Source organism: Pholcus phalangioides, unplaced genomic scaffold (assembly GCF_987345545.1).
Source record: "Pholcus phalangioides strain wild (caught in Gottingen) unplaced genomic scaffold, Ppha-v1.0 ptg000010l_1, whole genome shotgun sequence".
NCBI classification, from domain to species: Eukaryota; Metazoa; Arthropoda; class Arachnida; order Araneae; family Pholcidae; genus Pholcus; species Pholcus phalangioides.
Window position 1 is genome coordinate 32,084,716 of NW_028301603.1, and position 144,179 is coordinate 32,228,894.

The following is a 144,179-nucleotide window of genomic DNA, read 5'->3' on the forward strand; positions in this document are numbered from 1 at the left end:
AATGAAAGTTGTTAGCCGCAAAATTCACTTATTTCGTGCCTCAAATATATAATACTGATTACAGGATGACACACAATGAGCCCAAATTCTAATCAAAGTATTTGATACAAATTTACCTAAATTTGTGATTTGTTAGTCCATGTTACAGATGCAGAATTTCATATATCAATTGATTTTTTTGATGCACATCATGTGAATTTTATGATTTATATATAACTCAACCTCCCCTCCCCCACAGCATATAAAAATCCGACAACCTGTTACTGCAAAAATTTAAAAAAAGCAAAGTAACAAAAAACTCATTTATTTTACCAGCTTCTGTTCCATCAAAAAATAGTCTTACAAAGAATGAGTTACAAATATGCCTTCAGATGACAAACAATGGTATACATAAGACTTGCATTTCATGACTGATAGCAGTTTTAAAAATTTCAATGAAATGAACATATATCGTATGGGCAAACTGAGAATATCTAGGGCTGTGTAATAGCGTCCTTCACATAATTCCAACCTTAAGATATTCATCAAATAATAAAAATCACAAAAAATAACAATGATGAAATACATTTAAAAAAACCTTGCTATCACCACACATTGGCTATGACATTAAATTCAGTAATTCAATTTTTATTAGTTACTGATGATTCATCAGACTGTGATTACACATACAAAATTTAGTTTTGTCATAGTTGAATATTGCACTAACTTGTTAACATGCCTGTTTCAAGAGAATTTCAGTGGCTAATAGGTGTAGTGGAAATGGATGTTAACGCAAAACACAGGAGGTCTCGTATTTCACACCACTACCAATTTCTAATATTACAATGTAAAAAAAATCTATATTTATAAATGGGCTGTTTTAGAGCATTTCACAACTAGATAATAAAAATTATATTGGTTACAAAATCCAAAATAAAATAAATATCCTCCCCGACTCCTTAACTCTTGCCAATAATTTCAATTCCCATTTCATCAATGTTGTCGCAAATACTCGACGCTCTAAACAAGAATACAAACAATATTTGCCAAATAACCGTAATTCTATATATTTTTCCCCAACCGATGTTACAGAGATAAAAAAATCAATAACTTTAATAATTCTGTCAAGATTCAATGAATGCAGTTTTTTAAATATGCTCCAGATGGTGTTCTTCAGACTTTTTCTGAACTTGCTAATAATTGATTAGAAAATGGGATTTTCCAGGCTCACTGAAAAATGCAGTAATAATCCCTATCTATATAACAGGTGATAATAATGATTTAATAATTAGACCTGTGGTGGTCCTTAGCACTGCTGCTAAAATCCTAGAGACCATCATCAGGAGCAGACTATTCTCATTTTTAAACTCTAATCTATTTTTTTCAAATAAATCAACACTACTTCCTCCCTAATAAAAAAAAACAAACTGCTCTTTTCGAATTTAATAAAATACATCGTTGATAGCATGGACAAATTTAAAACAACAATATCAATTTTTCTCGACATTCGCAAATGTTTCAACAATATTAGTCATAGCATTTTGCTTGACAAACTATGCATACAGCATTAGAGAGGAGAAATGCATATAATCTTTTTAACTCTTACCTTACTAATAGGACTCAAACTGTCAAATGTTAGAAAAGTGTCCAATGATGGAAACTATGATTTAAAGTAAAGTTTTCTTAGTTGAGAGGTTTTGAAGTTTTAAATAACATTTTTCTACTAATGCAAAGATAACTTAATATCAAGAAAATTAAAACAAATTATCAGCAGTAGAATACAGTGACTACTACTATTATTAAACCAGACATGCACGTCGTCCGTATTCTTCTGCGGAACCTCTAACGAATTGGTTAATTCATCTTGCATTTCTCAAGTCACTGAGGAATGCAAGAAAATAAGATATTTCTCCCACTGAAAATACATGAGAGATTATACAGCACAGTTTTGCCTTCACGAAAAATTGCCTTGGCAGTAGAACACATAGGAATGCCTTGCTAGTGATACAAGTACAGGGTAGTTATAAATAAACTGATGCTACTCAGATGTATGTAGCACCCATTCTGATAGAGGTATTTTGACAAAACTTTGTATATATATGGACCATGGGGGAAGAGAAAGATTCACCAAAAAAAAAGTAGTTAAATTTTTGACCACCAGCTGAAAAAGTGCCGCTTTTTTTTATCACAATTACCTTATTCCCATAGTTGAAATAACATGTATACCAAGAGTTTCGATGAAATACCTATAGCACAACAGCCACTACATAAGTCAGAGGAGTGTCTGTTTATTTATAACCACCCTGTACAATAGTACCTCGACCTACAGATGTCTCGATTCACAAGCATATGTAGTGCTCCATCTTATGAGCAAATGTTTGACTGATGAGCATGAAACATACAAGCCTTAGCCCCCCCCCCCCCGAAAGATTCCATCTCTCCAACTAAATAAATAAATATATATATAGAGGCATTTATTATATTCCATGCACAGATTGTCCCCAAGGCTACATCGTCAAACCAAATGCTCTCTGAAATGTAGATTAAGTGAACATAGGAGGTATGTTAAAAATCAAGAGGTCCATAAGTCCACAATAACTTTACACTGCTGGAGTGAAGACCACAAATTCAATTCAAACACAATTTCTAAATCGCTGGATGAGAATAGCACTGTACAGTGTGAAGAACAGCAGTGCAAACAAGAACAAGTGAAAAAGAAGGGCAAAATGATAGAAGTTACAAAAAGTAAAGTGAAGTTCTCTTCAAGCGCTTTGCTAAAAATTATCGAAGGCACTGAAAATGCCTAAAAAAAGGCATAATTTTTGGAAGGAAGAAAAAATCACTAAACACAAAGGTATTAAGGGTCCAAAAACAAGCTGAAAAATCGGTTGCACTTAATCCGTCTATTGTTTTTTTTATTATATTTTAATATAATAACTGCATTATAGTCCAAATTAAATTGATTTCAAGTCCAAAATAGAATCTTACTAGACTCTCAGGAGAATAGGCCAATTCCAGCGCCTCCATTACCAAACGTGGAGTCGGTAGAAAAAATTATCTGTGGGGGCTCTCCCGATTTTCGAATAATTCTCGCTTATTTGTTGTATTATTTGGAATTATCATTATTTCTATAGTTGAAACATGGCCATGTTGTTCTATTTTTGTAAAAAAATTTAACTTCTTTTATATTACCACATATTCAGGGCCGCAACTAGATGCTTGATCACCCGGGGCAAGCGCGTTAAGACGCCCCCTTGTAATGCTGAAGGAGAGGTTTCAGGATGAAATTTGCGCCCCCTCGGGTCCAGCGTCCGGGACACGAGACTCTCCTGCTGCCCCCCCCCTAGTTGCGGCCCTGCCCATATTAGAGACTCTTTCAAGCGCGAGGGCCCTGTGTGGCCAGATCTCTGAGGGCGACTCTGGTAAATTTAATCGAATACTAAATATGCATGTTTAATAAATAGCCACGATTGTTTTCAGAGCATTTATGGTGCAGAAAATAAAATCGAAACAACATGGGCCTCTCTGCTCCTATCCCACCTTGTGTGAGTTATGACATCAATTCAAGACCTCTTGGGACAATCATTGGTCCGCTATGCACGTACAACGCAATCCAGTGCCTGAGCGAGGCATATTATGTGCAGCCTATGCGTAAACAAATTTCTGATTTTCCTCTGTTTTTCTAACACAAGTTGCGTTCATCTGAAACAAAATCACTCTCGTCTAATACCATCCGGTCAAAGCAAAGTTAATTCATGCCAACACCAATCTCTCAGATAACTTGGTTGCGTGAAAATGGGGCTGGAAAGGCGGATTGGTAATTAATACTGACTGTTGGAAAAGTTTAAAAAAGCAATTCTTTTTTGGAGTTCTCAATGCCCAAAATATCCAAGTTTTACAGATTATGGCTTCTTAAATTCACTATTAAACTTTAAACTATGTTAAAAAATGCATTTCTGCACGAATATTTAAGAAAAAAACATTTTTACCAAAAAAAAAAAGTTTGAAAATGGGGCATTTATAACATTTTACCTGAATTTTCGGGCTCTAGAGATGACTAATACAGACCCAGAGAAGAATCAGATTAGAAATAAAGTGTAAATTTCCACGGTTCTAATACTTCTTATACACTGTTTTTGCTACCATCTACTGTCAAAAAGGAAGATGACTCAAATCGTGATAATGAATTTCGGATCAAGAAACAGCAATTTTTATTCAGTGTAGTTCCCTACGATCCAAGCCCACAAACTGAACTGGATGGCAAGTTCAGTTTTTTCATTGGAGCATAAGGAGCCATCAAAATCAAAGAACCTAGACTGAAGCAGACGACACAGCAGAACTTTCCGTCCACAACAGCTCCCTACGATCCAAGACCACAAACTGAACTGGATGGCAAGTTCAGTTCTTTCAGCTCTTAGCATAAGGACCCGTCAAAAACAAATCACCTAGAATGAAGCAGACGACAGCAGAAGTTTTCGTTCACAACAGCTCCCTACGATCCAAGACCACAAACTGAACTGGATGGCAAGTTCAGTTCTTTCTTTAAGAAACGAGGCGTCCAGAAGCAGACGAGAGATAAAAGAATTTTTTCCCTGTTTTATCTGTAATATTGATGCTGCCATCTTCAACTTCAGTATTTCGCAGGGCTGTAGCTGCCAGGGCCATCCACTGATGATGAATTCACATGTTCATCAGGTGATACAAATACAACGAGAAGGGGAGAAGAATCAAAGTCAGCAGATCATTATGCATTACAAAATTCATTTGAATTAAACAAATTATTGTAAAATTGAAAATAATAATAAATAGACATTGCTTGTATTACACAGCCAAACTACAAAGCACGAAAAAAAAGTGTGTACACATAAAAAAATTTCTAGATGCGTTGCTATTACATGACAAAAGTAAAAAGGAGCAATCAAGTGAGGACACACATTATACAAACATTAAATAAACAAAATCTTACAAAAAGCACAAAACAAGCCAAAAAGGCTAAAAACGGATGCTACTAGTAACATATTTTCCAAAACCAGATACAAAATCCTGGGGAGGAAGTGACATTTAAATTCTTCCAATCTGAAACATGAGGCCAGTTAAGTTTAAATGCAATTTCTGCTATTGGTGAAGTGTGAACATTGAAAGAGGTAGCGATTTGCTGTTTCTGGAACGTTACAGTAAAGGCAGAAAGAACTATCATGACTTCTAATTCGATGTAGATATTCATGCCAAGGGGTCCTATTAACAACTAATTTATAAAAAAGTTGCTCAAATTTACTACTAGTAAAGTAGACCGATAAACGAGAAGAGTAATCTAAGAAACAATCAAATCCAGGAGGATCACGTTTGAGGGCTCTGATATAGTGATAACGAAATGCTTTGCGTAATAATGCTCTCAAATTCTCTATATATAGGCTAGTGGGAGAAAGATTAACTGCCATGGACTCCCTTTGTCTTAAATATGAGTCAATAATCTCATTAAACAAAATACCGGAATGGCCTGGGACCCATACAAATGTTAGTAAATCAGCTAATACGAGCCACCTGAGCATGTAAAAGATGGATGATAGTTGGCAAGTGTACTGAAAAATTAGAAAGAGAAGAGAGCATCGGAGAAGATAACAACTGGGCAGCCTTGGGTGGGAATAAAGAATCTCAAACCTTGGATAATAGCCATTGCTTTCCCAGTGAAAATTGAGGAATCTTTGTTAATCCACCAAAGCTTTTTCCTATGACTGGAAGGACAATATGCTCCACACACAACTGTCTGTTTTTTGAGGCATCTGTGGAAATGTTGACCTAGTTGGAATTAAGGGAAAGGAGATATTGTTGATAAAAAAAATAATCTAATTAAGGGGAGGATGATTTTTAGAAAATCAAGTTCATCTGTGATAATGAAGATATTATTGCACATCCAAGGAAAAAATTCATAAACATTGTGAAATGTATTAGTAAGAGAAAAATTAAGGGAGCTTAGAAAGGTGTTTTTAATTTCTTAGCAAGATTTGGAGAGGATTTGTTGAAGCCGGAATCAAACAGATTCGAAGATCCTTGAGTTGGAGAAGAAGTTGATGATATACAGAAGGAACTGCATCTAAAAAGTAATACATACATAAGTCAAGGGACGGCAAGAATAACCCTCATTTTAGTAGGAATGGGGAGACCAAGAATATTCCTGAGTGTGGAATGGAAAGGGATATTAATTTTAGCGAACGTTGATTTGGCCACATTAAGCCAAACTATAGCGCCGCCATAGCCAATCAGTGCCAGAATAATATTAAGGAAAATAGGTCTTATGAATGAGCAAGGGATATTTCTAGCGAAATGTGAAATAGAACGGCAAATATTAAGGGCAACCGAACAACGTAAAGAATGTGTTTTTTGCAGGTGAGACAGTGCCGTCTTAAGGCATGGGCCCCCCCGGGCTTCAAGAGAAGAGGGGCCTCACAAAAATGAGATCTTTTTGAAATGTTCGAGAATTTGCCTAGTAGGGCCTCAGAAAAATCACTTGGCCCGGGGGCCCATGATGCTTAAGACGGCCCTGAGGTGAGAGAAATATCAAGATAAACACCCAAGATCTTGTGAGGTATGGATCACACATATGGGTTATTTTCTCCAATAATATCAAATGATGGAAAAAATGGAGCCCGCTTATGGGTAAGGATTGTGAAACGAGATTTAGAAAGAGAAATGGTAAGGCCCACTATCATTTGCCCATTCTAGAGTTTTACAGATGGTTTGGTTAAGTTGAGAAGCTGCCTGGGGATCATTGGATGATCTGACTACAAGGAAAATGTCATCAGCATATGTAAAGACAGTAACGGAGGATGGAATGTAAGTGATGTAGTCTAACATGTAAAGTGTGAAAAGGTGCTGTCATCTGATGTTCAACATAAAAATGCATTTTTAAGTTGAACCATGGTTCATAAGGGTATTATAAATTTTGAGTAAGAGAGCACCATTCAGTTCGGTTCCTTACGACCACAGCCCAGAAACTGAACTGAATGCAAAGTTCAGTTCTATATTTATGGAAAATCAAGAGTCGTTCAAAACGACTATCATAGAAAGAAGCAGGTGACAATTAAGGGAGTTTTAAGGGAATTAAAAGGGAGTTTTTCCCTGCCAATATCAACTGTTGGTACTGCCATCTAACCTGGATTTGTAATATGACTCTGATGATAAATTTAAGCAAGGGAGCAGAAATTTCCATTTATACCAGCTCCCCACGCGTGCAGCCCACAAACTGACTTGGATAACAAGTTCAGTTTTTTTTTCTCGGAAAAATAAGGAGGCATTCGAAACACTGATCCCCCCTCGAGAGCATAGGCGGAGATAGACTTGGAAGTCTGGAGGGAGCACGGTCATTATTACTGGGGGGGGGGAGGGCACGATGATGCTGATGTCAATTCATATATACATTTATACATTAGATCCATCGAGTTTATATTATATAGAGGGAGCATGACGTCAGCGGTCTCCGCCTTGGTAATGCTGAGAAAGGTGTCCCCCCAACATCTTCGTCGGAAGACCACGTGATCCGGTGAAAACAAACACGATCTCCCATAGAGATCAATGTTAAAATTGCCGATTTTAACATAGAATTGAAGAAATTTAGTAAGGTTTTCCGCCGCATCAATAATTTTAAAAATTGAATTGAATCCTCGATCTTCGAAATATTGAGTTCGCTTAGAGATACGAAGCCCAGAAAATTAAATATAAAATAATGAGCCAGACCCACTTTTGAGGTTGATTTCCATGCAATGACATTAATTTCAGCTTTTTATTTATATCTCAAGCACGAAAATGAAAATTAATGTCTCCGTATTGTCTTATATTACCCAATTGCATCAATACATATAGTTTAGGATGTTTTGAAATTAATTATGGGCCCATATAAATTAAATTCCACAGCTTTAATTAAGCATTTTTTGAAGCAAAAGCAGGCAGATTAATAACTTTAACCAAACATAATTTTAGCATTAATGAAAGATAATTCCAAGATTAATGAAAGATGCTTTCAGCATCGATGAAATTGATAATTCCAGAATTAATGAGAGATAATTTTAGTTCCAAAATAAATAGAAGTGATAATTTCAGTTCCAAATTAATGAAAGAGGTAATTTCAGCTCCAAATGAATGAAAGTGATAATTCCAGCATTAATGAAAGATGATTCCAGAATAAATGAAAGAAAAATTCGTTTTAATGATACAGATAATTTCAGTTCCAAAATAAATGAAAGCGATAATTTCAGTATTAATAATGAAAGAAATAATTTCAGTATTAATAATGAAAGAAATAATTTCAGAATTAAGAAAAAGGGATAATTCCAAAATTAATGAAAGAAAAATTATAGAATTAATGGAAGAGATAATTCCAAAATCGATGAAAGAAGTAATTTCAGCATTAATGAAGTGATAATTCCAATATTAATAAAAGCGGTAATTCCAGAACTAAAGTGAAAGATAGTTCTAAAATTAATGAAGGAAAAATTTTAGAATTAATGAAAGAAATAATTCTAGCATTAATGAAAAAGTGATACTTCCAAAATTAATGAAAGAGATAATGCCAGAATTAATGAGATATAATTTCAGAATCAGTGAAAGAAATAATTCCAACATTAGTAAAAGAAATAATATCAGCGTTGATGAAAAATAATTTCAGCAATAATGAAAGAAACAAATCCAGAATTGATTAAAGGGGCGCGGTAGCCCGGTCGCTAAGATACTCGCTTAAAGTACCAAAGGATGTTTAGAGGTGTCACGAGTTCGATACCCGGTTCGTCCTTGTCAGAAAACTTTCCTGATACAGGGTTACGACAAAAAAACGGCGACATGACCGCAGCAAAAAATTGCTACCACAGGGAGTCCCCCATCGAGGGGTTAGCGCACCAACCTCTCGATGAGTATAAAAAACAAGCCTGCCGTTCGGAATCGGCAATAAATTGTAGGTCCCAGTCTAATTAGCCCTCGGGTGCAGAAAATGACCGTGAAGCGTCAAAAATGATCAAATGACCAGAATTGATTAAAGCAATTACTCCAGAAGTAATGAAAGAAATAATAATTAATAAAGAAATAATTCCATAATTAATATCAAAACATCCTAAACTATACGGATTGATGCAATTGGATAATATAAGACAATACGGAGACATTAATTTTCATTTTCGTGCTTGAGATATAAATAAAAATCTGAAATTAATGTCATTGCATGGAAATCAACCTCAAAAGTGGGTCTGGCTCATTATTTTATATTTAATTTTCTGGGCTTCGCATCTCTAAGCGAACTCAATATTTCGAAAATCGAGGATTCAATTTAATTTTTAAAATTATTGATGTGGCGGGAAACCATACTAAATTTACGCAATTCTATGTTAAAATCGGCAATTTTAGCATTGATCTCTATGGGAGATCGTGTTTGTTTTCACCGGGTCACGTGGTATCCTTGCATTAGATGCAGACGACGTCGCGGCGGCTGGATGCTCCCTCCCGTAATATAAGCTCGATGATTAGATCAGTCGACTCCACTTTTGACGCGGGGGGGGGGGGAGGAGTCCCCCCCCCCCGTATCTCCGCCCATGCTCGAGAGAAGCAGACGACGGATAGGAATCATCCCTTGTTTGATGGTGCTTTCTCATCTAATTTTAAAATCTATAATGATTCGTGTGGTGATTATGAATTTCTTTTAAGAACTGTAACAACAAGGCCAATACCTGTTTAAATGGAAAAAAAAAACGATGAATATTTATCAAAATGAGGTCAAATATTTGTCAAATAGAAAATCGCCTGCAAAGTTTCGATGTGCATTGAATACGTGACGTCATGATTTTACAAAGTTGGAAATCAATTGTTTTTAAAATGATTTTCTGTTTATATCCCATATTTTAATTTCCCATTTTGATTTCATTTCAATTTTTAATAGAGATAGAATGACTCCATTAAGTTTAAAATAACCGTCGCGGAAACTAGCTAGCGTTTGTTTACTACCTCCTAACTCCACGAACTTGATTTTACCGCATGTTGTTGCAATACTTACCTCGAATTATTTCATTGACTTTGCATTTCCTTTCCGTGTGATAATAATGTCACTGTTTTGCCGGAATTCGTTGCTCACTGCTAAGAGGTTAAAAATGATTTCGTTTCTAAGTATTTCTATTAAAATCTTAAAATGGTATATTTATGTGTTATTTTTTTTAACACCCGGCATTTTGTTCTTTTAGTTTGTTTTCCGGTCATTGTAATTTTTATTCAATTGTCACCTCAGGTTCACTTCAACTCAAGCGAAGCAATGCATTAGATCATCTTCTCCGATAGATCAAGTATTGAAGTACCAAGTTGGTGATCAGATATCTGGGTACAGAGTTGCACAGGTAGCTAGCTTTTCAATTACAGTAAAACCTCTGTTAACGGTGACCCCTCTTTTACGGCCAAATAATAATTTGTCCCTTGTATAACAAAAAGTATGCATTTCGAACACCTAATTAACAGTCACTCCTCCTCTTTTACGCAAGATTTTTTTTTGTCCCACCAGTGTCCACTAAAGAGAGGTTTTATTGTATATATATTTTAGACATTGACATTGAATACTGATCATGGATCAGGATAACATGTGTTTATGTTTAGACAATATTACTTGAAAAAAATTTCCCTTTAAGAGTACAAGGTAGAGCGGAACAGATGCAGTATGGTCCGCCACGACTTTGGCGACTTTTTTCTCGCGATAAGTCGCCAAGATCGTCATAATGCTTCTCTGGGTTGTCGTATTTTTTTAACATTTTCCCGGTTTCATTGGGTGATACTAGATGGCGCTAGCTTCACCAAACAGGATTTTTTTTTTTTTCTTTTGTTCACCGCATTTTTTCAAAAATTCTAAGCAGCCGTTGTTCCATTTCCAGCTCGTCTCTCTCTCTCTCATTATTATTCCTCCCTTCTGTAGCTTACGTCATTACGGATTATTATCTACTGCTCAGGTTGTATCATACCGTTTTATTATTTCGTTGTATTTATTAGTTATTCATCCATTGCCATGCCTTCCGTTTTATCGGTTTATTAGTTAAAGTGAACCTACAGAATTTTTCATGCCCGGATCCGTTTATTAAAAAAGGGGTCCGGGTTTTAGTTTTAATACATAGAATATTTATGCCCGGAATTCCTTATGCCCCGATCTTTTAATTATTAAAAAAATGGGCCAGGTGTAATTTTTTTTAACTGATATTTTTTCGATTTTTATGCTTGGTGGTGTCTATTATGTTTTGCACGCTGATGGTTTTTTTTTCGGCTTCCGTAGTGTCTGACGGCCTTGGCGACTCTTCGTCGGGCCATCAGACATGTGTGGTGCCAAATAATCGCCAAGTGGCGGACCATACGACAGCTGTTCCGGTAGAGCTTTGTGTCATGTAAAATTAAATGCGTGTTGTTTCAAAATTCATCATTGCACAAATGTTGAAGGAGATAGAACAAATCTACACAAGCGCAAAGTAACTCGTGCCAGAATAGTTATAGTATAATCCCTTTTTGGCGGGTAACTAAATTTAAAATGTCAGAAAGCATGATGAGAAGTCGCCAAGAGTGAAATGGAGTCATGCGTTCAGACATATTTCTTGCCAAGCAAGAAAAAAAATTGGGTAACACATTACGAAAAAGGGATAATACTATGGCAGTTAAAAAAAAGAAGATAAAAAAACGAACGTCAAAAACAGTAACAAAACAACATTCATAATCTAAACAAGGGATCGAAATTGAAAATATAACATCGCAGACCAAATACAAGATTTAAAATAATAAAAACCTGGACTGTATTTTAGATAATACAACAGTCAGAGCAAAAAAAAAAGTCTGTGGGTTCAATAAAAACACGATTGTTGGATTAAAATTATAATGGCTAGTATGCAAAAAAATTAATTAAAGTGGAAATATGAAATGTACAACTTCAAAAAATCCTAATGCAATCCTGAGAACAAATTATAAATGAAATATTCCCACAAAAAAACCTGAATGCCACTTTTTCCCAACTTCTTATCGGTCATACTTCCTCGGCTGTACCTATACTACGATTTCAGGATGAAATAACTGGGTTCTAGACTCCGAAAAGAAGAAAACGACACTTTATTTCATTTATTATCCAACACTTCAATTGAAACTGTCCTGTCTCTTCAGTACAAACTTTCACACTCCTCTCTATTTTTCGAATGTCTCAGTTCGTTCTCTTTTCTTTCTCTCGCGACTCCTGTTTTCTTTTAGGCCTTCTTTCCATTCTTTTCTCCTGAATCTCACAATATGGTAGTTTTACAAAAAAAAAAAATTCACATTCCTCTGTGGGGCCATGAACCTCTCACTGTCTGGATGAGTGCTCTACTATTGAGCTACAGATATTTTCTTCCCTTAGAGCAGCAGCTTGTGACTGGTGCTCTGCAGAGCTCATGGGGCTTTGTGTGCATTCCCTAGAGGTCCCGCAGCCACTCAAGGAAAATTAAAAAAAACCAGTAAATTATAGAGAAGAAATATATTTATTTATTTATTTAAAATTATAAAAATAAATCAGTAACTTTAATGAATAAAAAAAAAGAAGCTTACAGGGCTCCACTATAGAAATTTTGAACCTGAAAGGGCTCTGCAAGTGAAAAAAAGTTGAGAACAGCTGCCTTAGATCATATGTATGAGCACCGAACTGGGCTATACCTGGACAGGAGAAGTTGATAGTTTGATTCCCCACAGAGGAATGTGAATTTTCTTCCCAAACTTCATCTTCACTTGGTTATAAAGGCTTTCGTACTTCAAATCATTCACTACTTTGTTTCTTACATTGGGACTGATTTTGAAGTACTTTCCAACTTACTATTTAGTTAACTGCTTAATCCTTATCTATACAAACTTGGTTCTCAAACTTTTGTCATCCATGTCTCCCCAGAATAGTCTAATAAAGAGTCGATAGATCCATGACCCCCCCCCCCCCTACAAGGGTGAGCATGCCAGAGCTGTAGCCCTGGGGTACGGAACTATTATTACTTTGTTTTTTCATTCTATAAATTCACTATAGAAGAGCCTGCAAAAAATCTGGCGTGGGAGGCCCACCAAAGATCCAGCCTATGTTGTCCTGCTACAGGATGTGGGCTCATACACACATTAATATCTCCAGCTCACCATGTCGTCCCTGACAGAGGTTGGCGATGCCCTTCCCCAGGAACCATGATGCACATCTTGAAAACCACTGACTCGACCATTTAACTCGCGTAAAAGAGCCTTTATCTATGATGATTGTATTGATTCCAATTTCATATCTTGTTTGCCAGGATTCATGGATTGCTGGAACCATACCAGACATGCCTAGTATTTTTGTGCCAATGCACAGTGGTAACTACTACAAATTATTTGAAACTTGTGTCACTGTTCACAGACGCTTGTTTGAGCAGTTGCTGGTTTTAAAACAGAAAATAATGTTGGTCCACTGAGATTCCTTTCTATACAGGTTTCTCTGTATTATGTCAGTTAATTCTAAGTAATGGTGATACTGATTTATCAGTCAACTACTCCTATCCCCCCTCCCCAATTTTGCAAGAAAAAAAATTCACGTAGTTCATGTGAGAAGATATGTCTATATTTAATTTTATATTTATAGATTGGAGAAGTTCCTGAACTCCAGCTTGCTGCCATGAGACTGCAACATGAAAAAACTGGTGCAGATCATCTTCATATTGCTAGGAATGACAAAAATAATCTTTTCAGGTAACCCTTGATTTTTGTGGATTCAGTTCTATGATTATAGTACAATTAGACAATTAGACCCACTTATGAAGAAATAACATGAAGTGGGGGGGGGGGTGACCATATGAGGTGCTTGCAAAACTGGGGCAAATCCTGGAAATCGTTGGAAACCGGGACATTCATTAATAATAGCTGGGACATTTTAAAAATTCTTATTTTGTGGGCATTACAGTGTAAAATTAGCAAACTAACAATGTATTATGAAAATATTATCGCATCACTTCTACACAGAGATGCAAAAACGAATAAAGCATCATGATATGGGAGCTATGGATACCAGATGTCCTGTCTCGTATATACATGATCGAAGGGACATACGCCATGAAGTTTGAGATGAGATGAGAACCAGCAATGATTTTGAATGCTGCTTATAAGTATATACAGTATATATGAGTCATTTCCTCCCAAAAAAATGTTCATTCCACATTTTTGAAATGAAAGATTCAAAATTGAATTTTTAAAATAAAATTGATCTCAAATTATAGCCAATGACTTAATATTTCTTAAATATTTTTCACTTTTATTTTGTATGAATATTTTATTTTGTGGGTTTTATGACTAAAAATTATGGATTTTGTCCACTCTGTTACGAAAAAAAAAAATATTGCTCTGAAAAAAATTATTTTTTCTGCTGTTTTTATCTCTTAAAATAAGGAAATCGGCTTATTTCTTACAGTATGCTAAAAAAAAGCCAGTTTAAAATTTTTGACTTTTTTTTCTGTTTGATGGTTTTTCATGATTTTTTCGAAATAGCACCTACCAAAAGTTTATTTTTTACTTTAGGTACTTAAAATCAAAACTTTTTATTTCTGACAGACAATGTGTTGGTTATTTATAATTTAACATCTTAGTTTGAAGTGTTCTTACATTTTTAAAGAAATTCTTATGTTTTTTTCTCAACAAATAATCTGTGAATTACATGGAGGGAAATATATAGTTGATGCTGGATTTTATGATCCTCCAATTTTACAAACACATTCTTTTTTACAAACTAGTATTCTGTCCCGAACAGCATGCCATAGAGAACTAATGTTAAAATCTGCTCAATTTTATGTACTCTTTCTATTAACTCTATATTTTATGAACTCGTTTTTCTTCCATGATTTTTTTGTTATTTTATTCTTCCAGCCGCCTCGAGATCATTGTAACCAAAAGTAAACTTTAATTCAGATGATCTGTATGTCAAGAGAAAACATAGGAAGAGGGGGATAGGTAGAGAGTTCACCAATTTGTTCATCACCAACATGAAAATCCACATTCAATTCTTGACAGGGTTGATCATGATCATAAAGTGAAGATGCATCAACAACATAATTCACACTTTGTGCATTATGATTGGATAAACTGGTGGTTTCAGAAATACTACAATACATTAGCTTATTGATTTCGACTGCTTTTGCAAGGGGGCACCAGTATTGATTGGTAAAAGACAATTCTGGGTTATGGTGTCGCAGGGAATGTTTTTGTAATAGGGTTGTTAATAAGTGGAATAGATTACCCCCGGGAGTAGTAAATTCGAACACAATTGACATGTTTAAAAAAAAATAATGCAATAAACATGTTGGGGTAAATCAAGAAGCTATCCATACTTAGAATAAGGCAACCATAAGTATTCTTTATGGGCATTGTATAATATTTTATCATGTGCATATCTTGTTTGTAATTGTATTTTTAATTGGGTTGCTGCATTTTTGAGATGTATGATATCCATATTTGTTATGGGCATCTTTTTCTCAGCCACCTCGTGGCATTGTATTTGTATAAGCCTGTGAACTGCAAAAATGCTTCCTGTAACAAAGTGGACACCATTATAACAGAGTGGACATCATTGTAACAAAATGCACAGAAATGTTGTAACTGAGATAAAGATATCTCAAATATTCTTAATAGTCCATGTAAATAAACTTTTATTTCCCCCAAAATTATATACAAAATGAGATAGGTGACCCAGAAACTCCTCTTATAACCTTTGAAAAACAAATGCCATATGACAGAGAATTAAGTGAAGTACTAGAAAAAAAATTAAAATTACTACCAGAGTGCTCTGAAATTTTGTAAAAAAAAAATTACATAGTCTCGGAAATGGTTTGTAAATTTTTTTTGGGAATGACCCATATACTTATAAGCAGTGATCGAAATCATTGCTGGTCCATTGGTCCAAGACCAGAGATTAAACAATTAGACCACGAAAAAGAAAATTGCGGTTGTTCGCGGGACTAGTAGCGAAAAACACTGTCAGTCAGTTTGACACCTGAAAATGTCTTATTTTTTGCTGAATATGCTAAAAATAACCATGTGTATTTATATGCAAAGATATATTTTTTTAATTATTTCGTAATCAGTATTACTGTTTGAATCTTGCCAAAAAACTATCCAGTATATTGCACTTTCTTAGTAGCAAATATCTTCTTATGCAAAATTTTTTCTGAAACTAATTTAAAAAGGAACGCCTTTTTAAACCTCTACACTTGTTTACTGATAAAGCCACATAGTCAACAGTGGTGGCTTCATAAGGTTTGACTACAGTTCTAATTGTTTCTTATGGCTTTTTGCACCCCTTGGTGTCACATTACTTTTCTAAATGGCAATATACTTAGAAACATGAATTATTATTATTCAAAAGAGATTTTTTTTTGTTTAACGGACCACTCACAATTTTTGCAGACCAGTAGGTTCTCGTATTCACTGGTCCATGGGACAGGTGACTTTTATTTTTTAATTCAATTCCTTCAAAAGTCAATTTATTTTTCATTTCATGCATTTATAAATAGAGCTACGATGGGGGGGGGGGGGGAATACGATCAGGTTTATATTCACCAAACCATCCCCATTCAAACCACTATATTGTACATGTTAACGGGGCAACAATGGTTCAAAATGTGTTTGCTGTCCTTTTCTTACATAAAATATTAACATGGCAAAAATATGATAGTGAAATATGAATTCCTAGCATAATATCTAATCAAGGAAACAGTTATTTTCCGGATATTATGCTGAGGTGAGCTCGGAAAGAAAAGTCATCACATCTCCGCCGGGACTCGAACCCAGGCCCTCTTGCGTACCGGGCAAGCATGCTACCATCTACACCGGATGGAGATGTGATGACTTTTCTTTCCGAGCTCACCTCAGCATAATATCCGGAAAATAACTGTTTCCTTGATATCTCTGGCTGAGAAAAAAGCCATCTATATCTCTCTAAACCGTCCCACCCGGGGGCCATTTCCTGAAGTTAAGAGAGGCTACTAATGCCTCTACTTCAACGCCTCACGACACAGTGCGTGAAATTAGGAAGGCAGATTCATGTGTCTCCAGTGGTGTAGATGGTAGCATGCTTGCCCGGTATGCAAGAGGGCCTGGGTTCGAGTCCCGGCGGAGATGTGATGACTTTTCTTTCCGAGCTCACCTCAGCATAATATCCGGAAAATAACTGTTTCCTTGATATCTCTGGCTGAGAAAAAAGCCATCTATATCTCTATAATATCTAATGTTAATTAAAAGTTAAAATGGGAAAAATATTGAAAATAATTCTATTTCATTGTCCAAGCAAAAACCGGGACAAATAGGCATCCCGAAAGCCAAATAAGGACAGGGCATAAAATAGCGAAAAACCGGGACATCTGACCACCCTAACATGGAGGAATAAGGCTCAACCTTTAGGAGAGTACGGGCCACTTCATTGGTTTGAAAACGTGCCATCTAAGTGATCTGCCGCAAGTCACTTGATAGATCTGGAAATGTGCTGCGGGCCACTCAAGTTCTCTGGAACTGTGCTGCTAGTCACTCAGCTACCATGTATTTTGGGTTGCTCAAGCGATCTTGAAATGTGTTGAGGGCCACTCAAATGCTCTACGACTGTGCCGCAGGTCACTTGAGTGATATCTAAATATGCCGTGGGCCACTTGAGTGATCTGGAACTGTGTCATTGGTTGCTTGAGTGATGTGCACCTTCACTGCAGGTCACTTAAATGATTTGTAAATGTGCTGTTGGTGGGCCGTTTAAGTTCTTTAGAACTGTGTCGTGGAGCCCTTTGGTGATCTGTAAATGTGCCGTTTATTTCATTTTTACAAAATGAGGTCTGAGGTTAGGGGCCACATCAGATGAAGTGCGTCATGGGATGAGCATATAGCCCTAGGACTTGAAAAATCCAAGGCAGAGTTGCCATATTAACTGGAAAATCTATATTGGCACCTAAACTTTTAAAAATATGATTATTGAATTGGAATTTGATGGTTTTATGCTGTACATACAGAATACAACCTATTATTTAATGTATTTAGTAATGTATGTCCCTATTATAAATGTTCTGATTTCTTCATTTTTCCAGCGTTGCATTAAGAACCCCGCCTAGGAATGATACTGGAGTTTTTCATATACTTGAACATTTAGCTTTGTGTGGATCTCAACAATTTCCGTGTCGAGATCCATTTTTCAAAATGATGAATAGATCACTGGCGACATTCATGAATGCATATACAGGTTTGTTTAATTGATTGATTATCATTATTATCTGTTCATATCAGTGTTAACACACCAGCTCAGTTACAGTGGAGTGTTGGTTTCTTTCATTGCCAATTGGCAATCACCTCAATAACTAACTAACCCGTTCGAAAAATAGTTAAAATTTTCTGACGACACTGGGAGTTTCCTTAAAAATACAGGATGTCTAATGATCGTAAATGAAAGTAATGATAGAAATGAGTGATGCGTAAAAGTGTGTAGCCTATGTTTAAGAGAGTTGCACATGAGGTGCATAAAATTTATGGTCTTACAGTGGCACAGCCTACTTTTACCACTTAACTATACAGACACCTTGCACACATTCTTCTGAGGAATTTCTAACATATAGTATAGGCAAGAACATTTGTTCTGAGTGTATATGTGTGTGGCCCTAATGTGTCTATGTTGTCAGCATTATGAGTGTTTTGTATTCTTTAGTGGTGCTGTCATCTGCTTTCCATATTTTAAAGTTGAGATGGCAGATGCGTGAATTCTCGTGTTAAACAAAAATTCTCTGAAACTAGCGGCATAGACTAGAAACGTTATCCACCACTGACCTAGACAGTGAGCGAAGCGTTCCTTAATTAATTTTTTTATGGTGAAGGTTATTTTTTTTTAATTATTGTTTTAAATATTTATTCTTATACAACCCCTTCAGGAAAAAAAAGCTACAGATAATATGCAGTGGTATATAATAATCCACTCAAAGAAATTCTGATGTTTTTCTCAACAAATAATCTGTGAATTATATGGAGGGAAATATACAGTTGCCGCTGGATTTTATGAGCCTCCAATTTTACAAACACACTTTTTTACAAACTAGTACTCTGTCCCAAACAGCATACCATAGAGCTAATGTTAAAATCTTCTCAATTTTATTAACTCTCATTTCTATTTACTCTATATTTTATGAACTCGTTTTTCTTCCATGATTTTTTTCTGTTATTTTATTCTTCCAGCCGCCTCGAGTTCATTGTAACCAAAAGTAAACTTTGATTCAGATGTTCTGTATGTCAAGAGAAAACAGAAAGAGGGTATAGGTAGAGAGTCCACCAATTTGTTCATCACCAACATGAAAATCCACATTCAATTATTGGCGGGGTTGATCATGAAGTGAAGATGCATTAAAAACATAATTCACACTTTGTGCATTGTAATTGGCTAAACTGGTGGTTTCAGAAATAGTGCAACACATTAGCTTATTGATAAGAAATTTTTTAGTCAGGAGTCGATTGAGCTCTACTTCAACTAACTGCTGTTCATCTACAGGGTATTTCAAAAAGAATCACCCGATTTCAAGTGTGTATATTACGAAACATAGACACTTAAGATTAATTTTGAATTACATGGCTGATCATAAAGATTTTTCACAAAGCAAATTAAAGGTGCTCAATATGTCTGTATGGTAGTCAAATTTGTCTCAAACTTTTGCGAGCATGTTTGCTTCCACAGCTGCTGTTATACGTATTTTCAGTTCGGCTAATGTAGCTGGAAAGGAAGGTAAATAAACAGAGTCTTTTATAAACCCCCCACAAGAAGATATCGCACTGTGAGGTCCAGCGATCTTGGAGGCCAGTGATGTTTAACTAAATCATCAGGTCCTGTACAGCCGATCCATTGTTTAGGAATGTGATTGTTCAAAAGTTTTCGATCATCCAAGCTCCAGTGTGGTGGTGCCCGATCCTGCTGGAAAATGAAGTCATCCGATCGATTTCTAACTGTGGGAAAAGCCAATCTTGACAAACACTGAAGTGGTGGCCAAAGGAGGAGTGTTAGTGCTACCTATTGGCACCTGAAACGAGATTTCCTTCTTTCTACCTATACATTATTCTATCAAAACGGATCAAAAGCTAAATAGTTATGATTTTTTAAATCAGATAATTCTTTTTGAAACACCCTGTACTTTCCACTTCGCAATTTTAACAAAATGAAGATGAACTAAAAAAATTTTAAAATAAATCAATGCGAAAACTCTCTTACTAGGATAGTAATTGTCAAAACATACAGGATTCCAAAAAAAGTAGATTGAGTACTCTTATCAAAGATCAGCAAAAGATCGTTTCTACAGTAAGTGGATCCAGCTGCATTCCATCATTCCAAGAATATTTCAGAAAATTGAAATTTCGGGAGCTTGGAAAGGCACTTGCTTGGCTGAGGAAAAGAGGTAAAAATTCTGATTGGCAGAAACTTTTTGAAACAACAAGTGAAACTATTTGCCTCAAAGCTAAACTTGGAAGATTTCAAAAGATCACACAGCTATATGTAGTAAGTGCAGCTGTGGATACAACTGTCACCAGTTAACTCCACAAAATGTTATGATGAAACAAACAAAAATAAATAATTTTTTTGGAAATCAAATAACCGTGAGTGACCAACTCATTTTTTTATTACCCACATTTTTTTCATTGTCCCTCCTATTTATGAACTTTCAATTTTAAAAACTAATTATTAAGTCGGTACAGGTTCATAGAAATGAGTGTTGACTCGAATAATTTAAGATATTCATTTATGGAAAATTTTTGTTTCTGAAATCAGAGAGGGATAAATCAGAGAAGCATAACTTTTATTTTTCACCTTTCAGGCAGTGATTTTACAATGTATCCATTCTCATCCCAGAATGCAAAGGATTTTGGCAATCTTCTACAAGTGTATCTGGATGCTGTGTTTTTTCCTCATTTACGAGATAAGGATTTTTGGTATGTATGTTGAAATATATTCATAACAGTTCCTTTTTTTCCCCAGGAATTTGGCTTTCTCCCCCCCCCCCCCAAGTAAATGGGAATATTTACAGAATGCTTTGCCATAATATATATAGCAAAATGTGGAGAGGTGTTAAAATTGCACATTTAGCACATAGGTTTATGTTTTTAAACAAACTAATCTTCTGTCTCTCGGTGATGTCTGAGATGGGAAGCAGGGTGTGTTCCATCCTTCAATGTCCAATATCTCCCGGTGAGTGCAGCAATCACCAATTTGAGAAATTTAAATGCCTGGGTTAAAATCCTTGCTGAAAGGGGTAAGCTCGAATAACAATTTCAGTTTCAAAATTCCAAGCCACAGTCTATTGTGTAATGAAAACAATTAACGCCAATAAATCAAGTTATTTTTCTGAGTTGAACCATTTACACATTCTGGGGAAATTTAAAAAAATAATAATTTTTTTTTAATTTTATTTTTATATAATTTCTAATTACAGTAAAAGTCTGTTATGATGAGTATAGCTTATAACAAAAATCATGATATAACGCATCATTTGCAAATAACTAATGTCACAAAAAACATCCACTTATAATAAGAAGTCTGTGATAATGGCAATTTTTCCTGTGATTGTGAACTGCTGTATTATCATTTCTCTGTGAAATATTTATCATGGTCTGTAATTTTGTTTTAAACATTCCTATTGCTCTTTTTATTTTTAACTTTTGAATTTTAATGCTTTAGCCAAGAAGCATGGCGCCTGGAGCACAAAGATGTTAGCAATGATTCAACGCCTATAATTCTTAAGGGTGTCGTTTTCAATGAAATGAAAGGTGTTTTTGTAAGTTTTTTTTTTTAATTCTTTTAACTCAAAAACAAATGTGTCTGATCCTTTGAGTTTTCTTGGCTTCATTAGAGTAAAAAGAATAATTGATCTGGGTTCTATTTATAATACAAACGTGGCTGATGAAAATATTTTAAAACAAACCATTTCAAGCCAAATAAATCAGTCCTAACTCTCTTTAGTATTCCTTGGAGGGCCCCAAAGCAGAATATGCCAAAATCTGCAACGTACGCTGCAGAACAAACATTGCTACTGCAGAACACAGATTGATTATCAACACATCATCATCTGGGGTTGGGGGTCGCACTTCGGGGAAATATTTGGGAACCAGTGCCTTAAAGCATCCAACCTTCCCCCCCCCCAGTACTCCTTTTTCAACTCCCTTCATAACTCCAGACCGGTTTTTTTTTTCTAAAGACAGCCTTTCAAATCTACTGAAAAAATTAAAACCACACTCCACTGGCCCTGATAGGATCCCAAACCGTATTCTCAAATTCTGTGAGTATGAAATTTCCAACTATCTTTTAATTATCTTCAACGTCTCATTGAATACCTCCTGCTTGCCCTCTGACTGAAAAATCAATAAAATAATACCTAGTCTCAAATCAGGTCCTCCCTCTAATCCCTTAAATTTTAGACCAATCGCCATCACCTCTACCTGCTGCAAGCTTTTCGAGCACAAGGAAATCTGTTCACACCATGACTCAATTAACTTCTTTTTTCTTAACCAACACGGCTTTAAATCATCATTATATATTTCCCCCCAATTAACCCTTTTTATTCATGACTAATCTAATAGTATTGACAACAACCTACAAACTGATATTGTATACTTGGATTTCTTCAAAGCATTTGACAGGACAGGGTGCCCCATAGTAAACTTCAAAACCTTGGCTTATGTGTTCAATTACTGAAATGGGTGGAGGCCTTCCTTGTTGATCGCAGTCAGTTTGTCTGTTTCAAGGGCCAAAACTCCTCATACCTCCGGGTCAAGTCTGGCATGCCTCAGGGATCGGTCCTCTCCCTTATATCATTTCTAATTTATATTAATGACCTACAATTATCAGCCAATTGTTCCATCAGACTTTTCCCCGATGATTACGTTAGTTATCAAAGAATTTACAGCAGATCCGACCAAGATTCTCTCCAGCACAACCTTAACACTATATCCGAATGGTGCTCGTCTTGGCAACTACCCCTAAACATCTCCAAAACAGTCTTCATGAAATTTACCTGTAAGAGATCCCCCCCCCCCCTCAAATTCCCTTACTCAATTAATAATTCTTTAATCACAGAGGTTTCCCATTACAAATACCTGGGTATGATAATTATTGCCAACCTTTGGTGGAACCTCCACATGGATTATATATTTCAAAAATGCGTACAAAAACTTTTTTTCTGCATCGTAACTTTAAATATTCCATCCACACCACCTCCAACATCTATGTTTTCAAACTTATATCCTTCCTGTCCCCTTCTATGTCTGCGAAATTTAGGATCCTTGTACACAAAACAATATAGATAAGCTGGAATCTATCCAAAATAAATCTACCCACTTTATTTTAACCTGCTGGTCTTCCTCTGTTTGCATCACACAGCTCAAACGCCAACTTAATGTTCTCCCATTTTCCTCCCATAGATATATTGCTCGCCTATCCTTATTTTTCAAAATTATCTATGGCTATTTCAACATTGACACTACCCACATTTTAACCAAATCTTCATATTTTTCCAATAGATTCAATCACTCCCAAAAATTTAAACCCTTTCTTGCATCCACAGTTTGCTTCAAATTTAGTTTTTCCCTATAAAATCATTGGTTGGAACAACCTTGCATCAGATTCTGTAGACTGTACTCCAATCTCTGATATTGTATGTAGCATCAATCGCTTATATCAAATCCCATCACCGCACCCTCTTGTATAGGTCTTGGCCAAACAATATTGTATAAATAAATAAAGTGTCACATACAGTAAAACCTGTCTACAACACTGTAGGGACCTAGAAAAAATATTGTTATAGACAGGTTATCATTGTAGACAGTATCATTATACAGATTTTTCACTGTATTTATTTTAGTCCCTTTTGTGAAAATCATCCTCTAAAATGGTTCAGCCTGGTCTGCAACATTTTGCTTTTTTTCATGCAAGCTCAATATTAGTTATGTGTTTATATTTGGGTGCTAGCAGGCATTATCATATGTCTCAGTAACACAACTTACATGTTAGGCAAATTTAATGTTCTAAACCTCATACTCAAAATTTTACCTACTAAATTGTTTTGAGATTAATTTGTGTATTTCTTTCCAACAAGTTATTGATCTAAATCATAGTTTCCCAACCTTGTTTGTCCCATCGCCCTCTTCTTCAGAATTTTTTTTTCTCCCATTGCCCCCCAATGCAATCTAACCCATAGAATCCTATGTTATACCCATAGCTTCTACTGCCCCCCCCCCCCCGGAACATTCCATCATCCTCCAGGGGGCATTAATACCCACGTTGGGAATCACTGATCTAAATCAATGTGAATGAACTTTGAAATTTCATTCAAGATAAATTTGAAAAGAACTTAATGTTTATATTCTTTCTATCTTTATGTCTAGTCAGATTCAAGCCAACTTTATGTTCGTTATTTATTACACAATTTATATCCTGGTGCCTACCCCAATGAAAGTGGTGGTGATCCTTTGAATATACCTAGTTTGACATGGGAAGAATTGAAACGAGCCCATGCTGAATATTATCATCCCAGTAACAGTAGGCAAGTAGCAAATTTATTTTTCTTTTATTTCCTCACAGGTAAAAATTGGTTTTGAAATAAGACTGAATCAGGGTGGAACTAAATTGAGCCAAAATATTATCATTAAGTAGCACTCAAACAGATATAGAAATATTTGAAATGAAACCATGTTTTCTTAAAAGAATTAGATTGCCTCATGAGAGAGGGGCAGTACTGTAGACTCTCTGCAATCCGGCCATGCACTAGTCTGGCATTTTCAAGCTTACTGCTACACCAACTCTGGCCATATTGCTATATTGCAATTTACTGCCAAAACCAATCTACATTAATGAGGTGGATTGGAAATGAAGGTGTTGTCTATCGGTGACCATCTCAAGCTCGTTAGGGAAAATATCTTATCTATATCCTGCCTAGGGTTTGTACCAGGACTGTAACAGCAACCTTCATGGTGGTAGATGGGCATCTTACCATCAAGCCATTCTGGCACATTTTCAGGCTGGCTCTGTTTGTATGTGGAAGAGAGAAATATGCCACTGCGTGTCCAGAACCTGACTTTGATATGAGGGAGGGGGGCTGTCAAAGATGTTTCCTTAGTCTATGAATATGCTGTTTAAATTTTGGAGCCCCCCCCCCCCCACCTCCATGCAAATCCTTCACTTGCCTATGTTGAAATTTCGCCCTTCGTGTATTCAAGTACAGAAATTGACATTATTTAAATAGGTTTTTTTTTTCAACTACCTTCCAGTAATCTAACATAGCTCTTGTCTGATATGTGTCGGATTAGCGTGAATCCGCTGTAGTAAGGGATATTGAGATGCAAGAACATAAAAATGAATGAATCGCATGACTTGGCTCATAATCAAAGAGTGGGTTTTGCTTGCCATGCTGAAAAACCAAATGAAATTTTCAAAACAGGTTATTGTAATGTCAAATTTCTCATGATCATTCTATCATATAAAGTAGTGTTTTTCAACCTTTTTGATATCATAGTTCAAGAAGGTCAATTTTGGTATCATCCTCCCATAAAATATGAAATGTATTGTTTTTTATAATTTGCATATCATAAAAAGTGAATGAATTACAATATTCACAGTTCAAAATGTGTCATTCATTGCAATGAAAATGATCCTGTGGACCCCTTACGAAGTTCTTGTGACCCCTCTGGGGTCAGCTGACAACATGTTGGGAAACACTGATATAAACTCTGCTGACTATTGAATAATAACCTATTTTTTTTTCTATAAACATTAATTTGTTCCGTGAATTTTTAATATTTAGGTTTTTCACATATGGAGATCTTCCTCTTGAATCACATCTGGAAATCATAGAGAACAACATCTTGAAGAATTTCTCAAAAATCAATGTTCACACTGAAGTCATGGATGAAGTTCACTGGATGAATCCAGTATAAAAACATTTTTTCTTAACATTATAAATTGTTTTCTAGTTTTTTATATTTTTCAATCTAATATTATAATTACATAAATGGAAGATGAATAGTCGAGCTCAGCATATAAAAAATCTTCAGATGCAATGAATAGAGTTTTTCGGTCTCTTCCCGTGACTCATCAGACTGGATAGAGTCACTAGTGGCATATAATTTCTATGTGCAAATTTCATTTGCTAATTACAAAATCTTGACAAATTGAAGCAATTATCTACAGTCAACTCAGTTCCCTGTATCCGGTCTGGTAAGAGTCATGAGAAGAGACCAATTCCTATGACTCATATCAGACTGGATACAGGAAACTAAGCTGACCGTCGATAACTGCTTCAATTTGTCAAGATTTTGTAATTAGTGAATGAAATTTGCACATAGAAATTATCTGCCACTATAATTATAAGATATTTATTTTGAAACTTGCAAAGTTTGCATGCATATATTATTCATAGAAAATTATGGAAGTAATTTTCTGCGTATAATCTGCAGAATCAAATTTCTCTACTTTGAGGATAAAATATCATTCTGAAGCAGTGGGTATGCTAATTAAGTTCATCAGTAATGAAGTCATCAAGAATTCATAGTGTTTTTTGTCACGTCTTTGATCCTTAGATCCATTTTGTAACCGGATAGGAAGTGAGAGAACTTCAGAGAATCTCTACCCCCCCCCCCCTTATTTTTTTCTAGTAACTCCCCTATTTCTATCCTTTGAATTTTGTGAGTTAAAAGTTAATTTTTGTGCAGCTATATTCCTTCATGGTTCACCTCTGTAAAAGGTAGCTGGCTGTAAATCATCATAGGATCATCCGTTGAGGCTGCGATTGGTCGTTGATTGGTTGATTATCACGTTTCTGTGGAAAAATTGGTGATTTTTCTACTCACACATATGCTACTGAGCTGAGAACTGCACTTCATAATTTTAGATTTTTAATATAGAGTTAAATTACTTCTTGATATAAATTTTTTTAATGCTTGCATTTCAGAAAGAAGAACACATCCATTGTGCTTTTGATCCTATGGCAGCTATACCTGAAAAACAAACTACAGTCAGCATGAGCTATCTCCTAAATAAGTAAGGAAAAATTTGCACTGTCTTAGAGAGAATAAATCAGATATATGAAGTATAATTTTGCTTTCATTAGACAGTTGTTTTTTTCCAACACTTGTTCATATAATATCAGTAGAAAGTTGCCAACCTAAAGGATTTGTGCATTCAAATTTGTCTCACGGCAAATTCCCTCGTGGCAAAAATTTAAAAAATATTGAAATGCAGTAAAACCCTAACTACTGGACATAATTGGGACAAATCTATGTCTGTGAATCAAAATTTTTGGGTATTCAAATGTGCGTAAATTTAAATGACTAGTATTATCTATATATGTGTGCCTCTCCTCTGGAGCAAAAAGTATAAATATGTGTACCTCATTTTTAACAGTTTTATATGGTTTTTAATAATTTTTTTTTTCAAGTTAAGACCTGAGGTACACGTATTTTACTTAGTTCGAATGGTCCCAGTAAAGATATTGACCCTAATTAATTAATCAAAAAAAATTTGTTTTTTCTTTTTAAAGGGCATTTTGATATACAATAAAAACTAATCAATCAAAAAATATTCTTTTACAGTCAGTTTTGATTCAGACATGTGAAGAAGATACTAATTATAATTGAATATTCATATTTGTCCTCAAATCCAACACAATCTTCCATTTTAACTTTGTCATATCTGGTTTGCAACCTCATTTTCAGGATTAAAAGCCAACTTTGGGCCAAATTTCAAAGGTTGCTATTTTTCAAATTGGCTTCTCAAAACTGTGTTGTAGCAAAATTGTCTTAAGCAGGAGTCTCAACCAGGGTGTATGCTGGATAAAAAATTCCTGTCACAAAAAGGCGAAAATGAAGGGAAAAGCTTTAGCAAAATGCTACAATGCTAATGTAATGATTGATGGATGGAATTCTACTCGTTTCATACATCCTGTGGGCATTTTTGCGAAAATGGCTACTACTTCTTTCGCATTTTGCGAAAAATGTGACCTTAGCTTAAATCCTGGTCTCAACCCAGAGCTGCAACTGGGGGGGGGGGGAGGAGTAAGTGGGTCTAGTACCCTAGGTGCCGGACTAGGCAGGGTGCGAATTTCACCCTTTAACCTCTTCAACATTACAAGGGGAAGGGGGGGGGTCCAAAATGCATGCTTGCCCCAGCTGACCAAGCATCTAGTTGCAACCCTGCTTCAAAACATGGCCTGCAGGCCACATTTGGCCCTCAGAGCTGTTTGTCGAAACATTGAAAGACAATTAATTCTAGAATTAGTGAAGGAAGTAATTTTGGAATTAATGAAAGAAGTAATTTTGGAATTAATGAAAGAAGTAATTTTGGAATTAATGAAAGAAATAATTCTAGAACTAATGAAACAAATAATTTCATAATTAGTGAAAGAAAATTACTTTCAATCAATGAGAAAAACAGTTTTGTAATTTGTGATAAAAATTATTTCACAATTAGAAAATTAATAATTGTATAGTTATTGAAAAGACATGATTTCAAGATATATTGTGAAGGAAATAATTTCATTTCCATTGAATTAAATAACTAAAGGAAAATAACTTTAAATCTCATTTAAATTCACTTTAAATCATTTAAAGTGATTTTAGATTAGAATTGATTAGTATAATTAATCCGAAAGTTTTCCAAAATTGATGAAAGAAGTGATTTCAAAACCAATTAAGATTGACAATTAATTAAAAATAATTTCAGATTAAATTAGTGACGTTGATAAAGACGTCGCTGTAAATTACACCATGTTAAAAACCCATGTAACAATCTGTGTGTGTAGATTCTTAAAATTATTAATACCTCAGTATGAGTTGGTGGCTCGCAGGCTTCTTGGACAATTCCAATCTGGCTCCTGCTGTCTGAAAGGTGAAAGATCCCTAGTCTAAAATGAGAGAAACCTATACAAAAATTCTGAAGCCACAAAACAGGCAAATTGCCCAACAAGTTGGCTGGGGGTGGAAAAACAAGATAAGAATGCAAATACTGTAATACCTCTGCTAATAAAGATAATTCTTTCATATTTGTTAACTACAATGCTATTTCTCCTAGGTTTCTATAGAAAAGCTTTTAATTTGTTATAGGTATGACCCAAAATTTGAAGATAAGTTTCACTCAATGAATGCTAAAGAAGCATTGTAAAAAAAAAACTGACCAAAGACTGAAATGAACAGCCTCACAATTGGACAAATCACACTTAACAGGAAGTTGAGAAACTGGAGATCTTTTTATTTTTCACCATGTTCAGAGTCCAGTCGGGTTCATAATTGTCCTCTTATGTAGTGTGATCAGCTCATTTCTGTGTGTCATACATGCAGATAGAACAGATATTTCCCTAGAATGTTTAGACCCATTCAGTTTGATGCTAAGAGTCTCGCACTGTAAGAACATGCAGAATTGGAACATTCAAGCCTAGGCTCTTTTTTTTTGTTAAACACATTTTTCTCTTTCTTAATCATTAATTTTAAATGAAATGGTTCAAGAGCTTTCTGGAAGGGAAATAGAGGTGTATCTGGAAAGTGATTCTGAGATATAGGCGGAGATAGACTTGAAAGTCTGGGGGGGGGGGGCATGATGATGTCAATATATATATGCATAAATAGATTAGATCAGTCTGCTTTACCTTTGATGCTGGGCCCCTCCCCGTATCTCCGCCCATGTTCTGAGTCAGACCTGAATCAATGAACCTCTGAAGACAGTAATTGTTATAAAGGGTGATGAGAAAACTCATAGCTCACACCGCTGCTTTGCTATGTGAGCATGCATCCATGTCAACTAAAACCTTTGTTAGCCAAGGTAGAAATATTGCAAAAAAAAAAATCTTTGTTAGCTAAAAAATTTGTAAGCGTAAGTATCACTGTGTGTGTGTGTGAGAGAGAGAGAGAGAGAAGAAATAACATTGAAAAAAAATATGGTTCTACATTCTCAAGAAAAATAAAAACTATTGCCCTGACTATCATAACTTCAAGTATTGTTAACCTGGATCAGCCAATTAGGACTTGATTGTTTTTAAATGACTTTTATTTCCATTTACCATATATACTTGTGTATGAGCCAAGTTTTTTTGGAAAAATCTTGTTCCTTAATTTGGGGGGGGGGGAGAGATCGACTTATACATTGGCAAGTTTTCAAGGAGATCGACCACCGCTTCACCAAATCATATAGTTACATGTTCTCTGCACGGCTAGTTTGAAGATCTGTGTCATCATTGGACTACTTCAGATGATGCTAATAATTAGCAGAGTGATTTTTGTAGCAAAGAAAAAAAATCAAATATATCATTTTCTTTGATACACAATGGACTAATTTCGATTTTACAGCCTTTAGATGTGAGCATCAACAAGTCTTTTAAACCAGCAGTCTTTTAAACTTTATCAACAAGTCTTTAGGGAATTTATGGACCCAGAATGAATGAGTTCCAAAGAAAAAGAAACAACAAAAAGCTGCACTTTAAAGAAACCCAACATAGGCCTAGTGTGCCAGTGAGTTCATGAGGTGCGGAATTTTTTTTCCACCAAGATGATCATCAAATCCTTTAAAAAGTGTTGTATCAGTATCACAATGGACAGAACTGAAGATGACATCCTTTTTTAAAGTGACGCTGGCGATGACAGCACTATTGAAGATGAAAACGAAAATGCCATACCGTATTTGTTTTCAATGTAGAGCTTGGAGAATCAAAAAAAAATTCATTAGAAAGTTTGAATCATTTCTTTCATTGTAAATTTAATTGCATGAAAATATACAAATTTTTCCCCCTTCTAAAACGTGCCGATTTTCAGGGGTCGGCTTATACATGTATATACTGTAATTGTTTTTCAAGAAAAGTACATGAAATCTTTTCTGGGTGTAATTTTATCCTCATTGCCTATTTTGTATCTACGAAACAGGTATTATTATGTCGACATCTTCACATATGCTATTTCAGTATGTATAATTATCAGCTAACACAATAAATATGAACCTTTATGAGTTTTTAAAGGACGTTTGTTCTATTCCAACAGTCATATTATTTTCCATTGTGAACATTAATTATGTGTTGTATGTTCACAAGATATATATTTTGTTATGTTATTCATACAAATTGGATTTCTGTTCCATTGTTGCAGAGTGACAGAAACTTATGAATCATTTGCTTTAAACATACTTGGAAATCTACTTGTTGATGGACCAAATGCTCCATTTTACAAGACCCTCATTGAACCTAGAATAGGAGCAGACTACAGTCCGTCGACAGGGTAAATGTTTTCTTTTTAGGTATTAATTATTTAATTTGATGAAAATTTACATTATTTTCATTTTGGTTTTAGAAATAGTATTTAGCTAGTAATTAGTATTTAAGGCATATCCTGTATATGTCCGATTGAAATTGCATCTTTTCTCGTTTTAATATTCATAAAACAAGTTAATGTTGAGTATTTTTTCAACATTTTATGCAACTATCCTTCAGTTTTTTTGCTTTTTTCAATGATTATAATGGTATTAGCTAAATAATTTTGTTTCTTGAAGGTATGAGGGGCAGTTGAAGCAAGGTTTTTTTTCCATTGGGCTCAGAGAAATCGCAGAATCAGATGTTGATTTAGTGAAAAACATCATACATTCTACATTCAGTGATGTTGCTAAGTAAGCCATGTAACAGTTTTAAACAGTACTTTTTTTACGTTCAATTATTAATTTCATTTTTAAATTTAATGAAATCAAATGGTGAAAAAAATTTTTTAATCACTTTGACAAAACCTAAGGAAACATTGTGTAATTCCCCTTTGTGCGCAATGCTCCCTTGTAAGATCTTGTTTACTTCACCTTGCTTTTTCTACAGAATGCATGGTAAATGATTATGCAAACATTGTTTACTGAAGCTAGATTAGGGCATCTATAGTCACTGATGGTGTTGGTTGATGAACAAAACTACTACTGTTACTAAACCACATATGCATCTTGTCCATATTCCTCTGCGGAACATCTAACGAATTGGTACATGTTGGAACGTGCATGTACATGTGAACCTAACGTGAAGTTTGTTTCTGTGTAATGCTTGTTATGTAGTGATGCCATCTGCCATCAATTTTTTGAACTGCGAGATAAGTGAAATAATTGAAGGTTTGAAATTGTAGTAGTTGTAGGCCTGTTGCTTTCTGTGACTAGACTTTTCAGTGGGGAGATCTGCTCGTACTTGTGCCTTGAAGTTTTAAACCACAGAAAACTAACTTCAGTTGACCACTGCTGTGGTACAAGTGGGGTTCGAACCCAGGTCTTCATGACATGAGTCTGTCGCTATGCCCACTCAATCACCACAGTGGCTAATGAATAAAGCTCCATTTCAATACTAAGGAAAAGGGGGAAAGTAAAAAAATGTGAAGCATTGATGAGCGAGTGACAGTGCCGTTTTACCAAAATAGCCTACCAGGGCACGGTCCAGGGGCCTCATGATAATGAAATCTTGTTAAGATTTTCTGTATTGAGTATGTAAATTGGTAAGCAATTATTTATAGTCAGATAGAGGGCCTCAGAAAAAATTATTTGCCTGGGGCCTACGATGCTCTTAAGACAGCCCTGGTGAGTAATCAGAACATAGGGCTGTTTTGAATTATGGTTAAATCTTCTGTGTGAAAATTTTTATTTGGAATTACATAAAATTCAAAAAACACAGAAGTTCATGAGTTCTTAGAATAAAGAAATATGTATAGAGAGACATACATTCGCCATCTCTCTCTATAAATAACTAGAAGTGAATGGACTACTAGTCCATGAAGAATCGTCATGTTTTAAAATGAATATTCCTATACCAGACTCTCGCTAATCTGACACATGCCAGACCAGGGTTTGCTAGAACACTGAAAATTAATTGAAAAACCCATTTAAAAAATATGAACTTTTGCAAAAATATGAACATGCAGTGGCATGTTTTCCACTCAAATGCTCAAAGAAACCCTACTAAAAGCGCCTAATTATAGGATGGGCCAAACTTGTGTGGCCAGATTATCGAGAGTCTACCATAATTAGAATGAAACTATAAACCTCTCTGCTAATTATATGCAGTAAAGAATATTGCATACCAAGCATAGGTAATTTGAAAGAAAAGTCACATTCCTCTGTGGGGAGAGGATCGAACCACCAGCCTCACATTTTTCAGGCACATGCTCCATCATTAAACTACAGAGGATAGAAGACATTTTCTTTCCTAAGAACACTGTGTTCCTTTGAGCTGAACTGGACTGCACAATAGGCAGTGTCTCCTAACTCAGCGACAGCTCATAACAAAATTAGCCCCGTGTTAGATTTTTGTTTCTCTTCTTATTCTTGAGCACATACTCTGAAACACCTATCTTGAATTTTACTCACATTCATTGATTTTTTTTTGTGGTCACCAGGGAGCTTGTATATCAGCATAGTTATATTATGACCACCCTGTATAAAAAGAATAAAATCTTTAAATTAAAATTTAAAAAAATGTTTAATATTTGAGTTATAACTTTCACAACTCTTTCACATTTATAAATAAATATATATTTTTTTAATTAGATATAATTGATCAGCGACTTGAATAATTTTATCTTTTTAATAAGGAATGGATTTCCAAAAGAGCGAATTGAAGGTGTCCTTCACAATATAGAGTTAGGGTTGAAGCACCAAACAACAAGTTTTGGCCTTCACACTTCTCTGGTAGATACTTTTTTATTTTAGTGTGAACCATTTTGACAGAATGAACTATTTGTGAATTCAATTTTTTTTATTGTTATTGATGTTTTTTATTGTTGTATTTTTGTAGGGACTTAACACCATATGGAATCATGGTGGAGATCCAATATCTGCAATGAAAGTAAATGATCACATTGGTTGGTTCAATAAGTGTATGCAAGAAAATCCTCATTTTCTACAGCAAAAAATTGATGAATATTTCCTGGTATGACCAAATTGAAAACTTTCTGGTTTTTGTTGACTTTATGCTGTAAAAGAAATTAGATTATGATGAATACAAGAACATATATGAATTTCATATGATTTGAAAATTCTGTTTGTATCAGTAAAAATTAATTAGGCTTATGTATTTATGTATTACAAAAACATTTCAGGAAAAACTAATTGAATTATTTATTGATTAAAAGTTTAATGCATAGGCAATGTTGTTGGTATTAAATTTGATTTGGATCAGTATTTCCCAACCTTAATGTTGGAGTCCCCCTCTGTAGTAAAAGTCAATTCTTTGCACACTCCTTGTGTTAGGGATCAATGCTCCCCTTGCGGAACCCCCTGTAGTGTCAGGAGGTAAATTTTGACACTACCCTTCTATAAAATGCAAAATGCATATCATGAAAATTAAATTAATTACAATTTCACAGTGCAAAATGTGTCATTCATTTCAATGGTAGTAAATGAAAATGATCCCGCACAACCTCCACAAAAAAAACTTGCGGCCCTCCAGGGATCCACAAGTTGGGAAACACTGATTTAAGTTAATTTTAAGATCAATTTGTTATTTTCTTATTCTAGAAAAATCAGCATAATCTCACTCTAACCATGTCACCCGAAGAAGATTTCGAAAAGAAAATGCAGCAGAAAGAAGATGAGATGTTACAATCTAAATTATCAAGCTTGACTCCTGAGCAAAAAAATAAAGTTTTTAGTGATGGTGAGTGATACATATACAGCCGAACTCCGGCGGACAGTTGAAAAAATGTTAATGATAGTAAAAAGTGCTTATTTTTATCTGAGAGGTTTTACTTTTCCGAGCAAGCAATTAAACATCCATCGTTGTGTTGTTTTGTGTGAACATGGATATGCTGCATGGCTCATACCTCTCCCCAGCCAGAAAAATCAAGATTAATGCAGTGTATATGTACATATATTTTTCAATTCAACCTATGTTGAACTCTGTTTTTTATTTTCTTTATAGTTTTTAAAGCTATATAACTACTGTACTTTCATTGATATACACCTTGTTGTAGTACACCCCTATAAGGAATATTTTTTCTATAAACCAGGCCTTCGTTAAAGCATGCAACCTTTATAATGAAGTTCTACTGTATACATACATAAAATTATATCAATTTCCTTTGACATCATTAAGTTTTTTATGTTTATTTTGGCTTCTAAAATGCACTTGTTTATTTTCGTTGATCCTGTGGCTGTGAGATAAAGACGAATCAGATTATAGTGATAGATGATAGAGCACAATATGAATATAAAAGTGCAAATAATTTCAGAATTTCTTCAAGGAACAATGTTCTACGAAATGTGTGATGTAGTTTTATAGTACAATGCATTATTTTGTTGTCTATATCTAGCTATCCATTAATCCTTTTGTTTTTTCTGTTGATTAAGTCTAATGATTGTTTCTTTTGCTATCCTAAAGGCATAGACTTGAAGAAACATATGGAAACACCAGACGATGTTTCGTGTTTACCTACTCTCAAAGTTAGTGATGTACAAGACTGCATTGAATATACAGATCTGCTTTTTGAAACTGTTGGTGGGTGCCTGACATGTGTTTCGAAATCAGAATTTTAGTAACATTAATGATGGTGTTATGATGGAAGTCTTGTTTTGTTTAAGCAAAAAAATAATTATTTGGTTTGAAAAATTTCCGGACAACACATTTCATAATTATTAATGTCAAACCTTGAAAAATATACAGTTGAACCCACTTATAATGAAGAGCTTATTTTCAACAAAAATGTTAATTACTTGCTAATCACTTGCCAAACCCCTTTTCTAGCCAAAAAATTTAAACCTGAAAAATTAAGTGTCTATAGTGAGTATATATAAAATTATATTGATATTTAACATATGAAATATTATTTTCTCCTTTCCCAGTATCTCGATGGTTTATATTTAACTTCGATGGTTAAAAACTTTGCTTTGCGGCAAATTTTCCCAAAAACTTAAGGAACACTACCTACAGGAAAAGAGTAATTCGGCTTATTATCCTCACACTCAAATGCATGGAGTCTGTACTGAAAGCTGAGCAAGAGAACTGAATTAGCCATTTCTTTATAAATTTTGATTGGTCAGTTTATTATCTTCATTTTCGTGCTTGTTTGTCAGTTTGTCACTTCTAGACAAATTGATCCTGCATATTGGCAACAAACCTAAAGAAACAATAAAACTTTTGTCAAGCCATTTGATTCATAGTAATTCCTTATTAAGTATACTATCTACATATTATTAGATTGGTGAGAGAAACTGAACAGTTTTGTGGTCCTTCTCTTGCATTTGATTTTCATTTTCTCTCATTTTTGTAGGTATTTTTTTAAGTCCTCTTTGAATCATTCACCCCCCCCCCCCACTCCTGAAATATGAGAAAATGATAGAAAAAATGGGAAAAGATGGCCAAATCCATTGTTCTATCACTTTATTTCATTGTTATATCACTTCTCACCCCCCCCCCCGAAATGCAAGTGGTCCCCCCGTCCAAATGAAATTTTTGCCTGTGTGCCTGCATTAAATTGCTCATTAAATCCTGACTCGTGCTAGAAGCAGGCATGTTATAAAAAAATCTGACTGTAATCAGATGTTCAGAGCAGCTGGATGAGCCAGTACTGTACCTGAAGAGCTGTTACTTCTCTAAATTCTTAAAGACTAATTTATACGTCTATGTTTATGATTTTCCCTGTGTAACTACTACTGTTAACAAGGCACGAATTCCTTGTCTGGTCTAAATGTTGAAATTTCTCAGTCCAGTGCTATTGTACAGGGCACAGAATTGCATCTCGAGATACAAGTAATTGGTTTATTGTGTGCTATCATTCATTCTTTCAGATCATCAGTAATTTTTTCAATATTTGAACAAATTTTTGGAATTTTGTTAAAGGTAAAAAAACTAGTATTTGTGTCCCCCTAAAAAAATCTCTACTTCAAAAAACATGATGACCCCCCAAAACCAATTCTAATTTAGGACACTTTAAAACCCTCATCACATATGACAGATAGCAGTTGAAACCAGCCTATGCCACTACACATTTTTAAGTGAGCTTCCCCCTCCCTTTCTTGTCAATCATAGTATCAGCCTAGTCTTTTAGTTCTCAAAGACATCTCAATAATCACATAACAGAACAGCAACTAGTTGTAGAAATAATTTTTAAACATTGAGAAAACTTTTTTTTTAAAATTCAGAGAGGTTTGAAATTAGTTTGCGTTGCTCAATTTTTTAATTATTTATTATTATTTTTTGCCTGCAGATAATGTGCCTGTGCTCATGTCAGAGCAACCAACAAATGAGATCACATACGTGAATATGTTTGCACACATACCCTTCAAACTGCCAGAGAATCTCTTGATGCTACTTCCGTTATTCAGTAATGTTGTTACAAAGTAAGTAGAACCCTTTATCAAAGTTATTATGTTAAATAACAGACAGTATATATAATGTTGCATTTGTATGTACAGTCAAACCTTTCTGTCTCGAAACTGACAGGAATATAGAAAATTTCGAAATAGAGAGTTTTGTGTAAGAAAGGAAAAACATGTTAGAAATTGCAAAAATTTCAATTGACATAAACTAAAATACTAAATTTTAGTAAAAATGAATTAAATTGTTTAAGTTATACAATTAACATTCAATTACACTAAAAAATATGCTGAATTTTTTTTTCCAATTCAATTTTTATTTACATATCTTATTTAAAATAATCTGTAATCTTTAGATTGATGTATATTTTTGCTCTTTGAGCCTTCACAGTGTCATCTAGCAAGAATTGCAAATAATTCCAACCCCCTATCTTCTCAGTTTGCTCCAGAAAATGGCACAGTGTTTTTTACGCTTAGCGTGTGGCAGGGTTTAAGCTACAGTTTCATTTTTCACAAAATGCAAAAGAAGTGGTAGTCACTTTCACAAAAATGCATACAGGATGTACGGAACGAGTAGACATCCAACCATTGATCATTACATTAGCATTGTAGCATTTTGCTAAAGCTTTTCTCCCCATTTTTGTCTTTTTGCGAAAGGAATTTTCTATCTTGCTTAAACCTTGGCATGTGGTATTTTTCACTTTCATTTTTTGTGATTCCTCTGAATCATTTTCTGTAGTATTTTTGTCAACTGAGTTGGCCATTCATTTAGCAATAATTTCAGTATCAATTATCAGTCAAGGTGCCACAAGTTTTGTAATGAATTGTTCATTTTCATAAAATCAAAAAATGAAATTTTGTGATTCTAGTATTTTTCAGCCCCAATGTTCTGAAATGTTCTCCCCATTGTTCATCTTCAGCATTGTTCTCCGAATTGTTGGAATTCGGGTGAACTGCCAGATTCTTGAATTCAAGGTGAACCACTTTGGCCATGAACCAACCCATTCATTTTCTACCATGTTATCCCCAATGCTTACCAGTTTTTTGCACCTTTGCTATGAGCACTAGCAGATATGCAATAATTCATTTCCAACTTCTTGCCTATGCCACTACCCTTTTTTAATAACTACATCCCTCCATCAATCATAGTATCTGCCTGTGATTGACAAGATCCATTATCATAATGGGTTTTAATACTGTCACGGATATCCTTTCTTGTCAGTTTCTTCTTTTACCTCTGGAAGAAAAAAAAACCAAATTTATGCGAAAGAAAATGAATTTCCGTATTTTCTTCTTACTATCATTGTGGCATGACCTTTGAGATAGAGTTTTTTGAAAAATACTTCGAGACAGACATGAAAATGCATTGATTTAGTATAATTGAATGCAAGGGTTTTTTTTTTGAGAAATAGAGTTTTGACTGCACTTATAAGTGAAGCTTCATTTTTGTCCACCAAAAGGTGTTTTCTAATTTTTTATTATACCATTTTTGAGTGAAGTTATTGGTGTAATTCAATTTTGGGTTTGATAGCCTTATTTTAAGTTTCTACATTCAGTTTGATGACATTTCAAATCCGGCCCATTCCTTAATTTTAGAATATATTATCAAACTATTTTTTTCTGATTTGTAGAATGGGAGCAGGTGATAAAGATTACAAGCAGCTCGACCAAGAAGCAGATTTAGTGACAGGTGGATTGTCTGCCAGAGCTCAGCTGTCTGTGAGTCCAACACTGTATGGTGCATTTGAATTGGTAAGCATGGTTCTTTGTTTAAGTTATATCTTTACTATACTGTTTTATATGGAAATATAAATGTGCTACACTTTTGCATGTTGCTGTGTGACTTTAAAATTGGCATTAGTGCACTTTCGTATATATCTGTGTAATAATACATAAATTCACATTTTTAAAAGTCTTTTATTTGTTTATTTTATTTTTCCAATGCCTTCTAGGGTGTTCTATTTTCTTCACACTGCCTTTCAAAGAATGTTGAGAAGATGATGAGTTTGTGGGAAGACATATTTAACCGGTAAAAATATTCCCCCTTTTGTTTCTCTGGTTTTTAAATATTAAAGTTTATGTGTGTGTGTGTTTTTCTGGAATTATTCCTTTTGAAAAACAACAACAATCACCAAATGAAAGCCAGTGTACATATGTACATAAAACAAAAGTTCCCAATATTGGGACACCACATTTCGTACTCCATGCTTTGACTCTTGAAACTTAGATTAAAGCAACAAGAACTGGTGGAGAAAAACGTACGGAAAAATATGAGGTGGTGGAAAACCTCTGTATTCCTGCAAGCTCTTTGTCAAAAATTCGGGAAAAAAACTCTCAGTCGTTAATGTATGCTGCTTTTAGAATTATAAATAAATTGTTTCGCCTCTAAAGTGTTGCATTGCACTGAGTGGAAATCACTGTCCTATTATCACCTTTGTTTCAAAATATCTTGGGGCACCCAAAGTGTCTCATCACTGGTTCTCATCGATGACAGTTTTATCATCATGTAACATGCTGACTCAGAAATTCATGTTTATGATAGGAAAAAATGTGCACCACAATTTCTGACGTGCATGAATTTATTAGAATTTCCTCAGTAAACTATTTTTAAGGGTACGTCTAGGCACTCACGCTATGTGTTGTCCTTTTATGATTCTCTGAGCTCTAATATATGAATGATGGGATGACAAGTTACAATGATAAATGAATAATAGAAGTTGTACTTACAATAATCTGTCGACAGAGACTTATCTCTTTGATTTTGTATAGCGAAGGCTGTGTATACATTTTTTCTGTTCAATGTTTTGTTTATTAAAGTTAAATTGTTAATTGTTATTAAGTACTGATTTTTTTTCTCAAGAAATATAGAGTTGTAATATTTGAATTTTTTTTTCTCCAATTTAGTTTGACACTCCATGATGAAGATCGTCTTTTGCAATTGATTAAAATGACAGCTGCAGAATTATCACAAAGCATACCTCACAGCGGACATCGGTATTGCATGACCAGGGCATCGAGTCCTCTTTGTTTGCCATTTAGTGTGAAAGAAAGACTGTCTGGACTTACACAGGTGAAAAATTAAGAAATGTTTTATTACATCAATTGCTGGTTGACATAATTCATTTGTTTATTATATCTGTGATTTTCACACCAGTCACACGATGCGGAAACATTTTTGTTAAAAGCTATTGCGAATATGAAATAGATGCTTATTCTTTTTAAAAACACTGATATCTAAAGCCGGTCTGATCTATCTAAACTTGTGATTCCCAAAGTGGGGGGCCCAAGCCCCACAAGGAAAGAATTTTATTTTCTAGAGGGCAATATGAGAATTAGTTTTTTTGTTAAGACTTGGAACTTTGCAGAACTTAACCATTTTTTATATTAGTTCCAGTTTATACTTTTTAAACAATTTCTTTTGATTACTTCTTTCCTTAAATTTTTCTCTCAGTGTTTTCTTTGGAAATAACTTAGTTTTACCAGGGGTTCTCAACTTTTTGTGTTCCTCGAAGAACTTGTGCCAGTACAATAAAGTCCGCTGAACCCCTATACCAATAAAAAGAAGAAATATGGAAGCCACGTACCCCTCTTTACAAAATAATATTCTCTATGTAGCAATATAAAAACAATTGTTATCTCATCCAAGCTCATGCCCTCTCTGAAGTCTCTCCAAGGACCTGTGGTTCAAAACCACTTCTTTTGACTAAATAACTTTTTGGCTATCTCATTGTGAATGGGACTACTTTTTGAATGACAAGAAGGAGGGGGAAGAGACAAAACTGCGGGAGGGGAAAGGCAAAGCAACTTTATTGCAAAATTTAAGGATGTAAAACAAAAAAGTTTTTACATAGAAAAAAAAACTGTCATATGGAACTATGAATTTTAGTGGGGATAGTGGGGGGACCTCCTGACTAAAGTTCTAGTTAAAGTCAGTTACGGTCCTGACAGAGGAACATCAGAATTTCAGAGAATCTTTGGTGGGACATGGCAAAAAAAAATGAGGAAACACTGATCTATCTAAGGCCGGTATTACACTATAAAGTTTGATAAAAGTTCTTTTATAAAACTTGAAAAATGTAAACAATAAGCACATCTTACATTCAAGCAAATGTAATAATTAGCTTATTGGTTTTTTCAAGTTTTGTGAAAGATCTTTCATCAAACTTTTATAGTGTGATCCATAAAATTTTTCTAAAAGTTCTTTTATAAAATTTGAAAATTCATCCAATAAGATTATTGGTTGTATTTGCTCGAACGTAAACCTATGAGCTTTATTGGTTGAATTTTTCAAGTTCTATAAAAGGAATTTTATCAAACTTTTATAGTGTAATCCCGGCCTAAGAGACATTTCGTTTCTTTTAGAAAAATGTCATAACTAACGTGACCAATAGCTTCCTATCTGCTTTATGTATGATTCATGCAAGTGATGGTGGGTGTGGTAACCGTAGTCTATAAACCATACCCCATCGTCCGCTCCCCATATACCAAGGACCTTCTGCGATTCTCTTTCTATACTATGTGTTCTGTTTCCTCCCTATAGCTTATTTTTTTCAAATTTTCATATTTTCACACCCACAGTAGTACCTTGATAAACTGAATTTCGGTTACCTAAGGTACTTTTAATAAATTAATTTGAAAAATTAAGGGCAGTAAAATGATGTGCAAAATGCATTATGTCGTGCATACTGGTTCACAGAATGCTGCAACGTGTAACAAGATCAAAGCACATTATGGATGTAGAGACCAAACCAGGGTCATCTGTCAGTAAGATTAGTGCTATGGTTTCTAAAAGTGCAGTATGCAAATAAATAGGCCGGTATTTCCAGTCAATAGAAGAATTACAGAGCATTACTTTCCCAATGGTCCATAATGCTGTTCACACTTCTGAACTAAACTAAATGGGTGATGAATACTTTACAGTATTTTATGTACCTGCACATTATATTTGTTTCATATTTTTATTGCATTTTTGTGCAAGAATTAAAAGTCCCTGGTTTTGTAAGTGTAATAACCACCGTTTACTGCTTTACTTATGTAATTGTTTCTCAAAGTGGAACGTATCGCTCCCAGTACAGGGGGGGGGGGGGGGGTAGAAGCTTTGGAATTTGTATGAGATCCTATGAGTTGGTATGGGGTGGATGAGAAGAACAAAAATTTTTGATGAAGGGAGCGATGGAACAAAAATTTTAGGAAACTATGATATAATTTAATCTCAAGAACCTGCAAGATCCATATTATTCTAGGTTTTGGTTATTCAAGGTAGATCTAACCACATCAACTCAGATAACTATGATCTCACTGAACTTAAATTTTTTGTTACTGTTATTTGTTATTTTGCTATTTAGCCTTTCTCTTTTTTGTAATTATTTTTTTGTTTCATGTAGGTTTCTTTTATGAAGAAATTGGCGGAATCTGAAAACTGCAATGAAGTTATATCCAGTTTACAGCTTTTGGCAGATATTGTCTTGAATCAGGGTGATTTGAGGTGCTTCATCTACTTTTTTTCACTACTTACACTATTCTTTTTAGAAAGTTATGATCTCTATACAGTATAAAAATAGACAGTTTGCACCAGGCAAGTGCCCAGCTACATGACCTCAAAATTTGCGTGTGTATTCAAGCTGATATTCTGTATATTCCAGGTGCTCAGTGAATGCCTGTCCAGAGCACATGAAACATTCTTTCTCAAGCCTATCACAATTCATCCAAAATATCACGGATAAGTTTCCTCCAGCATTAGATACACAGGTATTGTATTTTTCTAAAACTTATTTTTCTCAGCTTGTTATAGCATAGTTGAAACTTAATTCTTCGAACCATCCTGTTTTATTTATAAAATTTGTTTGATTTCTGATTTGCACACCCAGAAAAGTGTGATAGTCTTATAACTTATAGGAACATAGCTATAATCTGCCGATTATAAGTAGAAAATTTCAATACTGTGAAAAAAAATGTTTGTTTTTTTGTTTTTATTTTTATTAAAATTTTATATCAACGATCCCTATTATCACTTTTCATTCATATCTATTCTAAGTGATGAAAAATTTCCCTTCATTCATGGTTTTAATTCATTTTAACATGATTTGTTTTAAAAGTCAAATTGATTTTCTATAATTGACATATCCGACATGCATAATTATTTTAACTGGCCCTTTGGCTATGTAAATTTAGGCACAGGTCTAGAGCAATGCTTCAATGGAGGGAGGACTTGATAGGAGTAAAGTTTGCATGTAACTATATTTTCCATTTTTTAGGGGATGCACAGAACCATTATTTCTCATTTTATTTTTGGCTTGTGGTAAAAGTGGCCAACCTTAAAGCCGATATTACACAATAAAAATTTGATAAAAGATCTTTTACAAAACTTGAAAAAACAATCAATAAGCCTATTTTCCATATTTGCTCAAATGTAACCAATACGCTTATTGGTTGCATTTTCCAAGTTTTATAAAACAACTTATATTAAACTTTTATAGCGTAATCCCAGCCTTAGGTGGGTTGTCTTCTTCACCACGCACCAACTCTGGCCATATTGGTCTACCGCAATTTTCTGCCATTAATGAGGCCCCATATGTCGGTGGTCAACTCAAGCTTGTTAGGGAAAATATTGTGTTATCTACATTGTTCCCTTGGTTCAAACCTGGGACCTGACAGTAACCTTCACAGTGGTAGATGAGCATCTTACCACCATACCACTTGGGCAAGGTAGGCTGTCTGGTTTTTTTTTTTTTTGGTTTCCTCTAAAAACAGTCCACCTTTACTTTTAAAATGATCCACATACGAACAGTATTTGTTTTCTCTTTTCCCCCCTCTTGTAGGAATCGTCCTTTGAAGCAAAAGAAGAAAAAATTCATTTTGTGCTACCTTTTGCTGTGAATTACTCATCAAAGTGCCTCCCTACAGTTCCATACAACCACAAAGATTATGGAAGGTACGTGGAATTTTATAATTGTGATGTTTTGTTGCCATGAGTCTTTTCCTGGCCACATGAAGATTCATTTTTGTCACTAATTAAAGACATTAGCATAATTAAAACCTCTGAGTAGTTAGTTTCCAACAAGTCTGGGTTGGTAATTTGATAAAGATGGATAAAGTTCAATCTATAACTTAATTTCTGTGTTCTTATATTCATGAAAATTTTTTAATATTTGTTAAAAAATGTTTGCTAAATATTTAGAAGCTATTCTGGTTAGCTGAAAATGCTTAATCACTCCTACTCTTTCAGTACAGATTTCTAAGAGTATGATGGCAGCACTTCTCAAAAATTATCTTTATGTTAGGTATATAGTTGTCCCTTGCTTTACATGTCTTTGCTATAACACAATTGTGAAAATTGGTTTAAAGCATAGTTTCCAAAGCCTTTTGCCCCATCCCCTCTTCTTCAGATTTTTCCCTCATGTTCCCCAACTTAAGCAATTTTATGTTATAACTGTAGTTTTCATTTCCCCCCCCTCCCCCGAACCATTTCATCACCCCAGGGGAAGGGTAGAAATTACCCATTTTAAAGAACCACTTTGTGAACTTTAAAGTGTCACAAACCTCTGAAATTTTGTCCGAAGTTTATTCGATGTGAAATCTAAAAATGAGCGTGCAAATTAAAGAATGTCATAGTTATAATGACAATATCCATTGAATTTGAGGACGTACATGAGATAGGTGTGCATAAAACACTCTAAACCCACTCATCAGAGCATTTATCAACATCATTTATGACTCACTGATAAACATGGAAATGTAAAATGACATGAATAATGAAAGTTAGAAATCTTTTGTTAGAAGTCGTTAAAAGCCCATTACCAATTTTTATTGAGCCTACCAAATTTTCAAGAAAACAAATGACTGATTTTTTAAATTTATTTTTTTAACACGTTGACTATTCCGTCAGAATTGTAATTGAAAAAAAAAATCATACGAATGAAAATAGCATTTTCACATTTTGCAAGAGATAAAGCAAGGAATGCCTGTACATACACAGTTACATTCTGGCATACACCAGTTCGTTAGAAATTCCCCACCAGAATGTTCACGAGGTGCATGTACGGTTTAGTAGTAGTAACTTTTTATATTTGAACATTAAAATTTATTTTCATAGTAAATTTCTCTAAGATTGTGTTTTTTAAAAGAAAATTAACATATTTGTAACTATATGTTTTAATGTAATGGCACTATATCACCTCAAGCCTCAAAAATCATATTTTTGATAATGTTCACCTTCATGAACATTCAATGCTTCATCAGATTGGCCAAGAAATATGCATGTGGTTAAATGCAAAAAAATATTTTTGTGATTATTTGATGAGTTTGATGATATAAAATTATTTTATTGATAATTTTTTTGCTGAATTTCAGCTTGCAAGTTGCTGCACAATTACTATCATTCAAGTTTCTCCACCAGGAAATAAGGTAATCCTGTTGCTATTTATGTTACAATAAGTATCCAAAGTCTAGCCACTTTGTAAAGTGGTTAAAGGCTGAAATCTGGTCAATGTGCCAGAATGTATTACTCAAACCTTATGCTATTTTTTTTTATTTTAGATCAAATCTGAAATCCGGTTGATCTTATTCGAAACTTTTCTCTGTATTTGCAGAGGGTAAATCAGCTTAAATATTGGTTGATTTTTGAGGAGAAAAAAATTCAACCAAACTTTATCCAACATCCACCTCCCCTGCACACTAAAGCAGGGTTGCACAAATTCTGGCAGGCAAAGAAGTGAAAAAAAAGGTCCCATGAAAAAAAGGTTCTCTTATAATATTAGGGGGGGGGGGCCTCATAGTCAGGGTTGGACTTCGGTCATTGAAATTAATTCCAAAAAGGGTTGTTCTGCAAATTGAAAGTGTTGGGAACTGCTGTTTTTTGAGCTATAAATTGTCTTAAAGCATTCTGTACTAAATTATACGTATACAAAGAGCATTAAAAAAGAAAAGGGATAGGTCAAACTTTAATCCTTAAATGTGTGACAGCTTTGGACTGGCAGAAAGTTAAGATATAGTTTGCAGACCAGAAAAAATAAATAAATAAATGGCAGAAATTATTTGCAGACTGGCAAAAAAGTGAATTAGAGAAATATATAGTTTGAGTACTGTCGAAAATAAATAAAAGGAAGGAATAATATACTGGTAAAAAATATACAAATGTAATTCATGCAGATCTGTTGATGGCTAAGATAGAAATATAAACCAAAACAAAAACTATACTTGATAAATCCAAAAATTATGTAGTAGCTATATGAATCAATTGAAATGTGTTTCACACCGGTGCTGGTCCCCGAACCAGCAGTCAAAGAAAACTGCTCTAGAGTACCTGTACATTTCATTCCTGACACTGCATTCCTGTGACAAACAAAGACATCATATACTGCCTCTTAAAGTATGGCCTGTCTTTTTTCTTCTTTTTCATGAAATAACTTCTACATAGTGTATTTACATATGATTTCAGAGAGAAAGGTGGGGCCTATGGCGGTGGAGCTTCGTTAAATTCTGGTGGAATGTTCAACATGATGTCATACAGGTTAGTTTATTTATTTAAATGGATGAGGTTATGCTTTGCTGTGTTAAAGCTTTGCTATCTCTCTGAGATGGGAAGCGGGTGTGTCCGGTCCTTCAATGTTCAATGTGTTAAATCAAAGGTGCATAGTGCAAGACACATGCGACTCAAGACTGCCATAAATGTGGCTGAATTGATCATTTTAAACCAACATATATAGAAAAAATTTACTAACTTTTTGAGTATTTATTCAGGTAGATTTCCCTTTCATGTTTTTCCCAAAGAAGTGAGACTCACAGTTGTTAGAATTTTACAAAACATCTCTATTTCTTCCAATATGGCCCAAAAAAGTTGGACAGTCCCATGTTGGTCAAATATGTAAATGTGGCGAAGCTATAAAAGACAAGAGTGATGAATGAGAGCATAGTCCAAAGATGTGGCTCCTCTTGTAAAACTTGTACCATTCAGTCACCTTGTGGGCGCGGTAGCCCAGGTCGATAAGATACTCGCCTAAAGTATCAAAGGATGTTTAGAGGTGTTGCAAGTTTGATACCTGGTTCGTCCTTGTCAGAAAAATTTCCTGACATAGGGGTACAACAAAAAAACAGTGACTTTACCGCAGAAAAAATTCCTACCGCAGGGAGTCCCCCCATCGAGAGGTTAGCGCACCAACCTTTCGATGAGCATGAAAAATAAGCCTGCCTTTCGGAATCAGCAATAAATTGTAGGTTTCGGTCTAATTAGCCCTCATGTGCAAAAATGGCTGCGGTGCGAAAAAATTATCACCTTGTTCTGTATCAGATTTAAATGAACTCACAATAAGGTGTGACAATCTCTTAGTAAGACTTTGTAGAGGGGTGTATTTACGAGAAACATGCAAAATTCTCTGACTTTGCTACTGAAGTTCTTATAAGGAGACAAGAAATATGTTGCTTATCAGACGAATCTTGACTGTTTCATTAAAAAGAGTTATCAGCCTATCATACCAGACTTTTCAGGAAAAAAGCATCCACACTCACTAGAATCAATCAGAAGTAGTGAAGATAGAAAATGCTTTAATATTATTTTTATATATAAACTGAAGAGCCAAAAAAACTGGTACTGGCATGCGTATGCAAATAAAGAGATATAGAACCAATCAGAGTACGGCGCTGCGGTCGGCAACGCCTATATAAACAAGTGTCTGGCATAGTTGTTAGATCGGTTACTGCTGCTACAATGGCAGGTTATCAAGATTTAAGTGAGTTTGAACGAAGTGTTATAGTCGGTGCACGAGAGATGGGACATAGCATCTCCGAGGTAGCGATGAAATTTGGATTTTCACGTACGACCATTTCACGAATGTACCGTGAATATCGGGAATCCGGTAAAAAGTTAAATCTATGACATCGCTGCGGCCGTAAAAAGATCATGCAAGAACGGGACCAACGCCGACTGACGAGAATCATTAAACGTGACAGATGTGCAACCCTTCCGCAAATTGCTGCAGATTTAAATGCTGGGCCATCAACAAGTGTCAGCGTGCGAACCATTCAATGATATGGGCTTTCGGAGCCGAAGGCCCACTCGTGTACCCTTGATGACTGCATGACACAAAGCTTTACGCCTCGCCTGGGCCCGACAACACCGACATTGGACTGTTGAGGACTGGAAACACGTTGCCTGGTCTGACGAGTCTCGGTTCCAATTGCTTCAAGCTGATGGACGTGTACGGGTATGGAGACAACCTCATGAATCCATGGACCCTACATGTCAACAGGGGACTGTTCAAGCTGGTGGAGGCTCTGTGATGGTATGGGGCGTGTGCAGTTGGCGTGATATGGGACCCCTGATACGTCTAGATACGACTCTGACAGGTGACAGGTACGTACACATCCTGTCTGATCACCTGCACCCATTCATGTCCATTGTGCGTTGTGCATTCCAACGGACTTGGACAATTTTAGCAGGACAATGCGACACCCCACACGTCCAGAATTGCTACAAAGTGGCTCCAGGAACACTCTTCTGACTTTAGACACTTCCGCTGGCCACCAAAATCCCCAGACATGAACATTATGGAACATATCTGGGATGCCTTGCAACGTGCTGTTCAGAAGAGATCTCCATCCCCTCTTACTCCTACGGATTTATGGACAGCCCTGCAGGATTCATGGTATCAATTACCTCCAGCACTACTTCAGACATTAGTCGAGTCCATGCCACGTCGTGTTGCGGCACTTCTGCGGGCTCGCGGGGGCCCTACACGATATCAGGCAGGTGAACCAGTTTTTTTGGCTCTTCAATGTATATTTAGTTCATTCATATTGCCTAAATTCACAGGATTTATTTATAAGTTTTTGAATATTTGATTCATTAAAAAAAATTCCTTTACTGTTGGGTTCAATTTATGTGTGCATGGCCTGATACTATTATTATCCTCATTTAGAGCCAGGGATGGCTCTTGCATTTCCAGTTCTAATAAAATATATACGGGTCATTCTCACGAAATTAAATAAAAAATAAAATGAAGTTAGGTAATAGAAGAGACAGTGTTTTCCCCCCTTATTTTTGGAGTTGTATAGAAATAAGCACACAGAATAAATGATAGAGAGGAGATAAAGTATTTATCTTGGTTTTTTTTTGGTCATTCTCAGGAAAATTGGACAAAAAAAAAAAAAAGTTATTAAAAAAACTCTTGAGGACACTTCTTTACATGCTAAATAAATGAAATATAGTCAGCAGTGAAGTTTGTTAAAAATTCATGTTGAAAAAAGTTAATTTAAATTTTACCATGTTAAAAGATGAACAAATCTAACAAAGTATTTTGCCTGCTTCAGCACTTAATTTGATGTTTACGCTTCACAATCGCAACGTGTTCCATCTACTTTGGTAGATGATTTTAAACTTGGACAAGCAATGATTCTCTGAACAGTTTTTTGGCAATTGCATTTTTATTTCTTGTTTTATTTGTGTTTCTCACTCCTTTTTTTCATCAGTTTTTTTCTAGAGCATGAGTTGCATTCTTAAAGCAAAGTCTTGAGATAAAACATTACTGCAGCTTGATGTTGCAAACAACAAATTTGTATTTTTTTTCACTCTTCCCCCTCCATTTTCTTCTGGCTACCTAATGCCAGGAGAAAGACTTTTCACATGTTTTGCAATACTGATCAAAAACTGAGCATATTCAAAACTTGTACTTTTCAGACATAATAGATGTCTCTAAACTGAAAGATGTGGCCAAATGAAAATAATTTTCAGTTATATAGTTCTCACAAAAAGAAAGAAAATAGCCAGGAGAAAAACATTTAATAAAAACACTCACCTCTTTTTTCCTAAATAAATCTGATTTGTGAAGTAATTTACGATTATAATTGCTTTAAAGGGAAGTTCAAATGATGGCTACATTCTTCTCAACCTTTTCAACACAAATTTCAATGCATGGGTGACAACTGGTGGTGTAGGATTCGAACCAATGTTTCCAAATGTCACAGATGGAAAAAAAAGCTGAAGAAAACTTTCATTTGGCTATAAACTATTGACAAAAAACATTTAAAATTATGAAAGTATATTCTGTTCCTAAAAATATATATTGGAAAAATAATATATTTTTGTTTTAGGATAGAAAGTTATCATTTTAAAATTTAAAAAATAGGCTGGGGACAGCCAGGAGGACACTTTCAAGAAGTGAAAAGTTGTTTTCGCAAATTTTAAAAATCTGTAGATGAAAAAATTAAAAACAAAGACTTGTCACAGGAAACTGGAATATAAATAGAAAGTGACGAAAAAAGGTCTATATCAAATATGTTTAATGTAAACTGCTGCGGACACAATTCAGGACAATTTTGTGAGAATGAGAATGACCCATACGACGGTATCAAAATTTCACTAATTGCCATATGCAGTGACATCAAAGAAATGATGCCTATTGGAAGTAACGAACATAGCTGCACGCATGCATGTTCTGAAAAATGATTTACTGTCTAGAGATGCTTCTTTGTGATGGATTTGCATTGGAGCTACTCGAATTTGAATCCCGCTGGCAGCACAATGGTGGTAGCGGACTGAAGCTAGTTTTCCAACTTCAAGGGACAAATGCAAGGCACTTTCTTGTTCAAAAAAATTTATCCATAGAGAGCAGATAGACCTCCTACACGAAAATTTAGGCATTTGTCACTCTAACTCCCAATGTGGAATTCAAACTCTTGAGCACAAAACACTCACAATTATGATGTTGTAAATATGTCAAGACCATGCACCAATTTATAAGAAATTCCCCAGAGGAATGTTCATGGTTTGCATATATCTTTTATTTAAACATGTGTGGATATCATTAGTACAGTTGACGCACGTTCTAACAAACCCTACCATTCTATCGAAAACCAACATTACATTGGGTGGTCATTATAAGAAAAAGTAACATGTAGGATGTTTATTATACAGGATGGTTCAAAAAGATGGCGAAACTTTAAGAGGCGATAGTACACACCAACACAAACAAACAATTGTAATTGACGAATGCATGGCCTAACATGAAATACAACTGCGCTAGCACATTTTGAAACTGCCAATCCGCAAACGTTAAAACAACATTCTTGTTGAAATTTATCAGGAGAAAAAGAACACCACGCATACAAATGTAACGCGGGGAAAGAAGAAGAAACCGAATGCAAATCTGCATCACAGTGAATAAAAGGTGCTGATGCTATCCCGTAAGTTGCAACTGTTAGAATGGTTGCACACTGGTATTAACTTCACAAGGCTGGCGTCTGCACCTTTTATTCACTGTGATGCAGATTTGCATACGGTTTCTTCTTCCCCTAGGTTACATTTGCATGCATGGTGTTTTTTCTCCCAATAAATTTGAACAGGAATGCTGTTTTAACGTTTGCGGAGCAGCCGTTTCGAAACACGCTAGCGCGTTTGCATTTCATGTTAGACCATGCATTCTTTGATGACAATTGTTTGTATTGGTGTGTACTATCACCTCTTACAATTTTTTCTACCTTTTCTGAATCACCCTGTATAAAAGTATTTTGAGATTTATCCTTCCAGCCATTGTAATGGAATAATGGTCACTATAATGTGAGGCCATTGTAATGAGTGCCATCTGACCATCCATCTCAAATTTGTAGACTGTAGGCCGAGAAAGCTGCTGTACCTGAATTATAATGAACATATATATACTTTTTCTTTTTTTGAAGGGATCCAAATGTAGAAGAGACGCTGAACGTTTTTGATAATGGTGTCCAATGGCTTTTGGAGGGCAATTATTCCACTGTAGATATAGATGAAGCCAAATTGGGAGTGTTCAGTAAGGTGAGATGATCTTTATAGTCAACTCTCTTGTTGCTTGCAATAAATAAAATAATTGTAATTGGAAAATGTTCTGTGTTAATGGGAAAGGCACTTTTCGTTTGCCAAACCTTAATGACAGGGAGTTTAGGGAAGGCGTTTTTCTCATTTTTCAAGCATGGTGATGTCTGGGGCATGGGTGAACCCAGGGGTAGATTTGTGGTTTTACCTGCTGTGGGCGTTACACAAATTTTGCCACCCTACTCCCATTCTAGTCTGACTTTCTTGTGATAACTCTTTCTCAAATTTTCTACCCTGGGCTATATGTTGCTTAATCCCCCCTCCCCCGCCCTGTAAATACACCTGTTTTTAAGTTACTCACTGTCTACATCCCTAGCTGTTTTGCGTCACTCTTTTGTTCACAAGTTTGCACACTGTTTCGGTCACTCATGTTTACTCCAAAGTCTCTCTCTCTTGGACACTTACATGCTCTAGGTCACTTTTTTTGATTGCTCACTGACCTCGTTTCTTGTTCTTGAAGTCACTCCCATGCTTACACATTCTCTGGATCACTCTTGTGCTCACACACTCTCTAAGTCACTTCCCCTATGCTTATACACTCCTCATGTCACTTCCATACATATATGATTCACTCTTGAAGTCACTCCTATGCTCACACATTCTCTAGGTCACTCCCATGCTTATACACTCCTTGGGTCACTTCTATACAAATATACTTCGCTCTTGAAGTCACTCCCATTTTTTCACACTCTTTGGATCACTCCCCCTGCTTATACATTCTCTACATCCCTCTTTTGGTCACTCCCATGCTTGCACATGCTCAAGGTCATTCTTTTGGTTACTCCAATGTTTACACACTTTCTAGTTCATTGCCATGCTTACACACTCTGGGTGACTCCCATGCATATATGCTTTGCTCTTAAAGTCACTCCCATGGTTACACTCTCTGGGTCACTCCTGTGCTTATACATTCTCTAGGTTCCTCTTTTGGTCATTCCCATACTTACACTCTCTAGGTCATTCTTTTGGTCACTCTCTGTGCTAAAGATTAAATGTTAAACTAATCAATTATAATTTTTTTATGGCAAATAAATACTTATACACATATTTTCTGTGTAGAAACAAACACCAATTTAAAACAGATATCGGCAACAGCGCAAAGTTGGTGGCGCATGATGATAATGCTACCCCCCCCCCCCCGATGTATCGATAAACAGGTAATGTCAGGATTTAACTCAGTGAAATTTACTGTATATTTCAAAAAGAAGCATCATTGACTCCTGAACTCCAGAAAGATAATAAATAAAGGTGAATCTGCAATTATTCCATGCAGATAGCTGTTACCATTTCATGGAAACTAGTAAAGTCTATTGCTTTCATTTAATTGTGAAGGCGACAAAAATCTCTTGGGGGGGGGGGAAGAATACATAATAAATTTCAATGCTGTGATTCCTTGAAATTCAACACTAACCATTACCGTTCATCTGGCAATTTGATGCAAGTGCTTCCATATATGCTCAATCCATGACCTGTGGGCCAAATATGGCCCTTGGAGTCATCTGGTGTGATGCAAGCCATATACCAGTGGATCTCAACCTTTGGAAGCTCACAGCCTCGTTGATTTCCTCTTGGGAGTAGAAATCAACCAGTCATACACATGACTGATATGGATATAAATGGACAAAAATAAAATGATGAACCACCCTGTTTGACTGATGTCAGGGCCCGGTACCAGTGGTTGAGGAGCATTACTTCACCAAACACCAACTCTGGACATATCGCTATATCGCAATTTACTGCCATTAATGAGATGAGTTGGAAATAAAAGGTGCTGTCTATCGGTGGTCACCTCAAGCTCATTAGGGAAAATGTCTTATCTATCTCCTCCCTCAGGTTTGAACCTTCACAGTAACCGTCACGTTGGTAGACTAGGGTTGAGAAACACTGGCATATACCATATATGCTCAACCTGTGGCCCTCTGACTCATTTGATGTGGCCAGCGACCTCAAACCTAATTTTCTAAAAATGAACCAAGCAGCACATTTTTAAATCACTTAAATGACTCACCACATATTTTCAGAGCACTTAAATGCCCCATGGGACATTTTACAGATCCTTAAATGAACCATTATACATTTACAGAGCACTTAAGCAGCCCATGGCGAGGTTCTACATTGCTCAAGTGATTTGTTAATATGTCACAGGTCACTTTAGTGACTCAGCTCAACTCCAGGGGAACTTAAGTGGCCCACAACACATTTCCAGACTGCTTAAGTGATCTGAAGTACATTTACAGATCACTTACGTAGCCTGTCACGTTCCGCATTGCTCAAGTAGCTTGTGGCGTATTTGCAAATCACTCAAGTGACCTGGAACATATTTACAGATCACTTAAGTGACATGTGGCACAGTTTCAGAGCACTTAAGCAGCCTGCTGTGCAGTTCCACATCACTCAAGTTACCAGTGGCATAGATCACTGAAGTGGCCAACAGCATTTCCTATTCATTCAAGTGACCCATGCACATTCCAGATCACTTAAATGGCCTGCAGCATATCTAAGGATCACTTCAGTGACCTGCAGCACATTTAAAATCACTCAAGTGGTCCACTTTTAAATCGACTGGAATGAATCACGGTACATTTCCCAATAACTTGGGGGGGGGGGGATTTGAGCAACAAATTGCCAGACTGTGGAACGTCAAGTTCCAAAGCATCACGTTAATATTTTTTCCTACAAGATATTGTATTGACTTATTTCTCCAACAGGTTGACCATCCCGTAGCACCTGGTTTCAAAGGTTACGATCGTTTTGTTTATGGGATCACGGACGAGATGAAACAGAAACTACGAGAGAAACTCTTTCTGGTTACGAAAGAAGACATCGTTTCTTCCACGAAAAAGTTAGTTGATGTACAAATTGAGTACTTGCGAACTCAAGAAACTATTATGTATCAGTGATGTCATTTTCACATGTTAGCCATACTGTAGCTGTCCCCTTCCAGAAGAAATTTCTAGCCACAGCCCCGACCTTTCCACTGCTCACCAACTGTGGTAATATTTTTACAGAAATCTTTCTTTCCAGAGAATATCATGTTATACTTCCATCTCCTCATCTTGGGACGGGGGAATTTTCAGCAATAATATATTGAGACATCGTCTATCCATCATCATCTTACTGCTATGCTGCTTGCACACAATGACCGTGGGATCCTCTTAACAGAGATGAAGTAATGCAGATCAAAAATTAGATATCTCGATAAAATTTATAAAGCCCATCCCTTATTTAATGGGATTTAATGTCCCTTTGTATACTGTTTTGATCAGTCGTTTTCATTTTTTTTTCCAAAAAGTAAACTTCATGTTTCCCGGGAACAGAGTCCCTGTGTCTTCCCAAATGTAGGTCCATGGGCATAACATATAATGTACTGTATTTTTTTGTTTTGCATGAACTATTAAATATTTTCCTTTATTTCGCAGATATCTCAGTAATGCGAAACTGAGCGGGACTGCTCTGATAGGACCAGAGAATGAAGTGACCAAAGAAAGAAAGGATTGGAATCTTCATAGGGAAGAATCTCTATAGGAATTTTCATATGAAAGTAAATTATGCTTTTGTGACAATTTCACATCATCATGTATTATATTATCATGATTATTGTATCAAATCATTATTGTATTAATTCATCTAGGACTAACATCTGAAAATAGTCTATCACAATAAATTTATTAAAAACTACACTTCAATATGGTTTTATTTTGGAAATTTTCTGTCAGAAATACTGTTTTGGCCTTAGTTCTTTGCTGATTGTATCTTGGGACGGGGGATTTTCAGCAATAATATATTGAGACATCGTCTATCCATCATCACCTTAGATCCGATCGTGTCTACCACCATGATGACCACCATGAAGGCATCATGGTGGTAGACAAGCATTTTACTGCTATGCTGGATCCTCTGTCTATGTAATGATGTCTAGATGGCAGGGGACAAACATGATTTTGCTGCTTCCCCCATTCAGTTTCAGCCCCACCTGTCATTATTGAAATCGAAAATCATGCAAACAAAAATGCTATTTTTCAGAAAAACAGGACACTATCTTATCAAACTTCAGAGACCAACTTATGCTGGTTTGGTAAACTTTTATCTTTTCCTTGAAAAAACGACACTTCGTAACTTTAATGCAATGGTGATAATTTAAGCTTAAGGGGGGGGGGGGGGGGGGTTAAAGCTACAAAATTGAAAAGAAAATCTTAGAATGCGAAAGTAATAGCTGTTTTTTTGGAAAAATACATTCAGGAGGTATGAAATGAGTAGACATCCATCGTTTTGCTAAAGCTTTTTTTTTCCAATTTTCACTTTTGCTAAAGGAATTTTTCTTTTATCCAGCTTGAAATCTATGTGGGTAGAACACAAATGGATTTTCTTGGGAATCCAGAGTAGAGTAGAAACTTCCCGAGATATGTTATTGGGGCTTAATGAAACCCAGGTTGCCATGGCAACTAAAAAAAAGTTATCCCAATAAGAAAAGGCTGGTTTTTCTGCTCGAGATGAAAGGACCTTGTCACTAAAATCTTGAATAAATTTATACATATTGTTTGAAGCGCAATTGTTTTTTTTTAACAGAAAAATTAAATAGTAAATTCAATTGTATAGTGATATCTCAGCTAAAAAGATATTCAACCAATGTGGATTTCCATTGACACTGATGCATATGCTAATCTAAACAGTCGCAGAGTTAAAATTTTGTGCATCGTACTTAAGGCTGGTAGTGCAGTCATTTGCGTCCCGATACTAGCACAAGCTGGCCCAATGTTGTAACTGCTACTACCAAACACTAACTCTGGCCATATCACTATATTGAAATTTACTTGTTAATGACTCAGTGATCCCCTCATAAAGTTTGAACCTGGGTCACCAACCTTCGCTGTGATAGACAAGAATCTTACGCCATCTGCTGGTGCTCAACCAATACATGGTTACAGATTAGACGGTAATCACACTTTCACAAAATTTCTTGAATTTTGTGTGAATGAATAAAAACTTTCCAACATGGTCATATGCTTAAATTACACCAGTAACAGCCTGCTAAGCCAGCCTTGAGAGAAGGATGGGCAGAACTTATACAAAATCCCATTGATATCAGTTCCTTCAGACTACATAAAAAATATATCAATTTCCAAAACCCCTTTTTGCTGGACAGAACAGTTCTGTAAATCCTAAATTATATTAAGAGCCTTTGGGGTCAGGCTTTTTATAGCACTCAAATTTTGAGCAATAGCTGAAAAATTACATTTCTGATTGTGAGAAATGTTCAGATTCTCACAAGGCAGTATAAGGATCCGTAGGTAGGATCTATTGTAATCTAAATCATGTCGCAACCTCTAGAAAAATTGTCATGTGACCCCTAAAAATAGACAAAGTCACCACAGACATTTACTTTTTCTGAAATGATTCACTGCAGAATATTGACCTCTTCCCCCGCCCCCCAACAATCTTTTTGAAATACTTTGACTTCAAAATTCTTAATCTCCATAATAAAATTCAAAGATAAACAATCGCCAGGTGAATGACCAGATTTATGCCTGACAAAATAAACAGAACTGTAACCAAAAAATGTTTAATGATACATTCAAGGCTTAATACATGTCAATTTTGCCAGATGAACAAAAAAGGTTGAGAATGGGGGGGGGGGAAAAATAAGTCCATCAACTATGCTGTTCAATATCTATTATACATAGAACATTCTAATCTTCACCGTCGCTGCTTGCTGGCTCCTTTTTAGCCTTCTTCGATGGAGGACCAAACTTGTGCTCAAATTTCTGTCCTGGCCTTTGATTCTCTAAACAAAGACAATGAAACTTCAATGTAATATTTCTGTTATATGGAAGACAATCTCCTTTATAAAGGAATAGTAAAAGTATTTTAATGTACAAAAATATGCTCTTCACTCATGCATTGAAAGTATCCAGACAATTACCTAGAACTTTACAACGTATAATTGCCAAAGAAAATATTTCATCATGAATCGGCACACCCATTAATAGTGTGCTTAAGAAAACTTGAATTTTATGCTTCATTTCCATGTTATCACAACTGAACTGGTTTTTGCTTTCACCCACACGTGAACTGTGGAATTCTGTGCAATATTCTGCCGTAGTGTCCTGCCAGGGTGCTTCCCCCGAAAAATAAAGACCCATGCAAACATGACAATTTACGATACAAAACTAGCAGTAATATTGTAACCACATGTGTGAATGGTTTTTAAATTCTGCTTGGAGAAAATTGTGGGCAGATTCCATTATTGAACATGACTGAGGGACTAGCTAATGAACAAGAGCCACAATTTATCGAAGGGATCGAGCATATGGAAAAAACCACAGGGGCGAATGAGAACATAATTCCAGAACCCGTGGAGAAACACTGCCAGGAGTTGACTATAGATGTCTGTCACTTCAAACAAGATAGGGTTGAATATGGTGGTGATTTGGCTAAAAACAGCTTCACCACAATTACAAATAAAATTGGTCATTTTCAAATGATTAAATAAAAATTCAATAGTCAATTGAATTAACCCATACCAATCCCACGATACCAATAATCAAATTGTATTATATTGTATTTTAATATTACTTAGAAATCAGAAACAAAACATTGGTAATTATGTCGCCTAAAACACTAATATTGTAACAGACAATTTGATAATTCTCATCTTTGGACAAATTCTAATACTGCCCCCCCCCCCTATTCTCCTGAGAAACATTGCCACCCTAGGACTGCAGAAAAACACGAGTACATCCTTAAGGAATTTTTCCCTATTTAAAGAAACATTTGACAATGTCAAAATTTTTTCTTATAAAGACTAAATTTTAAAGAATACCCGATTTTTACCCGATCCCGATTTCCGTTCCTACCCGATTTTTTTAAATCTTCTGGGTAAATCAGGATCATTAGCACCTATGTACATCACACATGCATGAACTAAAAATTCTAAGGATTCGAGCCAGGAAGATTTTCCATATAGCAAGTAAATTTACTGATTATACTGATAGGGACCAATATAACAGACGATCAACATTACAGGTCTTGATATCTTCACCCTAACACAAAAAAAAAAACTGAAAAAAATAAAGTAATAGTTCATTTGACACTTACTGAAAGGCTTAGGTTTGTGCTTAGCCTCGAAGGCATACATGACAGTTATTATCCTACCATTAACAACTGCACCCTGACTTTTCTTCAGTGCCTCAGCTGCTTCGCTGTCCTCACGGAAAAATACAGCTATACACCTGTTAAAAAGATCCACAAAAATATTAGATTCAGATTTACCACAGCTGTTGAAATTGTTTTGCATGGAATCACTATAAATGAATTTCACTGCAGAACATTTTCATTCGGCTGAGGATTTCTTGCAGAACAATGCAAAACTGTTTTGGGATATTTAATTAACAAGATATTTTACAAAAGCTTGATAAAACTAGGGAAATACAATATGTAATGAAGAACAATTAGGAATTGTTTACAAAATACAGGATGATTATAACCAATGTTTTGATCTCAAAACCACTGGCCAGAATGATAATCCAGAATTTTCTATGGCAAGGAGGGGGGGGGGGGGGGGCTCTACACAACTTAGAAAAAAGACATTGAATATTTAAAAAAAAATTAAATATGATTTCTTTATAGTTGAAGTTTTAGGTAAAACAAATTATCAATGCTTGTGACAATTAGAAACAAAAACTAAAGCAATGGTCTTTTTAAATCCAAAATTAGGGATTTTACAATCACTCAAAATTCAGAGAAATAATTTTCTGGGAGATGGCAGCTATATCAGACTTTCTACTCCAACTTTATAACCAATCATTACTGTAAAATCATGGCGACAAAAAATAGTCAGGCCTAAAACAAGACTGACTGGACAGGACACGGAATATACCTTTATAATAGCCCCTTCTACAGTACACGAGAGTTCCAAAACGCATGTCTGCTAAGCATTTAGATGTGGCCCCACATATAGGCAAAGCATGTACAAGTCATCTCACCAATTTCGAATGTTACAAGGCAGAATCGATGCTGGCTCTTCTACAAATTTTGTCTCCTTCATATATACCTTTTATTGAATTGATGCAATGGCAACAATTTACAATGCTTTACATTGTGGGATATTAAAAACAAACCACCTTTTCTTCTCAACTTTGACAATTTTATTCCCAAAAGGGATTTTTTTTTAACAATCACAGGAAATCATGGCAAGTTGAAAAGTGAAGCATTTCAACGAGGCGTGTAAGACCCCGCCAATGATTTTACAAAAAAGTACATTCTAATTTCACTTATGTTTGAACAGTACTATGTCGATAAAGCATAATCTTGATTGCTTTATAAGCTTAATTTATATAAATGCCTTGTCAATTCTGTGTAATAAATGTCAAATTTATAGACACGTCATGCAACCGACATCAGAAGGAAGGCAGCATTCAGGATTCCTCATACAAAATTGTGAGAAAACAAACCTGATATCTTCATCACAGTCTTATGCATGCGAGCAATTGACAAGTATTCCATGCGTTTCAGGTTCCATTCAAATTAACCAACAATGAAAAATTTGCTGAGATCTCAGAAGGAAGGCAGCATTAATGGGGTTTCCACATGCATTTCAGGAAAACATTCCCATTTTTATCGTCATTGTCTCATGCAAATTTCTCGTGCAACAATTCAAATTTCCACTTTGTTTTGAATGTATATGTGTAAATTCATTGAAGGAGGGAATGTACAAAGTCCGATGTACGGTTAATTAATATTGGAAAAATTAGTATACTGGAAAAATAATTGGGATATTTACTTTAACTTACACATACAAGCTTTCATCAACAAATTTGGAGTATGTCTATTTGACAAATCAGCAATAAATCTACCTATGTAAGTCAACTTGACTCAATATTGAAATAACCTGGTATGGTATGTATGTTGCTGGCACACGGTAAGGTTTTTGATTTAAGGAAGGATCTTTGGGGGTAATATTTAAATTTAATTATAATAATTTCAATTTAAAAACTTTCAATCCCTAGATACACTACGGAAAGAAAACTGCTCATTTCTAGATTGTTTATAGAGAAAACTGCGGGGAAAATATAGGGGGTTTGCATTTTCTTAACTTCTACAAACAGTGACGATAATCTGGGACAAGCAGCAAAGTTAAGGAAGATGTCCATAATAAAAATTCAAGGATTCAAATCAGAAAACTCTTGGAAACTAGAACATGCATTTACTCCAATCTTAGCAACTCGCAATAAAACTTGTTATTAGAATAAAAATTGGAACTTTGTACAGATCAAAATTCTCAATTTCACCCCAATTGTTTCTTTACCAAAGGCAATTAAAATCATCCATTGAAAAAATGGATTTCACTCAACCCTTTGGAATAGACAAATTTAATGAAATATTCAGTTTCGAAAGATAATATATAGAATGTGGACATGCCAGGTCATCGTGGTGACAAGCACTACACTCAATACTCATTTTAAAAACTAATTTCTCTTTTTGGATCTTTCATGTGTGCTATCACCATCGATGTTTGCAATTGAAATGCAAAGCATGCATAACAATCATGGGGTAAATAAAATGCAAGCATAAGTTGTGTGCCAAATTTACATTCCTGAGTAGCCCAAGAAAAATTTCTCACCTGGGATCATCTCTCTCAGACATTACCAATGAACGTGCCTTGGGGAAAAGATGTGCAATATCAGCGATGGTTGCTTCTGAAGTCAAATTGCTCACGAACAGCTTCTTTGAATTGACTTGCCTAGTCTGGTCAGATTCAGCCTGCTTGGCATAGGCTTTGTTATTGCTTTTTGCACCGCAAAAATCCAATTCTATCTGGCTGTCACGAACCTTTTTTCCGGACAAAAGTTTGAAGTTTTCTTCTGCCTTCTCTTCGTTTTCAAATTCAATAAATGCAAATCTGAAATTATGAACATGATAGCAATTATTTTTTTTTGCAACACATGAATAGAAGTTATACATAAGTAGGATAAAATATATAAATCAATGAAGATAATCTGAAATCAATACAGGACAGCCATGATATAATGTAATGGCATGGTTCCGAGACCAAAGGAAAATTTCCTCCAGCACAGTTCATTGCCATAATTTTATATTGCATTGATCTTGGCCCCCGAGTCAAATGAAAAAACAGGGGTTCAAAGCAATGCTCAAGCTATTGCACCATGAAAGGAAGAAATTATGGATCAGAAAAAAAAGACCAGATGTACTCAATTAATGAATCTACATCTCATTTAATCCTATAAAACAAGCCATGGCAATACAACTACATCAGGTTAGAAAAAATTTTAATTTCATGAACATAAGGCAGGCAGATCTTGCACATTCCACGAGATTATATTTTATAAGAAATATAAAATGAGACATTCAGATTAATATCGATCACAGCATTCATTACCTATGCAACACTCCGTCAGGGTTCAACAAATCTTGAACAATTTTTTTTAGCAAAAAAAAATTTACCCGAAAAAAATATACTTTTAATAGGACAGTGACCCTTTTTTATATTAGCAGATATGCTGCTATCAATTTTAAATATGCTGTTCTAAGCCTGCTATTTAATGACTTTAAAAAAAATCTGACATTGGGACAACCTGGGACTTGTCTAGTCCGGCATCATAATATTACTAAAAACTCACCTGGGCTTGCCTCTGCTTTTAAATTGCTTGGAAGGAATTCTGGCACAAACAATATCAGAAGAAAGCGCTTTAACTTCAGCCTCTATCACATCAGGAGGTAAACTTCTCACGAACAAAGTCTTCTTATCCATCTCAGCTAAAGATGAAGAAAAACGTTTAATACAATACAAAAAAAAAAACCCCTAAAACAGTCCAAGTTAAAAATCAATGACCTCAGACAAATGCCTTCACGCAATCATAAAAGTAACTTGTAAAAAGAGAAGTAACAGCTGCGTGAAGAACTCACACATATGCTATAACACTCAAATATACAAGAATACCTCAAATCGTCATCTCTTATCATCACAGGTCAATATTATTAAATAAGATACTATTGTATCAGATTATTAAATATAAACAGTTTTTGAATTTAATGTCAAATAATCAAACTAACATCCATAATATGTAATAATCCAATTCATCTTATTCAAGAATAAAATTAAAATAAGTATACTAATACTGCTTTTGCTTGTCTTTTTTTAAGTAAAACCAACATTCAATTATCCAAAAAAAACTAATTTTTCGATAATACGAGGTAGCCTTGGTCCTATACATATTGGATTATCGAGGCTTTACTGTTAATGTTTTTATTGTTGTCCGAAAATAAACCGGGAAGAGGGGGGGGAAAGGAAAGAATACCAATGGTCTTGATATATTTTACCAAGCATTCTAATTTGACAAAAAACTCCTTTATTGATAATTATTTTTTAACTGCATTTTTTACAATTAGACAAAAACTCCCAACTCACCTCTTTGCATTAGTCCTTGTGACGGAACTTGAGCATTGGCACCTGAAATACACAGACCTATTAAATTTAATTATAAAATAAGATATATGGAACATTTAAAAAAAACTAACCTTGTATATACAGTAAAAGCCATTATAATTAATATGGCTTCTTTCCCAATGACAATGGTCAGGAATCCTACCACCCCCCTATGCTTGTATAAAATAATCCAAGAGATACTGATAATCTGCACTGTTCAAGGAGAAAAGGGGAATTTTCGCACCAGCCCAAAGCTTAATACTTTGCTTATTGTGACAAGGAATGGAGAAAACCACTTACTGAAATCCAGATTACAGTATTACACTCGCGAAGGCATTTGCACTTACAAAAAAAATTTGCATTTGTGAGAAAAAGTCAAACACTTTCATTTTATTATCCAATCGCGAAATAAACAGCCGAATGTCGTTTTCACTTGGCAAATAATGAGTAACTTTGATATCCCGCTCAAATAATAAACAAGAACACCATGGCAGTTCTTCGTTAATTCATACATCGCTATGAACGAGACTTCATTCCAAAAATATTTACAGAGTGCTAGCAATGAGAACAATTCATCCAGCACCTTATCAACGCATTCCGTCCATACTATGTTTTTATATAATTTCTATTAGAAGGTGTGCCAACACAATTTTCATGACACTCAATTTTTTTTGATGCACTTGACCAATCCTATTACTCACCATTACAGAAATCACTAAAATCATACAGAAAAGTTACGTTTTAACATTTGGGGGTATAACAGTTCCCAACTCCTATGTTTTGTATATCAAAGTCTGGAAAGTAAGACCTGCTTTCAAAAAAGAATTGTACGTTCACTAAAAGTACACCAATTCCTGGAAATTCCATGCAGCTTCAAGTCTTCCATTCGCGACATATTTAAAGGCCATCACATGGCCACACAATATCAACTAAAGCTATGGCAACACAGAAGTGTGACACGTAATTCCCATCAAATTTAACAAGAAATGTAATTAGTGCAAAATAAGTACATCAAAACTTGTATTATATATAGTCTTTTTTTGAAAAATAGCTCAGGGAAAAAACCCTAACTTCATGCCAGTTCTATGTATCAATTTTAAATTTAAAGCATATACGCTCAATTACCATCATGTTAAAATAAAATGAACAAGTTTTTAATGCAAGGGATAGACTGAAGGCTCTTAATGATGAATGTTAACCCTTACAGTGGTAATCCAGAGATATCTCTAACTTTATTTCGGTTATCCTGAAATATCTGTAGTTCATGTGGTACTTTTTCCAACGTGGCTATTATAATACGAAGAGAAAATTTTTAAAAACTGCTTAAAGGGTAAGGCTATTCTAGGAAGCCACTGATGCACATCCGCAAGGAAAGCAAAAAGTTTGAGAAAGCCTTGAATTACTAAGACAAAAATTAATATATTGACGCAAGTTCTGTTCAATATACTCATTTCAAAACAATACAGCTATTTCAATGATAAAAAAAATATGCCGTACTCTGTTTTGGTGATGCAGTCTGTTGCTTTGCCTTGTCATTGGCAGGCACCTGTTTTGATGGAGTTTTTTGCTGCTGTTGCGGCTGCTTTTTCTTAAGGACAGCCTTTGTCTTTTTCATCATTTCTTTTTCTTCTTCAGAATCTAAATCCTCATCATCTTCGTCGTCGTCATCATCGTCTTCATCATCATCATCATCGTCGTCATCCTCACCACCTTGTATTTTAAAGCCTGAAAAACAAATTTGATTGCGATTTCAGGCAAAATAATTTCAATAAATTATCCAGTTTATTAAAAACTAGCTCTGTTAGAGCCTAACGGGACCCAAGAACTAAAATGATTCATGGGTACGTAAAAACTCATATTTATATACCTGTATAAATCACCAATTGGTTCCACAATGAAAACACTGGCAAGTGTATACAGGAGACCAAAAACCATATTTTACGCATTCAAAGGCAAATGGAAATATTTTATGCAACAAATATTATACAAAATTCTCCTGATAGAGCAATCAAGGAATACAAGATTTTTCAGAAATATCAGTCTGGAAAGAGAGAAACCTATTTCTTTCCTATCCATTTTGCTCACTCAAATGTTTTCCCGCAGCGCCCAACAAACTTAATACGTTATTTGACTTTCAATCTAATCAGTATATTCAAGTTATTTTCCTATTATAGATAGTTCTCTTACCACTCATCGTTTTAAAATAAAATATATCTATATGGAAATAATACACACATACATACTTAAACCGGCATAGCTTACCGAAGCCATCTTATAAATACTCAACTGCTGTATTTTTCTAACTAATTTTAAAAGCTTCAGATGTAATTTTTTTTCCCTATTGGATCACATATTGTCAGCATTCATGTAAGATGTCATGTCAAAATTCTCAATGCCATTAAATGATCCTTTACATACCTTTGCTCTATAAAAAATGTTCCTGATTAATGACATTTTTACATAACACTAAAACATGTGAAGATACTTTCAAGAGTGATGTTGAAAAATTTTAATTTTGACACATTTTGCACAAGCAATATTGTTTCTTGACTGACCTCCAGCAGCATCGTCATCTTCCTCATCCTCCAAGTCAACATCGTCGTCGTCATCATCATCTTCAAAATCATCGTCGTCTTCATCATCATCTGTTGCTTTACGTTTACCTAAAATAACAGTATAATTACACCATTCAAATACAGAATTTTTTTGAAACACTAGCATTCTAATCTTGAAGCCAGAAAAAAAAAATCCATTTCTAACCCACCAGCACGATCACTGGTATCTATCACGCTTTCATCACAGAAATGTCATTAAGGATTTAAAAAAAAAAAAAACTTAGCAAGAAAAAAGTCGCCACGTTGGTGCTGACTGATTGTGAAAAATTAACCAAAATGAGAGATCATGAAAGACGAATGGCCATATAAAATACAGGTCACCCACTGCCAAGAATCCAAAACTAAACTGTCCATCTCATGAATGTCCTTCTATTCGAAAACTGATAATTTCTCCAGAATTTCATGCAACAGCAAAACTACTCTAAGCTTGCAACGTCATTTTCATTATTCCACCTAGAAATTTGTAATCACGATGGAATTTTTTTCAGTGAGATGGAATAGAAATTTAAGACACCTGGCAGCTATATCTTCTCAACTTTGCTAAATATCTTTCGCTATTCAAGACACTTTTCCAGACAAAATTTAAAAATTCAAGGACATTCATATCGCAGTTTATTAATTTTTTTAAATAAATTTTTATAAGTATTCATATTTAATATTTACTTTCATTTAGAGTTTGAAATGCTAATTTATTAAAGATACACAATCTTTTTAAACAATTATAATCCTCACTTCAACTTGAAGGCAATGCCAAGTTCTTAACAGGATCTTGCTTTAAAAAAGCCATTGTAATATATGCAAATGACATTCAAGCAGACATCATTTTGTTTGAAACAGTACTGAAACTTGCCTTCGATAAAAAAAAATTATATCAGCATTGCCAAAATAAAAAGACTGTCTTCTTGGCAGCATTTAATCAGCAGCAATCACAATATACATCTAATGGTCGATAATTTTGAAATTTAAAAAGTTACCTTGAGCTTTTACACCGGTTGCTTTTGCTTTCATTCCTGCGAATCCCTTGAGATTAGGCGAACCAGCCATGCCTTTTTTAAGAGTCTGCTCTCTCAATGACTGAGCCTGCTGATTCTTGGGCACCATTGGAGTGGGGGTACGGCCTTTGGGAACATTTTTTGAAGAGTTCGGAGTTTTGCCTTGTACTTGAAAACTTACATGCATGTCTTTTTTGGCACTCTTAGGCCCGGGAGAAACCTTGTTCGGAGTCTTCTTTGTCAGAGGAACTTCATCTGAGCCACCTGAAAATACCATTTGTCAAACTTGAGGGAAAAAACAAGCCAAACTTTTAATACCCAAATCAAAAATGCATCGTAAAATCAAGACTAGACAAACCCAAAAGTTTGAAGTTTTAATTAAATCTAGAATTTTTGATTTGGTAATTGCACAGATAGTACAAATATCAAGTTTTCTAATTGTTAAAAAGTCTGGTATCTGTCTAGCCCTGCTATGATAGTATGGGCAATTTGTTAAAGAATAATGGAACCCAAGAACTATAATTAATCCAAGGGTACGAGAAACTTTCTTTAATGTACCTGTATCTTCACCAAAAGCTTCTATAATAGAAACGCTGGCAAGCTAATACAGGAAACTGAGCATAAACATTCAATTCAAAATAAAGCTATAAATATTTCTAGCAACTTGTTACAAATCCTATATCTAATTTTATTACACTGTGGATATGCACAATGGCATTTAAGTGTCTAACATGAGAGTGCATATGTATTACTGACAAGTGGATGTTCAAGAATCGATAAACTAAGATTCCACAAGGGCAACAATAAAACATTCTTTTTATCTATTTTATATATACATATATATCTTTCATTTAATTTTGCTAATAAATGGAATTACAGCTTCGGATTAAACTATACATTAAGATAAAAATAAATCGTAAATTAAGTCTTCGTTATGAATATGACAAATTCTCATAAAGCATAAGTATGAAACTTACTGTCACTGTCCATTTCAGCATCTATAAGAAAATAGAAAATTACATAAATATCAAATCACCATTTCTGTATCAATACAACCGACACTGTCATTATATAACTGGCAATATAATCGATATAATGGGACCCATTATTTCAAAAGGGAGAAATATAATCTCTCAAATATGGAGAACTCTCCGGAAACGCCAATGGGAGTTGTCAAAATGAACGCCAGCTGTATTAGATTATGTAATAAAATTTCTTATAATTATCATTAAAATTAAAAATTTTATCAGAAAATGATTCAAAGCAATTGCAAATTTAAATGAGGATGTACTTCAGAAATAAATTAGCCACAAAAAAATAAGAATTATTGCTTCAGACAATTTCTCAAATGTTATTTGAGGTTCACTCAACTTAATTTCCCTGGAAGAATGATTGTGCCTCCTCACCCAGGCATAAAATAAACATTTACAGAAGACAAAGAATATAGAATTTAAACTTTTCTTGATTATTTCAAAATGTATTTTAAAAGACAATAGCTGACATCAAACGTAACATTTTAGGTTAAAAACTAGAAGTAATTTCTTTAACGCAATTTTTCTCAAATCAATTTGAAAGATCCAAGAATTTGAGAATGCGGAGAAATTAAAGCCTCCCATAAAATTTAAGAGACTTGGCAGATGTTACTGTATTTAAACATTGTTCGTACTCTTCCAACGAAAAAAAATTCAAGGACTTTTCAAGGTAAAACTTAAAAATTCAAGGTTTTTTTTACAAAAGCATATTTTTCACATGAATAGGCGCATATTTAATTTTGATTAAAACTTTCAGGAGATTACATTTCTACCTATTTTATTTCACATCCGTAATGAATAAAAGAGGCCACATACACATATATATCATACAAAACATATGACACATTGAATAACAGTTCGTGCCTGTCAATTTCCTCATTGAAACCTAGTTTAGTCTCTAAATATTGCAATTAATTTCCTTTTAAAGACTAAAAAAAAAAAACCTCTCCTAAAGATAGAAAAAGATTAAATTATTTCTTTCATCAATTCTAGAATAATTTTTCATTACTTTTGGAATAATTACTTTCATCAATTCTGGATTTATTTATTTCGCTAATGCTGAAATTCTTTTTCATTAATGCTGAATTCTTTCATTAATTCTAAAATTATTTAATTCTGGAATTTTTTCTTTCATTAATTCTGGAACTATTTCATTAATTTTGGAATCATATCATCGATACTGAAATTATTTCTTTTATTTATTGTTTTAAACTCCTTTAAACTATGGATGCCATTAGAAAATAACGGAGATGCGCCGACATTCAACGCGTCACACGATCTTCCAAGTAATTATGTAGGCCACTGACGTCATACCATCGCCGGTATTAGAACGCGTGGGGGGGGGGACCACTGCCTTGGTGGCAATTTTGCCAGCTTGCATTTGGCGACATTTTTGTCTGGCCCACTCAGCAACCAATCTTGATAGAAGGGATTTTTCAGCCACACAAGTAATTAAAAGTACACACACTCGTTACTCATTTTTTGTTTTCTTTCTTTAAAGAACCTTATACAGCCTTACACAGCATGGGCGGAGATATGGGGGGGGGAACGCATTTGACTCCTCCAGAAACAGTCGGCCAATCACGCCCGACGTAAAACACTGCCGCGTGAGACTTGTTACGGTCTCTAGGAAAACAGTTGAACTTGTTTTCTTACGTCACTTACGAAGTAAAAAAAAAAGTGGCGAAAGCTATTTCGGAAAACAAATTTTTCAAGGACTCGCAGAATTCTTAAAAATTCTTTTTCAAGGATTTTCAAGGCCTTGAAAATTAACTTTTTTTCCAAGGACTTTAAGGACCGTACGAACCATATTAAAGTAGATATTTCAAAATTATACATGGTAAAACCTCTAACAGCCAAACTTTGTTGAAACCAAACTTTTCCCATAGACAATACAAACCTCACATTAACAGCAACTTTAGACAGTCAGGGAATACACATATCACGATCAGAAAAACACTTTCCAAATGAGTTCTTTTAACTCTCCCTAAACTTTATGGAACGAAAAGATTAAACACAAGCATGTTTTTTTTGTCCTGGGTACAAACGCTAGAGGATATTACTCAAGGAAGTGGGGGAAAAATTAGCATACAGAAGACAATAGAAAAGACCCATTGTCAATAATCGCTAAATGGATATGCATCAGTTTAAGCTAGATCAGTTCTTTTCCTCTAACAAAAAAAAAAATTGGAAAAACTAAAAAATGCAGACATGCCAACATTGGCTTAAAGCTTGTCAATAGTGATGAATGTTCAGCTTTGCAATGGAAATATATCCCTCTAGGACAACAATCATAATACAATAAAAAATTAACACAATTCAACTCAAAATCAAATTTTTCATTTCAATTGAAAGCTCAAACAGCAGAATATGTCTGCACATATGGCTTCAGCTATCGAGATAGATTTAAAAACACCCTGGAAAGAAGGTCTAGTTCAAGGTTCGGTGTCGGCTATTTGGGAATCGCACATTCACCATCTTGGTCAGTTTTTCTCGCTTTTGTTTCACCCGAGCACTTACAAGCCTGATTTTAAGAATGCCATAACAATCATATTTTAATATTATCAATTATGACTTATAGTCACAAATGCTAATTTGCTGACTCAAAATGTTAATCATGTGACGCCCCACTTTACATCAAAGAAAACATGTCGCAAATAAAATACCAGGGAGACTTTTCGGAATTGCAAAGGGTGAGCACATAAATCCAGGACATTTTCAATCCAGATTTTTAATTTGCCATTTTGCTTGTTTTTGGTAACAATTAGATTTTTCCTATTTAAAATCCAGATACCCTATATTTTCCCCAAGAAAACATGGTCAGCATGAAATTGCACGGAAAAGACTTTTCTTTAGGGATTTTACATTCAAATGAAACAATTTTTCTACGAAGATATAAAAAATCAGATTTCTCACCCAAACATTAGATGAACCAGAAACATTAGCACCTATGCAGAATGGATTGTCATTTTATGTCCCACGTACATTAACCAAAAATTCGTTTCCCCAGAAATAAAACTAACACCCTCATTAACAGCCACATTTTCATTGTCCTGTTAGTGAGATTTCACTATTTTAAATTTTGGATGTCTTGGGAAGGCACAGCACCCCGCTCCAACACATCCATCTTAAATATATCCCTGTTCGTCATCAGAATATATAGAAATATAAATACCCATTTCTTCATCGAATTTCTCTTCGAACATCTTGACAGGTGTATTTTTTGCCTGCTGACCCTATCAATGATAAAACTATTTTTAACGCACTGTACAGATAAAAAACAATATAATTTATTAGATTCAACTAAAATAAAGGTAAATTAAAAGTGCACAGTATCACATTTTCTACACAAATGGCTAATAAAATCTAGATGCCTGAGAAATTTTAGGCAGTGATATACAAGTTTTTATAAAACTTAAAACTTATTAACGGTATGGAAGTTTTATAAATACTTTTACGAAACTTGCGAAATGCAATCAATAAGAGTAACAAATAGGCTTATTGGCTTGTTTGTTTCAAGTTTAGTAAAATATATTTTATCAAACTTCCAATCCGGCCGAAGACATGAGCATGTAAAAACCACCAATGAAAAAATTTATTTCCAGCGAGAGAAATGAACAGGGTGTTTAAAATTTTAAAATGTTTCCGACAGTGATTTAACTGTATTCGTTTTTAAAAACGTTGGCGAAAATGCCACGTTACTAACGGTTGCAAATGCATGGAAATAAATATCAATAATTAAAAACTGATTCGCATCAACGATACATGGTGAACGAAATTCATTTAAAAAAAAAGGAATTATAGTTATTTGTTTTATTCGTTAAATGAAATGCACGGAATCTCTTTAGGACTTGCGCCATTTTCGGCGTGTTGGCATCTTCCGACGTACAATAATGAGGGGAAATTTTAAAAGACGTACTATTATTACACACCAAACTGAAATCAGTTTAATCTAAATTAAGATCAAAATCGCCCATAACGATCAGCATTCATTAATAAATCGAATTTTAAGTCTTAAAATGACGACCACGTGGTCTTGAACCGGACATTACAATCAAGGATCAATAATTCCCAACGATCGAGATTATTTCACACATACCTTGGCACCTTTTTGTTTAGCAGCTCCTTTCCTCTGTGCTACCATATTTAGACGAGTTTTAAAATTTAATAAAATTTGATATTATAATTCAATTATAATTCCTATTCACACTAAAAAAACTCAGCAACTAACTCCAACGATGACGACGCAGAGAATGAGACACGATCAGCGCCACGAGTTGGCTACTTTTCACAAAATGCCGGACGATTGCGATTACAGATTCACGATATATCGATTTTGATTTTAACCATTGCCGTTGGTAGTGTCATCTAGCAATAACTATGTTAACTGTTTGTTTGATGATGAATTTTTGAATTCCAAAATTGAGTTTTTGTTACTTGAAGCACTGTGAAGTCTTCCTGGACGCTGGGGATATGGAGCAAAATGATTAAGGGGCCCAACAGACGCAATTGAATGATTGAAAGTAGCCCCCGAAGAATGGTCTGAATTGAACCATAGGCCCGGAAGACTTTCGTCACTTCTGAAATCATTTCTTTCATACTTATATACTTTTACGTATATGCCTATATGTTATAAAATCACTTCTTTTATATATAAATTATGAAATTATTTCTGTTATGAATTACGAAATATTATTTTTTATAGAATCTAAATTTTTATCGTCATAATTTTCATTAATTCTGGAATTAATGAAAACACCCTCTAAGATAGCCCTACAAAGAAGATACCCCCCCCCCCTTCTTTAGGGGATGTTGGCTGAACTCATCGGCTGATGTCTTTTTTTCTAACACCTTCAGTAATCTGAAATGAGTGATGCTTTGCTTTGCTGGATGCCTACTCACCCTTCCTCCTCTACTTATGACAATACTATTTGGGAAGGCGGTGAACAAGACTGTAAATACGAAGGTTAGATAATCATATATTTTTTTTACTTCAACGGCAGACTGTGTGGAAAAATATACAACCAAATAAAAATAAACAATATGGTTTATTAGTTGTATATTATTTATGATAGAAATGAGACATATGGCACTTCCACAAGTTTACGAAACGTGAATTAAAAAAAAAAATTCTCCCTTCTTTCTATACTATATATAGCACAGTTAGCCCCCCCCCCCCAGTAAATATACCACTGTATATGTATATGCCACTGTATACCACTATTTTGTGTATATATTGATCGTAATTTTTGTTGATTGCATTTTTAATTGGGTTGCTATATATTTTTTGGAGTTATATGACATCCATATTTTTATGGGCATCTCTTTCTCAGCCACCTCGTTGGGCATTTTGCCTGTTGCGGCGTTATATTTGTATATGTATAGCCATCCTTCTTAACGAAACCCCGGAACGTTTCTCCAACTCCCAACCTCATCTCGTCTGTTATCACCACAAAATTTGTTAATTGCAACAGTACCCAATTGTTCGGGGAAAATATATTGTAAAAATTTTGTGTTTGTTATTTTATTTATTTATTTTTATTATTATTTTTTTTTTACTGAAAAAAAATCGTTCCTGACTCTGCCACCAAGCAGGGCTGGAAGACATTATTAGTACACGTATTATTTCAGTGTACAATGGGCCAACGGGAACCCAGTTAAACAGGGGTCCGAAATAATTGAACACATTTAATTACTTTGAAATTATTGCTCTAGTTTAAGTCAGTTTTGAAGTAATTGTTTTCGGTAATTAAATCATCACAAAACTGAGAGAATTTCTATCATTTATTAGTAATTCACTAATTTTATCACGTAAAAAATATATAGATTCATCATGTTGCACTATCAGCCTTCCGATGTAAGCACTGGATGTAGTCAGGGCCAGAGCCGTATTAATGCCTGGACCCACCAAGGCATATGGCCCGGGGATCCCAAGTGCAGAATGGGCTTCATGACAATGAGATCTGGTCAAAAATTTCGACAATCAGAATGCAAATTGGTTAGCAAGTGTTCTCAATCAAGTGGAACCCAAAACAAAAAACCCTTCTAAATCAAAACCTTTTGGTCACAAACTCACCTAGCCCCTCACGTTTTTAATCACTGTTTTGCTCAATCACATTATTGCTCCCACTCTCTGGGTCACGTTTTTAGTAATTTTAGTCATGCTTGCAAACTCTTTAGGTCACTCCTGTTCAGCCACTCACTGACCTATTCCCTCGCTTTCCGGGCGGAGACAGAGCTATGGTAGGCGACACTAATTTTTTTCATCCTTCTCCCATTCTACTAATTTTCTCGGCCACTCATTCCTCAAACTTGCCATCGCTTCGAACTTACCACCTTTACTCGCTAAGCTCCCGCCCCACATAAATTTGCCACTGTTTTTAGACATATATAATTGGCAATTTTTTCCACATTTCACTTTTAAAAAAAATAAAGAATTGGTCTTTTCCCTATATATTTGTATGATTTCTATTTCCGTAATTTTATGATTAAATATGATCAGCTTATTCGCGGCTTGAAATAAGCGATGAAAAAAAAAAACATGACAGTAAAATAACATGGAAATTTTATAACGAACTTGGATGAAATCTAAACCGCGCTACGTCAATCAAAAACAAAGCAAAAAAAGTCCCATTCAAAACGGGACGTTTGGTCATAACAAAAAAACGCGAACTCTCCAGGCATAGATATGTGCTCAGGTCGCTTGACCTTCCAATACCACCGCCTAATTATTTTTTGATATGCAATACCTTAAATACGGTTCCGAATGGCCATTTTTACGGCTTCCATTGATCAATATTCTGAAAAATTAAAACATTCCAAAGAAAACATAGATTAATAATCAAGCCGAAGACAATATCGGCGGGCAGACCACAACAATCGAAACGGCCCGATACAAATAAATAAAGGGAGTATTGTGATTATAGTTTCCAATTTTCGTTGGAATTCAGTTCTTGTAGGTTGAAAGAAGTAAAAAAAGTAAGTGCTCATTACTCATGAAAATTAATAAATTAATCGGTTAAAATTAACAATTATTAAACATTATTATTCATTATTTATGACTGACTAAAAGCATTCGGTTCATTAATGAATCGATCTATTTCGTTAATTAACCTTTTCGATGTCAGTTTTCATCCTCGAAATGCTTTGATAGGTTTCGTTATGGAGAATTTTATTAATTCTTAATTAATTATAATGCTGATGTTTTTGAATTTACCGGACGCACACACACACACATCCCCAATCCTAACCCGTAGAGAAGTGGATAATTTCATAAAATATTTCGTGAAATTGTGCCTGAAAAATGTTTGTTTCGATTCCTAGGACAATTCCTCGGCTAATTTCCCCGCCTTATGAAGAAGAAGAAGGGCCGAAGGGGGCGGACGAGGACCGCTACTGCTGCTGGTGGTATTACATGCTCTCTGGAGCTTATCGAGCTGGCTTATCCAGTGGCGAACGGCGACTCCAGTGTCGGAACAAAAGTCCTGAAAATGCACGTGATCAAGGTAAAGGGAATATTATCGGCCCCGGTATGTCAAGCCCACGACGAAAAAGAAACGGCAGCTTCCGGCAACGAGCAGTGTTCTTGCGAAATGGACGTCGTCCCAGCACCTCCTTGCGACGAAGTGATGGAGGTTTGTGAAGTGAAACCCGAAATTGAAGAAATCTCCTTAGACAGTTACGGCGCCGACCGCAAAGGGCCACAAAACAGCGAAGCCGTGGACGACCGAACCCCTCAGGAAATAGATGAGGTCACTAGCCGCGCGATCGGTGACGCACCCTCTTCGGAGGAGGTCGGGATGGATCTGCCAGTGGGACTGAGACCTCCCGACTGTTCGACCCCGGATAACGAAGATGGCGATGACGTCACGGAGAAGTCCCCCGATGACGACGACATAGCGATTTCTACATGCGGAGCTCGGGTCGAGGAGGAGGAGAGAGCCGTGTGGATCGGAGAAGCGTGTCCCGAGGAACTGCGTTTTTATTTGAATTTTGTCGGGAAACGTCGGACATGCGAGTCTCGAGCCGAAGTGCGATTCGTCGGCGACGCGGCGTCACTCGGGAACCGGGTCGATGAAGACACTACCACCTCCACCAGACACAAGATCGTCGAGGATTTCCTCCGTTACTACGGCGCGATACCCGACGATACTCACAGCGCGTCCAGCTTTGTGGCGGATCCAGGACCGACAGAGATCGTTGCCCCGAAAGTGACGCCATCGTGGTCGCCAGTGATGAGCACCCGTATCACAGAGGCTTCACTGAAGATGCGGAGTGACTCTCATGAAGTGGAGATGGTGACGTCTCCGAGCGAGGTCACAAACTCGCCGGCAGTATCCGTCAGCGACTCGGATGCTGCCGTTCCGAAGAAACGCGGGCACGCCACGTCCGAGGAGGAATCTCAAGAGACGCTGCCGCTAACGATCGAACCCGTTAACGTCGCTTCCGAGGAACAGTGTCGTACGACATCAACGTGCGTCGATGAATCGATTCGCGGAAAAGATCGCGTCAATCCCAACATCGATAAAGAAGCCTGGATGAGAAGTCTCTTCCACTCCACAGAAGTGAAGGATCCACGAATCATCAAGAGGGCCCGGATCCTAGCGACTCCTCGGAGTAACGGGAGTAACGTCTCACGGATTGAAAGCTCTTGTGAGCGAACGGGAACGGCTCGGTCGGAAAAGATGGAACCGACAGGTCGGGACATCGTCCAGTTCGAGGAGGAGTGGGAACAGATCTCGGGCTCTGCGCGGAAGAAGATAAATTTGGGTGAGTACAAGCGTAGAAGAGTGAAGGGTCCTGCGGCGGTGAGGGTGGAGCTGATAGATATTTCCGAAGAAGACACGCCAAATTCAAGAGCAGGAAATGGTGAAGGCTCCAGCATGAAATCGATGACCGACACGTACCTACGGAACGTGCTTCACCCCCTGGAGGTACCGGAAGTCTCACAGTCCGAATTTCATGACTGTCCAGAAAGTGGAGGTGCCGAACACCATTCCAGGCCTTGTGCATTGGACGGACCTTCAAGCCAGGAATCGAGCTTGACTCCGTCACCGGCAACCGGAAACACAGCGCCCATCGAGCCGGACTCCACGTGCGAGATCGGGGAGCCAGCGAGAGGAAGCTCGTTGTCGTCGAGTCCTGGGAACCTATCCCTGCTGCCGGACCGCCTGAAACACGCCATAGGCTACGAGGTCTTGACGTCGAGCGAGATCGTCTCCATAATCTTGTCATTCAAGGTGTCTTGCCTGTGCTCGCAGAAACCACCGAATCTGTACACCCTGATAAGGGCCGTCGCCCTGAAGTACGAGAGCCCGGAGGCGTATTTCAACACTTTCATATCGCACATGATGGTGGACGCGTGGGATAAGATGTGCGTCGGCGCGAGGGTAGCCGCCCAAAGCGTCGGCAACTTCTTCTGGTGCAACGTGAAGTCCGTCAACGAGTTCGACGACTCCGCCGAGATCGCGTGCTGGACGGACAGGACGAAGGACAGGGTGAACGCCGTTCCGACGGACGGCCAATTGGTCTCGCTCAAGTGCAGGATCAGGGGACGGGCAGACGAGGTCCAAAATATGAAGATATTTGGCTACGTGACCGGGCACAGTTACGCGAACGTCGGCAGCAACGCCGTCAGGGTGACTTTGCAAGTGAGGGTCGCCTATTCGCTGAAAAGGTTGGACAAGGACGCGCTAGTGAGGATATGCGCCGTGTATAACATCGATCTCCTTAAGAAACAGGTCGACGCCCTGAGGAGGATGGGGGACTCTCCGTTGTGCAATGCGATATTGAGGCCGAGGAGCAGCTGCGGCCGCGTCCAGCTTCAGAGAGTGATGCGGATATCGGACGTGGTGCGGGCCGTATCACGCACGGTAGACCAAACCATTGACATACTCTCCGCGAACGAAGGCCCCGCCGTTGTCGTGGTGGAAACTCCCATCGGAACGGACGAGCTCAGCACTGTCATCTCCCTGATCGAGGGCATAAAGTCGATGAGCGGAGCGAAGATTCTCGTGTGCACGAAGACCACGAGGCGGCTGGAAAAACTCGCTCTCCGCCTGACCGCTGGCGACGACGAAGAGCCGATACGATTCGGCATAAACTCCAGGTCGCAGAGCACTCGGGAGGACCTGAGGGCCTACACCGTGGAGCACCTGGTCAACAAGGCTCGGGTTAATTGCTCCGACGGCACGCGCGAGGATAAGGAACTGAGCCTGTATCACGCCGCGCTGCGCGACGTCGACGCCATCCTGTCGCTGCTGCCCTACAGCCACGAGAGGCGGATACACGAGGCGATCGGATCTCCCGGCAGCGACGTCCGCATCGGGTGCCTGATCTTGGTGGAGGCGTTCTCGTGCACGGAGCCCGAATCCATCGTGCCGCTGCAGTACGGCGTCCAGAAGCTCGTGCTGGTCGGAGACCCGGCAGCTCGTCCAGAGGGCGTCGCCGAATCGTTGCGGCCCATGAACTTCAGCCTATCCCTGGCGGCGAGGATAAGCCAGTGTGTGCAGCTACAAGGCTGAACTCTTAATTGGGACTTTTTTGTTTCCCCCTTACCCTCCCGCGTCATGCAATATGTACGTCTTGGCCAAATGTATTAGGCGCTACGAAATTACACCATTATTTTGACACGCTTTCCTGGAACCACACACACAACGAAGCGACCCGCTTTTTCGCATATTTGAAATGGTTTACCTAAATTTTTTGTCTGACATTCTGTCCTGGCTATTTCGCCTGCCCTGAGTATGTGAGTGATCATGTTTATGAGTGACCAAGTTAGTGGTGAAGTGACTGTATGAGTGAATGAGCATAAGACACCTAGTGGGTTTGTGAGTGACCAAGTGAGTGGGTGGATGACCGTGTGAATGAGTGAGTGACAGTGATATTTTTCGAATTCGAAAAATATCTCTGTGAATATTGCACTTAGAAACGTGGATTTTATTTTATTTTATTTTTAGCATCAGGAAGGACAGGGCAACAACTTTATAATTGGAAGTTAGAGCACAGGGAACCGTCCATATAAAAATTTAGATTTATATTTTTAGTTTGTTACACAATGTATTTTCACTCCCAAAACTTTGGTACAGGGTAATTTTTGAACGCATGTTAGGCATTTTTTAAATTGGAATCTTACCTCTACGACGGACGGTTGATGAGATAAATTCCATGCAAGTACTCATATGGCCATGGCTTTTTTTTTTGCCCCCCTCCCTGGCTTTTCAGACCAATTTCTCCAAGCACTCTGAACCACACGTTCTGAAGATAGACCGTAACCTGTTGCTTTAGCTGTGCTCCATTACCTATTGATTTTCTTATTTAAAGAAAACCGATTCACAGTGCCTTTGGTCAGAAGCACGTTGATTATATTTTACGCTCTTCTCCAATAAAGGATATCTTTGGCAATGTTGCTTACAGAATGACAAAAGCCTCAACGATTGAAGGAGATGAAATGTGTGTGTGTGTGTGGGATTTCAATTTTTTTCTTTACAGATAGATAGGTTTTTCCAGAAAAAAAAAAACTCAGCCTGTCACTTGTGCGGGCTTTTCCAAATTGTTAGCACAGCTGATATCTTTCTCTCTCTGTAACCGTTGGCTTTAAGAACATACTCTCAATAACAAATTTTTTTCAAATGATGTGCAGTTACCAAAAATCTCAAAACTTTCTTTAATCGTATAAATAAAAAATTCGATCGTATAAATAAAAAATTCGATTGACTTAACGAAACCGCAGTTGCATTTCGCTAATCAGAAGTCTTAGCTACACAGGATCCAAGTAAAAAGTCAGTTTTCCTATTTTTTATGTACGTGACCTCTTGGAAAATTGAATACATTTTGAGTAACCGCATGTTTATTGAAAAGTTTTTGTAATTGAAAGTATGTTTCTAAAATCAAAGGTTACCGAGATATCCGCTGTGCGCATAATTTGGGACAGATTGTATCTTTATATTTATTGAGGCGCCAATTGGAAAACATGCATTAGAAAGATTCTTCATTATTTGCTTTTTAAATTTATAAGAATCATGAAGATGCCTAATACCTTTGGCTGAGGCTGTACGTGCGCATTTTGCTCATTGACTTTTTCATTTTATTTTTTTTTTTATTACGCTTGTCATATGTATCCTTTTTTTTCTTTGTCAACAGTTGCGAATAAACTGGCATCGCTAATGTTCATTTACGGCACTTTCTAAGGAATCTGTCGAGTCTTGATAGTGCAGCTTACTTCGGTTTCTGTCGACGGTGCGGACCGTTTGAATGTCGGACCGACATTTACATGGAGTTATTCAGTCTTCCGGTATATACACTGAGTAGCTACTTTATTATTACCAACTGACAATTTCAACTCCTTTACGATCACGGACGAAATATTTCCCCTAACGCCAGTGGAATAAATTCAATCCATTTCCCTGTGTTTTCGCTCCCCTCCCTCTCTCCTTACCATCGTGAAGCCTTATTTTAACCCTATGAACCGAAGTTGTTCCCCTCCCGCCCATAAATTTTTCCATACTTCTGTTAATGATTCTCCCCCACATAAATTGTATCTTTCTTGCATATAAGAGAGCGAAAGAGAACACGTAGGCTGCGGGTAAAGAGAGAAATCTACTGTATACTTATCTTATTTATTTTATACTGTTTTTCTTTTCTATTTTTTTTCCGTGGCAACGTTTATCCTTATAATAGTCTAAAAAAAAGAACCACTTCAAAGCACTAAAGGCAAACATAGATGTCAACAGCTGGCCGCGACACCTTTCACAATGTTCGGTAGTGCCTCCTAGCGCACACTTTAAGAACCACAGGTCCAATCCCACAGAAAAGACTGACAATAAATAATTCAAAAATTTAAGGTGCTCTTTGTTGGAGACAAAAAATAGAGTGTCGACGCTGCTGGCGATATTTTGGACTGCGAAATTACAATATTCGGGTCAAAACAAGGAAAATATAATACATATTATTTTTGAAGCACCGCCGCAAAAAATGGGCTAGATGCTTTTTGTGGCACCTTGTTTGCAAGGAGTCCGTCAGACGATTCCAATAACAGACTGAAGGAGAACAGATATAGGTATATAGCAGTGGCTCTCAAAACTTTTCGTACTAGCCGCTTCCTTGCCCTAGTCAACGTTCATCCGCTGCTCCCCAGAATAGCCCAGCAAAGAACTGCTTCGAAGCAACGAACAGACATATGAATATCGCAAGCTCACCGCGATGCCCCTGAGAACGGTTGGCGAAGCCCTTAGGAGCCACGATGTGCACGTTGAGAGCCACTTGTAAGCAAAAACTAGAACTAGATTGAATTAGATTCACGCAAGTTCCCATTACTTATGCGATTTCAAACCTCCTCGAAGGATGGATGCAACTAAAAAAGTGCGGACTATCTGCAGAAAACGGCGGTACTTTTTAGAAGGGCGGGAAAGGTGTATGTATTGAGATTAATTGAGCGTTGAATAGCAAAGAGTTTAACAGCATTTCGTATTTGACCCCTTGGCTTACAAGCGATTGGCAACAAGTTTGCGTGATCCCTATTTGACGAATCGATGATAAATATAGTAACCTTGTCTAACCACACGTTAGAAGAAGGAAAAGAAGGAGAAGGGAAAAAAAAGTTAAGAGAAAAGGAAGAAAAAACAATTCAAAGAGTAAAACAGTATATAATAGAGGAGAAGGTAAGAGAATATAGGTGTAAAGTGTAGATTTCTCTTGTCACCACACATTAATAAGCTGCCATTTCCAGCATTCTCCTACGTTTTAGAGAATTCTTCCTTTTGTCCTCTTTTTCAGGTTTCCGGAATCTTTTTTTTCAGGGGGGATTTTTTTTTTTACTCTGAAGCATATATCTCTTTATTGGCATGAGCTCCTACAAACAGGCATTAATTATTCCTACAGGCAGGTTAGTTAATGATTATAGGCATAAAGAGATTAATATAGCATTAATGCAATAAATACGGGGTAGGCCAGGTAGTTATAGGCAATGTATTACATGGATATGTTACGGAAAAATGTGATAAAACAGTAGTTATGTGCATATTAACCGATGATAATGCATAACCACCAAATAATCGTTTCGGTAAATTTGATAAGTTTCTCTACATTTGCCACTTTTACCGGCAATTATGCATAATTCCCGATTGAAGTTGGTAAGTATGAAGTATGATAAATATGGAAGAAATCAAATCATGCGGAAATATGTCACTTAAATTCAACCACTTATCAGTTTCTCCCGCATTTGATGGGTGCACTACACACATATTTTACCATGAGAACTAAATTTAATGAAAATGAGTGTTATGAGGAAATAAAAACGTACAAATTATTATCAGCATTGTAATGTTAGCTTTCTTTAAATTAATTATCAACATTTGTAAACATAAGGAACATCACTGATCGAATTCATCATCCTAGACTGAAATTTGAGCAAAATTTCCGGAAAATTTAAATAATTTATTGACGATTTATCATATTTACCAGTACGAGCTCTGGGGGATTACATATGCTCACCTGTAAATGTGAAAAACAAAATTTATTAAACTTGAAATAGTCACTTGTTGGTGACTATACATAATATCCGGTGATTATGCATGATAACAGGATTTATAAATTTTCCGTAACACGTATATATAGCAGTTCTGTTTTAGTTGAGAAAACCTATTGTGGTGGTGGGCCACTAAGGTTACCATCCGTCCTCCTTTTTAGTGTCACTTCAAGTGTCCTCCAACGTTTTAGAAAATTCGTCCTATTGGCCTCCTTTTCAGGTTTCCGAAATCATTTTTTCATCCTTTTTTTCTGGGGTTTTTTTTTTTTGAAACATCTCTCTCTTCATTGGCATGTGTTTTTCCCCCACACATTTTTACATACTTTGATCAACGCCTTCGAAATTCCCAAACGAATCCAAGTTGCCTCCAAGCAGAGCAGATGCTATTCTAAGCCGCTGTGTTGGTCGGGTATGACTCATCGCGAGGTCCGGGTTCGAATACCCCTCCCAGCATTAGAGGTAGAGTTGACTGATATAATATATGAGCATATATGAATTGATATCATCACCATCGTGCTCCCCAGCAATAATGATCGTGCCCCCCCCCCCAGACTTTCAGGTCTATCTCCGCCTATGAGTGTGGGTTACTTATTCCATGTAGAAATAAAGAAAATAGAATGCAAACAACGTTCAATGCTGATTCCTCTGAAAAAACCCAAATATAAAAAAAATACCTCTGAAGATCTAGTGAGTAAACCCTCTCTCCGCGCGTGTGTGTGTGCTCCGGGCACGAAGTAATAAAACTGACCAGAAGGTAGGCACAATTCAATAAAAGCGAGGGGAAAGACTGTTTTTTTTTCCTTTTTCTGCTCCAACTTATAATCCCGGTGCTAGACATGTCAAAATGTCGAGACGTTTCAAGTCCAAGACTTGTATAGCTTTTTTGGCCGTCATCATCCTACTCATAACCACACCAATCGTTTCAGTAACATTTTTCTACATTTGTCACTTTTACCGGTAATTATGCATAATTCTCGATTGAAGCTGGTAAGTATGACATGTCATAAATACGGTAGAAATCATACGAAAATTTCACTAAAATTCAACCACTTATCAGTTTCGCCCGCACGTGATGGGTGCACTATTAGACATATTTCTTTAATACCACATTATTTTTAACATATATTTTGCCGTAAAAACGAAATTACCGTATTTTAACATATACGAGTATAAGGAACCCCCTGGCATTTTGGGATTAATATTTGGAAAAAAGTTTAAAAGGTGTATCTATAATACTATCCATTTATAAGCAACCCTCCCCCCACTCCTATTTTTGGGACCTTATTTCTGGCCAAAGGATTCCTTATGTACGTTAAATACGGTAAATTAAAATAAGTGTTATGACAATTTAAAAAAAACCGTATAAATTACTATCAGAAATGTTGTTAGCTTTCTTCTCATTTATCAACATTTTCAAACACAAGCAACATCACTGATCAAATCCATCACCCTGGACTAAAATTTGAGCAAAATTTCCGGTAAATTTAAGTAATTTAGGGGTAATTTACGAGCTGGAGATTACACATAATCACCGGCAGCAAATGTGGAAACAAAATTTATTAAATTTACAAAAATGGTTGATAACTATGCATAATAGCGGGTAATTATACACAGGGCCGTCTTAAGAGCATCATGGGCCCCCGGGCCAAGTGGTTTTTCTAACACGCCCTACCTCGTTAATTCTAGAAAATTTAAATCGGATCTCATTTTTCCGAGGCCCCTCTTCTCTTGAGGGCCCCGGGCCGTCCATCCCTTCTCTTCCCATCCCTGAAGGGCCCAGACGGCATTGATTATGCATAATAACCGAATTTATTAAATTTCCGCAACAGTGGTTCTGTTTTAATTAGCGGTAGTGGGTTTCTTGTTTGTTTTTTGGAAAAACGGGACGCGATCTGTTGTGGAAATTGAGGAAAACCACGTTTACAACGGCACGCACGCAGGCGTAGGGTTACCAACCGGTAGGAGGACATATCTTCCTTTTTGATGTCATTTCAAGCGTCCTCCTGCGTTTCGGAAAATTCGACTTTTTGTCCTGTTTCCGGAATCATTTCTCCTTTTTTTCTGGGGAAATTTTTTTTTCTTCACTTTGAAATGCATATTTCTTCATTGATATGAGTGCTTTTGTGGTCTCCCCCCCCCCCCCCCCACGCGTATTCACCCAATAGCTGTCGAAATTCCCAGAATTTCCTGTTTCTGCTTTTTTTTAGCGGTTTCATAGTTGGGAAAAATTATTATTGTGGGAAGTTTTTATATATATATTTTATTCTATTTTTTTTTGTATGAATAGTGGCGCCATCTATTGGGAAAATTGAGACAAGTAACGTCTCTAAGATTGCATGCACAGACGTATAGCCACTAGAATAAGCCCCTATCCAGTCGCTTTACACCCTCCTTTCTCAGTCATTTATAATTAATGGCCCGCCTTAAGGGCCAGTCGCCATCGTTAAATTCTGAGTCTGGTCTGGTCATTTATATTGTTTGTGCTGCCATCTATTTTTTAAATTTGAGATGACTCATGCAATTATGATAAAGTTTTTTTTCAAAAACAACAACAAAAAATGTGGACACATAAATCTTGTACTCATTGAGCTTATATTACATCGAGCTCTACGCTTGTACTGGATAATTCATAGTCAGCGTGATTGCGATTCAGGCTAAAGCCGGGTTTTCCTAGGAGCAGGTTTCCTGAGCCGCACGCAACGTGATTCGCCCAGCGCGACACGCCGTCCACTCACTAGTAAGAAAAGCAGCATGACTGTTTTCTTACAGAGCGCAATACGGCTCACGGCAGCGCTTTACGTTGGGCGTTATTGGCTGACTCCTTCTGGAGGAGTCAAATGCGTAGTGCGCCGCGGTTTTGCCGATATTCTCTTCACTCTTGTATGTCTTCTTTCTCTTCCCTTCAAACCGGAGCATGCAGACGACAGAGTAGCTGATGCCAAAGCCATATACTTTATATAGCCGCCCTGATCTGACGCGCCTTGCTAGGAAAACACAAACGCGTAGCGTGATTATGTAACTCGTTTCTGTCGGCGCGAAATAGTCTAATTCGGTTCACGCTGCGCAACAAAACAATTCCTAGGAAAAAATGTTTTGCGCCGCGTGAACCAAACAGCATAATCTCACGTCGGCAGCAATGTGTTACATAATCCCGCTACGCGTTTGTGTTTTCCTAGCGGGGCGCATCAGATCAGGGCGGCTATATTATGGTATATGGCCTTGGCATCAGCTACTCTGTCGTCTGCATGCTCCGGTTTGAAAGGAAGGGAAAGAACACACACGAGAGTGAAGAGAACAACGGCAAAACCGCGGCGCACGTCGCATTTGACTCCTCCAGAACAATACCGTCTAGAGCAGAAAGTGCTCTAGAAGATATTGTCCAGAAGCAGTCGGCCAATCACGCTCGACGTAAAGCGCTGTCGTGAGGCGTATTGCGCTCTGTAGGAAAACAGTCATGCCGCTTTTCTTACTGGTGAGTAGAAGGCGTGTCGCGCTGGGCGAATCACGTTGCGCGGCACAGGAAACCTGCTTCTAGGAAAACCCGGCTTTATTAGCGGAGACATTCATTGTTTCACGTTGATCGTGATTCGGCTGTTTGCACGCTGACATCTATCAGTACTTTTACCTAATGATTTTCATCCTCATGTAGAAGTTTATAACTTTGTACATGGCAGCATACCGTTATTATTTGTTTACAAAGCTGGAATATAATAAAAAAAAACGGGTGTGTATGAGATGAATCTTTGATAATTCAGTTGAAATGCATACTTTTATTGTACAAGGGAAATTATTATTTGGCCTTAAAAGAGGCGTGATCGCATCTGAGGGATGTCCGTTAAGAGGGGTCTCTTAGTCACCTCCTGGGTGGAGATACGGGGGGGGGGGGGAAGGGCATTGGAGCATTGCCTTCCCCCAGCATCAAAGGTAGAGCTGACTGATCTAATGTATATGCATATATATGAATTGACATCGTGCCCCACCCCATACTTTCATGTCTATATCCGCCTGTGGGTCACTCACATGCTCACACACTTTTTGATCAGTCGTTTTGTCACTCATTGACGTGGTTCGTCTCATTCTAGATCATTATTTTGGTCACTCACATGCTTACGCACCCTCTAGATCACTTTTTTTCGGTCACACACTGACCTGGTCTCTTGCTCTGTAGGTCGTTATTGATCACTCACGTTTTTTTTCTTTTCCTTTCTTCACTCTTGGATGAGGGAGGGGAGCACAAAAATGGACACTAAAATCTGGGTGGCAGAGTAAACGTTTATTTCAAAACTGTTCGTTGTGGGCTTGTCTTTTATCAATATACACTAGAACCCCTTGCGGCGGCCCGCTGATTGATGTGGGAGCCTAGGCGGAGATAGATAAAGTTTGGGGGCACGATGATGATGTCAATTCGTATATACATTAGATCAGTCGACTCCACTTTTGACGCTGGGGGGGGGGGCGTACCTCCACCCATGTGCGGAAGATGCGGCATGTGAAAAAAAATGTGGCCGAGTAGAAAAAAGAAAAAGTGAGGTAGACGATAAAAAAGAGGGAACTGTTACGCAGTAGTCCAAACGTGTATCGCAATGGCGAAGAACTGTTTCTGTACAAATTGTATCTAAATATTATTAAGCTTTCACTGTCAACTATGTTAATAAGCTACTATATTTGTGGATAAGATTAATGTTATAATTATGTGTTAATTTAAGTGTTAATAAACAGACAATTATTTTATTAGTGACTAACGCTCCTCTTTACCCTCATAGCGAACATCTCAGATGCTGTCACCCAGGGGTGGCCTGGCTGCAGGTTGTAAGGGGTGGCAGACTAAACTTCTGCATACATACACAAGCTTGACCATTAAAATTTTGGAACAATAGAAATTCATGTGAAACTCGCGCTGTCACTCTTTTTGGAGCAACGAAAATATTGAGAAAACTTGAGGAAACAAACTGGGTTTGAGGTTGTAATACCAAAAACAAGAATAGATTCTATGAAACATAGCAAGGGTGCAAACGGGACAAGTGTGTATTTTGGTTTATCCAAACAGTTATTTTTTCGGAAGCGGTTAAATAAAATCAAAGAAAGAATTTTGGTTCTCACTTGTCCAGACCCCAGAGTACCAGAAACCCCCCTACACTTTCCTAGTTTTTGTTCTGGGTACCTTCGAATAGGTATTTTGGTATTAGGTTCAACTGTATTAAAAAATATAAATAAATTGATTAATTCAATCCTTAAAGGAAGAAGAATATGATGGCTCATCAATAAGAGCCATCTGTTATTGTAAATTAATTAATTGGAATTAATCTAAATGTAAAATCGGGCGTAATTAAGGACAGTGGAATTGGGGGGGGGGGGCAGGATAGTTTCTTTAAAAGTGGAACGTATGGTCATTTTTGTTGGTTAAACAGTGGTGTGCAGCTTTGGCTGGTTAAAAAAATAAGGTTTGTCCATAGACCCTTAGGCTAAAACCCTTTCAGCCTCCCACCAGCATCATCTTTAGGGGGCATATGAAGTGTTGCAACCAGATGGCAGGTGAGCTAAAGCTGCCCTTGCTGTCACCCCTCTTTTGCGGAAAGATAATAATTTCCCCTTGTATAATGACAGTATTTATTTCAAAAATCCTGATTTACGGCCACCCCTCTTTTACGGACAAATATTTTTGTCCCACCGATGTCCGCAAAAGAGAGGTTATAGTGTACAAATAAATTTACTGAGCGTGTTCCCACGCTTTGATGTTATGTGCACAATCTTTTTCACTCTTTCAGCGTCATTCTTTTTCACCATTTATTGATCAATATATTATTCTATAGGACACTGAAATGACTGAAGAAGACTATCATTTGGTGTGTGCAAGGTTAGATGATTTATCTGTGAGGATTCTAGAGCTCATGGATGAGATCTTAAAAGAGAGGTCATCATCGCTCCATTCTCTCGTGGAAAATGGCTTCGTTAATCTTGCGAAATCGAAGTACATTAATGGATGCCATAGCGTCAGCATCTACAAAATCAATGATACCAGTATCACGCCTCTGAAGAAAGTTGTGAGGGAAGAATCGGCCAGTGACATGGAAAATATAAAGTTTCACACATTTAAAATCGTGGACAGCAAATCATCATCATCGGATGATGTAGTTACAGATAAGACGAAAACTGTTCGGCAACGGGTACCGAAAAAATCTGCAGACGACGAGGTCAGCTCTAAAATGGATCAGCTTGGTTTATCAAACGAAGAAGACCTGAAGGAGCCAAAGAAACAAGCTTCGAAAAATGATCCTTTAAACTGGTTTGGTGTGCTGGTTCCTCAGTCGCTGAGATCGTCTCAAGCCTTCTTTAAAAAATCCTTGGACTCTATTGCCTGTATCACTTCATTGCAAAACGAACTAAATTCTGCCTGCATCAAGTATGAATGCTTAATGAAAGAAAAGAAAGCCTTGGCACATGCAACCAATGTTGTAAGTCAATGAATTAGCGCGTGAAATAGGCTTCTGTAATTGCAAATGCATTGAATGTGATTTTAACCATTCCTAGCCAATCTCAATAATCCAGAATATTATTTCCTTATGATATTTATTGTAACCAAGCAATTTCATATTCAGGGTGAAAATCCAATTTTATGAGCTTCGAATGGATAATGTTATCAGTTTCAGATCCATAAAGTTATTGCTCAGTATTTTGTTTTCGTTCGAATATATTTTGTTTAGTGCTATTACTACTACCATTGAACCACATATGCCCCTCCTCCATATTCCTCTATGGAAGTTCTAATGAATTGGTACATGTTGGAATTTGTGTGTATGTGTAATGAACCTGACGTGAAGTTTGTTTCTGTTAATGCTTGTTGTGTGTAGTGCCTCCATATGCCATCAATTTTTCTAACTATGGTTGAATAATGGTATTCTTGTAGGTATGTAGCGAGACTTTTTATCGGGGATATCGGCTGGCATTCACACCTCCAATTTCGAAACCAAGGAAAACCAACTTCAGCCGACCACCATTCCAAAAACTTTTTTTTCTTCATCGGAACCTCAAAAACTCGTCTCGTCACCTCAGGCATCTCTGCTTCCAGACCTAGATCCTTCCTGTACTTTTATATGCCTGTGAAATCTGGGACCCCTATACTCTCTGCAATATAGACAAATTAGAATCTATTCAAAATAAATCTGCCCGTTTCATTCTTGACTGTTGGTCATCCTCTGCCTCCGTCACTAAACTCAAGCGTCAACTCAATACTCAACCGCTTTTCACCCTTAGATATATCTCTCTCATCTAACTTTCCTTTTTAAAATGCTTCACAGCCATTTTCATATTGACACTTTTCAAAAAGAATTAAACATTCACAAAGATTGGAACCCATCTTTGCATCCACAGATTGTTTCAAATTTGGTTTCTTTCCTCGAACAATAACCGACTGGAACAACCTCCCTTCAAACGTTATTGATTGTACAGCAGTTTCTGATTTCCTTTGTAACATCAATCGTCTCTTCTGTCAAACTTCACCGCATTCCCTTGTATATTTCCTCGGCCAAGCAATATTATATAAATAATAAAATAGTCTCCTCCCCAGACACAGATGGCACAGCTGAATTAGCTAAAGTACCCAGGCATAATGCATTGTTAGAAGAAAATCAATGGAAACGATATCTTTTAAACCAAAAATTTGAATATTTATGTAATTCAATCTATTGCAGATCGTCAGGGCATGGGTCTTCCATTTCAAATTTTTATGCATGGTTACACCAAGATATTTTATTTCTTCAGTTTCGTGGATTATGTGACAGGAACAGTTCACTTGTAAACATTCCTTATTATGGCAATGAATTATGATATTATCAGTATTGTTTTTTATAGAATAGAGTTGAAATTTTATATATATTTAGTTTTGATCAAATTCAACGATAATTTATTATTTCTTATCCAACTATTTAATATGGCTAGATCATGTTCAGTGTGATTTTTTCAATGTTGAAAGATTATTTTCTCAGTAATTATGAGGGCTGTGTCATCAGCATAGCTTTTGACATTACCATGTAGTTCAAGATATTTTATATTATTTACATAAACTAAAAATAATATGGAGCCCAACACAGATCCTTGAGGGACGCCATTCTTAATAAATAGAAAATTACTTTTAGTTCAGTATCAGTTTTTACGGCCTGCATCCAATTTGACAAATTACTTTTAAACCAGTTGTAGAAAAACCTCTGATTCCTGCGCAAAACAATATCTTAAGGAGAATTTCATGAGTAACTGTATCGAATGCTTGTCTTAAGTCTAAGAAGACAGCTAGAGCTTGTTTGTTATCGTTGACTGCTTTATAAATATATTTGTAAGTTTTAAGAGATAGCCATCTCAGTATTTTTGTTCTCCAGAAAACTGAATTGTGTGTCTGCAAAGTAAGAATTTGACTGTAAGAAATGCAGAAATGCATAAGCTTTATTTTAACTAAACGTTCAATTACCTGGGAAAAAATAGAAAGAACAGAAATTGGACGATAATTATTTAAATGTTTTATACTGACAGATTTGTAGATGGAATATTTCAATTTTTCAATGAATTCTCCCTCAAAAACTGAAGTATTTATCAAATATGTTAAAAAATGGATATGATATTTACAAGCAATTTTCAACATTTCTTAGGCGAAATACCATCATTACCTATAGCTTTATTATTACCCAATTTTAAAATTGTTTTTCTAACTTCAGTTCCGTTAAATAGAGTTAACGCCATAGAATTTTGGTGGTTAGGTATATATTGATGGTCAAGATTTTCACAGGGTTCAGATTTATAAAGACTTTATTAACATTTTACTTTTTGGTAAGTCCCGCTTTCTAGGTTTTGTCTTTTTTTACTAAATCCTGTCAAATAAAAAACTTTGTTTTTAATTGAAGAGGGAATCATCGATATATTGCCAAAAATCTAAATAAATAAATTAATGATTCTGCCAAAGCAGAGGTTGTATAATTTTTTCAGGTTATTTGTGTGGGATGTATGTGAACCATGTGTGTGTGTGGGGTTTATTAATCTTTATTTGGCTTAAGTTTGAGGGCTCAGAAGCTCGTTTTGATCAGTCATCAAAAAACTTCTGTCTGGATGGAGAAAAAATAATTTTGTACTTTGTGGTCTTGTGTGGACAGTTACTAAAATTCGTCATTCAAAATTATGGTGCACATTTTGTGTATAGATGAAACAACTGCTCAGCCAATTCAATTTCCTTTTTTGGATTATACCATGATAAGCAAGGATTATGAACAATATGTAATAGTATATAATCCTCGTAATTGGTAAAAAATATTGAAGCCAGGATCATCGAATCATATAATAACACTTGTGATTTGTCAGTTGAGGCGAAGAAGACGTTCCTGTTGGAATGATTAGGTGTAAATTACCGAATCTCATTAATAATTCAGAATTCTTTTTTCATTTGAACCCAGTTCAGAAATTTATTGCGAATTTTTAAGTGTCATTAATTTCAAAAACAAACAAATTTTTCCGAAGCATTTATTTGGTCATGTTTACATGTATATAAATGCCACATAATGCTTTATTGTATTTTCTACACCAACCTCTTGTGCAACGGCCAACGAACACAAAGTACTTTCACAGATATCTCAATTCGTTGATGTTGTCAGGATGACCATCACCATCCATACTTCTAGGAAACATTCATTCTAGTTATTGGTTGAACATTATTTAGTTGAAGATTCAACTAGTTATTGATGAATATTTCAAAATTATTTATTTCATTAATTTTGTGAATTCTTTAATTTATTTATTTCATTAATTCTGAAATTTCTAAGAATTCTAAATTTGTTTCTTTCATTAGTTCTGAATTTCTGTGAATTCTTTAATTTATTTACTTCATTCATTCTGAAATTTCTGTGAATTCTTTAATTTATTTACTTCATTCATTCCGAAATTTCTGTGAATTCTTTAATTTATTTACTTCATTCATTCTGAAATTTCTGTGAATTCTTTAATTTATTTACTTCATTAATTCTGAAATTTCTATGAATTCTAAATTTGTTTCTTTCATTAGTTCTGAATTTCTGTGAATTCTTTAATTTATTTACTTCATTCATTCTGAAATTTCTGTGAATTCTTTAATTTATTTACTTCATTCATTCTGAAATTTCTGTGAATTCTTTAATTTATTTACTTCATTCATTCTGAAATTTCTGTGAATTCTTTAATTTATTTACTTCATTCATTCTGAAATTTCTGTGAATTCTTTAATTTATTTACTTCATTAATTCTGATATTTCTATGAATTCTAAATTTGTTTCTTTCATTAGTTCTGAATTTCTGTGAATTCTGAACTTATTTCTTTCATTATTTTTGTGAATTCTGAAATTATTTTTTTCATTACTTTTAAATTTCACTAATTCTAGAGTTTTTTCTTTCACGAGTTCTGAATTTCTGTAAATTCTAAATTTATTTATTTCATTAATTTACAATTTTCTCAATTCCGAAAGTTCTAAAATTATTCTTTGCAATTATTCTGAATTTCTGTGAATTCTAGAATTATTTCTGTCACAAGTTGTGAATTTCTGTGATTCCTGAAATTATTTCATCCATTAATTCTGAATTTTTGTAAATTCTGAAATCACTGCTTTCATTAGTTCTGAATTTTTTTTTTCCAATTCTGAAATTATTTCTTTCATTAGTTCTGATTTGTATCTTTTCGGAAATTCAGGGTTCATCATTCATCAGGGGTTCTGAAGACGTGGACTACGGACCTCTTGGAGAAATTTTAAGAAACGAGATCTGAGAGTTCGGAACAGAAAAGAGTTACAGCCAAACCCCGATTTAACTAATCAGATAAAACGCATTTTTGTTCGTTTAGTCGAGGAAAATCGTTATATATGGGTTGTGATTAACGCAAATATATACCTTAAAGGGGCCCCTGAAAAAATTCGTTGAATCGGAGTTTGTAATATCGGGGACCGAATTTAACTAAATGAGGAACATTATTAAACACTACGAATATTATTCCGTGAAGAGGTCCGAGGCCTTCATTTTATTGGAACAAAGAATCCGTAAAAAACAAGATTGAGAACCCATGATTCATATGGGACTCACTTAGGAGGTATCGCGTCAAATCATCGCCAACAAAAACATCGCCCGTCAAAACATCGCCGTGACAAAAACATTATTGAATAGCTCAGTTAAAAATGTAACCTAAAAATGATGCTACTGTGCATTAATGAGATTCAATCACACAATTTAACTTAAACACGCATTCCTATAGTACTAAATTTATTTTTAAAGGGAGAGCCTACTGCTCGTTTCCTTTCCTGTTTAACGACTTATTTCGTGTCACAGAAAAACGCTCGCTACAATTGGCGTACAAAATAGCCGCCAACTCACATAATTTGATGTATCGGCCTAACATGCCGCCCGGCTGAAATATTAATTTCAATAAATACGACAATATAAAACTTGAGTACATAAACAAAATTCACATACAACAAAAATTCGATGCAGTACAGATATCATATTTGTGAAACAAAAATTAATTATATAAAATACAAATGCACTATATACATACACAAATGTACTATATTATACAATTATAATTTCAAGGCGGAAACCTAATGATTTTTTTTTTTTTATCGAGATCCTTCTAACGGCAACAACGCGATTTTACATATTGATCTTTTGAAGATCCCATTCATTGTTTTTACATTTGCAATTCTCACTTTATTATCCCTACCACCCTGGAAAACCTCCACGATTCTTCCCAAAATCCATTTACAACTTGGGAAGTTTTCTTCTTTCATGACAACCATATCTCCAACATTTATGTTGGGCTTGGAACCTTTCCATTTATTTCGTTGTTGTAAAGTGCTCAAATAATTGTTTTGCCAATGCTTCCAGATTGTTTGCACCAATTTAGATGTACGTTGCCATAAGTTCAATCTGTTTTCCTCAACATCAGTCAGTGATGGCTCTACAATGGCAGTGACTGGGCGACCAATGAGGAAATGACCAGGCGTAAGAATATCTAAATCATCTATATCACTAGATAGTGGTGTTAACGGACGTGAATTTAAAATTCCCTCTACTTGATTGACAATAGTTAACAGTTCTTCGTATGTTAGTTTCGAATTCCCAACTACACGTTTCAAATGGTGCTTAAAGGATTTTACCCCGGCCTCCCACAAACCACCAAAGTTGGGTGCTCTGGGAGGTATAAACTGCCACTGAATACCCACTGCTGATAAATAGTTGACGAGATTGTTATTACTCTGCACAATATCGGCATACCAATTTTTCAGAGTTTTATTAGCACTTACGAAGTTTTTTGCATTATCAAAATTTAGGTTGATACGTTTTCAGGAAATCCAAACAATCAAGCTTCCATTGTTGATGGAATTTCGTTGTTGTGGTCGTTTTTTCTCAACAGAAAGAAAGAAAACCATGCAATTCTTACGAAAAACCATTGTTGTTCTCGATAGTTAGTTATTGTTGTTGTCGGGGCTTTAAATATATATATAAGCACAGCAATCATCGTATCATTAAGAGGAGGAAAGAGATTCCACAACGAAAATCACAGATGGTTATTTTCGGTTAATGGTTAATATTTCGGTAAATGGTTCGGTTGATGGTTTGATTTTTGGTTATTTTCTTAACCGGGTATCAGCAACGCCACGCTGAGATGTCTCTGGTATGGTGTTGTTGTTGGAGGACGAGGGTATGTTTGGATTCGTAATGTATTTGGAGAGGTTTGTCGTGGCGCTTTATAAGGTGCTGTGATACTGCTTGAATACAGTCTGAGTAAACTGACTCTGGTTACTTTTCCAGGGTCCCTTGCTAGGATACAAAATGTTTTTACAGGGGAAGAGATATGTGCCTGCAGGTATTTTTTTCTGTGTTCTTGCAAAACACAGATTAAGTCACGGGACGCCGTGTTACAGTTTTCACCTTTGCTACGAATCCAGGTGTGGATGTTCTTTCGGTTCAGTGACGGCCTTTTTCAAAATTAGCGTTCGAATCAAAGAGCAACCACATTTTTTCGAGTCGAAGAAAGTATAATCGTAAAATTATCTCTACTTCGGTTCAGGGAAGGGTGGATGGGTATGAACGGAAAAAGCGAAGTGGTGAAACAAAGGGATGGCCTCGTCTTTTTTTACTAATTACCTTAGAACGGTGCAAAGGCAAAAAATTATGGACCGATTTCTGAATAGATTTAGATGAGTTTGCGGGACGCTGCGATCATTGAATGCGATTTCAGAAAGGAGCTTGATGAATGGCATGACGATGCAATCATCAAGGGTCAAAACCTTCGCTCGTTCAAAAAGGAATTCTGGGTTGTTCCCCAAGTGTGTATAGGCCTGAAAAGTTTGAGTGCACACTTTGGCGGGGCACTATAATAAAAGATTAAATATGATTCTCGAATTTCAGCGACATTATAGAGAACACACACCTCATACATTAGAACTTGAAGACCAGAACCTGACCAGAATTAAAGTTGGGGCCGATTCAAGCCCCCAGGAATAGACTGTCAGCATAAAAACTGGCCATGAAGGCATGTGAAGAATTTTAAGAAGAGACTGTTGGTGTTGAGGAAGGTGCTAGTGTTTGAGAAAAAAACATTGCCACAACCCTAACCAAGAGAAATGTCGCCACCGTGAGTACTCCCAATCACAACAGTCAGTCCAAAATACAGTCATCAATGTCCTATCAATAATCCTAGCATATTTCTTGAAGTAAAGGAAATACTGGTAATAAAAATATGCATTCGAACTAAAAAATGTCATGGAATTACGATTAGTCATCATGAAACTCGGATGACAGCTGCAGAATATGAATGCCCTACTTCATCAAACGCCACACTTTTGATGACAAGGAGAGGGTTTGAACGATGCTTACATCATCAACCACATTTTACAAAAACATCTAATATTCTTGATATCTTTACTAGCATAGCAAGAAAAACCTTTCCCAAGTTTGTCGGCACCTGAACTAGCTTTCCCCCTACTGATAAGATCCTCCATAGACCTCTCAGAACTCTACACCCCCCCCCCTCCTCCCGTCCTGCCTCAGTTATGAGGGGGGGGGGGGTGTTTCGGCTGAAATGCTGCGAAAGGACAGTGCTTTTTGAATGGTCTGCGCAGAATCATTTTCATTTACTACTTGTTCATTGCACGTACTTGTATGTCAGATTAAATGCTGATTGACGACTTGGCTGAGCAAATGCAGTTCCGGTCATAATTTCTAATATGAATCCGCGCGAAGCTCGTGTCGTCACAGAAGAATCTCATTTACCATTGTATATACTGCCAAAAAAGGGTAAAGATGGCACATGCGTCGGGTTGCTATATCAAATGGCTATAAGCAACATGAAATGTAAAACAATGACATGAATTGAAAAAAACTATAATTTGTTATAAAAACCAATGGCTTTAATGAATTAAAAAATGCGAGATGCATCGCAATGGTCAGATAAAATGTCACGAAGTGAAAGATGACTTTGACCAAAAGCGGTCGTAAAATGATGACGATGATGTGAACAAGTAAAAGCATGAGCAATGGTCAATGGACTTTGACAGTGAGGGCACTGCGGTTGACTCTCTTGTAATAACAAATACGATTGCGTGATGCGACTGTGTCCTATGCGCAACCGGGCAAGCAGAACTTCCTCCTTTCGGTTAGTTCTGCAGCTCGAACACCAATGGCCAAGTGTGGGCTTGATGGCATGAAGTTTAATTCCTATTTGATTCTTCCAATGCTCCTGCCAGTGGCGATGCATCACTTCTCGGAGGACTGAGAAGTGGTCACTGGCAGGTACCAAAAGGCTATTGTCAATGTTAGTTGTTCGAGCCGCGTTGTCTGCTTTCTGAATGCCCGGTATTCCAACATGACCTGGTACCCAGTAAAATTTTACTGTGGTACCGTGATGGATGAGGTGATGCAGTTCATAAACAATAGCATGGATAAATGAATGAATTTGAAAAGTAAAATAACACAGTGCTTGCAATGCGCGGAGAGAGACGATATAAATGATGCATCGTCGGTGGCGTTTGCGTCTTATATGACGTAGAACCTGAAGGATTGCGTACAGTTCTCCCGAATGAATAGAGAATGTGTCGGGAAGTTTGAAAGCTGTCTCCTCACAGCAGATGTAGGCACAACCGACATGCCCAGGGCTCTTAGAGCCGTCAGTATATATGGGGAAGTACCGGTTGTACCTACCCTTGTGCCTAAGGAATATCTGCCGATATATGACATATGCTGTGGTGGCTCTAGAGTATGATGATAATGATAGAGAGACATCTGTCTATTTGTATTTTTTTTACAAGTACCCTCATACGGAGACCGTAAGACGGAACACACGAAGGACGAGCAGCTAAAAGTCTATCAAATGAGGGATTGAAAATGACACGATGAAGTTGATGATCTGGTAAAGACTTCATTTTGATATAATATTTCAAGGATAGTTGTGCTGGCGTCTTAATGTCAGTGATGGCTCGTTGCATTTGACAAACAGGCTCTCCATTGGAGGCGTCCGGAAAGCTCCAGAGCAAATCCGGAGGGTGAGATGGTGGACTGGGTCAAGCATACTCAAATAGCTCCGAAGTGCCGACCCGTATACAATGGAGCCGTAGTCGAGCTTTGATCTTATTAGAGCTTTATGTAAGCGAAGGAACGACTTACGGTTTGCTCCCCATGATGTAGACGAGATGACCTTCAAGAGGCTCATCGTCTTCATGCAACGAGCTCTTAATTGCGCAATATGAGGTTTGAAAGTGGGTTTTTTGTCAAATGTGATGCCTGCCAAGGAATTAAGTATTTTCTATTATTGGTATTTGACTATTGTTTAGAAATAATTGTGGGTCGCCATGTGTGCTGACAAATTGTTCCAAAATTGTAACGTAACGTTCAGTAGTAATCGTTTCTCGCACGAAGAAGGGGCCGATAATTCCTCTGGCGCATACCGCAGCCTATGCAGTAACTTTTGGCGAATGAAGTGGTTTCTCTTCACACAAATGAGGATTTTCGGAACCCCAAAATCTCCAGTTTTGTTTTGTTTTTTTTAAATTTTAAAAAATTAAAAAAAAAACTAAATTTTCGAAATTTCTGTACAACATCCTTACAGTTTTGCTAATAAACGTACCATTTACCGCATAATTCTATTGATCTTTGTTGTAGAGATATTTAATTTTGAAATAAGGGCTTATTCGCTGATCACCCTGTATGTACATCATTATAATTTGCGATCTAAGGATGAAAAATTCGAAGTGGGTGATGAGGTGGTAGTCCTTATCCCAGATTCAACAAACAAGCTTTGTTCGAAATGGAGTGGTCCAGGAGAGATCGTAGACATCAGGGGTCCCCATTCATATTTTGTTAGGTTACCCGACGGAAGCGTAAGGAATTTACACCAAAACAAATTACGCAAATACATACAGCCGATACGGGCGGTGGGTTTAATCTATGAGGAAGACGATGACTTTGGCGAAATTCGGCATGTCCCCGTGGAGCATCGGAAAGTAGACGGTTTGTTAGAAAAATCTAACGGAGTGGAAAAATTAAGCCATTTGGATGAAAAACAGGTCAGGGATCTGAAACAAATTATCAGGAAGTTTCAAACCTTGTTTGAAGGGGAAATAAAACGTGCCAAAGTAGGGTCTCACTTAATCCAGCTGAAACCGGGAATAACAAGGAAACAGCCCCACATCTACAGAGTTCCAGGAGCACTGAAACCTCAAGTAGAACGCCAGATTGGGGAGTTGTTGGATAGGGGTCTAATTGAACCATCTAGAGCTGAGATCGTGTACCCTATTGTGTGTGTGGCCAAGAAAGATGGCCACTATACTGTAAGACTATGTTGTGACTATCGGGCACTTAACGCAGCTAGTAAGGTGGTCCCATTTCCAATGCAGAGTTCCGAAGAATTGAGTTACAAAGCAGGAGCGGCACGTTATTTGACTACACTAGATATTTTAAAAGGATATTGGGAAATTCCTTTGGATAAGGGCTGTAGAGAGTTGACAAGTTTCGTATCACCAAGAGGCCAGTATCAGTGGAAGGTGATGCCATTTGGTTTATCGGGGGCTGCGGCAAAGTTCCAAAGGACGATGAACCAGGCTTTGAGAATACATAGTGGGTACGCAGAGAGTTTCATAGATGATATTGTTATTTATTCAGGTAGTTGGGAAGAGCATATGACTCACTTGGAAGCAGTGCTGAGCACATTAAAATCTTTGAACTTCTCGGCCAATCTGGAGAAATGTACATTTGGAAAATCGGAAGTAAAGTACCTGGGACACGTCATTGGTTCAGGGAAACATGGTCCTGATCCGGCGAAGTTGGAAACTATAAAAATGCTGAAGGTTCCCAAGACAAAAAAGATGCTGAGGTCAGTGTTAGGACTGTTTAACTATTACCGGGAATATATGAAAGATTACTCGCCCGTGGCTAAACCATTGACCGATCTAACGAAGAAGTCAATACCGAATGATGTTCCGTGGACGGAAGAGGCAGACACCGCTTTTCAGAAACTATAAGGAGCATTGTGCAGTGTGGTTTCTTTATTCACGCCCGATTTAGAGAAACCATTCGAAATCCATACCGACGCATCAGAAACAGGAGTTGGTGCTTGTTTAGCGCAGCGAGGTGTCGATGGCAAAGTCAGACCGATCACCTTCGTGAGCCAGAAACTGACTCCCACTCAGAGTAAATGGAGTACAATAGAACGAGAGGCTTATGCGGTCGTTTGGGCTTTGGGAAAATTTGAGCACTGGTAGGATGACCCACCTGTACACGGACCACAATCCGCTCAAATTTCTATGCGAAGGGGTGCCCAGAAATGCAAAGTTGCAGAGATGGGATCTGGCTCTTTCAAAGTTTCAACTATCTATAAGTCACAAAGCCGGAAGCCAAAATACAGATGCGGATGCTCTATCCAGGCTCTACTAATGATGTTGTACGAAAAGAGGAAATATGTCATAGGAAACTATATTTGCCAGTATGGTCCACCTTATATGTGATTGAATAAGTGTGGATGTGGAAAAAAAAAATGTACGTTGTGCTGTGTGTTATTTGCATTTCATGTATTTCTGTGTCATTTGCATTTCATGTATTTCTGTGTCATTTGCATTTTATGGATTTCTGTGTCATTTGCATTTTATGGATTTCTGTGTCATTTGCATTTCATGTATTTCTGTGTCATTTGCATTTTATGGATTTCTGTGTCATTTGCATTTCATGTATTTAGGTTGGCATTTGAAGTATTTATATGTTATCTGCGTATTATGTATTATCTGCATATAGTGTAGTTTTTTTTTTTAAATTCCGATCATGGCTCAGAGTAACATAATGAATGAACCTTGGTTATTTTGGTGAATGAGTTTACGAATTATGGACAATTGTCCAGTAATTGTAAACTGGAGGGGAGGTGTCATGCCTAGGGGTCTTACAGGAAAGAACTGATCGAGAAAAAAAAGAGACTGCGGGGGAGTGAATTCTTGTTGGGGGGCCCGGAGGAATGGAAAAAAGAAGAAGAGACGTGGGGGGGGGGCGCATCTCTGGTGACGAAGGCCGGAGGGTTTTTCTTTTATATATATTATGTGTGTGCTCGAGAGAGAGAGAATGTGGTTTTCTTCTACTCTCAGTTGGTAATTAAATATATTGTTTGTTTTCACAAATATGAGTGGAGTTACTTTCGTTCGAGGAGATGTTGGTAGTTGATGGAGAAAGGGAGTTCTCATAACTATGTAGGAGGTATAAGGTGTCCACCCCCCCCCCTTCCCGCTTGTTAACAAACATTTCCGTACTCTAAAATGTTGTAATCAATACGTAATATTAGCTGTGATCCATGTACGACTGGGGCTGCTTTTGCAATGGCCTTCCTATAGTGAAGGAAAATTTAAGACGGGGAAAAAAGGCGCTTTCCTTTGGCTCTTGATCAGTTCCTTTCAGTTGACCAGATTCACATTTCATTTTCCGATAGGCTTTCTCAAGGGATCAGTGAAACGTATTGTACATTAGAAAAAGTAATTTTCGATATACATTAGGGGCCGTTCAAGTATTACGTCATCATCGATGGGGGAGAGGGGGTTTCCGATTTGCTGACTTTTGATGACAAGCGGGAGGGGGTTTTGGATAATGCTAACGTCATCAACCACCCTTTATGAAAATATGAAATATTCTTAATGGTATCTTACTCTGTGCCCCAAAAACGAGAAAAACCTTTCGATAGTTTGTGGGCACTCTTGAAGTAACATTCCCCTCCCCAACGCTATTCATAAGTGTGCCCTACAGAACCACTTTAGTGATCTCTAAATGTTTCGCGGATCCAAGTGATCTGGAAATGTGTCCGGGCCGCTTAAGTGATCTGGAAATGTGTCCGGGCCGCTTAAGTGATCTGGAAATGTGTCCGGGCCACTTAAGTGATCTGGAAATGTATCCGGGCCTCTTAAGTGCTCTGGAACTGTGCCACGCATCACTCAAATGATCCGTAATTATATGCCGTGGATCACTTAAATAATCTGAGAATGAGCCGCGGATAACTTGAGTGACGTAGAACCACACCGAGGGCCACTTAAGTGTTCTAAAACTGCGTCACATGTCACTCAAGGGATCTCTAAATATGTCACGGATCGCTTAAGTGTTCTGCAACTGTGTCCCGGGTCATTTAAGTGACCTGAAAATGTGCTGCGGGTTACTTAAATGCTCTGTAATTGTACCACGGGACACTTGGTCCATGGGCCAAGATTATGGGATTTATCATTATATAGCGTAGAGGGTGGGTCGCAATGAATTTATTAAAGATAAATTTTGAGTTCATAGCCTTCAAATAACATTGAAATTAACAGAAATTGAAATTGATTGTAATAACATATAAAGGAATTTTCTTTCGAAATTTCAATTTAAAAAAAAATATTTTTTTGCATAAAAAAAAAAAATTTCATCGTTGGGGGGGGGGCCCACTTGAGCCCCCTATGCCCCCCCCCCCTGTACGTCTCTGATCCCACCAATATGCGCTAGGATTCAGAGGGGCAGAGCTGATGACGGAATTTTGCTGACGGGGGGGGGGGGTCAGAGTTTTGATGGCAAGGGGGGAGGGGGTCAAAAATGGCTAAAAATTTGCGTAATACTTGAACGGCCCCTTAGATAGTTTCATTCTAACGCCTCACAATGGCTGAATAACAAAATGCGGGATTTCGGTTTAAAGGGGAAAAAAATAGGATGAACCCCTTCCCCTATTATATATATATATATACAGTATATATATATAGTATATAAAAAGTAACGAGATTTTTTTTCAACATTTTGCAACCAATTACGTAGGAAAATAAAAACAGTTGTCACATGTTTTACCAATATCCGTTTCCCATACGTCCCATTTGACCAAACGGGATGTATGGTCAACGTACTTGCAAACGGGACTTTTTTTTTTCTTTTTTTTTTGGATGTAGTCATCATTTGCTTATTGTTATCAGAATCCCCGAGTCCCGATTCGATCACATTAAGTGGCGTGAACTGTATATCTCTTATTGACCTATACTGTAATTTGATAATTTTTTTTGTTTTCTTCAAGAATATATTTAGACGACACCAGAAAATCACGGATAAATCAAAACCATTGTGCGGATTTTTTTTTCTTTTAACAAACAGCTCAGTTCTTGAGAATAAATTTCACGGGTTTTTTTTCCGGCTTTCTCTTTCATCTTCTGTCGTCTGCTTCGAGCCCGACAGCGGATAGAAACAATCATTCCGAGCAATACATCGTCTTTCGATCGTCGTCAATCACCTGGAGGGTCCTGGAGTTATCCACGCTTTTGGTAAGTGTTATGAGAGACTTTTCCTCTAATTTCATTAACAGTTTTTAATTATTCCTTTCCTTCATTAATCAATGAACTTCCCGGTGAGAGAAATTCATATTACGTGTAACCCAATGTAATTAGATCCCGCTATAACGTATCTCCAAATATAATGAATGAAATATATATACTCCGTTCCATCCCATATGTTGTTCTCTTATCTGATCGGATATAAGGAAACAAAATTTTCGATTCACTTGCAGTTCGTTATAACGGTGCTCTCACAACAAGTCCTACTGGGAATCTTTTAACAACTCTTATAACGGTTCTCTCATAACAATGTAATCTGGCACATTTTTCAATGCTAATTTGTAGAGGACGCTTGTTATATACGTATTTGTGTACACCAGGGCAGTAGAAAGAAATTTCTTTTGGAGGGCCGCAACTAGATGCTTGGTCACCCGGGGCAAGTGCGCATTTTGACGCCCTCTTGTAATGTTGAAGGATAGGTTTCAGAATGAAATTTGAGCCCCCTCGGCACAGGACCCTTTGCAGAGTAAAGTGAGCCTATTGTTCTCAGGGAAAAACAGTCCCAGAATCCTTTGCGTTAGATCCAGTCAAGGTTACCACAATAAATAGCTTATCGCATGGGCTTTTGTCGCCAAGAAAGATAGAGATGGTTTGTTGCCAACTCTTAAAACAAAAACTTGCTCAACAAAACTAAATGACCATATTTTCTGTATTTTACGGTATAAAAATGTTTTTCATTTCAATCAAAATACGGGATTACACTATAAAAGTTTGATAAAAGTCCTTTTATAAAACTTGAAAAATGAGATCATCGGTTGCATTTTCTAGAATGTAACCAATAATCTTATTATTGGCATTTTTCAAGTTATATAAAAGTATTTTTATTAAAATTTTGTAGTGTAAAGCCGGTATTACACTATAAAAGTTTGATAAAAGTACTATTATAAAACTTGATAAATGCAGCCAATAAGATAAACGGTTGTATTTTCTAGAATGTAACTAATAACCTTATTGGTTAGATTTTTCAAGTTTTATAAAAGGGATTTTATCAAAGTTTGTAATACCGGCCTTAGAGAAATGTGTTAAAATATTTTTTTAATTAGAAATGTTTCACCTCAACAAAAATCATTCACTGCCTTGGGAAGTGAAGAATCATCATTTGGGAAATATGCTTGCATTACATCAGTACAGATCTGTAGCGTGCCTTATCGGGGGCCCCCCATGCAGACTTTTCTTACGACCCCCTTAAAAAGAGCTATTGTTATGCTAAATATGTGTACATTTTCTGAGATTTGGCCCATTTGGCTTGGGCCCTTAGGGCAGTTCCCCGGTTGCCCCAGTCTTCTTACAAGCCTGAATCAGCGCCGAACTTACAAAAGTCAGCGGTCGCACATATATTACTAGGCCGCAAAATATCAGGGGTCGTAAAACGGGCGATTAAATGAAATTAAGATCTGATAAATGAAAAAAATTTGTTCCATTATGAGTTCAAACGCTTGGCAAAGATTTTTAGATCATAATTTTATCGATTTATAGAAATGCCGTATGGAAAATATGTCGTTATAACCAGAAGCGGATTAAGGTCGTTTGAGATCTCGAGCGCAGAAGGAGGGGCCCCTTTAATCAGAAAAAGTGTGGGTATTTTGCAGTTCTCTTAAGTCGGGCCCCGGGCGTGCCACTGCCGTTAAATCGGTCTCTGCTCATAGCATACTCAAATACAGTAAAACCTCGATAATTCGTCACCTCAAGTTAAAGAAAAATTATGACGACTTAAGCGGAGTTCCGTCAGATTTAATGTGCAACGTTATGAAAATCGTATAAATTTAAAGTAATATGACATTTATTAAAGTATGAATCAAAATAACAATATTAATAAAATTTATAGATTGCGAAAGAAAAAAATAAAAGCAATTTTTTACCTTTTTTATCTCTTATTACTTGTGTAGTGAAATGTACTGTACATTTAGATTTAAACTAGTAATTTTTAATTTATAGACTAACAGAGCAACTGTTTGAATAAGTAGCTTTTCTTCATAACAGAACTCTCAATTGCACATTAATTTTACATATACATCTGATTTAATTTTAGTGTTTGAATTCTTCATGATGCAACTACAAAGTGATCTCAAACACTTTTGACTTTGTGGAGGGGCCCCTGGGCACGGAACCTCAACTTGGGAAAGAATGTCTAATTTTTTTCAGCAAATATATTTTGTTTAAATTTCAAGCCCTAAATTAGTTGAGTCCATGCTTTCTATGATTATTTATTATCCATGCCCGTTGCACTTTGACTTGATTAATTTGATTCTTCGATTTACATAATTTTTGATTTCCTTGCACTATATGTAATCTTTGACATATCAATAAATTTTGGTTTTTCCGGAGATGCCCCCCCCCCCCCGAAGTACTTACGTTGCTTCTTGCGACAGAGCTTGGGTGTCTCGCGGTTTGTCCAGTTTCTCTAATGGAGCCCAGGCAGAAATGAGATCTAGCCTGAACAGTCCCCAACGTTCCAAAAACCTTATTCAGCAAATGAACTTCCCCAGCGTAACTTTTGTTACTTAAACTGTTCCGTTTGGGTATATAGGATTTTATGGTGATTTTTAAGCATACAGCAATGCTGTTAACAAGCTCTTTTTTTAATGGGAGCCATAAAAATATTTTGTTTCTATTTCTCATAACTTTTTCATAGTGACAACTTAACCGAAATTAGTGACAAGTAAACGAGGGTTTAATAACATTGTGGTCTATGAGAGCTGGAAGGGTCTGAAGAAAAATGACGATTTAACCGGAGTGACGACTTAACAAGGTTTTATTGTATATTCGGAATATCATAGTGGAAGCTCCCATCACAACCAAGTCAACACGAATAGTATTAATTGTGGTAACTTTTCATGTAAAATGTGTATATTTTAAGCACAGTTTTTAACAAGCTCATTTCCCTTAGCAACAATAACCGAAAAATAGTATATGCTAAAAGAATTTGCTTTTTTAGTGCAAAAACATATTCAAAGGTTGTTAACCAAGATCTTATATAATGTAGCAAATTTAAATTTATTTTAAGTTAGTTATTTTTTTTAGAACTATCCCCATGAAAGTAAACATTCAAATTTTGAATTGCAGTCAAATCCCATTACACTGAAAAAATCAGGACAGAGACCATTTTACAGGTAGTTGCATTATCTCACAGATATTTTCATTTTCTTTCCCATAAGAAGTAACATTATCTGGTTCTGTATATCACCCACTCTTAATATTCAATAATTTTTTTTTTATACTTTCGCCATTAAGCCCAGTTAATCAAGGTTCTCCTGTATAGTAGTAACAGATTTATACAGATTATTATACAGGTTGATTATAATTTACAGTTTTGATTCTAAAACTATACAATAAGAACTACTGGTCAGAATAACTTGAAAATTTACATGGATACTTCTGAAGCAATGAGAATTTTTTCGGCAAAAGGGAAAAAGTGCAAAATGTGCAAGTCAAAGCCACTTGAAAGGTAAGCGTATTCACTCAATGTTAAAGAATGGCAGCGCCATCTGCGAAGCGGAAGGGAAAACTTTCAGATTAATGGTCGTGGCTCCCCCTTTCCTGTACTGCCGATTACGTCACCTTTCCATGGATTTTCGCTGCTAAATCAGCCGTCAATGATGTGAGAATTAACTCATCACCAAAGAAAACTTTTCAAGCGGCGTTACTATCGAATTACAAGGGAAACCGATTCATCATTCAAGCATCGTGATTTAAAAATTAATTAGTCATTATTATTTAATATAGCTGAATTGCATTTCATGACCTCTATCTTGGATTGCAAATGGTGAAATCACCATAAAAAATAAAAAAACGCAGATAGACTATTTATACTTTAACTTTCCGTCCATAACCTTGGAATTATGTTATGAACAGTGGTTGAATTGCAAGCATATCCACATCATGACATACTCTGACCTGTTGTTGAACAAGCATGTTTGTGCTTTCACCTCATTGCCAGAACACAGTGGGTAATATATTTAACATTTCTTAAGCAAGTTCAGTTTTATTTATTCAATTACTTCATTTTTGTAATGTTTCCATGAATTATATGAAATTGTGCAATGCTAATTAAATTATTTTGCTCTGACTGGCTATCATTTGCATTCTGCTAGGAAACTTCCCACACGTTGGATGAGTACAGTGTCGTTAATTTTATATTTTTAAACATTTTTCCCATGTAAATTCGAGTCATTCTGATGATGGCTTTTCTAAAAAGTGTTTTGAAACCAGAACTTTAGTTATAATCCCTAAAGCAGAATGTGCTAAAATCTGTGACGTACGTCGCAGAACAATTAGGAAGAATTTTAAGAAAAAGTGCAAAAATGCACTATTACATGTATGGGGATTTTTACCGCAGAACATTTCGTCAGCTGATATCTTACCACAGAACAGTACTAAACATTCTGCTTTGGGGGTTATAATCACCATGTATATCATAAATCACTGCTAATTAATCTGCATTATTTCAGCTTCATTAAATACAATATATTCACCTAATTTTTATAGCAGTTTTGCAAAATAACTTCTTAATTAAGCATACTGAAAGTAACTGGAGGAAAAACATTTGTATTATATGGTTAATAATTATAATTATAATTATATGGTTAAGAATTGTCAAAGTAATTTATTGAGTTAAGCAAAAAAATAACTAAATTTCAGAAGTGGATTTTTGTTACAATGTAAGAAATATTTGTAGATTAATATAGGTACATTAATAAACATTTTATTTTAATTAATTATTAGAAGTTTGAAAAAACCTGGTTTAAACCAAGAAAAAGTTTTTTTCACCAACCCTGTTCTCCAGTCTCATGGAGTTTGCTAAAACAGGATTTGACTGCATTTCAATTTCGCCACTAGAAAAACTATTTTTGCTGAGTTTTTCTTTCTCCCCATGATTTTTACCGCTACGGCAAACATTTGTCAACCCCACTGGCTATTGATGAACAGGTTGGGAGGAGACAAAACTATCACCCGTTTAGACTTTTTAATCCTTTTCTGGCACATACATGAGGGTGGGATGAAAAAAATTGTTTAGAATACCGAATTCTATTAAGGCTCAAAACTTACATATCTGCATGTTGATTCAATGAAAAAATATCATACATAAAATCATTGATTCGCACGAAAGGTACAAATTAAGGGTATTACTGGCATACATTTTAATCTTGACTTACTTCTTCGGCTTAGTTGTGTTAATATATTCTCTATCCTTGGATTGGGTCTTCGCAGCTGCTTCATCCTGGTGGGTCTTCTTTCATCTTTTTCCTCCTGGTCACGTGCTGCCAGGATGTGTATTGCCTTCTCCTTAAGATAGTGTCTCGGGATGACCCTGTGAAAGAAAAATTCATGTCGATAAGAATCTGAATATGGTGCATAAATTATAATAGCTGCATTGTGTTTATTGGCATGCATTTTAATGTTGTATCTAATGTTGTATTTGTTTGTGCCGTGTAGAATCAATAAAAATTACCTCTTCGCCATATATTTTATGTCTCCTCTTGAGCTTCATTCATGTAGCCTAAGATGAAATCACCTTTAAAGTCCGGATAGTCTGAATTGAACTCCTGTGGCAATTTATAAACAACATAATATGTTATTTTTGAGCCGGTGAACGAGAATCGTAAGTGGATGGCCCTGAAAAGGACTGCGCCTTTTCTTCGAAGGTTGACATGAAGAAAAAAACTGAAAACTACGAAAAATATGAAAAAAAATTGAAGTATTAAAAAATTAAAAGTATAATCAGTGGTACAACCACCGGATTACAGAAAATAAAAACGTGGATGAAAATATAATCAGTGCTGTTGCCAACTTCAATAATGAAAAAAGGCAATAATAAATAATAAGTTGATCGCCAATAGTGCCAATCAACAAACGCGCCAAAGACTACATCGTGTGCTTGCCAAAGACTATATTGTGTGCTTATTTGTGATTGGTCACCTACTTCCGCAGCATCGAGGGACCCGATGATTCAACAAAATATTAGCTGTGCAAGCAATGAAAGTGTTTATAATGTTCTGGTCGAATTGACTGGCCATGGTTCCTTTGAATAGAACTAAGAATATCTTGATTTTATTTTTTAAACTCTATAAAGATGAACACCATAATGTTTCAGTATTTTTATGGAAAATATGAAACACACACATAACATTCTGACATGTAACAGATTTGTTAGAAATTCTGAGGAATATGTATGATGTGCATGTAGGTCAAGTAGTAGTTTTAAAAAAAGTTGTATAATTTCAACATTCTAAACAATCTGGTTCATAATGAAAATGAAACGAGATAAAAATGATTGGCTTGGTCCTTTGATTGTTCAAATGTTAAACTTCCCTTCATAGGCGGATACAAGGAGAGGGCAAATGAAATAAAAATACATGAAAGAAAAAATGAATATGAACTCACTTGCAACTTCTTGCCTCTCTGCTTTAATACGATTTGGATCTTCTAAATCATAAATCATTAGTATGTCCAAAGTGACTTTTCCAATGCTGTACTTGAATCTTTTCAGAGCTCACTAGAAGTATTATTTCTGCAGGACACCAGACATCAATCTTTCTGCTACCTTGACTTTTACAACATCTCTGGCCAGTGGATTTGCTAATGAAATTTCCCGACCTATGACAGACAAAGGTCTTCCGCATTCCTCCTTTTATGCTATACTGATGGTGCCTTCGATAGAAACATTTCGACTGTTTCTCCATTTCCACTTTCCAAAGATCAAAATCTGCAACAAAACAAAAAAACCCATCAGTTTCAAAATTATAAATAACTTGATACCTGTCACTTTTAAATACTAGATTGATAACCTTGACAAAAATTACCAATGAAAAAACAACTTTAAGTTGGAGTATTTAGATTAAGGGTCTTAAACCTTCCTGAACAGTGAGCACTATTTATGCCCACCATCAAATGAAGAGCACCTTCAAGACAATTTTGACAAACATGCCTGAAATTACATAATTATAATCAGGGTTGGGTTTTTGACGTCAAAAACTGGTTTTTGACATGACAAGTGTCAAAAACTGGTTTAAACTGTCAAAAACTGGTTTAAACCGTCAAAAACCTAAATGAATGCCTTTTGATAATGTTTTGAACATAATAGGTGTACAACATGATGAAAAACTTACTTTTTGGCATATTACAATGTTTTATTTTTAAACATTAATTTATTACAATAATTAAAACAAAACATTAATTTATTACAATAATTAAAACAAAATATTAATTATAATTTGCACTTTTGAATTTTTCAACATAAAGAGCCTAGAACATATAAAATATAATTTTATGGTTTATTTATCTAAGCTACTCATTACCTGTGTTCAATTTGTAAAGTGGATTAGAGCTGCTTATTCAAAATATGTATGATAGGGCATCAGGGTTAGGTTTTTGACCCCAGAAACTAACTCGGTATTAAAACTATCAAAATCTTACTGTCAATGATGTCAAATAGTTTTTGTTAACTTGATAGATATGTTAAATAACAAAATACTTACTTTTATTTAGATTAAAGGGTTTTATATTCAGAATTATAATTACTGAGGAAAATATATATATTTTGATATTTTAAATTTTCTGATCTGCCCAAAATTTTATTCCATATAAAATTTCTGATGCAGCATCTGTTAATGCACTAACTAAACTCATTTATTTTCGCCTGAAAATTTCTTAGATCAGTGTGTATAAATTCACACAGCTTTAAAGAGTATTTTCAACCAAAGCAGAGCTGACAAGACTTGATACCCAAAGTACTTGTTTTGCACGTTTGAATACAGCTTCAATTGGAAAACCATTGCATTATAAATACTAGTAAATGTACCATATCATAGTGCAAAAGTAAGAATAAACCAAGTTTGACATATACAAGCTAGCATTGCCAAATTAAATGACATTTTAGTCCTACAATTTAGTATTTTGATCGCTAGATATATTTCAATGTTATGTGCAATAAGAGTATTGTTTTAAGTATCAGTGGTTATCTAGATAATTTAATAATAACAGAAATCCACATTACATACATGATGTAATAAACTTTTTTAAACACTTATCTGTTGTAAAAAGAGTACAGCGGATAGTTTATAGCAATGCATATATATAAGCAGTTGAAGAAATTTTGGAAGGTCAAGAATCATCTTGAATCAAAGAATGTCAAATCGTTCCACAGTTTTCCATTCAATGTTCATGTTATGCTTTATTCAAATTTTATAAGAGAAAAAAAACATATATTGTCCAAAATAATTCTGTCGGGAGTAGAAAATTATTTTAGAATCTTATTAAATATTTATTCTTTGTATAACATAGTCACTTTAAACATTACATGCAATTAACGTGTGCATTTTCAATGGGAATCTTTATATCGAAAAGCAATATTTGAGGTTTTTGACGTGACAGTTTAAACTGCGGTTTAAACCGTCAAAAAATGCCATGTGTCAAAAACCTGCCAACCCTGATTATAATCCTTGGATACAATTTTCAAAGATGTTTAATTTAAATGCTTATCAAGCGCCTGCAAACAGTGAAATTGGACATAAGCATTTACATTTAGGTGTTTCGGGGAGCAACAGGGTGGAGATAGCTGGTTGTTTAGATGATTGAAATGAGCTGAGCGGTTCCAGAGAAAAATCAACCTGTGTGGGACTAATATTTTTGGCACTTCTTCTCACCAAAAAACTTTGAACTCCTTCAACTGGACTGGGATTTGACATTCCCTCGTAGACCGAACACATGAACACATACTGCAGCAAAACGGTAAGAGCTAGAGAAGAGCATCAAAAACAATTGTTTTGTTGTACATCTCACATACTCGAGCAAAGAGACAAAGAGAAAGAGCCCACTCAACAAGGATTGGAAGTAAAAAAAATACTTGTTTTTCCCGCGAGGTAAGGTTTTTCTCTATCTACTGTTTGGTTTGTTTCTCCCTCCCTCTTCTGCAGAGGTATCATCACCTCCTTACATTTCAGAACACTCCAGTAATTTTTGCGCTTCCCCACCGTGTTTACTATGTGTGGGCACCTCTTCCTCTGCCCTAATGCATTTTCTCCTTCCAAATCACCTGCTTATCTCTTCGCTCTACTACAACTCCAGCCTTAGGGCTATGCATTGTGCAGCTACACAGTCCAAGAGTTGCCTTTGGAAATGAGGATGGCATTTAAATCAGACACGGCAAAGTAAATAGCTGTTTACATAAATTCAATATTTCTCTAGTTATCAAGATGGATGCAAATAATGAAGGGAATGGGGGCCCTTGGGACAATTACAAGTTTTAACCTTTTTTGGGAGTGTAAACAGAGAAATCACCTAGTAGTTAATCATAATATCCAAAATGTTCAAATGGTTTAGTGTCAGTAATTGTAATTAAATTTCTAAACTAAGAGCAGAGGCACACCTCCATGCCTACGCCTCTATATATAAGGAACACCATCGACAAATAAACTCACCTTGGATGGATGAAAATACGTGCTCCTCATACTCTATCACCAGACCATGATTTTCATGCAGATGAGGAACAGATGCAGATGATTACGGAGAACATGGTGCCGACCGAACATAGCTTCACATTCGGGGCACTTCAATTTTTCCACGGCTGTATCCGAAATTGAATGGATTGTTCGCACATGCCTTTTCAAGGCAAAGCGCTTGAAGAGGCGCTTCTCTGCAAGCGCTTTGTTTCAAGGTATTTGCCCAGGAAAACACCGACTCGCACAAATTGCATCGTAATTCTGAGCGATTCCCCGTGTTAGAAGAGGTATTTGGTCCTGATAAGGGCCGTTTATTTCCATGATCGGATGACATAACAAGGACGGCAACAGAAAAATGAATAGCAGAAACAAGCAAGAAAACGACGACAAGCGAAACGCGAGACGAAAACATGGCTGAACGAAAAAAGCAGAATGCGATTTTCTTCGCCAACCTTCAATTCTAAGTCTTTTCGCCAATTTTAGACGCCAATTTTAAAGCAACCTCGCAATGCTCACTTTGCTCTCTAAACGCTCCGCCTCGGCACTCCCGTCATTTGGGGGAGGGAGGGCCGTTGCCCCCCCTGGCTTTTGAAAATATACTAAAAATGGTATATGTATATATAAGTATATACTAATATATATATATATAAATGCATACATTGAGTACATGTTCTTTGCCCCCCCCCCGGAAAAAGTTGAAATGACGGCCCCGCCCCTCAGGTCAAGCGCCCGGGGCACGATACCCGCCTGCCTAGTTACGGTCCTGAGGACAAACTATGTCCTAAAAAGGGTGAGGGGCTCCAGCCCCTGAGAGCGGGGTGAGATATGATTCTTACAATGTTTTTTTTTACACTTTAAATTCACTTCGAAGGGGCTCGTGAAAATTCTATCGTGGAAGCCCGCAAAAAGAACCCAGCATAGAATCCCTGCGGCCAGAGCCAAAGCCTCCTAGAAGTAGTATCTAGGAGGCTTTGGCCGCATGACTTTTTTGATATCTCCCCGTACCCGACTTTAAATGCCTCTACTTACTAATTTGCATGCTTAATCTCGAAGATCTTAACCAGTTCTCAATATCTTGAGGCCCCTGGGCCATGCCTGGGTTGGCCCCACGCTTTAAGATAGCATTGTCTGCTGCTCCATGGTCTCGGGGATGGGGCAAAGCGGCATAACAATAGGGTTAACCATGTTTTATCCTACAAAAATCCCATTTTCTAACATTTTGGGAGGGGGGGGGGGGACCGGACTCCCTAAACGAGTGATTCCTAATCTTTTGTCAACCCGCGGCTCCCTTATCCCTTGCCCACATCTCCAGCTCAAAACGACTCCTCTGGCAAACGTGGGGGACACCCCTAGGAGCAGCGGTACTTTGATAAATACGGTCCTAGTTCTCCCCCCCCCCCCATCTAGCTATGGCCTTCGTGTGTGCCGTGGCAGAGGCGGATTAATTGTCATGTCGCCTTTAGGCTACACGAATTTGGCCACCCTTCCCCCCCCTCTAGTTTAATTTTCTTTTTAAAGGAGCCATCATCAAAATTTCTCTAATTCATTACACGCATGCCCCCCCCCCCAAGTACACCCGTGTCTCTAAATCACTCTTTTGATCACTTCCCATGCTCACACACAGGGCCGCAACTAGGGAGGAGCAGGCGGATCTTGTGACCCGGGCACTGAATGAAAGGGGGCGCCGAATGCACCATTTAACTGTTTCTTTTACATTGCATGTGGGTGCCAAGATGCGTTCTTGCCCCGGCTGAAAAAGTATCTAGTTAGGGCCCAGGGGGTGAACAATCCCACTTTCCTTATATAACGCCCGTTCCGCGCTTGTCGTTAGATAAGGAACTACCGTAAGGAACGTGCTAAGGAAAATTCCTTAAGCGACACTCTCCCCTTTACACTAGCGGCTAAAAATCCGACATTCCCTAGTGAACTCGACCAATCACAGAGGAGCGGGAATGAGTTACTCTCGAACCGTAAATTTAGCGGCGTAAACACTGTAAGAGAAGTGTAAACAGATTGAAACCTTCCGAGCCGGAGTAAAGTTAAAATAGTTCCAGAAGGAAGTGGTTGGGCCGTAACTATAGACCGTTCAAGTATTACTTAAGCAAAATTTTTATGGGATTTTACCCCTCCCCATCCCCACTTGTCAGCAAAATCAAGTAAACTGGACCAAAACCTTCTAGATCAGTACCGTTATTAACCAAGGGGGCTTCGGCTGCCCTCCCCATTCTCGAGAGATACGCGGGTGGGGGATATAATAATATATTGTATGATGTACACCCCCCCCCCCTCGTGACATCCAAGAGATAAAAATCGAATTTAAAAATTTAAATTCAAATAATTTTAATGAAATATTGTATAAAAATATCTGTACTGTTTTCATTAATTTCTGTAAATTTAAAATGTTTTTTTCAAAGCTTGTGATGAGAGGGAATATTTTACCCTGTACCCCCACCCCTTTAAAGGTAGGTCCTGTGTAAGCTCCCCCTTTACTTCTCTTGTTGATCTGAAGCAACCTAGTAGAATAGATCGGGATTTCAGGACATTGCACTGCTGAGGTGAGCACCTCTACCAATCAACGAAACAACCATCAATTGTCATTGTGCTTTATAATATTTTACTAACATCTTTTGCCAGCAAAACTAAAAAAATAACTTTTTGATTCCTTAATAGTGCATGTACATTTTGAATGCCCAGAAGAGAATCGATCAAGTTGGTTTCAAAACCCCTTTCATCTAAACAATAATCTTCAATGCATGGTTTGCTGAGCTGTTTACTAATATGTGTAGCATATCTAAGTGCCCCGTGAGTTTCATTTCATTAAAATGTCAAATGTGGTCAAAGTCTGGTCCAAGTACTGATGCATCATTTTCCAAATCACATATCAATGCTTTGATTAAAACGATGAAAAATGATTCTATTAAAAATCTATATCAGTGCGATGAATGCTCAATTAACAGGAAATTTTTGATAATTATGTCTTTAGTAGTATGAGATACTGTATTAGATTTGGTTGGAAATGAGGACAGGGCTGCAACTGGGGGGAAGACAGGCGGGTCTGGTGCCCTGGGTGCTGAACCAGGAGGGGCGTCAAATTCACTCTTTAACTGCTTCCTCTACATGCAAGGGGCGCCAAAATTCCGGCTTGCATGCGTTACAAAGTATCTAGTTGAGGCTCTGAATGAGGATACAGTACTGCATGAAGAAATTTGCTCCAGAATCACTTTTGTTTGTTGAAACACAATTTCCCATAAGATTCTATGGAATATTGTTTGATTTATTCCAGGTATGGTTCAAAATTTAAAATACCAAGGAATGTTATAAAGACGATAAAAACTGACCAAATGCTAAAAGGAATAGCTTTGAGAGCTATAAATGGGAATTTATAGGAGTATAAGATACAGATATTTTTATTTTAAACTATGCACACAAACACCAGCTTTATTCTGCTTAAGCCAGTGTTAACACAGTGTGTAGGTGTCCCCCATCCATTTGTGTTTTGGTACATCTGGGGAAAAGATGACAAAAAAGGGGATGTGATGGATTCAAATCAATGGTCAAGTGACATTCTGACAATGATTAGCTTAAATTCATCTCATGATACAACTGATTTATGTCATTGCTTGCATTTGTATCAAAGAAAATGTTTATTAATCGCATCCGTTAGCCAAGGCAGAAAAACTGAAAAAAAATTGTTAGCCAAGGTACTGTAGTTATATATCCTCGACAAACTGATATATTTAATTTTCTTCAAACCCGATTTGAATAAAGCCATGCCAATATGTTCTCATGCAAATGCTTAGATAATCTTCATTCCAATCCCTTCCTTCCTTGCTATTAAAAGCAAATATAAAGCCCTATTTTTCCCTATTGGTGCTTACGTAATATTTGAACGGTTGTGAGAATAATAGAAATGCACAAATAATTATACACAGTGAGAGGGAAAAAATGTTTGAACACAAAATTTTTTATTAAGTCATATGTTATTGAATGACGTTTAATATAAATAAACAAAGTTGCACACACTATGCCATAGTCCCAAAGGCAATTAGAAATAAACATGATTTTATATATTCTGAAATTTAAATTTTTTTTTTAATTGCTGCTTGTATTTCCATAGATTGAAAATGCTATTTTTCATAGTATTCTGTAATACTGTGCAGATGTACGTGGTGTTTTGAATTTTTATACATTATAGAATAAGCAATTTCCTGATATAGCAGAGAGGATCAGACCATCAAAATCAATATGAGATCAGACATTCATATAACATCAGACTTCATATAACATTGAAGATAAACATATATACAGTAGATAAACAGATATAAACTGTAGAATAAACAGATATAAACTGTAGAATAAACAGATATAAACTGTAGAATAAACAGATATAAACTGTAGAATAAACAATTATTCTAATAGCCGAGAGGATAAGGCCATCAATAAGACATTGGAAACACGATTCTACAATATTAAAAATAAACATGATCACGAATTAAATTTTTAATATTATAGACCGTGTTGCTCTGCCCAAAGAGACATTTTTTACTCTTTCAGTGACAATCCTGAGATATCTTGTCAAACCTGATCTGCTTTATTTCTGTCACCCCGAAATATTCAGTCTTCTATAAAAATGCAGTGAAACTGTTTTTACAATAAAATGTTTTTCATTCCCCTCCAACCAATCAACTGTTAGTGGGCAGAGTTAGCTATTGTTCTAGGTTAGTGTTATATTGGGTTTTTGAAGAAAAGAACACGGCACCAATATGTTATGGTGTTCTCCCCAAAAGATATATTTTACCATAACAATTTTATTTATGAGAGACTTATGACCATTTTACTCCTTATATGAATATCGTTCAACACTTTGGCCAGTGATTCGAATAGGGCGTACAGAGCGTGGTTACCTTGACCACAAAATAACCCTTATCAACGGGGAGTGCTAGTGTTCCATCTTAATCAACATTTACCACATGAAAACAAGTAAAAAGAACCAAATTACTACAAGTCACACATACACATTTATAATAGTTAAGATAATTAAATTTTAATTACTTTTCTTCCTCAATGAGATATTTTAACAATACAGCAGCATCATTTAAAATACTTCAGAACTGACATTGAGCAAAATCAAAAGTCTCTTATAGCAGCAATAAAATGCTTTTCCAACATCAACATTTAACAAATCTTTACTTTAAACAGCAAAACAAACATAATAAAATAATCACAAAAATGTGTATTGTCATAGCGATCATTAGCATTAAGACACATTAAAGAAATTTCTACTTAACTGAATAATTCGACGGGAGGGAGTTTGATCTAACCTCAATGAAATCATGATATTAACAAAAACTTTCAAATTTTCGGATCACCGCCACAAACTCAAAAGAAATGGAGAATGAGAGAGAGAACAAAGAGGAAAAAATATCTCACATACTCACAAATTCCGAGTGACTCGACGTTCTGCCACCCAGGGGTCAGTGTTCCTGCTACAGTTCTTGGATCTCGAATCAAGTTCTCGGGACATCGGGAAACAGGCGGCCTATCCTAAATAGGACAAAACTCTCCGGATCCTTCTCAGGCTCTGCTCTGGACATGGTGACAGGCTTCAGGATTTGCCTCGGCAACAAAATGAAGAAACTACTGCGGTAGCAAACTGCAACATCTCGCGAGAACGATTTCACATTACTAACATCGAATTAACCGCGTTTTTCTCGACGAGAGAAAACACGGAAAACCGAACCAAGACTGACCAACGACTAACAAAAACTGACCAACCTACCGACGTTTCGAGGGTATAAGTAAAATGAAAAGTGGGCGTGGCTTCGAAAATGCGCACACTTTGATTCGTGGCGTAAATTTTTACGACATCTATTTTGACCAATTAAGGTGAAAGGGCAAGTCTAAAATCCGGACAAAATAACGCCCTGAACGAAACTTTCTTCCTACGGGGTGACTCTTCTGATCCCAAGGACAATGCACTAAATGTTATACAAAAAGGAAAACGCTTAATTACATACACACATCATTAAAAAAATACAAATCAAATTTTACCATTAGATGGGAAATTAATTCCGCGTTCCAATGATAGGTCACATGACATACTTTGACGCATAATTAATGATACAGGAAGAATTTCGTCATATGACAAAGAAAATTAAAAAAAATTAATTAACACATGATTTTAAATTCAAAATGACACATAGAATACACTTTCTTGAAATATCTAAATATTTTCCAATCAGAATTATTATTCAAATTCAACGTTAACAAATATCAACGGCACGTGTGTAAGTTTCCATTTCAAAAAAAGGAATTATTAATGAATTACTTAATTAATGACTCCACAAAATAGATCAGCATGTATGTCTCATCCTCCAGAAAAATTCTGATGACGTTGCAAAAAGTTTCAAACACGAAAAGCGGTAATTTTGTGTGTTTCCCTCTGCAAAAATAAACGAACAAACAAAAAAAAATATTCTCTCCGCGTCACCTTCGAGATCGGAAACGAAAGTTCGAAAAAATGGCCATCTCCTGCTTCACTATCCTGGAACAAATTTAAATTTTTACAAACTCTTAATTTTTCCAACAAAGATTCCTCAAAATCGGTTCACTGTTGACACCAAGGAGCAAAATTTCCAGGGGATTAATTTAGAAAAATCGGTCAAGTCTACGATATCAGGATCGTGTGGAAAATCAAAAATTTCGAAAACACATACCGTGTGTACAAAAAAAAATGTGTGTGTAACCTACTCGTTTTCCCAACTGAAAAAAAAAAAACAACAAACTAATTTTCTTACAACACATGACACATATCTACTATTTGATACAAAAAAAATATGACACATAAATACGATATGAATAACTCTCGATTACAAAAACACTATGTCAAAAGAGGGGGAAAAGTGTGGCATGACTTTTCCACCTTGACATATTACCGACGGATCTGAAAAAAAAATTTTCACACAGGGAAAATTTTTGAAGACGGAACATCCACAAAGAAAAACTAGGTGACAGGGTAGAGAACTGAGGATATATCACTGTTTATGCCAAAAAGAAAATGAATGAAAGAGTGACTGAGTGAGATGTCTGGCAATACCAAGTGTGGTTTTAGAAGAAAAGAACAAGTGCAAACGCTATACTATTCCATGACTAAATTCTGAGACGAGGAAGAAGAATATTGTCCACGCAGACGAATAAAATCAAAGTGTGTCACCTGAGCAAGTCCATCAAAGTACCTCATGTTGATTCTCCTTCACAAAAAAATTCAAAAATACTACTTCCAATTCACCGATGTCTTCCTGGCTAGGACTCTGCGCACGAACTATGAAAATGTAGAAGAAATGAACGTACACATACCTGAATCATCAATATGCAACAGTGATCTGGTGTTTCACAGATACGACAAATAAGATCTGGTGTTTCACAGATACCACAAATAAGATCTGGTGTTTCACAGATAACACAAATAAGATCTGGTGTTTCACAGATAACACAAATAAGTTACATTTTAAATCTACAAACCGACTTCTTCTGAGATTCTTTTGATTGTCCACAATCATCTACATCATCACATCCATGGTTAACACTGATTTGCTATCAGAATTTTTTTCTCTTCTCGCTTTTGTTTTCCTCCTTTTTTTTTTTTTTTCTGGAATACTCAAGTAACAACACATGATTAGTATTCAAAAGGTGACATTTTTCTGCACATATAGACATTTGTTATGCATAAGAAAATATATATTCTTTAGAACATGTTACATAAATGAAAAATACATCCAAGCATGTGAGATTTCCCGTCTCTCTCTCATTCTGGCGGTCTGGTAAAGGTAAACAATGCAACTTGTTACAGAGACATATGAAATAGTGAATGAAAAAAAAAAATTTTAATGTGGTCTCGAGAGGGGGGTGCTGTGACGTGGCAAAGATGTAGAAATCGATTATGGATTGAAAACCAGGATTTCGATGAGTTGCAATAGCCCGACCTCTGGCTCCCAATCCTCGCTCCACAGTCAAAGACCCTACCTTCAACTGTAGAACTCAGCGGATTAATGCCGGACAAAAACGAACAAGCCGAATTTGCCCAAACAAACTGGCCCGAACCGGATCGCCAGGGGTTTACCTCGGGTGGTTTCCGGTAATCACAACCCTAGGGTCTAAAGAAACTTGCGAAGTTAAAAGTGAGAAAACAGGGTATAAGGGATTCCTGTTCACCATGGTCACAACACCAGCCTACGTCATAAGACAAATCTTTCAAAAAAAATATATATAGCGACAAACATTTTCATGACATATATACTGAATACTTGAGACATGTATCATCTTACAATATTTCTTTGTCTAGAGACACCAATTCTCATGATCTACACATGTTCAATGAACGTCTGATTTTTCCGAAAGTTTGCACTGGAGAGTGAGAAATTTGGGCTAGTTTGACAAATCCTTTCTCTTTTTGTGTATCCCTATGTAGGATTCAAAATTTGCACAGACTGTGTGTGTGTGGTTACAGCCTAATTTTTGAAAGGAAAAAAAAAATATTTGGCAGCTCAATCACCTTTCCCAAAGAGACATAGCAATAACATATCATCAATGTATGAAAGAAAAGAAAACCTGAATATGTATGTTCACATATTTATCCTGAGCACATTCACAATTAGTTTTGATTATAAACACAGAAAACAAAAAAAATAATGAGTAATTCTTACATCACACATTTTATAGCATGAACGTGAACAGTTCTACAAAACACCAAACTTTTTATATGTCAAATAATTATTACAGAATATACTTTTAGAAACAACAAGTACTCAAAGAAAATTATAGCGTTAAAACAAATATATATACATATACAGCTGAAATATAATAATGTAACTAGTCTCGAAACCTTGCAGGTCGAACAATACTGGGACGAAGGTTATGAAATTGGTTATGTCTTCGAACAATAGGTACATTACGTCTGGAAACAACAGGCACATTACATGACTTGAACAAAGGAATGTCACTAAATGACAACAAAGAAGGAGTATTACTCATGTACTGTGTGTCTTCGTTCGACTCTGGCTTTTGGGAATTACTGGACTGATTTTCATCTACGTTAGAGTCCAAAGAAATAGGTGGAGATTTTGTATGTGGTCTTGACAATCTGTCCACATGTACAACCTGGGTATCCTGCTCATTGTCGACTTTCTGGATACGAAAACTCACTGGTGACAGCTTATCTACTACTTTGTACGGTCCTGTGTTTTTCTTGAAAAATTTCTTCGAAAGGTGAGGTGGCACTTTAGGAGTGAAAAGGTATACGTGGTCTCCAACCTGTATGTTTTTGTCAACTGCTTTCACTGAACGATTCGACTCCTGGATTTCTGCTGCAACACGAAGATTCTTTTTAACCACTTCAAAGGATTTTGAAAAAGTGTCGTGAAGGTGCTGTGCATAACTAGTGTGTGTGTAAGAAGGAACTGGACCATTGTAGAGCATGTTTGCTGGTACTCTAATTTAACGACCGAACAACAAGAATGCGGGAGAATAACCAGTGGAACAATGTGGTACTGATCTATGAGCCATTAGAGCCCATGGGAGATGAATATCCCAGTTAGTGTGCGTGTCATTTACTAAGTGAGAGAGAGACTTGACCAAAGTTCCATTTAAGCGTTCGAGAACACCATCAGCTTGGGGATGATAAGCGTGGGTAGTAATTTTCTTGATTCCAAGGATAGAATAGACGTCAGTCATAACCTTAGAGAGGAAATTTGCACCACGGTCAGTGATGATCTCTTCTGGGATACCATGAGTAGCAATGTATCGAATCAAGACTTGTGATATGACTTTCGACCTTATGTTTGGAACAGCGAAAGCTTCTGGCCAACGAGTGAAATAGTCGGAGATGACAACTATGTAAGTGTTTCCAGCTGAAGTTTGTGGCAACGGCCCAACACAATCCATCGCTATTCTTTGATTCGGACGAGACGTGACTGGAACTCTCAGCATCTGTGATTTGTCTTGAGCGCGGTGTGCTCTTGATTGTTGGCATGCGTGACAAGATGAGATGTATGTTTTCAACAGTGAGTACATGTGAGGAAACCAGTAGGACTGTCTCAGTCTGGCAAGAGTCTTAGCAAAACCCTGGTGCGCTGAGGAAGGTACGTCATGAGACAACTGGATAATTTCCGTGATCAAGGAATCTGGTACAACGAGTCTGAGTCTTTCAGGAACATCCGCAGAATGAACATGAAGAAGTTTGCCCACTAGAAAGAAAGTTAAATTCTTATATTTTGGGGATACATCAGGCTTAGCTTCAAAGTTACCATCAGAGTCAAAAAATTTGGAACAGAACGGATCTGACTCTTGGAGTTGACGTAGAGAGTCTTCAGTGTGATTCGGAACAGCCATGGTCTGCATCGAGGATACTGGAAAAGCTTCTCGGGAGAGAAAATCTGCTGTAGTATTCTGACGACCTGGTTTATGTATAACGGTGTAATTATACTGCTGGAGCAACATCAACCATCTGGCAATTCTTGAGTGTGGGTCTTTCAATTTCAAAACATTGGATATGCTAGCCTGGTCACAATAAATCACAAAATGTTCTTGGTAGAGGTACTGTCTGAAGTAAGAAGTAGCAAAGACTAGGGCAAGAAGTTCACGCTCTACTGTACTGTACTTAACCTCTGCTGGCTTAAGTTTGCGTGAAGCAAAAGCAACTGGGTGACGGATACCTTTCTCATCATCCTGCATGAGGACTGCACCTACTGCTTCAGACGAGGCGTCTGTGTAAAGGAACCACGATTTGTTTGGTTCTGGGAGTTTAAGACAAGGAGACGAAATTATTGACTTCCTCAATGTGTCAAAAGAATTTTGAGCTTTTTCAGTCCAAACGAATTGAGTGTCACGTTTCGTTAGTTCAATAAGTGGCATAGCAACATGTGTGTAATTAGGTATGAAACGACGGTAAAAGGAAGTTAAACCGAGAAATGCTCTGACCTTTTTTTTGTTAACAGGCCTGGTCAAACTACTCTCCAGTGGCAAAACCTTCTTAGGATCGGGTGTAACAAATCCACTTTTTACAACAAAACCAAGATAAGTGATCGAATCTTGGAGGAAATGACATTTCTTAGGTTTGAGTTTCAAATTGTGGTTTCTGAGTCTCGAGAAAACTATACGTAACTTATCCAAGTTTTCATCTACTGTCTTACTTGCGACAATGATATCATCTACGTATGTTGCTATGTTAAGTGGTTTTAGGCCAGACAAAACTATCTCCATGAGACGTTGGAAACTGTTCGGGGAATTTCTCAGCCCAAAAGGAACACGCTTCCATTCATACAAGCCTTGGTCTGTGATGAAAGCTGACTTATACATGTCGTCAGGGTGTATTTGCATTTGGTAAAACCCTGAGCATAGGTCCAAAGAAGAAAAGACAAGTGATCCTGCGAGCATGTCTAACAATTCAGTCATGTTTGGAAGAGGATATGAGTCTGGAATTGTTTTTGTGTTTAATTTCCTCATGTCACAACACAATCTGTACGATCCATCTGATTTTCTAACCAAAACTACTGGTGCTGAGTATGGTGAAGAACTAGGCTGAATTATGTCAGCTTCGAGTAGTTCATTTATTTGTGACTGAAGCTCATTTTTCAACTTGTATGGGACCTTGTATGGACGTTGTCGAACTGGAATGTCATCTTCAAGGAAGATGCGGTGTAACAGTGTGTCACAAGAGCCTAACTCTGATACTGAACTGGCAAAAACGTCCTTGAATTCAAGAATTAAATTTTCAAGTTTTGTTTTGTTTACATGTGACAAGTGAGACAAATCAATGTCAGAAAAAGAAGAGAAAGTGTCACAAAAATTTTCTTCAACAGAGGAGCATATGTCATGTGTGACTGAGTGTGCAATTGAAAGTGGTTCCACTTTAGCAATTTTCGTGCCTTGTTCAACCAAAGCTTCCTGAGAGGAAGGGTTGACTACCTTGAGTAAGTACTTGTTATCTGGAAGAGACTCATAAACAGCATTCGCCACATGAAATACTTGGACAAGCGAACGATTTCCCTCAAATACCAGAAGATTTGATGACACACGAGGTTTGACAACAATGGGAATGAATATCTCTGAGTGTGGAGGAATTTTGACTTGTTTGGTTGACCTACCATATGCTATTCTGTGTGTAGTTGACCATTCTTGTTTAGAGTCTGGGAATGTTAGTATCATACCATTTGAAGAAAACGTGAAGTGAGCCTTGTGCTTAGTCAAGAAGTCAACTCCTAAGAGAGCTTCATACAACTGTGACGAACTAGCAGGAATAACAAAAAATGTCTGCTCTACTGTTTTGTCCAAAATTTGGAAAGAGAGAGTGATAGTGTCTTGAATTTGAAGTGTCTCTCCGGATACACCTTTAATGAAAACAGGCGTTATATGTGAGTACTTATGAGTCAATTGATTGTTTCGACACCAAACATGAGAAATCAGAGTGAGCGAAGCACCTGAATCAACGAGACATGGGAGTTTACGACCATCCACTGTGACATCAACAACTGGCAGTGATTTGTCCGACTCAGAACAGTCTACAGTCTCTTCATTTGTCTGCACATTGTCTTGAAAAGTGACCCTTCTTGGAGAAGAGGAGCGTGCATTGTTTTCATTTGTGGTTTTTGGTGATGTAGGCCTAGTTTCATGTTGTTGATACTGTGTATTCTCATTACGTGTGGAGTGTGAGCCTCTGACAGGACGACTCTGGTTAGGACGTGAAAATTGTGGATGATGAAATGACTGGTTACGAGAAGAGTGTCCACGTGAGTAAGTGTTAGACTGGTCTCTCAACCTTTTGCGGCATTCTCTAACAACATGGCCACGATATCCACAATAAAAGCATGTAACTGAATGCTTACGAGTGTCACTGTAGGGTACATTATGTGACTGCAAGTTTTGTGGTTGAGCACCTTGAGTAGACGAATGAAAATTTGGTGAACGAGAACGAGTAGTTGGCACACTAGCCTGAGTTGAAAGTGACAATTCTTTTAATGACCTTTCAAGTGACTGTACCCTATCCATAAGTGACACTAGCATGTCTGAATCAACACTGTGTGACGGAGTCACGTGCGACTGCACCTGTGGAAGAGACGGTTGAGTTGTGGTTTGTGAAGCTATGGCAGCCCAAGCTGTGAGATCAGTCATGTTAGTCACCGACTCAATTCGGTGAGCGATCTGCACTGCAGCATGAAATGTGGTGGGACCTTGTGTCGCCATCAACTGTCTAAGTGTGGGTTTGACACCATGAGTAAATCTAGAAAGGAGGAGTGAATTCCTCAAGGTCGTGACAGATTCATCCTCACCTTCAGTGACTGGCACTGCTTTACGAGAAAGAGCTTCCAATCTGTCTGCAAAGTCTTTCACTTTTTCATCATCCTGTTGGACTGAACTAGTGAGTTGTGCTAATGTGTGTTCAGGAGTGACATGAGCATCGAAACGCTCAATTAAGTACTCTCTCAATTGATCGTAGGTAAGCAGAGATACTCTGTACTCATTTTCTCGCAAGTGTGAGGCCACCTTGCCTGCACACTTCTGCAGTACAAGTTGTTTTTTCTGTGGGGCATTCCAACCTGCCAATGCAGCAGCACTGTCAATGCAACGAAACAGTTCACGAGCTGAGGGTTCAGCTGTGCCAGAGAATATGGGCAAATTATTATAAGCACCCATGAGAATAGGCCACAGAGCTTGTGTATCTTGTGCCATGGTCAATGTATGTGTGTCACTTAAAACAAATCAATGAGATGCAGGAAAAAAAAAAAAGAGTGTAAGAGGTCACCCCTAAAAGATTCGATCAACAATACCTTGTATCATGTATTTCAACTGTTACAACAAATGACAAATGCTCCAACTCACAAAATATATATACACATATATATTATATACTTTCAAATGAATTTTTTTTTTTTTTTTTTGAGTGTGACTTGCTTGACACATTGACAAACTTGATGTATTTCAACAAACAAACAAAAGAGAAACCTTGTTAGCTTACAGTGTCACTGAGCACTCCAATTCGAGTGGGAACGGCACCAATATGTTATAGTGGGTTTTAGAAGAAAAGAACACGGCACCAATATGTTATGGTGTTCTCCCCAAAAGATATATTTTACCATAACAATTTTATTTATGAGAGACTTATGACCATTTTACTCCTTATATGAATATCGTTCAACACTTTGGCCAGTGATTCGAATAGGGCGTACAGAGCGTGGTTACCTTGACCACAAAATAACCCTTATCAACGGGGAGTGCTAGTGTTCCATCTTAATCAACATTTACCACATGAAAACAAGTAAAAAGAACCAAATTACTACAAGTCACACATACACATTTATAATAGTTAAGATAATTAAATTTTAATTACTTTTCTTCCTCAATGAGATATTTTAACAATACAGCAGCATCATTTAAAATACTTCAGAACTGACATTGAGCAAAATCAAAAGTCTCTTATAGCAGCAATAAAATGCTTTTCCAACATCAACATTTAACAAATCTTTACTTTAAACAGCAAAACAAACATAATAAAATAATCACAAAAATGTGTATTGTCATAGCGATCATTAGCATTAAGACACATTAAAGAAATTTCTACTTAACTGAATAATTCGACGGGAGGGAGTTTGATCTAACCTCAATGAAATCATGATATTAACAAAAACTTTCAAATTTTCGGATCACCGCCACAAACTCAAAAGAAATGGAGAATGAGAGAGAGAACAAAGAGGAAAAAATATCTCACATACTCACAAATTCCGAGTGACTCGACGTTCTGCCACCCAGGGGTCAGTGTTCCTGCTACAGTTCTTGGATCTCGAATCAAGTTCTCGGGACATCGGGAAACAGGCGGCCTATCCTAAATAGGACAAAACTCTCCGGATCCTTCTCAGGCTCTGCTCTGGACATGGTGACAGGCTTCAGGATTTGCCTCGGCAACAAAATGAAGAAACTACTGCGGTAGCAAACTGCAACATCTCGCGAGAACGATTTCACATTACTAACATCGAATTAACCGCGTTTTTCTCGACGAGAGAAAACACGGAAAACCGAACCAAGACTGACCAACGACTAACAAAAACTGACCAACCTACCGACGTTTCGAGGGTATAAGTAAAATGAAAAGTGGGCGTGGCTTCGAAAATGCGCACACTTTGATTCGTGGCGTAAATTTTTACGACATCTATTTTGACCAATTAAGGTGAAAGGGCAAGTCTAAAATCCGGACAAAATAACGCCCTGAACGAAACTTTCTTCCTACGGGGTGACTCTTCTGATCCCAAGGACAATGCACTAAATGTTATACAAAAAGGAAAACGCTTAATTACATACACACATCATTAAAAAAATACAAATCAAATTTTACCATTAGATGGGAAATTAATTCCGCGTTCCAATGATAGGTCACATGACATACTTTGACGCATAATTAATGATACAGGAAGAATTTCGTCATATGACAAAGAAAATTAAAAAAAATTAATTAACACATGATTTTAAATTCAAAATGACACATAGAATACACTTTCTTGAAATATCTAAATATTTTCCAATCAGAATTATTATTCAAATTCAACGTTAACAAATATCAACGGCACGTGTGTAAGTTTCCATTTCAAAAAAAGGAATTATTAATGAATTACTTAATTAATGACTCCACAAAATAGATCAGCATGTATGTCTCATCCTCCAGAAAAATTCTGATGACGTTGCAAAAAGTTTCAAACACGAAAAGCGGTAATTTTGTGTGTTTCCCTCTGCAAAAATAAACGAACAAACAAAAAAAAATATTCTCTCCGCGTCACCTTCGAGATCGGAAACGAAAGTTCGAAAAAATGGCCATCTCCTGCTTCACTATCCTGGAACAAATTTAAATTTTTACAAACTCTTAATTTTTCCAACAAAGATTCCTCAAAATCGGTTCACTGTTGACACCAAGGAGCAAAATTTCCAGGGGATTAATTTAGAAAAATCGGTCAAGTCTACGATATCAGGATCGTGTGGAAAATCAAAAATTTCGAAAACACATACCGTGTGTACAAAAAAAAATGTGTGTGTAACCTACTCGTTTTCCCAACTGAAAAAAAAAAAACAACAAACTAATTTTCTTACAACACATGACACATATCTACTATTTGATACAAAAAAAATATGACACATAAATACGATATGAATAACTCTCGATTACAAAAACACTATGTCAAAAGAGGGGGAAAAGTGTGGCATGACTTTTCCACCTTGACATTAGATAAGAAGAAAAGAAGCGAGAAAAAAAAGAGAAATATATGCTCAATTATATAAATAATACAAAAAGGGTTCTCTTCATAGAAAGCCACACACGTAATGGCAAGATTTTGCAATTTCAAATGTAAAATTGAAAAACCAACTTGAGCTGACCATCCCAAACAGTGGGGCTAAAACAAATTTTAATAACTTACCACTAATCATGAGCTAATCCCAAAATATTGATCTGAGGATGTGTTGTATCCACAGTGTGTACCAAGTCAAGAAAAACCTTAAGGGTTGTGGAAATGATTAGTTTTCTAAATTCAAAAGTCATAAGCTTGTCACAAAAGTTCAGCGATACAAGCAGAAATTGTAGTAAACCACTTTGAAAGTGCTCGAAAGATGTTTATGAATTTAGGCAGCTTTATTTTGTTTTTGGTTCATTTTTTATTCCCACATTGAATAAATCATGGAAACGGCATGCGCAAAGAGACTTAGACATTGTAAATTCTATTTTATTTCATCCCAAAGATTTCTTTAATTCTATTGATTCATATTTAAAAGGGATTGACAGAAATTAAATGTATAGTTAATTACAGGAAAGCATAGGTGTACTTAGAATTTTCTCAAGTTAATATGCAGGAAAAATAAGAACAGAAAGGTACATGTAATGTAGAAAAAGTAATTACAGGAAAATACACAATGTAGGAAAAATTACAGGAAAATGTACTTTTAATGTAGGAAAAATAAAAAAAATATACGTAATGTAGGAAAAATAATAACAGGAAAATGTATTTAATGCAGGAAAAATAAAAACAGAATTATACACAATGTAGGAAAAATAATTATAAAAGAAAAATCAATTAACCTCAACTACATGAACCCAAACCAACAGGAAATTGATGAAAAAAAGAGAACTATGTAGAAAATATTGATGGAAAAAAATAAAGATGAGAGCCAGAAAAAAAATGAGAAAAGAGCTGAAAAATGAGAAAAAAGAATATTACAAAATTACGAGAACGCGCTTGCGCATTGTAAGTTCCGAACAGTTTCCGAAGTGTTGTACACGAAGTAACGACCGGTTCGAGAGTAACTCACTCCCGCTCCTCTGTGATTGGCCAAGTTCACCAGGGAATGTCGGATTTTTAGCCGCTAGTAACGGACACTAGCCGCTGGTCGCGTCACCTCCTGTAGAACTCCTTAATACACGTATATGAAGGCGTCTTAACCTCCTGTTGTTCTTTCCTCCATACCGTTACCGTGAACAGTGATACGAAGCACCGGCTTTCGCCGCATCTTCTCCATCATGGGACTCTTTTGAGTTTTATGGTAATCGACATGGCTATATACCCATTGTTAGTAAACTTTTTGCTTTACGTTGATTGGTTGAATAGTGACCTGAACCGTAGAAAAGAACGAATGAACCGAAAGGCCGGCTTTTTCCTCCGCAACCCGTCACGTGATCCTAAGGACAATGCTCAACGCAAAGGGGAGAGTCAGGCGCGGATCCCAGGGTGATGTGTTGGGCGGGGCGATTTTTTACAATGAAGATATCGATCGGTGAGACCCAACCTAGTGTCCGCAGGTGCCAAACGTACTTAAAATAAAAAACCTTATAAAAAATTAATTAAGAATTAAAATTATTTAAAACTTTCAATTAATTTTCATTTAAAAAATTAATTGAACATTAAAATTAATTACGATTACATTTTAATTGAAAATAAAAATTAATTAAAAATTGAAGGCAGTTAAATTTAAATCTAAATTAAAATTTATATTTATAAAAATTATATTTTTTCAATATGCAACATACTTATTTAAAAACTTGCATGCAGCAACTGGTGTTACAATTAATGAATAATCTGTATTTGATAATAAATTTTAACGTTTGTGCCGGCTACCCTCGCAAAAAATACCGTACGAAAAAAAAGTTTGAGGTGCAGACTGAATAATGTGTGTTATATTTATAAACATTGTAAGGAGTTCTGATGCACATTACCAGCTAAAAATGTTTTTTTATTAACAGAATCATGAGCAATTGTGCAAATAAATAAAAACTTTGCACATGAAAAGAGAGCAGAATATGAAAAGCGTATGAAGAATTGGTATTTTAAAATGTTAATAGAATACTACTTCTTCCTCCTTCGCTTGATAAAAATTAAAAATTAAGGCTCACAGTTAACCGGACAAAACAATGTGCACAAATAAAAATTCATCCGAATGTATTCGATAAATGCTTTTTTTCCAGCTTTTCAAGTCGAAGTAGAGAGATACTTTCCGTTTAAATTTAATTTTTTTGATCCCTGTGAAAGTATTAAACGTTTCTCTTTGTGACGCTATGATAACAATTAGGCAAAATAATATGAATAAAATAAGGATCTCGGTCAACCAGAGGAAATGAATTCTAAGCTAAATCGGATACAAGAAACCTCGTTTAAGAGAGACGATCCTTGAACATTTGAAGGAAAAAAAAATTATCTATAGCCCTGACCATGGCCTCCACATCCTAGAGCGGGGCCCCTAGGCTAAAGCCTCTAGTGTGCCCCCACACCAGACTTTTTACGGGCCCCTTTATAGTTAATTTATAGCTTAAAAAACAAAAAAAAATGATGAGAATCGTCCCCGGCCATGTCAGCTCCACCCTTGGGAGCATGAACTTTACGCACAACAACAAAGTAGTTATCAAATAAATAGGTAGGCTACTACGAGCACACTGACAGCCCCCTTACCCGTAACGGGTCGCACTGAGCTTGCGAAAAATTCTTGTGACCGCTCAAACTTTAAGTGACTTCATGGCTTCAGATAAAAAGCTGAACCTATGCGGCGCAGCTTTTGTCCTCTCATATGTAGGGTCCGTGATAAGGCAGTTTAGGTTTCAGTACAGCACAGGGTAGATGTTTTCCCTGTTCAGATTTTGAATGCCGGTGATGGGATCGGCCAAATGAACTTTGTTTACCTCAGTGATTCCAGGTGAGCCCTCTGTGGTCTGTCTCGTTCGATAGAGAATTCTATCTATTTGCCGATCCATGTGGGGCCCTCAACTGGCTCTGCTTGTCTCGTACTAATTCATATCAGCTCAGTACTCCCCACTCGGCATTGGACCCGACCAAAGGGACTTTGTTTCCATTCATGGGGTCCCTAAGGTGGTCCCTCTTGTTTCGCTCAATACCTTGTTTAGTATTTACTCATGATCTGCTTGGCGTATGCACTGAAAAGGTTCGGAACCACTGCTGGAAACTCAAGCATCCAAAGCCGAGCTACACTCACTCCAGCAACTTTTCGTGTTCACGTATACGCTTCGAGGACTTGGCGATTGGTGTAGAGAACATTAAGCAGTCTTTTTTCAGTTACTCACGTTCTAGACAGTTAATTTTTCTTTCTGTGAACAATTTTATAGCACATCAAACTTGTATCCTTTCTTAAAATGAAAATAAGTACTACACATAATAAAACACCCATTTATGACATGTCTGTATTTACAAATAATACCTTTAACTTCCTCATTTATCACTTATAATTTTCAATTTCCAGCTTTGTATACCCGATTTATGAAAATATTTTGCGTCTGAAACCCATTTTTGTCTTCAAATAAAGTTTCCCATCCTACTACGTATAGCGTACGAGAGCGATTCGACACGGGATTTTGAGACGAACAGTCGCATTATTTGGAGCTCTTCGACGACGTCAAGATCATAACATTCTATCGAGGATCTACGGAGAAGCTACGAATCCAGCGTTTGTCATCCCGGGTAAGTCAATTGGGATTATGCGCTATTTTTCATAATGGTCAGATTTTGTCCGGCTATCCGTCCCGTTGATGGCGGCAATATAGATGATAAGTTTTGTTACATTAGAGATAATTTTGCTAGGCTGTTTAATGAAAATCTAGAGGAATTAATTAGTATTATAGAACCCTGGTTGGGATTTTTTCATGACGCTCAGCTTAACCTATGGCTAATTGAGGATGCTGACTGTGAACAGCCGAGAAGTTCGATAACATCCTGTCTCTGTTCTCTGATCATCTAAACAGTGACGAATGCTTTCAGCAGGACCCCTCTGCGGCTCTTGTGACGGGCCTATGCGAGTTCTTTGAATTTATTGCCCTCAAACCATGTTGCCATATTCTCAAAGCATTGCTCGAAAACTGGACACCTCTCGTAAGAGGAAAAGGCTGCATGTAATCAGCCCTTCCCCAGAAAAGAAGACTTTAGCGTTTGCTATAGATTCTGACGATACGCAAGATTCTATTATATGCTATGATGAAGATATTCCTGCTAGACCTAATAGCGTGGGGGCCGCTAATCTGGGTGGTGGCGTAGGTTCGCAGGAGAATAATCACATAATATTGCAGGAGGATAGCCCTCCCATAATTCCCAGTGTGAGTACCTCTCCAATTATCCCGTCCCCTGGAGGAAGTACCTTGATGTCTAGTGAGGTGCTGTTCCTGAAATTAACAATCCCAGGAGCCTTAGTGAAGAGACCAATGAGGAGGCACCAACTCCTCCCACAATCCCCAGCGGCATAAGTAGTGTTGATCAATCACAGCGAAGGAGTTGCCCCCAGGGGCTGGATTCTCCCCTTGTCCTTAGAAAACGCTCGCTCAGCACTTGTCCTTAACTTAAGGAGCTGCTCAACAGAGAGCTTCAAGGAGAATTCCCCGAGATGCATTCTCCCCTTCTCCTTAACCATTATCCTTAGGATCACGTGACTGGTTGCGGAGAAAAAACGGGTCTTTCGGTTCGTTCAGTTCGGTTCTTCGGCTCAGCTCATCGTTTGACCAATCAACGTAAAGCAAAAATTTTACAACTACTACTATACGTATCGAAAATCAATATTTCTTCTACATTAGTGGCAACAATTGCGTTATTTACATTAATTTCGCGCGTATTCTTCCCCTCCCTAATTTTTATTTTTGTACATTGGCGTTTGCTTTTATACGTATTAATTTTTAGGTTTCATTTGAATAAGTAGTTTCAGAGTTTTTTCATTATATATCTTATATATAATTTTTAGGAAAAAACTAATATATGTATAATTTTTTTATTTCCATTAAATTTTAACCAGCTTATCCCTTTAACCCTTGCGGGTGAGATACTTGGCAAACATTCGTTTTCAAAAATTTCCCGGTCTTAAATGATTACGTAACAAAAAAAGTAAATATCCACGAAAGTGACTAAATTTTTAGATTCAATTTTTTTTTTATAGAAATTTTTTTACTATAGAGATTATTACTAACTATAGAGATTGTTAGTTTTACTTGGATTTTTTTTAAAACTCAATGCTGAGTTTTATCTATGGTATAAAAACCTTAGAGGAAGTAAGAGGAAATTAATAAGGGAGGTATATATCCTCTTAGGTAAAAACCCAAGGGAATCAACGACACCCAAATTATATTCATTAAAAAAATGTAACGCATGCTGCATAGCACAACCACTTAGAGGTTGACACAGCAGTTATGTTCAATCATCGGGGTGGGATGTTGAACATTTTCCAAGTCTATGAATTTAATGTCAATGTTAAAGCCATTTGGATTTATGTCTCGTATTCCTAAACAAATGCTACATACAATTAGAGCTCTTGCACTATCAGTGGGTCAGTTGGAAAAACTATATTCTCAAGAGAAGTGTGATCTCTCACTCAGGGAAATGTATTCACCAGAGATTTCTTAGGTAGGATACCCACTTTGTACTGTAACATAACAAGCAAGTTATCAACTATGTAATTACATTTGTTATAATGTATTTACACTCAAGTTATTAGAATAAGGTTATTTAGAACTGTTCATTTTGTTTTTTCAACTGCATCTAATAAAAAAATAAATTGTAATTATAATTTCGATAGATTAACTTTATATGTTATTCCATCCAGTTGTTAAAAATACACGTGAATTTCCTATGCAACTGATTCTTGCGTCAAATTCACTGCAATAAAGCAACATCCATAGATTTTTTTTTGAATTAAAAATTGTAATCACAAAACAGAAAACACCTATTTACTGCTCATGAATAAATTTATTAGACACTTGTATACAGTATCATTAAAAGCATTTCACATGCACATATATGATCGTGCTACGTATGAATATACAAGATGATCAACTTCCAAGTCAGCACTGAAAGGTCATTTCATTCAGCATTTTCACCTGAAATGGAGGAAGTGGGTAAATCGATAAATTAATGAATATTGGAAGCTTTGTGTGTGTCATAAAAATGACAGAGTTAAAAATGAAGGTTCAACTTACTCGAGAAATTCATGGATTAAATCCATCTGCACTGAGTTCTACGTCGTTAACAGAAAAATGTAATTTCTTCCTTTTTATAACCCTCACTTCAGCAAAGTCAAAAACCTAAAAACATTTTAAATAGTTACAAATAATATTTCAATGTATCCATAGTGATGGAACACTACTAACAACCATACATGCACTTCACACACATTCCTCTCATATTTTCCTTCTGCATACTTTCTAGAAATTGTTCATTTGTTGATTAGTTCGAAAAATTTTACAAAATTGCTCACTTGTGTGTTTCAATAACTTTTTTTTCAATGTTCATTCAACAATTGATTATGTGTCAAAGATTCTCGCACATCTTTGGGTAGGATGAATGATTTCTGAAAATTTTTGAGCAGAAGATGTTTGGGAAAGCTAGACCAAACTCACTTTAAATGAGAAAGAGCAAGTTTTTGCTTATTTTAGACAATTGCATTGCTCATTCAGAGATAAAATATCTTCAGACAATCCAAATATGATTTCTCTGCCTAATTAAAGATGCCTATTCACAATAATTATAAACAGGGACATACATAAAAACAGTTTTTAAAAATCATTGAAGGTGAGATAAAATGGAAACCTTGCTAACTCAACACCTGCTTAAGTGGGCAATTTTCTCGATCCTATAAGAGAGTTGAGTTATCAAGGTCCCACTTATACTACTGCACCACATATACACATTTCTCTAAGGAATTTAACATGATTGGCATGTGTTGGAAAGTGGATAAATAGTTTCTGTAAGGTTTCCCCCTATCGGGAAGGAGCATGATGTGGGGAGAAAGGTCCTCAACGGTGAAGAGAAAAGAAGCTTGATGTGTTTTGGGTAGTTAGAGAGTGGCTCCTGTGGACTCAGGAAGTAGTTTCAAAGGCTTGCTGTAAGCGAGGAGGACGTGTGAATATTATGTTTATTGTTGAAAATTATGATTAAACCAAGTAATATATATAAAAGTGACAGTGATTATGATTGTGGCAATCAGTCATTGTAAACGAACCTGACAGTTTCCTTCCTCAACACAAAACTAACATTCCTAAATTGGAATGCATTGGCCATGTTCAGAAGATGGTTGGTGCACGTTTGAGTTAACTAAAGAAAACCACGAAAGGATTGAGTGGTAAAGGTAAATTAACCAATAAACTACAAAATTACTATGGTATTGCTATTCGTAGCAATGTGGGAAATTTAAAAAATATGCAGTTACAGCATCTATGGTGGTCGAGTGGTCATAGTGACGAACTCGTATCATGAGCACCCGGGTTCGAACCCCACCATTGCCACGGTGGTGGTTGGCTGAAGTTGGTTTCTTGTGGCTCCTAACTTTGAGGTGCAAATGTGAGCCAATCTCCCCATTAAAAAAGTCTCGCCACAGAGAGCAACAGGCCTACAACGATACAATTACTTAATCATTACACTTCAATCATAGTTAGAAAAACTAGGGGCAGATAGCAGCACTAAGCATAAACACAGAAACAAACTCCACATCAGCTTTCACTACACATACATTCCAACATGTACCAGTTCTTCATAATATCCGCAAAGGAATATGGACGAGGTGCATGTGTGGTTTATTAGTAGTATGCAGTTACAGCTGTATTTTTTCATTGTTGATCCAGTCATAAAGAGCATAAGTGGGCAATGTCCAAGAGGACCCGACAGTTGGTGTAAGCATCAGAAAGCTGCATGTGAATGACATAAAATTACTGATAAATCTCCTGCTGGCGCCTCTAATGACAGCATAAATGTAATAAAGCCAACATACATGAGCCCTTGTGCACAATCCCTGTTTCAAAGTGCTTGCATGGTACACTGCAGAACAACAATGTGATTTGGACAATTTTGCCTCTAAGGGCACTTTTATCGAACTGCAAACAATGCTTTTGGGGACTATTGCAGTTCTGCGTTTTAATTCTGGCTATGTAGGCATATTTTCTGTACTTGAAATCTAGGAATCCTAGTTGATGAACTAGCGTCTATTTACTCTGGGTTGGGCGATGCGAGTGTGACATGTTCGAGATATCATACAACACTGGCAAAAAATGACAAGAAGAAAGAAAAGCAGAAAGTCAAAATTAGAGATATTTGAAGCAAAGGAAGTTCTGTCATACAAATGTTGAGAATTCTGAATGTTAGGAGTGTATGTGAAACTTTTTTTTAATGTATTTTTTGAGAAACTGATTTACATCATTCTTGTCTGCTGCAAACCTAATGCCTACAAAACTTTAGAAGATATAAATTTTTTCCAGGGGTTCTGTACAGCTATGAGTATGCAATGAACTAGGATCTAAGCAATATCTTTGAAACTTTTTGATTTACATGATTTTGAATTTAAAATATTGAGTTTTTTTAAATAAAGTTTTTTTTCACGTAAACAACCATATCTCAAAATTTTTTCATTTTTTTATATTTCAAAACTTTTAGTTCATTGAACAGAACAATATTATAGCAACATACTGTGTGAAGAACAAGTTGATATAAGTAGTAGTATTTCACAATGTTTTGCATAAATACTGAAATTATACTAATTTTAGATGTATAATTACTCTAGGCAATATACATTTTCTTTTATTATGTTAATGTTTTTATTAAATATTAATGAAGAAACATTTTCTTATGTTTACATATGTTAAAAAACATGTCTTAGTTTTATTCCACATTCAAATTAAAAACACAAGCATTTCATCCAAAATAACGTTTTTGAAAAAGTACCTCACATGTAGTCAGTCGCCTTAATGCATGCTTCTCAAATAAAATACACATTATTTCAAGAACTAAATTACACTTAACTTTATAATGCTATTTCCTATGTAAGTTCAATGTTACAAAATTATAAATGGTTAGATACAGAAAAATTTCAAACAAAATGTAGAAAAATTAGACTTACCTTTAAAGAAATGTGCCGAAATCATACAAGATCTGCCTGTCATTTCCTTTAGAATACACCAGACTCTCCATACTCTGTAGTACAAAATATTAACATTAATACCACTAAAACTGAAGTTTCACTCATAAAAATTAATTACTCATGCAATACATTAATAAAGTGCTTAATAAGCTATGTTATATATGCAACCATTAAAAAAATTCAAAATCATGATACATATAGAACCTGCAGCAATTAAGGGAAGCATGCGAATTAAATATAGAATTTGGCACTCATTTTGCATTGAATTAAAAAATAAATTTTTAACAATATATAGTGGGGTCTGACTGGTAGGGATGTAGTTTTTTTTAGGATGCATTACATTTATATGCAGGAATTTTTAAGCGCTTTCGCACATAGCGAGTGTGTGTATCACGTTTGCATGTCAACTTTTACATCCAAAATATACGATTGGCATTTTCATAATAGGGTTTAGAGAGCCTTCAACTGTTTCCAGTCATTAAGATGGCCCGAAAATGAGCATTAATAAGACAAACATAAGATGCGGCATTATCGGTAGGCCAAACATAATATATTACTATAATACATGCTATTCCTATTTATGAAGGGAATTTATTTACGAATATATCTCTTACACACACACACATAGATCATCTTGCGATCAGCACATATTTTATGACGAGGTCAGTCAGTAGGATTTTTCTCCCAAAAATTTCGACTAATTTAATGTATATTAACATGCAAAGTGAGTGATATGTCATGACTAAAAATATTACGAAAAATAAAAAAAATTCGGTTTCATCACGTTAACTTACCCTTCCGCTCAACAGCATGTCTTGTCATCTCGGCTGCAACTCCTCACATAGCCGCCTTACTGTATTTTTCGTTAACCTAAATTCCTTGCATCATCTTAAATGCATATATCCAGCATTAATAGCATCAAAAAACACGAAAACAATTGTTTGAATGTGAATATATCTTCTACTAGAGCACGCATCGCCGCCGCCATTACGGGAAATGTAGTTGTCCTCAAGCTTAAGGAGAGCGTCTCCTCACTCCTCCACTAGCGCCATCTTTGTCCTTGAGTAAGGAAGTAAAGCTTTCCTTATTTAAGGAAAAGCGAGCGGAGAATACGGAATTTTTTCTCCTTTCCTTTATTAAGGACAAACAGAGGGCTTAAGGAGAAAAACCTCGCTAAGGACAAGGGGAGAATCCAGCCCCTGGGGCTGGATTCTCCCCTTGTCCTTAGAAAACGCTCGCTCAGCACTTGTCCTTAACTTAAGGAGCTGCTCAACAGAGAGCTTCAAGGAGAATTCCCCGAGATGCATTCTCCCCTTCTCCTTAACCATTATCCTTAGGATCACGTGACTGGTTGCGGAGAAAAAACGGGTCTTTCGGTTCGTTCAGTTCGGTTCTTCGGCTCAGCTCATCGTTTGACCAATCAACGTAAAGCAAAAATTTTACAACTACTACTATACGTATCGAAAATCAATATTTCTTCTACATTAGTGGCAACAATTGCGTTATTTACATTAATTTCGCGCGTATTCTTCCCCTCCCTAATTTTTATTTTTGTACATTGGCGTTTGCTTTTATACGTATTAATTTTTAGGTTTCATTTGAATAAGTAGTTTCAGAGTTTTTTCATTATATATCTTATATATAATTTTTAGGAAAAAACTAATATATGTATAATTTTTTTATTTCCATTAAATTTTAACCAGCTTATCCCTTTAACCCTTGCGGGTGAGATACTTGGCAAACATTCGTTTTCAAAAATTTCCCGGTCTTAAATGATTACGTAACAAAAAAAGTAAATATCCACGAAAGTGACTAAATTTTTAGATTCAATTTTTTTTTTATAGAAATTTTTTTACTATAGAGATTATTACTAACTATAGAGATTGTTAGTTTTACTTGGATTTTTTTTAAAACTCAATGCTGAGTTTTATCTATGGTATAAAAACCTTAGAGGAAGTAAGAGGAAATTAATAAGGGAGGTATATATCCTCTTAGGTAAAAACCCAAGGGAATCAACGACACCCAAATTATATTCATTAAAAAAATGTAACGCATGCTGCATAGCACAACCACTTAGAGGTTGACACAGCAGTTATGTTCAATCATCGGGGTGGGATGTTGAACATTTTCCAAGTCTATGAATTTAATGTCAATGTTAAAGCCATTTGGATTTATGTCTCATATTCCTAAACAAATGCTACATACAATTAGAGCTCTTGCACTATCAGTGGGTCAGTTGGAAAAACTATATTCTCAAGAGAAGTGTGATCTCTCACTCAGGGAAATGTATTCACCAGAGATTTCTTAGGTAGGATACCCACTTTGTACTGTAACATAACAAGCAAGTTATCAACTATGTAATTACATCTGTTATAATGTATTTACACTCAAGTTATTAGAATAAGGTTATTTAGAACTGTTCATTTTGTTTTTTCAGCTGCATCTAATAAAAAAATAAATTGTAATTATAATTTCGATAGATTAACTTTATATGTTATTCCATCCAGTTGTTAAAAATACACGTGAATTTCCTATGCAACTGATTCTTGTGTCAAATTCACTGCAATAAAGCAACATCCATAGATTTTTTTTTGAATTAAAAATTGTAATCACAAAACAGAAAACACCTATTTACTGCTCATGAATAAATTTATTAGACACTTGTATACAGTATAATTAAAAGCATTTCACATGCACATATATGATCGTGCTACGTATGAATATACAAGATGATCAACTTCCAAGTCAGCACTGAAAGGTCATTTCATTCAGCATTTTCACCTGAAATGGAGGAAGTGGGTAAATCGATAAATTAATGAATATTGGAAGCTTTGTGTGTGTCATAAAAATGACAGAGTTAAAAATGAAGGTTCAACTTACTCGAGAAATTCATGGATTAAATCCATCTGCACTGAGTTCTACGTCGTTAACAGAAAAATGTAATTTCTTCCTTTTTATAACCCTCACTTCAGCAAAGTCAAAAACCTAAAAACATTTTAAATAGTTACAAATAATATTTCAATGTATCCATAGTGATGGAACACTACTAACAACCATACATGCACTTCACACACATTCCTCTCATATTTTCCTTCTGCATACTTTCTAGAAATTGTTCATTTGTTGATTAGTTCGAAAAATTTTACAAAATTGCTCACTTGTGTGTTTCAATAACTTTTTTTTCAATGTTCATTCAACAATTGATTATGTGTCAAAGATTCTCGCACATCTTTGGGTAGGATGAATGATTTCTGAAACTTTTTGAGCAGAAGATGTTTGGGAAAGCTAGACCAAACTCACTTTAAATGAGAAAGAGCAAGTTTTTGCTTATTTTAGACAATTGCATTGCTCATTCAGAGATAAAATATCTTCAGACAATCCAAATATGATTTCTCTGCCTAATTAAAGATGCCTATTCACAATAATTATAAACAGGGACATACATAAAAACAGTTTTTAAAAATCATTGAAGGTGAGATAAAATGGAAACCTTGCTAACTCAACACCTGCTTAAGTGGGCAATTTTCTCGATCCTATAAGAGTGTTGAGTTATCAAGGTCCCACTTATACTACTGCACCACATATACACATTTCTCTAAGGAATTTAACATGATTGGCATGTGTTGGAAAGTGGATAAATAGTTTCTGTAAGGTTTCCCCCTATCGGGAAGGAGCATGATGGGATTAGAAAGCATGGGTGGGGAGAAAGGTCCTCAACGGTGAAGAGAAAAGAAGCTTGATGTGTTTTGGGTAGTTAGAGAGTGGCTCCTGTGGACTCAGGAAGTAGTTTCAAAGGCTTGCTGTAAGCGAGGAGGACGTGTGAATATTATGTTTATTGTTGAAAATTATGATTAAACCAAGTAATATATATAAAAGTGACAGTGATTATGATTGTGGCAATCAGTCATTGTAAACGAACCCGACAGTTTCCTTCCTTAACACAAAACTAACATTCCTAAATTGGAATGCATTGGCCATGTTCAGAAGATGGTTGGTGCACGTTTGAGTTAACTAAAGAAAACCACGAAAGGATTGAGTGGTAAAGGTAAATTAACCAATAAACTACAAAATTACTATGGTATTGCTATTCGTAGCAATGTGGGAAATTTAAAAAATATGCAGTTACAGCATCTATGGTGGTCGAGTGGTCATAGTGACGAACTCGTATCATGAGCACCCGGGTTCGAACCCCACCATTGCCACAGTGGTGGTTGGCTGAAGTTGGTTTCTTGTGGCTCCTAACTTTGAGGTGCAAATGTGAGCCAATCTCCCCATTAAAAAAGTCTCGCCACAGAGAGCAACAGGCCTACAACGATACAATTACTTAATCATTACACTTCAATCATAGTTAGAAAAACTAGGGGCAGATAGCAGCACTAAGCATAAACACCGAAACAAACTCCACATCAGCTTTCACTACACATACATTCCAACATGTACCAGTTCTTCATAATATCCGCAAAGGAATATGGACGAGGTGCATGTGTGGTTTATTAGTAGTATGCAGTTACAGCTGTATTTTTTCATTGTTGATCCAGTCATAAAGAGCATAAGTGGGCAATGTCCAAGAGGACCCGACAGTTGGTGTAAGCATCAGAAAGCTGCATGTGAATGACATAAAATTACTGATAAATCTCCTGCTGGCGCCTCTAATGACAGCATAAATGTAATAAAGCCAACATACATGAGCCCTTGTGCACAATCCCTGTTTCAAAGTGCTTGCATGGTACACTGCAGAACAACAATGTGATTTGGACAATTTTGCCTCTAAGGGCACTTTTATCGAACTGCAAACAATGCTTTTGGGGACTATTGCAGTTCTGCGTTTTAATTCTGGCTATGTAGGCATATTTTCTGTACTTGAAATCTAGGAATCCTAGTTGATGAACTAGCGTCTATTTACTCTGGGTTGGGCGATGCGAGTGTGACATGTTCGAGATATCATACAACACTGGCAAAAAATGACCAGAAGAAAAAAAAGCAGAAAGTCAAAATTAGAGATATTTGAAGCAAAGGAAGTTCTGTCATACAAATGTTGAGAATTCTGAATGTTAGGAGTGTATGTGAAACTTTTTTTTAATGCATTTTTTGAGAAACTGATTTACATCATTCTTGTCTGCTGCAAACCTAATGCCTACAAAACTTTAGAAGATATAAATTTTTTCCAGGGGTTCTGTACAGCTATGAGTATGCAATGAACTAGGATCTAAGCAATATCTTTGAAACTTTTTGATTTACATGATTTTGAATTTAAAATATTGAGTTTTTTTAAATAAAGTTTTTTTTCACGTAAACAACCATATCTCAAAATTTTTTCATTTTTTTATATTTCAAAACTTTTAGTTCATTGAACAGAACAATATTATAGCAACATACTGTGTGAAGAACAAGTTGATATAAGTAGTAGTATTTCACAATGTTTTGCATAAATACTGAAATTATACTAATTTTAGATGTATAATTACTCTAGGCAATATACATTTTCTTTTATTATGTTAATGTTTTTATTAAATATTAATGAAGAAACATTTTCTTATGTTTACATATGTTAAAAAACATGTCTTAGTTTTATTCCACATTCAAATTAAAAACACAAGCATTTCATCCAAAATAACGTTTTTGAAAAAGTACCTCACATGTAGTCAGTCGCCTTAATGCATGCTTCTCAAATAAAATACACATTATTTCAAGAACTAAATTACACTTAACTTTATAATGCTATTTCCTATGTAAGTTCAATGT

The 144,179-nt window shown here is 36.3% G+C and overlaps 3 protein-coding genes and 2 long non-coding RNA genes across 7 annotated transcripts in view; 2 read left to right on the top strand and 3 right to left on the bottom strand.

The window, feature by feature from the left end:
* Positions 1–9,946: 9,946 nt before the first annotated feature.
* Positions 9,947–55,805, top strand: LOC149081290 (presequence protease, mitochondrial). The gene is made up of 27 exons (XM_089238128.1): positions 9,947–10,096; positions 10,238–10,343; positions 13,589–13,695; positions 18,060–18,211; positions 20,814–20,928; positions 21,674–21,770; positions 24,376–24,533; positions 25,791–25,917; positions 26,937–27,025; positions 31,111–31,239; positions 31,511–31,624; positions 33,568–33,664; positions 33,771–33,905; positions 34,493–34,631; positions 35,355–35,471; positions 37,180–37,312; positions 38,920–39,040; positions 39,241–39,317; positions 40,193–40,358; positions 42,673–42,773; positions 42,931–43,036; positions 44,107–44,219; positions 45,638–45,691; positions 46,725–46,796; positions 51,956–52,070; positions 54,836–54,969; positions 55,547–55,805. The coding sequence occupies exons 1-27, from the start codon at positions 10,056–10,058 to the stop codon at positions 55,650–55,652; spliced, it is 3,021 nt and encodes a 1,006-aa protein (XP_089094254.1). The 5' UTR covers positions 9,947–10,055; the 3' UTR covers positions 55,653–55,805.
* Positions 55,806–57,671: 1,866 nt separating this feature from the next.
* LOC149081291 (uncharacterized) lies at positions 57,672–72,491 on the bottom strand. 2 transcript variants are annotated; one of them, XM_089238131.1, is made up of 11 exons: positions 72,308–72,491; positions 71,384–71,444; positions 68,155–68,175; positions 67,160–67,441; positions 66,126–66,233; positions 65,068–65,295; positions 63,553–63,594; positions 62,765–62,900; positions 61,747–62,025; positions 59,223–59,356; positions 57,672–57,909 (listed from the first exon to the last, which is right to left on the bottom strand). In XM_089238131.1, the coding sequence occupies exons 1-11, from the start codon at positions 72,350–72,352 to the stop codon at positions 57,815–57,817; spliced, it is 1,431 nt and encodes a 476-aa protein (XP_089094257.1). In that variant the 5' UTR covers positions 72,353–72,491; the 3' UTR covers positions 57,672–57,814. The 2 variants fall into 2 exon arrangements, with proteins under 2 accessions (XP_089094257.1, XP_089094255.1); XM_089238129.1 differs by having other exon boundaries at positions 63,553–63,609; positions 72,308–72,474.
* Positions 72,492–86,384: 13,893 nt separating this feature from the next.
* Positions 86,385–90,863, top strand: LOC149081292 (vacuolar ATPase assembly protein VMA22). 2 transcript variants are annotated; one of them, XM_089238132.1, is made up of 2 exons: positions 86,385–86,456; positions 88,543–90,863. In XM_089238132.1, the coding sequence occupies exons 1-2, from the start codon at positions 86,400–86,402 to the stop codon at positions 89,194–89,196; spliced, it is 711 nt and encodes a 236-aa protein (XP_089094258.1). In that variant the 5' UTR covers positions 86,385–86,399; the 3' UTR covers positions 89,197–90,863. The 2 variants fall into 2 exon arrangements, with proteins under 2 accessions (XP_089094258.1, XP_089094259.1); XM_089238133.1 differs by lacking the exon at positions 86,385–86,456 and adding an exon at positions 86,489–87,334.
* A 44,394-nt stretch (positions 90,864–135,257) lies between these two features.
* Positions 135,258–139,746, bottom strand: LOC149081293 (uncharacterized). Its single transcript, XR_016193418.1, has 4 exons — positions 139,232–139,746; positions 138,417–138,490; positions 135,508–135,612; positions 135,258–135,408 (listed from the first exon to the last, which is right to left on the bottom strand). It is a non-coding gene; the product is annotated as an uncharacterized LOC149081293 (long non-coding RNA).
* Positions 139,747–141,102: 1,356 nt separating this feature from the next.
* The window catches only part of LOC149081294 (uncharacterized), a 4,349-nt gene continuing 1,272 nt past the window's right edge, over positions 141,103–144,179 (bottom strand). The window contains exons 3-4 of the long non-coding RNA XR_016193419.1: positions 141,318–141,422; positions 141,103–141,218 (exon numbers count right to left, since the gene is read on the bottom strand). This is a non-coding gene — a long non-coding RNA (uncharacterized LOC149081294). The remainder of the gene's footprint in view (positions 141,219–141,317; positions 141,423–144,179) is intronic.

Bases quoted from the DNA above. Each gene is read 5' to 3' on its own strand.
- LOC149081290 (XM_089238128.1), top strand. From the start codon at position 10,056: ATGTCACTGTTTTGCCGGAATTCGTTGCTCACTGCTAAGAG. The intron at 20,929-21,673 runs GTATGTATGTTG...TTAATGCTTTAG, and splicing joins TTACGAGATAAGGATTTTTG to CCAAGAAGCATGGCGCCTGG. The intron at 33,906-34,492 runs GTATGACCAAAT...TTCTTATTCTAG, and splicing joins AAATTGATGAATATTTCCTG to AAAAATCAGCATAATCTCAC.
- LOC149081291 (XM_089238129.1), bottom strand. From the start codon at position 72,352: ATGGTAGCACAGAGGAAAGGAGCTGCTAAACAAAAAGGTGCCAAG. The intron at 63,610-65,067 runs GTACGGCATATT...TAAATTTAATAG, and splicing joins GACTGCATCACCAAAACAGA to GTCTGTGTATTTCAGGTGCC. The intron at 57,910-59,222 runs GTAAGTGTCAAA...GTCTTTGTTTAG, and splicing joins GCACAAACCTAAGCCTTTCA to AGAATCAAAGGCCAGGACAG.
- LOC149081292 (XM_089238132.1), top strand. From the start codon at position 86,400: ATGGCAGCATACCGTTATTATTTGTTTACAAAGCTGGAATATAATAAA. The intron at 86,457-88,542 runs GTGTGTATGAGA...ATTATTCTATAG, and splicing joins AATATAATAAAAAAAAACGG to GACACTGAAATGACTGAAGA.